General features: G+C 43.8%; 1 protein-coding gene across 2 annotated transcripts; it reads left to right on the top strand.

Annotated features, from left to right (window-relative positions):
- Window positions 1–21,450: 21,450 nt before the first annotated feature.
- On the top strand, window positions 21,451–78,142 carry HDX (highly divergent homeobox). 2 transcript variants are annotated; one of them, XM_015407456.1, is made up of 9 exons: window positions 21,451–21,462; window positions 37,804–38,919; window positions 48,473–48,526; window positions 60,485–60,631; window positions 63,878–64,085; window positions 69,295–69,374; window positions 69,646–69,729; window positions 77,226–77,348; window positions 77,949–78,142. In XM_015407456.1, the coding sequence occupies exons 2-9, from the start codon at window positions 37,831–37,833 to the stop codon at window positions 78,072–78,074; spliced, it is 1,911 nt and encodes a 636-aa protein (XP_015262942.1). In that variant the 5' UTR covers window positions 21,451–21,462; window positions 37,804–37,830; the 3' UTR covers window positions 78,075–78,142. The 2 variants fall into 2 exon arrangements, with proteins under 2 accessions (XP_015262942.1, XP_015262941.1); XM_015407455.1 differs by lacking the exon at window positions 21,451–21,462 and adding an exon at window positions 34,290–34,436.
- The last annotated feature ends 26,997 nt before the right edge of the window (window positions 78,143–105,139 follow it).

The following is a 105,139-nucleotide window of genomic DNA, read 5'->3' as shown; positions in this document are numbered from 1 at the left end:
CAGGAATGGGGTGGTGATGGTATGCAGTGAAAAGAACAGAGAGGGTCCCGATGGCTAGAAACTACCCCCCCCCCCAATGGAAGAGGGAAAACAAAATCACTCCTACTGAAGTGGTTCTATAAGAGAGGGCCGGCTACTCCTTGCCCCATCTCTCAGGTACCTTCTCCTGCTTCCAACAGACATCTGCTCAGTTCTAGTCCATGCAATTGTGCATCTCTGACATAAGAGAACCAGTATTAAAGAAACAGTGTAAAGAGGTAAAAATTCCCAAACATCTACAGGAATTAATAGCAACCCTATCTGCCGCAGCAAAGACATTATTGGCATCTAAATGGAAAAATTTAGAAATGCCCACCTTACAGGACTGGATTAACAAATCCTGGGAATATTTTGTTTTTGATAAACTTAACGGTAGAATTGAATCATTCAAATTCCGAAAGAAGTAAACTTTATTTTACCAAAAAATGGTCACCATTTGTTCAGGTAGTTCTAGGACATACAAATTTTTCAAAAATTAACATACTAAATAAATCTGATATAAATTTGATTATTTCCTGTTGAACTAATGAAAAGATGAACAGTGCTATATGTAATATTCACAACCAAGTGTGTTGCTTAAGTAAGACTGTTAATACCTCTTTTATTTTTGTGAACGAAATGTTACATATTGTTAATGGTTAGTTTGGTTTAATTTTGTATTACAAACTTTGTAATTATATGAATGTTATAAAATAAAATTTTATTTTGGGGGGGAGGAAAAAAAGAAACAGTGTAGAGTAGAAAGTTCTAGATTTGGAGTAACTACATCTGCAGAGGAATTTCAAAAACGTCCTGGACACAACCCAGTCCCTGAACACCCTCCAAATTCTTCTATCTTGGTGTGACATCTCTTCGGTAATAGCAAATATCTGTTCCATATCGTTCTAGTAAAATTAGAGTAAACCTAAACATATTCTCACCCTTTTAAATCAGAAAAATGCAATTGTTTAGGATTGCACTGTTGGAATGTTTCTACCCAGTTGTCGGCCAAACCTACAGTAATCCCATTTCTGACAGTGGATTTATCATTCAATAGTTCCTTTATATATTTGGCTGAAGATCTGCTTTAGAAGTAAAATAGGGGCCTGAATCAATTTGGTTTCAAATTGACTGAAAAGCCACCAAAGTTTAAGAATCCTTTCTGTTTAATATTAATAAAAATAATGTATGAACATTTTAAGATGGATCTTAATGTGGCACTGATAATGGGGGGGGGGGGAACAAATTCTGCCCAATGCACTGTTTAAATAACAAAACCTGCCTCACAGTTAAGCCATTGCTCAATATCATGTACCTAGTTCTGAACGAGAACATAGAGTTGGATTAAAAGATTTGCAAAATAGAACTAGGGTCAGATGTGGGGGTGGAATTTCTCTAGAAACCTGAAGGAAGTCCCAAGTTTGCAGAAAAACCTGAAATCTAAAAATAATACATTGAGTAATAAAAACTCCAAAACAATGTCTGTAGCTTTAAGAAACTAATGCTCATTGAGCTCCATCTCTTTTTACAGGCTCCTAGGCAACCACAACAATATTGTTGAGCACTCCAAGCTATGGTAACCAAGGAGTTACCATAAAACTGGGCCCAGCAGCTACCACGGAACTTGGCTAGACTTTCCCCATAGGGCTGCTAAGCCGCGGCGGGGGATCCGTGCGTCGTCACAGGATCCCTGCCGCGGGGGGACAGTGATACGCATTGCACCGGTGTCGCCAGGATGTGACGCTACACGTCGCTCTGGCAATGGGACTCCAAACAGCCCCGTTGCCAGAGCGACGCGTAGCGTCACATCCTGGCGACACCGGTGCAATGCGTATCACTGTCCCCCCGCGGCAGGGGTCTTGTGACGACGCACAGATCCCCCGCCGTGGCTTGGCAGCCCTATTTCCCCAGGGAGAAGCTGCCAGGGGAGAGGAGGAGGGAAAGCTGAAGACAGGGAAGAAGATGAAGATAGGTTGGTTGGTGGGTGGGAAGAAGGGAAGGTAACAGGAAAAGGGGATAGGCTAGGGGGACTGCCAGAGAAGGGAATGAGTGAAGGGAAACATGAGATGTCCCTCCACAAGTCCTTGAAGGCCCCCCACTTGTTTAATACTTTTATGAAAAAGAAACTGAAAAGAGTCCAGTAGCACCTTAAAGAGTAACAAAATGTGTGGCAGGGTATGAGCTTTCATGAGTCACTCTTTACTTCTTCAGATGCAGCTAGATTGTGAGTCCATCTATCCTATATATTGGAAAGTGGAGTTGCCATGATATGGGCTGTGCTACCAGAGGCCTACTAGGCCCAGGGAGCCTGGCTAGCAGTAGGTGAGGCTGGGCCTACAACTCCCAGAAGCCCCTGAGAGGTTTTGGAGCCAAAATTGACCAATAGGGAAGAAGAGGGCTGGGGAACAAAAGGGCTGGTGCCAGAGCAGCTGTTCTTTCTTCTAGAGGACAGAGCCAGAAGGAAGGCTGCTGCTGCAGGGAAGAAACCCTCATCCTGAGGGAGGGGTGAGTAGTCTAGTGTCACTTGGAATAGTGAGCTAGGGACTCTGCCAGGTCCTCACGGCTGTTATTTGGCCAAAAGGGAGATATGAAGGGCCTTCTCAAGGGAGCCTGGAACCAGAGTGCTGGCAGCGTCAGGTGACACCCCACCTGAGTCATGACAGAAGTGATTTCAGATGCCAAATGACATAAGCAGGCAAATGACAATAGTAGGTGTGACTGGATTAGGTGTGATATGCAGAGAGGTAGTAGGTGTGGAGAAATCAGTATTGGTAATGAGACAGGAAACCTAGGTCTCAATTCAATCCAGGTGGATGCATTGTCTTGAGCTTCCTTACCAGTTGCAATTCAGCAGTCTCTCTAATCTCCCGTTGAAATTCATTTGTAAGATAACTGCTAGTCCTCCTCCAATGAGGATGTATCCTCTCATGCTAGCCTGGGGCAGTCCATGACATTCACATGGAATTGACCATGATCGTAGAATTGATTTGCAAAGTTGGGTGTAACAAAGTAATTTGTTTACGTTGTTACAATTATGTTTAAACTATAACTCATGAGTTGCATGGGTTGTTTCACAGTATTCTTGAAATAAAAATAACTAGAATACTGCATAATAAATTTGCAATGGTTTTAATTTATGCTATTTTAAAAAATATGCTTTATTAAGTTTTTTATGAAATAACAAACAGTACAGTAGTGGTCCGTATAATATTAAAAAGCTTTTTAAGTATGGTTCAAGAAAAAAATATCTACAATCTGATGGTGACAATGAAATTCACTGTTGAACAGCAAGCCTTTGTGCTCTATACCAGTCCTTTAAGAGGACAGAAGACTAGACAAACCCAAACTAGGTAAAATTGTTGCCAAACACTAGGTTTACATGGTTATGATTATTCATTCCCATTGGCATCAGTGATTTTTTTTTCTTTTTCAAACTATTTTGAAGGGGTAAGCTGAGAGCCAAACTGCAGGTGATTGGGAAGTCTGTGGCAGTTCATTTTCTTGCATTTTTATCCTGCCTTTCCTTGAAGGAGCTCAAGGTGGGCTACATAGTTCTGCCTTATTTTACCCTTGCAATAATTCTATGAGGTTGGTTAGGGTGAGAGAGAGAGAGACTGTCCCAAGGGTCACCCCAGGCCTATACTGTAACAGATACACCACACTGATAGCAATCTTGTGCAGTTTTGAAGACTAAAATCAGCCAAGCATGGGTGGTTAGAATTGGAGCTGACACACTGAGGGAGAAGGATTAAACCTTTCCCTTCACCCCCATTTTCCTGATGTAAACCTCTCCTCTCAGAGCTGCTATTTGTGTTACAGCAGATAACACTCGGGTGTCCATATAATACCTGTAAGGATCTCTGTAAGACAAATAGCTGGGGGAAATTGAGATCAGAAAAGCTGAGTGTAATGTATCAAGTTCCGACCACGTGGTCAGCTTGGGCACCACGCAGTCAAGAGCAAGCATCGAGCTTCACTCCGATAAACAAAGGACGATGCGGATCCTAGTCCGCACCAACCAGAGGGCTAGGCTCCGGGCCGAGAGCCTATGGGACTCTTGGCCACTAGTTAGGACCGATTGGGAAGTGGGGGTGCGTTCTGGGTGGTGGATTTACAGGGATATAAGCCGGCCTGCGAGCCAGCTAGGGTTGTCTTATGTAATGTATCAAGTTCCGACCGCGTGGTCAGCTTGGGCACCACACGGTCAAGAGCAAGCATCGTCACTCCGATAAACAAAGGACGATGCGGATCCTAGCCCGCACCAACCAGAGGGCTAGGCTCCGGGCCGAGAGCCTATGGGACTCTTGGCCACTAGTTAGGACCTATTGGGAAGTGGGGGGGTGTTCTGGGTGATGGATTTACAGGGATATAAGCTGGCCTGTGAGCCGGCTAGGGTTGTCTTGTTCTTGATCTAATAAAGTACGATAGGCTGAAATCACTCGTCCTTCTGCGTACTTTTCACTGAGGATGACAATGAACCCTCCTGTTCCAGCATGGTGGCCAATATCCAAATTGCTCTCATAGTCTTTTTAAAAATACCCCTCCATTCCCAGCAGTCCTTCCCATCTATGGCAAAGTTTATTCCCAGGGTTGCAGGATCCATGTGCACTAACAGTCACATGTAAAGAGGCTGTAATGGGGAGGGAGAAGAGGATGAAATCATCCCTTGTGCTTGTTTCATTAGCAGAGCTACACTGATGAAAGAGGAAGCCGTTTCATCCCTTCCCCATTGCATTCTCCTAACTCACATGGCTATTTATCTATGAGGTTCCCACAACTTCAGGAATAAACTTGCCCAGGGTTGGAAAGAACTGCTGGGGTGGGCAATACAGGAAAGATACTTGTGTCCATAGGATCACTGGATTCAGCTCACTGATTCCCTTGACTGCATCTAGATGGCAAATTTTATTTAGGGTTCTGATTTACTTCAGGTTCTATAGAAGGTGGCTGAGGCTTTGTTTCAAGGCAGGAAAAATAAACGTTCTGTTAAATGTTTTGAATCCACACCCTAGTCTACACATGCAGCAAAAAGAGTTATATCACTTCAGACACAAGATGAAAGATAATACTTTTCAATGCTTCCTTATATAAAATTTATCAGGATTTTTTTTGGGGTGGGTGGGTAATTGTCCAAAACGCAAGTAGCCAGGAGAAGCTACAAACACAGCCTGCCCTAAATCAGGATTATAATTGATGACACTTATCATCATTTAATAAACTAGTTAAACCCAACTTGGTAGTCTTGTATCTAATTTGGGAGGCATACCGAGGACAATAACAAAAGCGAGCCTGAAAGGCATCTGTAGTGACTCCAAAAAAGACTAATAAGACAATGATGACAATGAAGACAAAGAAGAAAAGTTGGATTTATACCCCATCTTTTGCTCAGAGTCTCAGAGCAGTTTATAATCTCCTTCCCTTCCTCTCGCCAAAACAGACACCCTGTGAAGTAGGTGGGGCTGAGAGAGCTCTAAGAGAACTGCTTTGAGAGAACTGTGACTGCCTCAAGGTCACCCAGCTGGCTTCATGTGAAGGAATGGGGAATCAAACCTGGTTCTCCAGATTAGAGTTCAACAATCTTTTTTTTTTGTCTGCCCCTGAGGGCAGAATTTTATTAATTTTTTTACACATTACAATACAAAAAATAATAGACAAACTAACACAAAAAACATTAACACATAACATTGATGGGGTTATTGAATTTTCATAGATATTACATTAGTTATGCCTCATTGCCAATATTATCTAGATTTATATAGTGTGAGTGAGTCTTGTTACAATTTTCTCTTATTGGGTTAAATCCATATCCTTTATCTTGTAAGTCATTTTTCTTTTTTCTTTCTTTTTTTTTGTAAGTCATTTTTCAATTGTATCTGCCTAAACATAGTTATTGTACCAGTTATAAAAGCGTGTCCAAGTATTTTGGAATGTAGAGTCCGAGAGACCTTTAACCAATAAAGTCAATGTATCCATTTCTGCTGCTTCTAGGACTTTGTTTATATATTCTTGTCTCGTAGGAGTCTCAGGTGTCTTCCAGTATTAGATATAGGATTCTAGCTGCAGTGGTTAAATATACAATACGATAGCGATCCTCTTTGTTAAGATCTTTCAGTAAAATGTTCAACAGTAACACCTCTGGTGTAAATGGTATTACAGTGCCTAACGCTTTTTGAATCATTTCATGGATCCATATCCAATATTTTTTAGTTATTTCACAGTGCCACCACATATGATAGAATGTGCTCACCTTATTTTCACATTTCCAGCACTTATTTGAACATTTACTATTACATTTCACTAACCTCTCTGGTGTTACATACCATCTATAAAACATTTTATATACATTTTCTTTATAAGCTATGGCTTTTGTAATTTTTATGTGTTTCTTCCACATTTGGTCCCATTTCTCAAAGTCAATATTGTGACCTATATTTTGTGCCCATTGAATCATATTTACTTTAACTGTTTCCTCTACCATCATATCATTCAGTAAGAGGGTGTAAATTCTTTTTATGAGTTTTTGATCAGAGGTTGTCATAATTTTTTTTCAATCTCCATCAGGTTTTCATGAAAGCCTGTTTTCTTGTCTTTAGCAAATCTGGATTCTATTTGCACTTTCTGCCACCATGATAAGTCCTTTAGCGGTTTCAGCTCGTGCTTGGAGTCCAATATATCCTGATAGCTTTTTGGTCTGTCTTCATCATAGATGCTCGGTAACGTAAATGCTTCCAAAGGGGCAATCAGTTTTGAGTTTTTTGTGAAAAATTGTTTGTGTATAGTTTCCCAAACTTTCAATAAAGATGCACGAAGCCAATGTCATTTAAAGTATTTTTGTGTAGACGCCTTCCCATACCATAAGAAAGCATGCCATCCCAGTATAAGGTCATGACCTTCTAGTTTTAATGTTCTCATCCTCAAGCATAATCCAGTCCTTAATCCAGGCTAATGCCCCAGCTCTATAGTACAAAGTCCAATTAGAAAGCCCAAAAACCTCCTTTTTCTTTGGTGTCTTTAAGAGCCTTCAGTCTTATTCTAGGACGTTTCCCTTGCCAAATAAATTTCAAGACTAACTGGTCGGGAGTTTCCGGTGGCTGTGAGATTGCGCAGTCAGACCGAGAGAGCCTCCGCGTCCTAGCTCCAAAGAATGCAAAATAAAGACTAATTGAGGACCATAAAGATAAAAACAACTTGCTGATAAGAATGGGGAAGCAAAGAGGAGGAAAAGGAGGGAAAGCAGCCAAGAAAAATAACGAGGGAGCTCAACAAACTGAAGCGCAACAAACCGAGCAAACTATGCACCCATCGGATGATGACTCCCCCCCCCCATTTGAACTCGACTCCGAAGAAGAGGCACCTAGCCGGCAGAGTAAAAGGAAACGTGAGGATTCAATTACCAAAAAAGATATACAGACTATGCTGGTAGAAATGAAAAAAGAAATTAAAGACAGCATCACCCCTATCTATCAGAAACTGGACGCTATGAATCTCAGCCTAACAGATCTGCGGCAAAGAATTGATCAGGCACTGACGCAAACAGCTAAAAATAAGCAGGATATGCAAAGCCTGAAGACCTTTGAGACTTGGAGTAAGTCCAAAATTATTCTTTTGGATATAAAGGCTCGGGAACGGAAAATTAAATTTAGGGGAATCTCCCCAAACTTTTCTATAGACAAAGACCTCACGGACTCTTTGAATCTGTGGCTCCAGGAATTATTGCAACTGCCAGCTGCACCAATTAGCCAAGCTTATCGGCTGAAACTACCACAAACAGGCTCGCCTACACTAATTCCGGACATTCTTGCTGAGCTGAAAGACATTAAAGCAAAGGCTACTATCTTAGAAGCTGCAAGGAAGAACAACGGTCTCCAACTTGAGGACACTAAAATACAAGTGTTCAAGGACTTACCATCTGAGATATTAACTGCGCGCCGGAACCTGAAGCCAATTACAAAGCGGTTGACAGAAAAACAAATTAGATATCGTTGGCTTCCATTGGGACATTTACATATAAACTACAAAGGCAGAGACCACACCGTTCATGACCTCAAGTCTGGAGAGGAAATGCTAACTGCTTTACAACTTTAAGCTTCAGACAAAAAATGAGAGGACAACAGCTTCAACTTTAGATAAGCCGATTTAATACTAATATATTGTTTTAAACATTGTGACACTAACATACAATAGGAGCATAGCGGGTAAGGCACTCGGGAGGAACTCCCCTATCACCTCCTATAGGGTGGGGCCTTAGGGAAAGACCCCCTTTGGGATTTCCAAAGTCTCATAGAGAGGTGGCAACATCCAAGAACTCCGCCACGAAGACAAAAAAAATTTTGGTTGCTGGTCTATCTTTCTATTTAAGAGCAATTAAAAGGCTTAATATAATACGGATAAAATATAAGAATAACTGTCTGGGACAACAATAAATATCACTTTATTAAGTTTGTACTATTTGAGTTGGAGTTTAAGGAGAGAAAAAATAGTTTTCTAAGCAATCACTGGCAATGACGGGGGGGAAATTTTTTTTGTTTCTATAACCATTACAATGTAAACAGCCATTGCCAGCGATATGGTGTAAAAGAGGATGTAATAGATTGTGCAGTATCTTAAAAAAATATATGATTTGTATTGTTATCCTGTGATATGGAAAATAAAATATATATTAAAAAAAAGAAAGACTAACTGGTCCAGGTCTTTAAAAAAAATTTGATTCTGCAAAATGGGAATTGTCTGGAATAAAATTATCCATCTAGGAAGAACATTCATTTTAATTAATGCAATTCGACCCATTAATAAGATCTGTAGATTTTTCCATTTTTCTAAATCTTGTTTAGTTGTCTTCAAAAGTTCTTTGTAATTATTTTCTTGTAAGGCACTACATTTGTTTGTCATCATAATTCCTAAATATTTTATTTTTTCTTGTACCTGGAAGTTTGTGATTTCTTGTAATTGTTCCTTCTGTTTTGTGTCCATGTTCTTGGTCAAAATCTTTGTTTTATTAATGTTCACCCTCAACCCTGCAATTTGTTCATAATCTTGGAGTTTCTCCTTCAAATTAGATACAGAGGGTATTGGGTTCTCAAAGATGAATACCAGGTCATCTGCAAATGCAAGTAGTTTAAACTCTTCTCCTCTCATCTTAAATCCAGTAATCTGTTTGTTATTTCTGATTGAGTCGTTGAGTATTTCAAGTGCAAAAATAAATAGGAGCGGTGAAAGAGGGTAACTTTGCCTCGTCCCTTTTTGGATTTCAAAGTTTTGAGTCTGATCTCCATTTATCGTAACAGTAGCATTTTGTTTAATGTATATAGCTGGAATCATTTTAACAAAGTCAGCTCCCGCCTCAGCCATTTTTAGCGCTTCCAGCACAAAGGCCCAATTGACATTGTCAAAGGCCTTCTCTGCATCCAAAAAGATTAATGCCAGTTGCTTTTCTAGGTGTGCCTCATAATACTCTATGACATCTATAATACATCTTGTTGTTTCTTATTTGCCTTTTAGGTAGAAATCCTGTTTGAGCTTTATGTATTATTTTTCATAGTATTTTTTTAATCTTTCAGCTATTATCGATGCAAAAATCTTATAATCCACATTTAATAATGAGATCGGTCTATAATTTTTGATTTCTTTTTCATCTGAGTTTTGTTTATGTATCAGAGAAATTATTGCCTCTTTCCATGAGTCTGGAATTTCTTCCTTATCTACAAAATTATTGTAAATGTCTTTTAAAGGGGGCAATAATTGTTCTTCAAATGTAAGATAAAATTCTATTGGGAGTCCATCTGGACCTGGTGCTTTGCCTTTATTTTGCCATTTCAATGCTTCCACCAGTCCTATTATAGCAATTGGTTGGTTAAGTATCTTCCTTTGGTCTTCTGTAAATTTCTTCGGTTGATGTATTTCTAGGTATCGCTTTATTTGTTCTATATTTATATCTGATTTTCTATACAGATCTTTGTAGAAGTTTTCTACTATAGTTTTCATCCCTTGAAGTCTATTTGTTTCAGCTCCATCTTGCTTGTTTATGACATTTATGTGTGATTTCTTTTTGATGTTAAATTTTATAAGCAAGCCACCTTGTTGGTTTATTGGCATTCTCAAAAAAGTTTTGCTTGACAAATGATACCTTCTTAGCTAATTCATGTGTGAGTAAACAGTTCATCTTGTGTTGTAATAGCTTAAGTTTAGATTTCGTATCCAAAGATGTTAGGTTTGCCATCATTTTCTCTTCTTCGATCTGAATTTCTTTTTTGAGTCTAGTGTATTCTTGCTTCCTTTGTTTGTTTACTCTAGTAGATTCTTTTATCAGCTGTCCTCTGGCGAATGCCTTGAAGGCATAGACATATTAAGGTTGAATGTTTTCTTTAAAAAAGAATTTAAGGTCTTCTTTCATTTTACTAACAGAGTTCAACAATCTTAACCACTACACAAATGTCATACTGACTTCATCAACAACACAACCCACTGTTTAAGGGATTTGTAGTTTTGGTATGTCTGGTATTATAATTGTTCCAAAGTGTGCAGAATAGGGATGTGCATTTGGATATATCCAGACGAAAAATATATTTAAAAATACCTTATCAGTATTTTTTTATATATACATTTGGGTCTCTGGATGTTATTAGGGATTTTCTGGGATATCACAAAATGGGTCCCAAAAATCCCATAAATATTCAGGATTAACCTGGAGTATTGGGAGCCAGCATTTGAAAGCTCCCAGGGGCCCCCTTATGCATGTGTCTTCCTGGCTTGGTATTGGCTTGCCAGATTGATATGTCTAGCATTTTGTATTTTATATCTTATAATATTTATAATTGTATTGCTCTGTTTTTTTATCTAATTTCTGTTTTAACTGTTTTATATTTTATGTGAGCCACCTGAGCCTACCTTGACAGGGAGGGTGGGATATAAATTAGATGAATAAATAAATAAATAATAGATTACCCCCTTTTAAATTGACTTTTGTTGACTCTGCAAGTTGTCAGATTTACTTTTTGCAGTGGATTCTCAGGTTTGAAATTGCTGTAGATTCTCAGGTTGTGTGGATTCTTGGGTTTGACATTGCTGTAGTTCTTGGGTTGTACATTTGCCAGATTCTCTGGTTTTACATTTGCAAGGCTTGCAACAGCATTCCTATGACTTTGGTGATTCTCATGTTGTACATTTTTCTCCTATAGGAATCCATGGAGGATGGCTGAGACAGAAGCATCTTGTTCTGGGGCTCATATTTGGGGGTTATTTTAAAGGACAAGCACCAGCAGCCCCATTGCAATTTTGGTGCCAGTAGCTTTAAAAACAGCCCTTCGCCCCAAAATATTTCCCATAGGGAATAATGGATCTGAAAAAAATCAGAACCCCCCCCCACACACACACAATGGATCTGAATACCAAACTGGTATTTGGAAACCGGAAAAACCAATATTTTTCAGCTCCCTGGTATCTGGATCAGAAAAATACCTTTTAAAAAAATCTGCACATCTCTAGTGCAGAACATTTTTCTTGGGGGGGGGATCTCCCAATTATGTAGAAAACTCATAAAGTAGTAGACAAATTGGTCTAGAACTTCTCTTCCCAGTTTATTACTTCTGCATTGTATGGAGTTATTTACACAAGGAGCTTTCAGTAATGGCACCCCCCACCTGCAGTCCAGAGCAGTCCAGTCAATTCTACTACCTCAGCATTATACTACCTTTTTTCCTGCGTGTGTAGTCCAGGCATTGGACACTGAGTTGGACTTGGCAGTATCCAATTAATAAACCATTTATGGTCTCCTTTATGGGATCTTTGCTTCTTTTACCCCTCAGATATCCACACAGAATTAGAGGTTCTCATGCTAACCACCAAAGACTAGAAATGTCTGTGGTTCAGCACTTAAGAGAAATAGGAAGATTTATTTTTGTAACTGCTGAATGCATAGCAAGAAGAATATGGGCAATCAAATGCAAGTTTACAACTGAGATTCAAACTTCCTTTGATTTATTCTGGTATACAGTCTTGCTCTTGGAAAATTTCACAGGATGAGAGCAAGTTGCAGTGGAATGATGTTGGACTCTCAGGAGGTAAGCTTAGCAAAAGAAAGGGATTTGCACCTAATGAAAGAAAAGGGGGGAGGGGGAATTCTGTGATTATTTGTGGTTATCCTATAAGGGAAAAAGCTGTCTAGTAACGATGACCTAATTAGAGGATAGGCGTAAATGGAATCACAAGGTCTTTGACACTTGTTTTTTTACATGCTTCCCTGTGGCCATGAGCATCATATCCTTCTAATGCAGACTGAATAGTACCCACATGCAAATGGATAATATTGAACTGGGAATAACATGCCATGCGTTAAGATGTGCCACTATCCAAACAGTTCTATTGCCTGAATATGATGCCTTGAGCAGAACAGCAATAACAAGTTCCATTTTGCAGAAGATAAAATGTCGGCGCTTGAATGTATTCTGCTGGCATAAATAAAACAAGATGACAAGGTTATTGCATTAGAAAAATAATGTGATAACACATCACTGATGCCTCAACTTTATAGCTGTTCCAAAGATATTAATGGAACATCAGAATCTGACTTCATGAACACAAATTCTTCACTACGATAAGCTTCTAACTGTAGTGATAGCAGGTTTTGATCGTGTGATCTTTTGGCAAAAAGTGTGCATGTTCCGTAGTGTGTTATGTCATGGGCATAACGACAGGCAGCTAAAGATGACCATATTTTCTCAGGTAGAAGTAGTTATCACTAAGATCTGGGTAACTCCAGCAGTAACAGTCTCTGCAATACCATTTGAATACATGAAGCTGCCTTATATTGAATCAGCCCATCAAAATCCGACTAGCAGCAGCACCCCAGGGTCCAAGGTAAAAATCTTTCCCATAACTCTACTACCTGATCCTTTCAATTGGAAATGCTAGGGATTGAACCTGGGACCTGCCGTATGCAGAGAAGGTGCTCTGCCACTGAGCAATGGCCCCTCCCTATGCAACTATAACTCCATGAAGCATCATATGCATTTTTTCATTGGAAATCTGAACAAAGAAAGCTTAGGATTCTAAGTGCCTCTTTGCTCACCTTTGACACTGCCTAATTCTGACCCTACCTCAATGTATTTGTTCCAGGGGCTACAGTGGCATGATCTTGCAGTCATGTTACACTGGTGTCAGCCAATGCATTTTTAAGATACGTTGGCTTGATGGATTTAGTTGTTAGACTAAGCCTCTTCAGCCACCATAGCAAGACCTTCTTAACTTATCTGTCACCTGCTATGTACTTAGCATGAAAATGCACACGTACCTTGATAACAGTAATTTTACCAGCAGATGGCATATTATCTTACATAGAAGGCCCCTTTTTTAATGGTTCTACTGTAGAAAAAAATATAAGAATAAAATACTCAGAATTATTTGTTATATACTATATATCTTGTTAAGTATGTGTGTGTGTATATACACACACGCACACAGCATTTATGCTTAGTAATTTTAAAGTGGTCAGTGAAATGAAGTATTAAGGCAACACTGCAAACACAGCAAACCAACAATAACAAAACAAGCTTTTCAGCAACTTGCAATAAACAACAGGTAACATTTCTATTCCCAGATCACAGTTCTCTTTAATTGGGCAAGCGTCTCTCTTACGAAAAGCTCTTTATGTTTTAGAGATTCATGATCATGTGTTCAGCTCAGGCCATCTGAAATGCTGAGTACTGATTATGGGCTATTACGGCTCTTTGAAATTTTATTAAAATAATAAGCTCATTGCTAGCTAAAGGTAATTATGTACTTGAAAATAACTACCATTTAGACTCTACAGTAAAAGCACCATGTAGCCTCTATACTCTATAAATTCCCACATATCCTCCATTCAGAAACTATTGTCTCCTTTTCAATTATCCTGAAAAGCTCATGCAGACTAGAGTTCATAAACAGAGAGTTTAGGTACAATACAGAAGCCTTTGCTCATTGGAGGCATTATTGAAGTCAGTATCTGCTTAGATAATATACAGTTTTATGCTGACACTTTGAAATACCAGTTTTGTCTTTATGCAGTCTGTAATGACTAGTTAGTTTGTCCAATGTTCCCTCTAAGCTATGGAGCTCTGTGAGCAAAAATTCTATTCTGTGAGCTACTGGCATTAACATATTGAGCAGGAGATTTGGCTACTGCATAAATTAGTTTGCTCTGGAGCCATCCTTCCTGAGCTAAGACAAAAATGTGTGAGCCAGAGGCTAAAAACCTGTGAGCTAGCTCACACTAACTCAGCTTAGAGGGAACACTGTTTGTGACCAGTGTGTGTGACTAGTTATTTTTAAGTCAGTATTCAAAATCCAACTCTTTGACACTTCTGTGGCTTTTCTGGACCAAATTCTGCAGTCTCCAAAGCTCCCTTGACTGTGCTCTTTTCACAGCCAACATAACACAGCTGCTCTGTTCCCCAGGCCCATGTTACGCTCTTCACCTTTCTTCTTGGCTTCACTTTTCTTCAGCCCTGCCTTCTGCACTTCTTGTTCCCCCAGATTCTTGTTTCCCAGACAGCCTACTCTATCCCACTCTTTTCACTGTCTCTTCTTCACTCCAGCTGTCCCTATTTATGTGGAACAGGCCCTATTTTCTTCTCTGCTCCTATTTTCGCATTGTGGGGGGTACCTTGTTAAACTTTGGTTCATGGCTGTTACTAATGTTTTCATTGTTTACAGTTCAGCTTCTTCTCCAGGGTCTCCAAAAACGTAACCTTGGTGTCCACCCTATTTCTATGCCCATGGGTGTAAATGCCTCCTACCTCTAGTGTCCACATGTGAATCAATGGATAGCAGGCATCCTGCAACTTCTCATCACAAGCAGTGTTTATTCTGAACTGCTGATAACCTATTTTAACACAATTATTTTTTCTAGTATATCATTAGGTGATAATCCTTGGTGGGAGAACTGGGTGTTACAAACACACCCCTATTTCCATCTGTGAAATCTTAGAGCCTATGCTTCTTCCCATCAGTTTCCTTTGTGTATTCCTTGCACCCCTGCTGACCCACTCTTCCTGCCCCAAACACTTTCTCATTGGCCCCTCCTTTTCTCAGTTCCTTGTTTCTATCTTCTTTCAGTTTAGAAGCTCAGAAACAGTCAGTCATAAATTGTGAGTTTAAAACAAAAATACTAATTCCTCAATTCATGCGGCGCCCCATATGGATCGGGACCCATAGTATGTGTGGAGAAAGTGCTTTATCCTTCTCCCCTACATGGTTTTCCAGCCTGGAAATTATCATGGGGAAATACATATTTCCTGGGATACATGTAGGTTTTCTCAATGGGCCAAATACTGCCACCATGACCATTTTAGGTTGGAAAAATAACACAGGTGGGAAGGTTGGAGGTTGCATGCTGAGGTCCTGATCTGAACTGGGCACTATACCTGAAGGAATTGAGCAGAGCATGCAAGTCATGCCCAACTGTTACACAGGGTGGGGACCCCAGACCCCAACTGTGTACTCCACAGTGTATTGGCACTAATTTGGGTATTACCATTCCCTTTTTATTTAATTATATTTATTTATTTGTTGTATTTATAACCCGCCCTCCCCACAAGCGGGCTCAGGGCAGCTCACATTGCCTGGCACAGTGTGCAAAGGTTCATATACAGTCAAAACATTTAAAACGTAAAACATTTAAACTATCAACAATTTCTGATTAAAGTGCACTCAGTGATTATTAACCAAGATGGCGTAACATGTCATGCAGGCTCAAGCAATTACAGGCTCCTAGGCAGTTTGGCTTGATCTCATTGCAACCAGCCTCCACCACAGATATTAATAGTGGTCGTTGATGGTAATGTGGGCGGCTCCTAATCAAAGGCCTGGTGGAAGAGCTCCGTCTTGCAGGCCCTGCAGAACTGCACAAGAACTTCTGGGAACTTTTTGGGAACTTCTGTGGAAAGGAATAGATTGCCTTCCACCAATATTTAGTCTAAGTGGCTGGAAAGGCTCACAGGAACTTTGCTCATTTTGTTCCACTCCTGAAAAACAGGTACTATTGTTGCTGTACCCACTGGGCTTGTGATCATGCCAGGCAAAAGTAGAAACACCCAGCTTTTAAAAAGAAACAATGCAATACCTGAAAAGTAGCTGCTGATCTCTAGTAGATGCCTGAAGGAATTGAGCAGAGCATGCAAGTCATGCCCAACTGTTACACAGGGTGGGGACCCCAGACCCCAACTGTGTACTCCACAGTGTATTGGCACTAATTTGGGTATTACCATTCCCTTTTTATTTAATTGGAGAAAACAGTGGCCATACCTTGATGATATTGCCATTCCTGTGACTGTAATTAATCACAACAGCAAAACATCTATCCCAGAACCTTTTAGCATTTCAGCATCTCCAGTAATGAATAATAGGAAGTGTGCAGAGTTTCAAATACTGCATTGATTCAAGTGACTCAATAACGGAAGCCACAACTGTCAGTTTGCAAGCCTTGAACAAGGCTATTAACAATAGGACATTTTGGAGGTCATTAATTCATAAGGTTGCACAGGTTCGAAACCACTTGACTCCACTTCTCTCTCTCACACACACGCGTTGATTCAAGAAGGCAAGATCTGTAAACAGCTGGGCTAGCTCTAGGGTGGGGGGGCAACATGCTGGACCCCCCCCCCAAAGTGTTCCTTGTGAAAATGGTAGAAAGGTATAGCAATCCAGATGACATTAGGTTTTATAATTTAAATACAAAACAATTCACTTGCTGTACTTATGGCTAAACTGGCTTCTTTTCAGCTAGAAAGTCTGCTCAAATTAAAAGCTTTAATATTTCTCATTGACAGATGTTGCCCCTGTTATGTATTGAGCCTAAGTCAGCCCACAAGGTGTACCTGGAACTGGTTGAGCTTGCTACTGTAGAACAATAGCTTACTAGGATCATGGAGCAGACCATAGATAAGTAGTGTAATGTAAATAGCCTATCCTGGCCCCTGCCACACGGCAGGGGAAAAGCCCTTTAAAGCGCGGCTTTTAAAAGCCGCGCCAACGTTGATACGGCTCGGCGGGATCCCACGGATCCCCCGGCCGAGCCGCCTTTTCTCCCCGGCGCGATCAAACGCCGAAGAGAAAAGACGGCTCTAACCGGGAGCCGGCCGATCTGCGCATGTCGGAGCATGCGCAGTTCGGCTCCGGCCCGGGCTTGAGCCGGCGCAAGGGAGCGCCGGCGATCAGACGCCCGGGAAGAGGCGCCTCATCCGTTTGAACCACCGAGGTAGGTGGTTCAGTTTGAGGCGGTTCTTCCCGGGTTTGGGCCAGTTTGGAGGCGGAAGCAGAACGCTTCCCAGATGTTGTGGTGTGATCGCGCTGCTTTGATCCGCCTCCAAACTGTCCCGTTCCCGGGCCAAATCGCCTCGTGTGAACGGGGCCTTAGGGAGTATGTGTTTGTGGGGTGGGGTGTTTGCATGCTTTATAAGCAGGGCTCAAACCTTGCTGCTAGTCCTTGTTGTGTTCCTGAAATCACTAAATAAACTAGAGCTGATCATTGCAATGCATCCAGAACCCAGTATTTAACAGGCCCCATTAAAAAATAATCAAAATCATGTTAGAGCAGCTGTTCCCAAGCTTGCGTGTCTGGAAGTCATAGGAACTTCTAGCAATCCCTACTGGGAGCTTGGGTGTTTTTCAGAGAGGTGGCTTGATAGCCTGCCTCTGTGTCCCGAGCCCTGGTATTCCTTGGAGGTCTCCCTTCCAATTACTTGCCAGGGTCAGTCCTGCTTAGCTTCCAAGATCTGACAAGATTGGGCTGGCCTGAGCTATCCAGGTCAGGGCACTGTCCACTAAATTCTTAATGCAATGGATAGGATCGATGAAGTGATAAGAGTTTCCCAATGTCTACTTTCAAGTCACTTAGCAGGAGTTTTAAATCACCACATTTAGTAATCTGGAGTCTTCTTTGCTTGGAGAGAAGTTGGATGACTAGGCTGAAACCACATTCCACCAAATATGATGTTGGAAATGCAACAAGGAGGATAGCGATCAGAAATTTCCTTTTGTAACCAAAACTCTTAAGATGAAACATTGATAGTTTGATACCTTTGTAGGATTAAAAAAATGTATCTGAGACTTTTCTCAAAATCAAGGACAAAAAAAATGTTATAGTTGCAATAAGACCATTTTTTCCCTTTTAAAAAAGTTATTGAGAAATTTTAAATCCCTATATAACCTATAAATATTAATACTGGGCACGCTGCAACAACAACAAAAAACATATTGCTAAAATGTATACTTCATAATCAACAGATTCACATAAATGAAAACACAGGAAAATAAATACTATTATGTTAATGATCTCCAGCAAAAACTTCAAAAATGAAAGAGAGAGAAAATCACTTGTGATAAGTTTCTCAAAACACAGTATACTTTTCTAACTAGAACTCAGGTGGCATATTAACTAAAAATTCTGAGTTTCCACCAGATTTCCATGCTATGCAGAGGCAGAAACTTGGAGTGCCATTTGCCAGCATGGTGCCATTGTAAATAAGTGAACACCGTCCAAGGGGCCCACCTCCAGTGCCACCATATTACTCTCTTGCCTCTAAGTGCCCCCTAGAAAATCCCACTGCCCCCCAGGGAGTGTTACTGCCCACTGTGGGAACCACTGCGTTAGAGCCTAGTTTTTTCTTCCTTTCTCCCATCCCATTTATTCTTACAACAATTATAACAGTAAGTTAGATGGAGATGATAGTATCTGGTCCAAGGCTACCCACTATCGAGACTTCATGAAGATTTAGGCATCAACTAAGGCCTCTCAGGCCTAGTTGGACACTCAGACCATTACACCATGTTGGCTAGATATTTCAATAGCTTTTGTTTTATGGTTGTCATGTAGGCCCGTAGCTACGGTGGGGCTATTCAGGGCTCCAACACCATTCTTAAAGGGACAGCCCCAAAAGGTTTCCCCTTTTTAGACATTTTAAAACATTTTTTGAAGGCGTGCACTCCTGCAGAGAGCCGTACGCATGTAACAGAGCTGAGAAGCCCCGCCGAGAGAAGCCAGGATTGCCCTCCCTGACTTTTCATTTCATATGCCTGACCTTTTCCCCTCCTTCTTTAACTCACTTTGGCTTCCAAATCCTGTTCGATCCAAGGTTGTTGTTGCACTTTATTCCTTAGTTACGCCAAACTGCTTTGAGATCCAAGTTGGAATCTTTGCAGTGGGAGGGAGGCTTGCTGGTAGGGTTGCCATCTCCAGGTTGGGAAATACCTGGAGATTTTCCTGTTCATTGAGAACTTCGGCCCCACCAGAAAAAAAAATTGCCCCACAAGCCACAAAATCCTGGCTACAGCCCTGTTGTCATGGTATTCAGTTACATTGTAGTTAACTAGAGCTAAGAGTATAACATTTAAACACTGAAGTATAAATGTTTTAATAAATAATAAAGTTGGTTCTGGTGCCTTTTAGGACACCAATGGCATGATAGATTTTTTTAAATCAAGTACTGTGTATGCATCTCCATGATACAAATCTCTCTGGTTAATAAGAAAAGGGAAAGATTTTTTTGTTATAGTTATCATGAGGCATAAAAATGTTTGCCACAACAAATGTTCTTAAATATTGGGAAAGCATAGGACATAATTTAAATCAATACCACTGTGATCCCATGCAGACTTAAATGAAAGTAAGCTCCGCTGAATACAGTGAGCCACCGGTCTGACTACGCACACATAGAATTGATTTTTAAGTAAATTACAAGATATACATGCCAAAGGGACAAATCCTTCAAGTAAAAAGGGTGTGTAATTTTTAACCTGTGACAGTAGCCTTCCTATGACTGTAAGATATATTGAAATTCACCTCAGCTAATGTTGTCAACATTTTAAATTATTTATTTAGATATTTATACTCCAGTTCTCTCTCTCTCTCTTTCTTTTCTTTCTTCCGCCCTCCCCACAGGCCAGTTCAGGGCAGGTGCCATCATAAAATTCACAATACAACAAATCAACAGTTAAAATATATAATACAGTCAATATATGACAAAGACTGATGACTGATGAATACAGTATCATTGACGCCATCCTTAATGTATTAATTCACAACTAACTAGCTAGCACTTTATGTATTGAATTGTTTCAGATGGTTTTATCTTTGTTATAACTATTTTTATGTATCCTTGTAAGCCGCCTTGAGCCTGCTCCGGCGGGGAGGGCAGGGTAAAAATCAAATAAATAAATAAAATATATCCAAAAACCTATCTAAAAACAGTGATTAGTAAAAGACTGGTGCCTCAACACATCTCAGCAAGACATGGTTCCCAGGTGGCCATTCCGATCTGAGGTCACTGGAGGAGAGGCCAATAGCAGATGGGCACCTGCTACCTCAAATAAAAGCCTGGCGAAAGAGCTCTGTCTCGCAGGCCCTGTGGAACTCTAATAGGTCCTATCAGGGCCCTGATTTCTGATGGAAGCTCATTCCACCAGGCAGGGGGCAGAGCCCCAGTGGGGATCCAAAAGAGCATACATTGTCCTCTATTCATTTTTTTTAAATCCTCAGAGAGCCAGCATGACATAGTGGTTACAGTGGGCATTTGCACCTACACCTGTACTATATATTTAATACACATTCTGTGAACTGTAGCGAGAGATACTTATTTTTTTTTTCATCCAGAGAAAAGTCCACTGGATAAAATTCTCTTTCTATATACTGAATTTTGTTTCTAATCATTATGTTTACTATACCTTTTGGTGACATGTATTTGGGCCTCCCCCCCCCCCCCCCCCCCCCCCCCTCCTACAATTTCCCTTTGTTTCATTATTCCATGTTATCTGGTTTGCTTCATGATTATTGCCAACCACCTCATGAACCTTCTGTGACTGTGGGGAGCAACAGGAATTCCCCCCTTTCCGCTCCCTCAGGTAGGAATTCATGAACGGCGGGATTCGCACACGGGCAGCGCCGCCTGCTGCCTCGCAGCCCAATCCTAGGCACGTTTGCCTCAGAAGCCGGCCCCGCTGATTTCTGTGCGGCTTACTTTGAAGTCAGCGGCTGCCTCAGAGCCGCCTCGGGCACCTCCCCGCCCCCTCCTCCCGCCAGAATCCCAGCTCATAACTCTCTCGCGCTCGCCCGGCCGTTCCCTGAACCCACCGCCCCTCCCCGCCTCCCACCAACGGCCCGGCGGGTCCAAAATAGCCACTACGCTCCTCCCCCACTCCCCTTCTCCGCTCGCCGCCTGCCAAAGCGGGGGCTGTTCCTTGCATCAGGCTCTCCCCCCCGGGGTTGAGAGGCGGGGGCAGAGACTGTCCCGGCCGGCGCTGATCTCAAGCTCCGATTGGCCGCTGTCTACGCTGACGTCACGATCATGATGAGAATTAATGATCGGAGGCGCTGATTTCATTGTGTGACGCCGGGACCGACCCAGCCGAAACCGGCTGAATTCGGGAGGCCAGAGCCCCCCCGCCGGATCGGCCCCGCCCGCCCCACAGAGCACGGTGGGTTCGGCGGTGAGGGGGCATGGAAGGGTGGAGGGGCGGGGATGAGCGCGCGGCTCCTCAGAGGGGAGGGCACGAGCGGAGGAGAGAAGGCGGCTGGAGGGCTGGGCGGGCGGCCCTCTCCAGCCTCTGTGGGGGTTGGGATGGGAAAAGATGCCCCCTCAGCTGAGGGCTAGAGTGTGGGGGGAGGGGCAGGGAAAAACGAAGCTCAGCTTCAGTATGGTGCTCGCAGACCGTGACTGGAGGCGCGCATGCGCACCAACCCTTCGCTTGATCTGCGGCTGGAGACGGCGGTGTCACCCTCACGCATGCGCATAGCGTACCCGTTTCCGTCAGTTGCGCATGCGGGGCAGGGGAGGAATAAGTTCCAATTCTACGTGAGTGCGTGCCTTCGTCCTTTTTAGATGCTAAATCGTCATACGCAAAGTCCAACGTTTTTTGTAAGCCGGAGGGAAAGTAGCTTTTTAATGGCAAAATGATTTCACGCATGCGCATGTTGTTGGTGGTTTAGCGGGGTAATTGGCGCATGCTCGTCGCTGCTAGGCCGTCTTTCCTTTTGAATGGAACAAGAGTACGCATGCGTGATGGTGCATGAGCTGATTAAAGAAGGTTGTAAAAGTTACCAAGAAGATGGGGAATAGTGGTTTGGGTGGGAGTGGGCTTTTTCCCCCGGGCGCGATTGGTTGTATTTTTGTATATGAGCTCAGTTTGGAGAAGTGAGCTACGAGGGTTTAAGCATTCTAGAGGTAGTGATGATAATAGGGCAATGAGTATTAAGCTCTAGCATATAGTTAACTTACACGTATAATGGAAGGATTGGATGTATCTTTTTTCTGGTAAAATAATTCTTTATCAACGACCTTGATAGTATTTATCTGTATAAATTGGTCTTTATTTTAAAATGCAACTTACTAGGGAAAATCCTTATGTAGAGTTGCAGATCTACTAGTACGTAGGGGCAAAATAATTGGTAATGTCTGTAGACATGCTCCAGTGAGGTTTTATGTAATACGTGCCTCCCCATTCATAAACACATGGGCAGGATAATGCATGTCAAAATCAGTAATCATTAGTTAAATAGATGTTATTTCTACAAAGTGTCATAATTTATTCAGTGGAGTATGTTATTGATATACTGGTGAGTTCAAGTGGGATGCTGATCAGTTTTACAGTCAGTGAGCTATTATAAAATTTTTCATTGTTACATTTTTCACAAATCAGATTATTTATTTGTTTTTTACCCCGCCCTCCCAGCCAAGGCCGGCTCAGGGCGGCTTACATAATAAACTTTGGTTTAGTTGTTCCACAATAACAACTTATTTTTTAAATAACATGTATATGACAAGCATTTCTTTTGTTGTGTCAAAGTGAATGCTTTAAAAATACACGACCATTATTCAGCAGGTAAACTGACCAAATCTTTCTTTTACTGGTCATGGTCAACTCTATGAAATAAATGAAACAAAATGAAAGGTTTGTGTGGATCTGTGTTCTATGTGAGTCTAAAAACAAGTGTCTTCTAAATGATAGGGAACCTCATACTTGGAATATCAATCCTTTAGTATGGTGTCTTCAGTTCACAGATCCAGGGTTTGCTGTCTAGGGTACTGTGAGGAAACTTGTTGATTTAGTGTAAATCAACAAGGTTTCACATTGTTAAGGACTCACTATGTGCTTTTGATTGTGCTCCCTTTTCCCAGGCAGGCCTCATAAGGACTAATGTAAAAACCATGTTTTGCTGTCTTCCCTACAAACCAGAATTCATGCAGCTTTTAAAATCTCGGTTTGTAAGAAACAGAACAAATACTTGTTTGAATTAACTACTATACTTTGTGTCAAAAGTGGAAGTCTTTTATTAGATCACTGTATGTGATGGGATGGAGAGAGTGTGAATGGACCTGAGGTTTATTCATGTACTGAGAGCCATGTTAGAGGTACCTTGGCAATATCTCACAATATAATGCTACCATCCATTGTGGGCATCACCTCTGCTAGACCTGAAACATTGGCTTCCCGTTCTCATGTACATAGTTTTTCCCTTGTAAGGGGCAGTAGAGGTATGTATAGTTCATGTTGGCTGTGGGGGGGAAAAGACATGTTGTTGAGGCTTGGTGAAAAGTAGACTGTAATGGAGTCAAGATAGAGCAGAAGAGGTATAATGCAGGCTTAACTAGGTTAGACTGTGCAGTTGCAAAAGAAAAGGAAAAAAGCTCTGTTTGCACCACAGGCTACTTTGTAGAAAGATGTAGTAGCTGTTCTTCCTTTAAAAAATGATAAAAACAACCGCTTTCTCATGAATCTGGGTTACTATACTATAAATTGTACATGGCCTTCCTCCTCCTCGACCCAAGGCTGATGGAGCAGCCAGCAAGCATCTGTGCAGCTTCCCTCTCCCACTTGGAGGCCTGGAGCCTAGCTGGGATTTTCGCTGTGGGCCTACAATTCCCCAAATGTCCTCCAAGCTGGTCTATAGCTACGGTGGGGCTATTTGGGACTCTACCCCCTTAAAGGGACAGCCCTACAAGATTTCCCCCTGAAATCTTTTTTTTCCTGTCTTTTTAAAGGCACTATTTTCTCTAGGATCCTCCTGATGAATTGGTAGTCTTAAAACTCACTGCTGACTTATGGTGACCCTTTAGAGTTTTCAAGGCAAGAGACGTTTGGAGGTGGTTTGTTAAAGCTAGACATCCTCTTTTTTTAACCCAACAGGACCCAATTTGATCTGCAAAATGCATCCTTTTATTCAGTTATGATCTATAGATCTGTACTTTCCATCATGCCCAGCAACTTTCTCTCTCACCTCCCATCTCCCTTGTTTTGTGCCGTTCTTCACAACATCCAGCTGGAAAAAGAGTTCTGTTCAACTTGAAAGCTCCTTGTAAGTTTTAGTTGTTTGTAATAAACATATTACTCTGCTGTTGTCTTTGGATTTTTTTCTAATGGACCAATATAGCTAGCTGCAATTTTTTGGAAAGAAACATAGTAGTTTGAGGGTTTGTAACGTATGTATCTTGAGATATAGCAAAAATAATTTTGTACTGACAGAGTAGCAGTAATGACCTTTTTGGCTGACCTATTTGCTGACCTTTTTCTGCATAAGAATTATGATCAGTCCCCAAACAATTTGGACTAATGTCCATTATAATGAATTGTAACTTGAATTGCATGTTGGAGATACAAGCCAAGCAGCAATCTTGAAAGGCTTTTATCAGCAAGTTTTTTATATTGATTTTTCCTACTTTTGTGTTCACTAGCCATAGTTGGAAGTCTCTTTAATGAGTGTCCACTTCATATGCGGGTATTGATTTTTCCATCAAACTTTGAATGTTACCTTATGGAGAGAAATGCAGTCAGTGCATATCTCTTGAGATCCGAGCTGATAATACTGAAGGTTGGATAGATGCTTGTAGAAAAGAACTTGTGAGTAAGTGCTGACTTGGGGGTTAGTATTTATTTTAAAATAAAATATGGTGGCTTGCTCATCCGTTACCCTCCCCCCAGGAAACAATTGTGTATATGTTTGGTTTATTTATATAGAAGATTTATAACGCACCTTTCAGTTTAAAAGTAAACACACAAGGCAAGTTACAAACACTTCCAAAATTACATAAAACCCAAGTGAAACAAATAAAAATCAGCTGCGGCTAAAAAGTACCAGAGAAAAATGAACTGAAAAGGGCTTTCTGTGATTAAAGTTGCCAGAACATCTTCTCAGGAAGAAACCAGTGTGGGGTGGTGGTGGTGAATAAGTTCCACAGTGCATGGTGGAGCAAGTTTCACATGGCAGAAGTGGGTGCTAAAGGAGCCCTTATGTGGGTCACTCTGCCAATCCAGTTCTTTGGCTGATGTCAGAGAACGAGCCGGTATGTTTGGGTGGAGGCATTTCACCAGGTATCCTAAGCTAGGGCCATTCAGGTTTTTAAAGGTTATTACCAGCAATTTGTGTTTGTCCTGGAAGAACACTGGGTGCCAAAGTAATTAATACAGGATGGAAGCAGTGGTTGCTGTGTTGTGCTTCTTGCATCCAGCCCATGTAAACATCCTGTTTGCAACCTTGTCAACTAGCTGACGCTTCTGCATTGTCTTCAGAGGGACCCACACATAAACCCCATCGCAGTAGTCCGGGTGTTACCAAGACATGTGTGATTATGGCCAGGTCTGCCTTGTCCAGAAAACGAAAGAGGCTTGTCTGATGGATGCGTGACAGAGAGCCTTTTCAGTGGCAGCCCCACAGTTATGGAATAACCTCCACAGGTAGGAGGTCCCCTCATTGTTCATCTTCAGGAGGTGGTTGGAGAAAGTTTTCTTTAGGACTACATTTGACTGATTTATTGTCACAATAGAAGTCCCAAATAATAACAAGAAAAAGGAAGGGGCTGTTAGCACACACACAACCCGCTGAAAGTCAGGAAACCGCTGTCCAGATCTTGTGTAATCTGTGTGTGTGTGGGGGGGGACAATCAAAACACAGAAGGGGGCCTGTAAGGTAAGCAGCGCTTCCAGGCATCCACAGAGTTCCTTGGAGCTGGAAGTCAGAAGAGATGAGGGCAACAAATAGTCTTGCAATCCAAAGGAGGGGGGGCAGGAGAGGCAGAACCCAGGCGGGGGAGGGCACACAGGGAGGGCTGGGAAAGATGAACGCAAGGAGGGGCTGCCCTGGAAGGTTCCGTAGTGGGGAAGAGAGCCAGGAGATACTGAAAACAGGCTGTGGTGAGGACTGATTTATTTTTTGATTGGCAGTCATAATTGCAGTTTTTAAATTGTTGGCTTTAATGGGTTTTTACCATTGTTTTTGTTGTGTGTTTATGTCTGATTAGTTTTATTTATATTGTAAGCCGCCTTGAGTTCCACAAGGGAGAAAAACAGCTAATAAATGTTTTAAATAAAGAAAAAGCCACAGGTAGCATACCAATCAAGTGGGAAGAATGAGCTCCTAATTACTTTAGTTTCCTGGGCACCCAGGGCTACTGAGGCATTCAGAAGCACATCCGGACTGTGAGATTGCTCCTTTGGAAAAGAAAAAGCCACAGGTAGCATACCAATCTAAGTGGGAAGAATGCGCTCCTAATTACTTCAGTCTCCTGGGCACCCAGGGCCGCTGAGGCATTCAGAAGCACATCCGGACAGTGAGATTGCTCCTTTGGGGGAGTACAAGCCCAATTCTCACCGGCTTTTGCCTCCAACTTGCAGCACCTTTGTTTTGTCTGGAATCAACTTCAGCTTGCTTGTTTTCATCCAGTTTCTTCCAGCCTCCAAACAGTGGTTAAGCTCATTCACAGCTTCTCTAGGTCCTGATGGAATGGAGAGATGTCATCGACATACGGGTGACCCCTCACTCCAAATCCCTGTATCACGTAGATCAGTCATACTCATTGGTTCAGGAGCCACATGTGGCTCTTCTGAGCACTGTTTTCCCATGTGGGCAGCCATGTTTCAGGAAAGTGGGAAATACCCATGTTTCAGGAAAGTGGGAAATACCCACTTATGGTTGGCAGGCAGTTCCTACCTTGAAACAGGTGCTGCCAGAGGGAGGCGAGGAAGAGGAGGAGATTAGATTTTTACCCTGCCCTTCACTGCCCAAAGGAGTCTCAGAGCGGCTTACAAACTCCTTTCCCTTCCCCTCCCCACAACAGACACTCTGTGAGGTAGGTGAGGCTGAGAGAGCTCTGACAGAAACTGCTCTTTTTCAAGGACAGCACTTGTCAGAACTATGGCTTGCCCAAGTTCATCCAGCAGGTGCAAGTGGAGGAGCAGGGAATCAAACCCGGTCCGCACACTTAACCACTACACCAAACTGGCTCACAGGTAATGGATGGCAGGTAAGCTGTGAGCATCCCTCAGTTGTGGGCCCCATGCCAGGGATGGAAGTTAAAGGCCCAGCCTCTCTCGTGGCCCTCCACCTTTCTCTCCCGCCTCTGTGTGTTCTCATCCCACTACCCAGGTGGCTGCTAGGAGGAGAGCAATCTTGCCACAGAGAAGACAGAGTAAAGCCATCAGCACAGCAGCCACCCAGGAAAGGAGCAGAATGGCCACGGTGGTGAGGTGGTGATGGTTTTACTCCCCTTTCTTCACAGCCAGCTCATTCTTCTCCTTGGCAGACTCACTGTCCTGCCTGAGCTGCTGTGCCTCATGCTGGGGAGAGAGTGTCAAGGCAGAGAGGACAGTAAAGGGCTCACAGGGTTCTTGCGAAGTGAAGATTTGCAACATGGCTGGCTGGCTTACAGGAGGCTTTTGCAGTGGGAAGTTCGAGCAGCCTTTGTTTCCCTCGGCTTTCTTGCTGTTTCCTCTGCAAGAGGCAGAGTAGTTTTGGTCATCCTGCTGTCACCTGAGCTGCAAGCCTCCTTCCAGGGGGAGAGCAAGAAGGCAGCAAAAGAAGTAAAGGGTACCAGAGGTTCAACAGTGGTGTGGAGGGGGAACCTCTTCGTGCTTAGAATTACTCTTGCAATTTGGAAGGCTAAACTTATATACCTAATTTTAATAGCTGTATCTTATCTGTATCTTTGTGTGTGTGTTTGGTAGGGTGGCCCACGGGGTATACAGTAGTCATGTAGTCCTTTTGTGCTCTGCTAGTCCTGGATTAAGTACCTTTACTGTTGGAATTAAATAGTATGGGAGATTAGATGGAGCCATGCAGGATCCCATAGGTCAAGGGCCAAGTAGAAGTCATCCAACACCACTGTTGGGAGCTTTGCTTTAAACAGCGCGGTGCTAAGTATGCTTGCTTGGAAACAAGGCTCCGTTCACACATTGTCTTAAGCAGTATGGTTGCTGTTCACCCTGTAGTTGTGTGGAATAAATACATCATGATTCTCACTAAACATGTCAACAAAAAAGACATGTTGCCTGGAACAGCATGGGAATAAGTATTTCAGTAGTGGTCCCCATGCCGCTGAGAGTAACAGAAACCAGGCCTGAATCCCACCTACTTTACTCCAGGATAAGTAGGCCGCATTCAGATGTCAATCTTAATGAGCATTAAGGTGAAGATAGTACCCCTCGGCGGTGATTTAGAATCCCTGTTTGCGGGGAGGAAATGAACCACTTAACCCATGAGCTCGCATTTGTACATGAGTGGTAACCAGAGTTAGTATCTAACCATATGAGAAGAGAGAAAGGAGCACGGTAATGCATGAAATATCAGCAGCGAACCAGGTTTGTACGCATGCTGACCATTTAGAAGTGATGGCTGAATGCGGCTGTAGTTTCGAAGGAGTTTGCTATTCTGTTGCGTGATCTGCCCTTCCTAAATCAACCTTAGAATCATTCTCCTACCTCTTAAAACATGAAGATGCCTTCTCCTGAATCAGACCGTTGGCCTGTCAAGGTCAGTCCTGTTTACTTAGACTAGCATTGGCTGTCCCAGGTCTCAGGCAGAGGTGTTTCGCTTCACCGGCTGCCTGATCCGTTTAGCTGGAGATGATGGGGATTGAACCTTGAACCTTCTGCGTGCAAAGTAGATGCTCTGCCACTGAGCCACAGCCCTCCAATTCAGTTGTTTGCGATTCTCGTTTCTACAGATAAATCTTTTTTACATTGTTTTTAGCAATAGCAAAATTTCAGAGAACTGATACTACTTTAAGGGAGTGTATTGTTTAATATAGGGCACAACACTGTTGTCTCAAGCATGAGTTACTTTTAGATCTATATTTACTGTGGAACAGCTACTGGCATTATTAGTCTGGGTGACCAGATGACAGATCCAAACCAAATTTTCCATCATCAGAATGGTGCTTTCCAGCCTTCTGTCTCCCAGTGCAGCCCACTGATCTCCACAAAATGTTGCTCCTGGAGGATAAGGGACCCCGAGGAATGACGTGAAGGAGGTCTGTAGCAAGTAACAGATGGAAATTGTCCGTTTAGTCTGGAACCCAACCCTATTGTAGTGCTTCACGATCAAATGTGTGGTGTTTTCCTGTACTGCTGTGCTATTTATTCACATATGAGTGGATTGTTAGAAATAATCATTCAGATAACAAAACTTTAACAACTTCTTGTTTTGTGTGTGTGTGTGTAACAGCAGTAGTAGGGCTGATGTGGTTAGAGTGAGCTGTAGATTTCCTTGGTTTCTAGGAGCAGAGTTAACTTGCCCACTCTTAAGAAATGTATGTTTGTGGTTCTAATTTGATTTTGTAAAATAGTTGTCTAATTTTTTAATGGAAATTCTGTACCCGTTAAATTAAAAAACCCCTCTAAACGCCAACATTGTTCTTACAATAAATATGCACTATTTTATTTATTTTATTTATGTTATTTATAGCCTGCCTTTCTCACTTAGACTCAATGCGGATTGCAATGGAGTGAGTCAATACGGTTGGACAGAATGGGATATTCAGTGAACAATGCAATAGGAATTAGGGCTGTAAAACCAGCCGAAAGTAAAAAAACCAAAAACCAGAACTGAAGCAAAGAATGAGATAGTCAATGATGTCAAAATTGCATAGCCGGATCCTAGTTTCAGCAAGCCATGCATGGTAGCATAGACCACAGTCCCTGATAATTTATCTAAGTAACTTTGTGAAACATTTAGTACAATGCAACTCTATTGCTGGCATAGATAAGCCCTCTTGAATAATTGAGTTTTGCATCGTTTGCGGAAAGCCAGGAGAATGGGAGCCTTCCTGACCCCCTCAGGCAGGCCTCAGTGGAGAAGGCATGTGCCTGGGCAGTTGTTGATTTTGCCCATTTGCAGGTTGGCATCTGTAGAAGACCCTGCTCTGATGTTGTGGCAGAGTGTGGGGGAGAAGCAGTCTCGCATGTAAGGATCGAAGGCCACGAAGGGCTTTGTATGTAATAGCTAATCTTAAATGGAGCCTGGCAACTGATGGGCATCCAGTGAAGTGCCCGCAGGATGGGAGTAATGCGTATGCCAAAACAATAGTGATAACACAGTACAATGAGTACAGAAAACAACAAGCACTGTATAAATAACGCAGACCATGGAGTGCACAAAGGTCATGCAAAGGAAATTTATAACAAAAGCAAAAATAACAAGGGACCACATATATCAGTAAAGCAAGATTACATCATAAAATGTGCAAGTCCATAAATAGTATACATAAGTTCATAAGTAGTTGACGAAGACTCCGGATTTTGATCTTCGTTTCGAGGGTTCTTCTTCAAAGAGTTCGAACTACTTCATCAAGTACTGATAATGTACAGAAGACTTCAATCATGTATATGTAGGAAAAATCCTTCACAAAGCACTCATAAAGCACAGAAGCCTTCAGACTAGTAATACAGGAAAAATTCAGTCCTAATACTAATATAAAGCCGAGCATCCGATCAATAGTGGAACATGTTCTCAAATAGTAAGCCTCCATGGTCTGCATTATTTATACAGTAATACGTATGCGCCATCTAGCTCTTGATAGTAACTGAGCAAAGGCATTCTGCACCAGCTGGAATTTCAGAACTAATTTTGAGGGCAGACCAATGTACAGTGCATTACAGTAACTCCTCTTGATGTTACTGTGGCATGGATCCAGGTGGCCAGATCAGACATATCAAGGTAAAGGGCCATCTTTTGGGCTAGGCAGAGTTGGAAGAAAGGTTTTTTTGCAGATGCATTAACTTCTCCAGTAACAACACTTGGTCTAGTATAACCCCAAGGCTTGAGTCAGCAAGAGTCACCTGAACTCCATCAAACCCCCAAGGGTTGAGTCAGCAAGGGTCAGCTGAACTCCATCAAAAGCACAATGTCCTTCAAGACCTTCTCCTTCTCAACCTCTTTTTTCAGGGTTTAGTTTCAATTTGTTCACTGTTAGCTAAATTGCCACAGCACCCAGGCAGTGATTCAAGACCTCTACTGCCTTAGACATTAAAGAAATACTTATACAGAGCAAAAAAATGGAATATATGTATTACCCTCTTTATATTTCAGAAAAAAACTATCCCTTTCACTTGATTATCCACTGTAAACCTACTATACTGAGCCCAGAACTGGGCAAAGATACTGATTTCCCTCAGGAACCATACATGGGTCCCGGTCACACGGGCCTGAAAAAGTGGGGGGGGGGAGCGTGGCTGTTTGCCCCGGAGCACAATAACGTGCGGCCACCCGATCACACGTCCTGTCGAGGTCCCGTGGTTAGTGGGTGAGGTGCCGATCACACAGCTATCCAGCAGCGCGGCAAAGAAGCGGCGCAGCGCAATCACAGCAGCATTCGCTAGGCGCTGCTCCCATGGCAAATGGGTGTTCGTTTTACCAGTTTGTGCACATGTGCTGTTGGGCACTTTTGTGCATCCTGCGGAGACTGGAGGGGGAACCCTTGTTTGTGAAGGAACATCGGCGGGCACCAGATGCCACGGGAGTCCACTGGAAACGCAATCAGACGCCCGCCCTTGCCCCGCGGTGTCTGGAAACCAGTACCTCATAGGTATTGGGTTTTAGTCTGCATTTTTGGCAGGACGCCACGGGATAGCCACGGGAGCACTACGCTTCCCAGATGTTGCGGTATGATCACGCCCGGAAAATCCACTTATCATCCGTATCTTTAGCACGGCAAATGCTCCGTGTGACCGGGGCCATTGTTAGATATTTTTCTTCTGTGAATGGGATAATATCGATTGTAACTGGGGAAGTTAATTTGTTACTGATTGAATGGAAACAAACAAACTGGGGAAGTCCCATTCATTTCATTCATTATGGTAACGCAAACAAAGGGTGAAAACAGAAAATGAATGAATAGCATTTGTTACCTCCACTTCCTTTTCTACTTTCCCTTGCTCCTAGTGCACTTACAATTCTGTAGGCTAATGCTGTGGCCAGGCAGGTGGGAAAAATTGTTTATTCTCATAAGGACATAAGTAGAGCTGTCTGGTTCAGACCAGTGGTCTATGTTGTCTAGCATACTGTTTCACAAAGCAGCTGCCCTGGAGGGTCAAACGAACCAGGCATAGAGGTTGAGGCCTTCCTCCCAGTGCTGGTATTCAGCGGTTTGCTGCTTCTGTATATGGAAGTTCCCTTTAGTCATCGTGGCTAGTAGCCACCAATGGACCTCTTCTTCATGAATCTAACCCCCCTTTTAAAACCATCTATTTATTTTTGTGGCCATCACTCTGTGTTCTTACCCCACCCTTGGTGTCTAATGTACAGTTTCTGACTTGTCAAAGGCATCACGTCTCATTGCATTCTGGGAATTTTTAGTATCAGATGCTGGACATGACGATGGTTTTCTAGCTTGTACCACAGTGTGGCATCTAAAATGTTTTGGAAATAGTGTAGTGGAGGAAGGGGAGAGGAGGAGGATGCACTGAAATCAATGAGAGGGAAATGAATTCAATAACGGTAGTTAAAACAAAGAAATCTACATACATGTAATATTAACAGTAGCATGATCTGTGTTTTACATAGCCATTCCTCCATTTTTGTTCCACTGTAATTTTGGCAGAAATTGAGAAGTTATACATATAGTTGGTTTGTTTTCTTTTACCCAGGCTTTCTACCAAGTATTTGAGTAGAAAGTTTGTGTTTAATTTTCTTTGGATTGGGCATGTTTCTGTAGACTGGTACCCAAACGACAATTTTGGGTGGAAAACATGCCAGATATCATTGTAGAAACTTATGAGCTGTGCTTAAGAGCAGAAGCCATGGGGTCTTCCAGCATTCTCCCATCCAGGTCCTGGCCAGAACCAGGCTTACTTAGCTGAAGAACTTGGATGGTGTTGGGCATTTTCAATATTGGGAAGAGATATGCTGCTGCAAGTAAGAATGGATCCTTAAAGCTCATAGAATCAGAGTTGGAAGGGACCTCCAGGATCATCTAGTCCAACCTCCTGCACAATGCAGGAAATTTACAAATGCCTCCCCCTACACTCCCAGTGACCCCTGTTCCATGCCCAGAAGATGACAAAAAACCTCCAGGATTCTCAGCCAAACTGGCCTGGAGAAAAATTGCTTCCTGACCTCAAATTGGCAATCACCATTTTCCCTGGGTTTGTAACAAAGGGCCACAAGAACTCAGCACTGAGGCAACCCTTCCTGCCCTCCCTCTCATGATGTACCTAAGTTCACAGAATCAGCATTACTGTCAGATGGCCATCTAGCCTCAGTTTAAAAACCTCCAAAGAAGGAGAGCCCACCACTTCCTGAGTAAGTCTGTTCCACTGAGGAACCACTCTGACTGTCAGGAAATTCTTCCTAATGTTTAACTGAAAACTCTTCTGATTTAATTTCATCCCGTTAGTTCTGGTCTGACCATCTGCGGCAACAGAAAACAACTCTGCACCATCCTCTATATGACAGCCCTTCAATTTCTTAAAGGTGGTTATCATATCACCTCTCAGTGATAGCAGATCAACCGTTTGATCTTCTCATTCAGGGTTAAGAATGCATCTTTTTCTTGCAGTCCCTGACTGTGGTATCTGGAATGGAGGCAATTTCACTCTTGAGCATTAACTTTAACCATTAGTTCTTGGTGGAAGCTGCTATGAATGAGGGATACTTCATATGCAGAACCTTCCCCTCATAATGTTGGTCATGTATAAGGGTAAAAGAGAAGAGAGAAAGCTGGTTCTGTGGTTTTGTTCATTATGGTATTGATCGACATCTTTTAGGCATTTAAAAAGCATGGTGACTTATCCTGTGCTCAAATTGAAGTTATTCCTGACTGTGAAAACAGCTTTTTTTTTTAGTATGGACTTTTTTTAAAAAAGTAAAGCTAAGCAAAGTGGTAGTAGTTGAACTGCAATATTCAGAGTTGAGTTTGCTGTAGTCTTCTGCATATTTAAATAAATGAGAACCTGTTTGGTTTTTCCCCAAAAAGTTAAAATAAAATCTGCAAGTCTTAAATTATTCCAATTTTCAGAGTATCTTCTTTTATTTTTAGATGAATCTGCGTTCTGTATTTACTGCAGAACAACAAAGGATATTGCAGCGTTATTATGAAAATGGAATGACAAATCAGAGTAAAAATTGCTTTCAGCTCATATTACAGTGTGCACAAGAAACTAAGCTGGACTTCAGTGTAGTCAGGGTAAGTACTGAGGTCTTCCATGCTCAAATTTACATAACAGTATAACAAATACACTTGTTTGCTTATTTATCTGCAGGGCATGGAGCCATTAAGAAACTGAAAACTTCATTCCCTTGGAATAATGTGTGCTTTGTTTTTTTCTATTGACACCTTTTTTCCTACCCCATTGGCAGCTCTTTGTAATTTGCTCTGGTGTTTGAGAGAGTGCTTTGAAGTGCTTTCATCTTGTCCAGCCAACATGAGTCTCTTTAACATTTGAAGTCAGGGATTTTTGTTGAAAAATCTGGCTTTTGTGCCTCCTTGAGAATCTTACTAAAAATTCCGTTTGGATACTTGATTTAAAAAAACCCTAGGTTGTTTGAAGTGCTTTACGCATAAGTGTATACTTTAAACATCAGAGCTATATATCTTTTTAAAAAAAGAATAGCATGAGCATCATACCTCAGGGATATATATTTGGTTGCAACACCATGTACAGGCAACCCTGCGTTTGCCTCTGTGTAATCAATGAAATGACTGTTGGTTGCATTTGTATGTTGGTACAACATGCAAAACAGGGTAGGCATTTTGGTTCATGATTTGTTAGGCATAAAATGTGACGTGTCATCTGTTTAAAGATAGCACTTTCCTCCACTAAATGTGTGTCTTTTTTCATGTCTGGTAAGGAGGACATAGGGAAATAAAGGAAGATTAGGGAACTAAAGGAAGATTGACAGGTTCTCAAACTGGCTTGAAAATAAGGAAGAATCTCACCGGGTGAGAGCTTCCGCTTACAAATGCAAATCATGTTTTACTGCTATTCTTGTGGGTGATTAGGTACATGCCATTAAAGGATTGCTAACTCTTGTGGGTGGGGTGGGGAGGTGTGCAATCTCTGTGACTGGAATGGGTAATCTAGGAATCTGAAAAGTTTTGCTAGTCTCGTAGATTGCTTGTTTGAAGGAATTGCTTGATATTGCTGTCTGCAAGAAACAAAAGACCTCCTGCTTGATAGGAGAACCTGCAGATGGTGGTTCTTCTGCAGAATGGCCCCTCATTTTTCATCTGTTGTCTGTGTTACTAAGGTATGCGTATGTTGGGTGTGTGTGTGAGAATATTTGTGTGATTTAAAAATCCCACTTCAGGGGTTCATACGAAGTCTTCACAAGCCTTTCCTCGCTTGTATGCAGTAATCTTGACCAAAGAATGTTATTGAACAATATCCTCTCTCAATAGTGTGTTACCCAAATACAAAGTGCGTGCTTTGCATACTGGACTGTATCTTTCACTGTGTGTCCTTTTAGTCACACTTGTGATCAGAAAGGACTGTGTTCCATTTGTATGTGTGTTAATGGATCAGGTGACTAAAAATAAAAGCATACTGTATGGCAGATGTGCACTGTGTATATTTTATATTGGGGTACTGTACCTTTTTAAAGCAAGAAATTGCAAGTAGATAAATAGGTACCACTTCAGTGGGAAGGTAACAGCGTTCCGTGCGCCTTGCTGTTTAGTCATGCCGGCCACATGAACACGGAATCGTCTTCAGACAGTGCTGGCTCTTCAGCTTTGAAACGGAGACGAGCACCGGATTCGACTGGCTTTCGAGCAAGGGAACCTTTACCTTTACTTTACTGTACCTTTCTTAAAACTTACCAGCAGCCATTAGTAATTTTGAGTACAGATTCAGAAAGTATCGGCAGATCACAATTAACAAGGGCTACAAAAGTGTGCTAGGCATATTGGTAGGTATATTTTGCTTCTGGAAGAAGCAAGATATTTCTACAATGCTGTTAAATTTACCTTATAGCAAATAGTAGAGGTCTGTAGTATTTTGAAGAAACATCGTAGAGGTCCCTCGTGGTATGAAAACACAGAATTGCCATTTAGAAAGAACCTTGTTCATTTAAACTTTCTTTTTAAACACTTCTTATGTAATCAATCTGTACTGTGGAAGAACTGTTCTGTGAACCCAAGTAGGATTTATACCGATTCCAGTAAGAAATAAATCCAGTTGCAGGTGTAAAGTTCTTTATGGGACATTTGTGGAGTAGCGATCACCAAGCCTGATAACTGACCAGTTGTTTGCAGAGAAAGGATTGAGAGTAGGTGAAAGAAGGTGAGAACAACCCAGAGGAATGAATGAGAATTGGGATCTGGGTGGAATGCCACACCAGACTGTTTATATATTGGAACAGATGAAAGCACACACACACACACACACACACACACACACACACACGAGAAATTAATAGTGTATTGCCCTTCCATGTAAACTGCCTTGGGGATCCTGCTGGATAAAAAAGTGAAGGAGAGAAATCAAGTCAATTAAATACTTAAATATAATTTCTATAGCTCCCACATGGTGGCTATAGTTTGATACTGGCCCTTAGAAATGTATATTTCTAAGCAGAATGAAAGACTGTGGATTCTTTTGAAATGCTTTCTGTCTTCTACGGAGACCTGTCAGTAATGCTGCAGTTTTCATTTCAAGAGAAATAATTTTCACAAAATATTAAAAAATGAAATGCAGGAAATAAACACCCAATGCTTCAACTATTCTCCCCTGGAGAAATCTGAAATTAAAATCCAGTAGTTTATTGAACTACTGATATATTGTCGACCACTTTGATACATGTTAAAAGAATAAAAACTCCCAAGAGTTGAAAAATGATGACACTGGGAAACAAATGAAATTTAAGGGAGTTGATGCTTTTTTGAATAAACATAACTTTATTCCTGTTCCTACAGAAAGTAGATTCTTGAAAATACATCCTGTCTGTTAAAAATGTGTAATTAAGTTTGTAACACGCTTCTGTTAAGGCTTTGTAGTGTGTATGTGTACTGGTAGATCAGGGTATTTAAGTTCCTACTTGATACAGAAACTTCGTAAGCAAACCAGAGCGCAAACTGCTTTGCTTTCCCCCCTGCTCTATCTAGAGTTGCCAGTTGACCTGGGTGGGAGGCTGGACTGCTGTTGTTGTTGTGGATTTTTTTTTTTTTGCATTTTTGTTGTTGCTGCTTTACAAAAGTTGCTTTTAAGAATGTAACTGTAAAGACTGGTTAAAAAGCTGTCCCTGTCCCGTGGGAAAAGACTAGAGCTGGAAAGTAGATGGCCCATGCTACTTGGTGTCCAGAATTTCCATAGAAAAATTTAGAAGGATTCTAGGAAAGACCCATGGTGGAATCTTGCACTCTGGTTGCTCAGTTACTGGTAAAGTATATGGAGGATGAATGTAAGTGGGAATTAATGGTAGAGGTCATTTGTGCTTCGCATCCATGTTGTCTGTTTAGCCTTTGTAGCACAGAGCTCTCTGTGGTCCTTTAGTTTTGAGTTAAAGTAATTTGGATGAGACCTTTTTCCTCATGTATCCTTTTGTGTTTGCAGACCTGGGTTGGCAACAAAAGAAGAAAGATGAGCAGCAAGAGCATTGTGGATTCTGGAGGTACTCCATCGGGGACTGTTGCTAGCACTCTGACCATGCCTCCGGAAGTGGCGGTCCGAAATGTGGTCAGCATAGCTCGCTCTCAAAGCCAGCAGTCATCTTGGACATCCTCCAACAACGATGTGATAGTAACTGGCATATACAACCCAGCCAGTTCCTCTGGCAGACTGGTGTCCTCCAAACAGACTAATGCTTTGATGAACGATATGCATAAAAGCTCTCTTCAGAGGCCACCTGGAAAAAGTGAGCCAGAATTTCAGCGGCAGCACATTTCGGTGGCCCGGCAAGCACCCCATTGTAAAAACGCCTCGCTGTTTCTAGGAGAGAAAACGATCATCTTGTCAAGGCAAACCAGCGTGTTGAATTCAGCAAATTCCATTTATAATCACAGTAAGAAAAGTTACGGTGGTTCTTCAGTTCAGACTGCGGAGTTGGTTTTACCTCAGAAGCCTGTGTTGTGCCACAGGCCGTATAAAGTGGAGCAGATGGGGTGTCAAAGGCTACAGAAACAGGAACATCCGATCCTTGCCTCACACATTCCATCTGGACAAAGGGCTAATATGAGGGACCCTTCCTGCAGCACGCACAACTTGGAAATCCGTGAGGTTTTCTCCTTGGCTGTTACCGATCAACCTCAGCGAATCCTGGGTGGAAACACACAGAAGTCATCTTCGGGAGAAGGCAGTTGTCTATCCATTGCCATGGAAACGGGGGATGTCGATGATGAATATGCGAGAGAAGAAGAGTTGGCCTCAATGGGTGCTCAGATACACAGTTATTCAAGATTAAGTGGTTCATCCCTTAGGTCAGAGAATCCAAGCACAGGTTTGCCTGCGTCAGGAAGAAGCGTCCGTTGCAGTTCGCACGTGGTCAACACGCGGGACTTACATGACAACATCATGTATCATAACAGAGACTACCACTTGCCTCCACGGACCTCCTTACACACTACATCCAGTACACTGTACAGCAGTTCTTACCCATCAAGAAGCAACCTTTCTTCGCATTTTGCAGCATCCAATCAGCTAAGGCTGTCTCAAAACCAAAACAATTACCAGGTAATTAGTGTTCTTTTTATGTTAAAAGATGTAGTTTTTTTTTTTTTTATGGGCAGGGCCTTCCTTTTTTTGTCAGAAGCACAAGCTGCATAGTCTCAGCTCACTGCGCTGAAGTTGGCTTACGTGTTGATTGCACAGAAAATGTCTCTTGCCTATTGTTAAATGATGATGTACTCCACATCATCCACATTCCTGAGCATCCGACCTTACATACCAGCACATGCAGCTACAAGATTTTTCACAGCACGCTGGAGCCAGGGACATCATCTTTCTGTTTATCGTGGCTACATTTTCTTATCCTGCTCATCCTCTAAAGAACTCGGGGTGGTGTACATGCCAGTTCTCCTTTCCCCTTTTTATTCCCACAAACACCCTGTATATCAGGTTAAACTGAGAGAGTGACGCAGCGCTTTCATGATGCAGTGGGGATTTGAACTTGGGTCTCCCAGATCCTAGTTCCACACCCCTAAACTTCTACCCACATTGGATCTCAGGGATGATCTTTAGAACCATCTTGATTGTCAGTCTCCCAGTGGATCAACGTCTGTTTTTGTTTTTCTATTGCTAACTTAGGTTCCATACGAAACCAATCCGTCCTTCTTTGGAACAAGTATTATACTTAGGGCTTTTAGGTCTTAGAGGGGAGCAGTGAAGATGGTACCTAACATGGCCATTTGGACGTTTGTGCCAATATTCCTCTCTGGGATGTATGGTTTGTTGCTCTTACTATTGTTGTCCAAATTATCCACAGATCGAAATGACAGAGCTTGAATTCATGGGCCATCGTCCTAGTATACAAATAGGTGATGCATCACTAGTGTGCAAGCTTGTTTTACTGCAGACCTTGACTATGAATCAAAGTTGGCAGTATGCACCTTTATGAATTTATTACTGGTGAACTCAGTTGGCTGTTTGGTTAGTAGTTAGTCAAAATGCCAAAGGTTTTTAAAATTGTTCGTATAAATCTAATTTGGTCATGCATCCAGTAAAATCCATTTTTAATACTACAGAGGGTCAATAGAATTGTATTTCTAGGACAGTGACTCAAAATTAGTGGAGCCAGGAGTAGAAATTAATCTTAATCTTTCATCCCACCACAAATTAGTTGGGTCAAGATTGCTTGGTTTATAGAGAGAGTAAACTGTACATAATCATACTAATTTGGCTCTGGAAGCAATTTGGCTTTCTATGATGAGTAAATATCTTGAAAGAATAGGGTATGTAATAGATTTTGTTCTATATGAAATATTTCATCATCAGGTGTATTTTATTTAAAAGCAGTAACAGCATGAACCAGTCAAAACCTAGCTCACAGCCTCGGTTTATTATTTTAAAGAAGTTGTTTAATTTCTGTCTTTAGAAATTAAATATAAACTGGGTAAAACTCTCACTCAGAGGCCCACCTATCTTTTATTGAAACAACTGCATTTAAGATTTTTAAAGTAGGTTTTCATTGCAAATTATTAGGTATGTTTCTCTTGTTTGTGGTTGTCACCTCCTTTTTAGAATCCGTCTCGTTCCGTTGCTCTTGTTTAATAAAAGAGTAAAACCTGTGGGATATATTTTGTACCGTTGATAGGCCAATTATAGGTTAAATTTTCCTGTTTGAAAATCAGAACAGTTGTGATCTCTTTGCTTGATTATGAAAAGCCATTGACTGGGGACATGAGCTCATTTTTCCCCCTGACAGTTTTAATGTAACTAAATTTGATTATAGACTAGCAAATTGCTAATGGCTTTCATTGGTAGTAGAACTGTTTGCATGCAGAAATGATATTGTATTACGTTCACTGTTGTGGTACTGATACTTATTGAAATGTCTTTTTTTTTTTTGACTGTCAATTTTGTGTCTTAAGATGTATTTTTTATTTAAATCGTGTTATTGCACATACACCAGGCTTATAGGTTTGAAAAGTGGTGGTCTGTCTGTTCACTTTTAGAAGCAAACCCTGTGCCTATGGCATCATGTTGTGACATTCCATCAAGCAGGGTGCTGGGGGAGGTGCAGCCATGCCAACTAAGTGATGCTAGGGTTGCCAGCTCTGGGTTGGGAAATACCTGGAGATTTTGGGGTGGACTCTGGGGAGGACAGGGTTTGGGGAGGGGAAGGACCTCAGCACAGCATAATGCCATGGAATCCACCCTCCAAAGCAGCTGTTTTCTCCAAGGGAACTGATCTCTTGCATTAGGTGATCAATTGTAATTCCAGGAGATCTCCAGCTACCCCCTGGAGGTTGGCAACCCAAAGTGTGGTGCATTCGCTCCAAAATGTCTGAGATGCTTGCTGTTGGAAAGCCACAGCAGTTTCTCAGTAATGGCCTGTGCTGAACCTGGTATAAAATATCCCATATAAATTGTTTTGCCAACCCATCCATCCAGATATACTGGCTGCAATGGATGCAGGTTGCCCAGAAAGGATTGTTATACTATTAAGGTGAGTAGTTTAATCTCAAGGGTGGATAAAAAGAGCCCTGCTGGATCATATCAAGTATACGGACGCCTCTCATTCCAGCATTGGTTAGCCAGATGTCTCCAGGAAGCACATGAACAGGGCACGGATCCTCTTCCCCGTTGTTTCTAGTCCTTCTCGTCTGGTTCTTGGAGGTACACTGCCTTTAAACATGGGAGATATATTTGGCTATCCTGGCTAATAGCTGCTGGTAAACAAAAAATGTGTCTGATCCTTTTGAGGTCTTGTTATTATGACCACATCTTGTGGTGATGAGTGTCTTTTGTGAATTATGCAGTGTTTAATCCTGACATTTCATCATCCCCTTCCTTATGTGAAAGAACGTATGAGTTGTTCAGCTGTCTCAGAAAGAACTTGTTTAGGGCAAGACTCTGGAATGATGGCAGCATTTGCATGACAATTAGATGACTTAAGTGTGTAGAGGCTTTACAAATGACTCAGTGGTGGTATGGAGTGGTCATAATTTGGATTCAGTGTGTACACTGACTTAGTGACAGTCTAGTATTGCAGTAATTGGGACGCTGCTGTACAGGTCTGGGATCTTTCTGGCTTGGTCTCTGAAAAAGTAATCGTAGTAATGCTATTGCTACTACAAAAAAGGCAACCTTACAGTTGTCAGAATATACTGTGAAATGGAAATGAAGATATTTTGTTCAATCCATTAACATTGGATTAGATTAGATTTTCTCTTTGTGTATTGGAATTACTGAGTTACTGCATTTTTTTTTTTTACCAGACCCTAATACTATTGCTAGTGAAACTGCAGGTAATAGTGATGCAGAAGTTTGCTCCTGACACACAATGAAAAATATTCCTGTGACACAGGCCGTGGGATCTTGACAAGGGCAAGTTCATGGTAGTTATTCAGTGGGGTCATACAGGACAAATTCTTGGGGGACTCTGCCCTAATTAGGCCAAAGTCCAGTTAATCTATCAAAACATTTTTTTGAATGGAAAATGTTTAGAAATTGCACAAATTATGGATTTTGGGTGTCTTGACTACTGCCATTTGTCAAGAGAACACGCTGGTCATAGCGAACACCCTCTTCCAACATCCTAAGAGGCAGCTCTACACATGGACACCACCAGGTGGGCAACACTGAAATCAGATCGATTATATCATTTGCAGTCAAAAATTGAGAAGCCCTATACAGTCAGTAAAAACAAGACCTGGAGCTGACTGTAGCTCAGATCATGAACTACTCATTGCAAAATTCAGGCTTAAGCCGAATAAAGTTGGGCAAACCACTAGGCCATTCAGATTTGACCTAGATCACATCCCTTATGAATATACAGTGGAAGTGAAGAATAGGTTTAAGGGACTAGATTTGATAAAATGCCTGAAGAACTAAAGACGGAGGTTCATGACATTGTACAGGAGGCAGCAATCAGCAACATCCCAAAGAAAAAGAAATGCAAGAAAGTAGAGTGGCTGTCTGATGAGGCTTTACAAATAGCTGAGGAAAGAAGGAAAGTGAAAGGCAAAGGTGAAAAGGAGAGATTTACCCAACTGAATGCAGATTTCCAGAGAACAGGAAGGAGAGATAAGGAGGCTTTCCTGAATGAACCATGCAAAGTAATAGAGGAAAACAATAGAATGGGAAGGACTAGAGATCTCTTCAAGAAAATTGGAGAAATCAAGGGAGCGTTCCATGCAAAGCTGGCTATGATAAAGGATAAAAACAGTAGGGACCTAACAGAAGCAAAAGATATTAGGAAGAGATGGCAAGAATATACAGAATAACTATACAAGAAGGACCTCAATATCCTTGACAACCACAACAGTGTGATCACTAACCTTGAGCCAGACATCCTGGAATGCGAAGTCAAATGGGCATTAGAAAGCATTACTAACAAAAAAGTTAGCGGAGGCGATGGTATCCCAGCTGAGTTATTCAAAATCTTAAAATATCATGCTGTTAAAGTGGTGCACTAAATATGCCAGCAAATTTGGAAAATGCAACAGTGGCCACAGGATTGGAAAAGGTCAGTTTACATTCCAATCTCAAAGAAGGGCAATGCCAAGAAATGTTCAAACTATCGCACAATTGCACTCATTTCACATGCTAGCAAGGTCATGCTCAAGATCCTACAAGCTAGGGTTCAACAGTACGTGGATAGAGAACTGCCAGAAGTACAAGTTGGGTTTCAAAGAGGTAGAGGAACTAGAGATCAAATTGCCAACATTCGCTGGATTATGGAGAAAGCAAAGGAGTACCAGAACAATATCTACTACTGCTTCATTGACTACGCTAAAGCCTTTGTTTGTGTGGATCACAACAAACTGTGGCAAGTCCTTAAAGAGATGGGAGTACCAGACCACCTCACATGACTCCTGAGAAACCTGTATAAGGGTCAAGAAGCAACAGCTAGAACTGGATATGGAACAACTGATTGGTTTAGCATAGGAAAAGGAGTATGACAAGGATGTATATTGTCACCCTGCTTATTTAATTTATATGCACAGTACATCATGTGAAATGACGGTCTGGATGAATCACAAGCCAGAATTAAGATTGCTGGGGAAAATATCAACAATCTCAGATATGCAGATGATACCACTCTAAAGGCAGAAAGTGGACCTAAAGAGTCTCTGGCTAGAATGAAAGAGGAGAACACAAAAGTTGGCTTGAAACACAGCATTTTTAAAAAACCAAAACCCTAAGATTATGGTATCCGGCCCCATCAGTCCTTGGCAAATAGAAGGGGAACTCATGGAAGCAGTGACAGAATTCATGTTCCTGGGATCCAAGATCACTGCAGACAGTGACTGCAGCCATGAAATTAAAAGACACCTGCTCCTAGGGAGGAAACCTATGGCAAACCTAGACGGCATAATAAAATGTAGAGACATTACCCTGCCAACAAAAGTCCACATGGTCAAAGCAATAGTATTCCCAGTAGTAATGTATGGCTGCGAGTGTTGAACCATAAGGAAGGCCGAGTACCGAAGAATAGATGCTTTGGAATTATGGTACTGGAGAAGACTCTTGAGAGTTCCTTGGACTGCAAGGAGATCAAATCAGTCAATCTTAAAATAAATCAACCTTGACTTTTCCCTGGAAGGCCAGATACTGAAGCTGAAGCTCAAATACTTTGGCCACCAAATGAGAAGGGAGCACTCACTGGAGAAGACCCTGATGTTGGGAATGGTGGAAGGTCAAAGAAGAAGGGGATGGCAAAGGATGAGATGGTTAGACAGTGTCTAACTCCAGAGGACGGTGGAAGACAGGAGGGCCTGGCGTGACGTGGTCCATGGGGTCGCAAAGAGTTGGACTCGACTGTGCGACTGAACAACAACAACAACAGAGTAGTGCCAGCTAAATATACACTTTTCTCCAGCTTTCCCACATCTTTTTTTCTTGTTATGGTTTTATCAAGCATTGAGCTCTTGTCAACGTTGAAATAAAGAGGCAACTGATAGGTGATAGAGATCATGATGAAGGCAAACAGAAAGGAATGTGAAGGATTTTCTCCTCTACAACAATTATAGCCAGATTGGCCCAGTGGTTGCCCAATCAACAAATGGAAAGTGGAGCTTCTAGGTTAGCCAGAACTTGTGTGTGGTAATCCTTGTTTAATAAAATTGCATTGATTATGCTACGATTACCCTTTTTGAACCCTTGAAACATTTCTTTTTCTATGCAAGGAAGAGGATAATAAATTTTTTACTTTTAAACAAAGTGCTACATACTGGGGGCCCACATATAACTGCAGGAAGGGGAAACAGATTGGAAATCCCACTCCCCACCTAGAGATATGAAGGCCTGGGGAATGAAATGGGGAAACAAATCAGAATAAAAAGTTTATTTTTCCCCCAAAGGACTTTTTCACTTTTTTCCAATAGAAAAAATGGGAAATTTTGGACAGCACTGAAAAAAATCCTGTAAAATATTTTCTTTTTGGATATCTTAAAAATTGGCTTGCCAACCTCCACGTGGTTACAAAAGTAGAGCGATCACGGGATAGGTTGTCAAACTAAGTATACACACTGTGAAGAATGACGAAAATTGCAATTTATATAAACAATTAAATTTATGTAATGCAATTAATATCTCAATTTCTATGTACCAAACATCGCAGCACTGACAAGAAAAGTTTGGCAATTATTGCTGTTTATTGCTGCTTCTTCCCACAAAGAAGCTGGTAAAACAGGCAATATAGCTGGCCTATTGGAGTAGTGTTTGTGAGCCTTGTGGAAGCACAGAACGGATGATAAGTCCGCTGACAACCTCCATCTCTTCCAGTATTCAACAAGGGCGAATCACAGCAAGGACATTTGATGGCTGGAATACATGGAGTTCACCTGTTGAATGAATGAATGTGACTGCATGAGCAGTTTATAAGGGACACAAAAAGATTGTTAAATTTTTGGTACATAGAAATCGAGATTAATTGCATTACATAAATTTAATTGCTTATATAAACTGCAATTTTCATCATTCCTCATGGTGTATATACTTAGTTTTACATCCTCCAGGTGGTGGCTGGAGATCTCCTGGGATTACAACTGATCTCCAGGTGTCAGAGATCAGTAGTTCACCTGGAGAAACTTTGGAAGATGGACTTTCTCCGCATAGGTCCCAGAGAGCACTACGGTCGGGGTCGCAACATCGTCTTGCGACCCTGGGCCCTAAAGAGGCCAGGCTTGTTGCCACGAGGGCCAGGTCCTTTTCGGTGGCGGCTCCTATCTGGTGGAACGAGCTCCCGGAGGAGATCAGGGCCCTGCGGGACCTGTTACAGTTCCGTAAGGCCTGCAAGACGGAGCTCTTCCGCCAGGCTTTTGAATAGGAGCCGCCGCCGTCACCACTACCACCAATGAGGGCCAGAACAGCAGCACCGCTGGATGTGGCTGAGTGGCCAAGGAACATCGGGGGGCCACATCATCCTCCCGTTTGACCCAAGGGCAGGTGCAATAGGGAGAGAGGTTGTCTGTCACGCGGGATCCTTGGGTGTTGCCCACTGTATTAAATTGTTTTAAATGTTTTACTGTGTTTTTATTGCACTGAGTGCCATACTGTGTAATCACGGTGCTGCATTGCACCCTATATTGTAAGCCACCCTGAGCCCGCGTGCGGGGAGGGCGGGGTATAAATAAAATCATATAAGGATACAGAGCCCACCATTTTCTCCAGGGGAACTGATCTCTGCCATCTGGAGAGCAGTTGTAATTTTGAGTGATCTCCAGCCCTCATCTGGAGATTGGCAACGATGGTTCCCCAGAAGGGAATGGTTAGTTTGGAGGGTGGAGTCTATGGCTTTGTACCTGTCCGAGGTCCCACGCCTCCTGAAACCTCACCCTCTCCAGGCTCCATCCCTCACATCTCCAGGAATTTCCCACCTGGAGTTGGCAACCCTATCTCCTTCCCAGCCAATCATCACCCTACCTTTATTTCCCCCTCACTCTTTAGCTTTCCACCCCCCACACACCTGCAGCCTCTCCTGTGCTCTGAAGCCCTGACTGCTACGTCACATTGGCTGTCATATGGGAGCCACCTCAGCAGCATATAAGGATACAGAGCCCACCATTTTCTCCAGGGGAACTGATCTCTGCCATCTGGAAAGCAGTTGTAATTCTGAGTGATCTGCAGCTCTCACCTGGAGATTGGACACATTTTACCTCAGAACAGCAAAACTGTTTAGAATGTTAGAGGCAAAAGCCAATCAAGTTGCATATGCAAACGACTTCTGTGTTCCGAGGCAGAGGCCAATGAGGCTGCATATGCAAATAACCTCTGTGTTCTGACTGGCTATGGGGGGGAGAGGAACAGCAAAATGTTTAGAATGTTGGAGGCAGGACTCAGGCAAAGCAGCCAGTGGATAGGGAGACCCTCTGAATGACAGATCAGAGAGCGAACTGATTTTGGAGTGTGTGGAATGTTCTAGAGAAGTGCCACCACCATTCAGCTTTTATTTATAAGGGAGATACCCCATTGAAGTCCTTCCCCTCCCAACACCCTGCTCTCCTCAGGCCCCACCCCTGAAATCTCCAGGTATATCCCAACCTGGAGTGGGCAATCCTATTTAAAAAGTGTTTATCTCAATGTTTTAGTTGCTGAAAATGTGTACCATGACCAATTGTATGTAAGACAATCTACAGTATTAATTGATAACTCCCATACACACTGTAGATATATGCAATGCTACGTTTATTGTTTAAATATGAATATTTTTTTGCCACAGTTAGTATGCTATAATGTGCTTGATAATAGATTGTTAGAGTTCAGGTTTTTAAATGTCATAGAATTTGTTTGATGTCCTGATAAGCTGATAGTCCTATTGTGACTCTATGAGAGTGTTTCAATCCAGACAATGCACTTTTTTTGCACACAACAGAATTTATTTTTTAATTTCAACTTTTCTATTTTCCCCTACTTCTCAGACATCAAAAACTAAGATACATATGCTAAGATAGCATAAGGTGCAGCAGTTTGCTGCTTTCTCTCAAGTACTGGGTACATTTCCAATTTTTCTTGTAGAACACTTGAAGCATTTATACTTTTAAATTCCCTGAATATGCCAGATAGCACAATTTTGTACACTAAATTATACATGATGTATTTTATGTTGTTAAAATAGTGTTTTGGTTTTGTAGGAAAGTAAGTATTGCATATATTTCATCCCCCCCCCCCCAAATTTTGGTTTTTTCCCTATTTAAATAAATTCCCACATGGCCTCAGAATTTCTCTGTTTCCTTCTTTGCCTTGACCCCAAAATCTCCCTCTTCCAGGGCTGTGTAAATCCTCAGTTACTTGAACAAGCTAGTTTCCTGTTTGTGAAGCATATTATTCAGTCCTCATCAGGTGGGTTGTAGGGGTTGGTGGTGAGAGGGCTTCTTTGGTTAATCTTTCTGTGTAGCAGAGTCATATCTTTCTGTGTAGCAGAGTGATCTTCCAGGCAAGTGAAGACCCTTACCATCTGCGGGTGGCCTGGTTTTGTTGCTTTCATGGTTGGCACAGGGATTGCCACTTTACTGTTGGATGTGGTATCCATGTGGATTTGTTTTGCCCAAGCTGTGCTCAATAAACTGCAGGTTTTGCCACATGAGTCTGTCTGATCATAACATTCTTTTTCCTTTCACAGATTTCAGGAAACCTTACTGTGCCTTGGATTACGGGTTGTTCCCGAAAAAGAGCAGTAAGTACTATGCATGGGAGCAACAAGGGGCCCACCAGATTCAGCATTTGAGTGATTTTTAAGTACTGTTCTTAGGAGGTATTAAACTGTTTTAGTTGTGTACGTTTTTGGTTTAGAGGAAATCCTTTCTCCTCCTGGTTTCTTTGGTGTGGCTTTTAAAAATATAGTGGAAACATCGTTAGATGTGATTATTATCCACCGACAGGTGCATTTTTTCTCGAGCAGTTCTGTATACTGTCTTTATCATCAATAAAATTGTTAGCAAATCTTATTTAAACTACTTCTGTAATCTGCAGACCTTTAATGGTACTACATTAGTAATGAGTGTAAACCATCTTCTGTGTACAGGGATGTCCTAAAATCATACCCGTTAAAGTTGAATGGATAGCTAGTTATCTCTATGCACAGTCCTCATAGCCAGTTTAAGTAATGGCATATCAGCAATAAAAACCTTAAATAAAACTGCAATTAGGAATCTTCTCTTTGTAAAATGGACTGGAATATGTTTTCAGTTGTCAGATACTTCTGCTTATGGATTGACGTCAGTGAAAGCAACAAGGAAAATCCAGTGGAGTGAAAAATAGCATTGCACAGCCCTTTGGAACTGCAGAATAAGGCTTTTCTTTTAAAAAAATGATGAGCATTGCTAATGGATGCATAACAAGGACAGCTTTAATTGATAGTTCCCAAAATAAAACCTTCATATTCAAAATTTATAGTCCATTTCAGCTAACTGTAGAAAGTTCCTCTCTTATATTCTCCAGACTGTTAAATAGTTTTGCCTTCTCTCTTGCTTTCTCATTAAATTAATTTACAGAGAATGAAATCCAGACTGCCTGGCACATAATAGAAAGGAAAATGCAGTGACAGAGGACTGTAAATCTTTTAGCGCTGCAATAACTCTAAATCTACCCTGGAAAAACAACAGTGCACAGATTCTTCCCTTAGTGTTGTTGTTTAACCATCTAACTATTAATTTGTGATAGTGTTAAATAGCTTGAATCCCTGCAATTGAACATGCTTTAAAAGCAATTTTAAATCTGTTCGTAGACTCTGAAGTCTAACAAATGGCACAATTTCTTGGTATTCATATAATCTCTCCATTTGCATAGTGAAATAGTAATCAAATGAGATTTGCGAAAGGGGGTGAAGTAATTTGTAAGTCTCCCAGTTATGGTAGGGAAACAAAATTGTTCACTCGGTTTTGTGACACAGAATGATTTTGGACGCCTTGAGATGCAAAGAAAATTGGCCCAAAGCTGAAAGGACTTGGAGATGTTCCACTGCATGGTAAATTTGAAGAAAGTATATAAAACAGTCTTTTAAGAAACTAAGTGTTAGAATCCTGGCTTGCAAAGTGGACAGTGATATAGGATGGAGTTGTCAAACATGCAGCCCATGGGCTGGATCCAGCCCCTGCAGGGCTCAAATCCAGCCCACGAGCAACTGGCTCCCTCTTTCCCTGGAGCTGCTGCCACTGCTGCATTACAACTCATTTTACCTAGCTTCCTCGAGACTTGATCTCTCTCTCTCACACAACACTCACACACACAAACAGAGCTCTTTTCAGTCGCTGCTTCCTGCTTCTTGTTTTCATGGGAGAGATACAAAGCCAAGCCTCGCCTCCTTCCATTGGCTGAGTTTTCCTCCTCTGGGAGGAAGGGAGGGGGCCGGAAAGAGCTAAAGACAGCAATGTCCATGGTTCCATTAAGACCGGCAAAGTTTTATTTCAGGCATAACCTTTTGTGTGCACGCACACTTGTTTTAGAGGGAGGGAGGATTCTTCTGAGAAGCACAATTTAAATTAAGATTGTTGTGATCCGCTGTTTTCTTTGAGACTTTATCTCTCTCTTTTTCACTCACTCTCTCTCTCACACACACATGTACATATGTTAAAAGGAAGGGGCGCTTTGGGATAAAGGGAAAGGAGAATTAAAAGGAAATTATTTTGGCTTATTCTGGCCCCTGCCACACAGGGGGGAAAAACATGGGCAAAGTGCGGCTTTTTAAAGCCGCACCAAAAGAGACACGTGGTGGCGGGATCACATAGATCCCCTGAGCCACCGCGCACTTCCTCGGGGGGAGCCACTGACAGGGAAGTGAGGCAGCCAAACTGCACATGTGTGAGCATGCGCAGTTCGGCTGGGAGCCGGGATTGCTACGAACGAAGAGCGCACCGGCGATGCTACGGCTGCGCTTGATGCGGCGTCCCAGGTAAGTCCTCCTCTGGGGGTGGTTCTTTTTTACAGCGCATTATTGGCCTGAAGGGACGGATCGGACGGGTGTGAGCTGATTCCCAGATGTTGCGGTGTGCTCGCGCCCATTTGCTGCGCCCCCAATCCGTCCCTCTCCCGGGCCAAAATCTCCCGTGTGACCGGGGCCACTGAAAAGTTTTTTTAAAGACTAGATTTCTCTGTTTTTATTTTCTTTCAAAAAGACTGATTAGGAATTAGAACACTTGGATTGGATTCCATTGTTTAAGGACTGGAAATAGATGGCTAAGTATTTAAAAATACATCTATGGTTCCTATATTCCAGTTCAAAAGGTCTCCCTTTCATCCCTCCCACCCCGCTGGCTGTCTTTCTTCACTCCCCCTTTGCTTTTTAAAGTGTTTCATTATTATCACTTGCATTATCATTATCAGCTTGCATTCTTTATTAGTGGAAAGGAACAGGAGTCCAGTAGCACCTAACAAAATTTGTGGCAAGGCATGAGCTTTCATGAGTCACTGTTCACTTCTTCAGCTAAAGCTAGAATGTGAGTCCATTGGTCCCTATAACTCGGAGAGTGGAGTGATTTCAGGTGCCAAATGACAATAGTGGGAACTGGTAATGAGACAGGAAACGTAGGTCTCAATTCAGTCCAGGAGGATGCATAGTCTTGAGCTTCATTATCAATTGCAGTTCAGCAGTCTCTCTAATCTCCCTTTGAAATTCCTTTGTAAGAGAACTGCTACTCTTAGGTCAGCAGCTGAATGTCCTGGAAGGTTAAATGTTGTCCCACTTTTTTTTTTAATGTTGTGGTTTCTAATGTCGGACTTATGGCTATTTATTCTTTGCATCCTCCTGGACCGAACTGAGACCTAGATTTCCTGTCTCATTACCAATGCTGGTATCTCCACACCTACTACCCCTCTGGAAATCATACCTAATCCAATCAAGCCTGCTATTGTCACTCACCTGCAGTTACCATTTGGCATCTGAAATCACCTTTATAAAGTTTATATCTCCGGTATCTCGTGTTGCATTTTATAGCACACATGGCCCGCCCTGACAAAATGACATTTATGTCAGATCCAGCCCTCATAACAAATGAGTTCGACGCCTCTGATATAGGAAGTTTCTAGCAGAGAGGTGTCCTGTTCTAATGCCATCTAGATTGGTGTGTGTTGACTGAGTCAGAATATGGCATGCTTACAAACCCACCCTGTTCTCCTCAGTACAGCAAAAATGTTTGAGACGTGCTTCACACTCCTTTTGTTGAGTAACTGGTTTGGGGGGCAGTGTGGCAGTCCTCTTTGCTTATAAGAACATGAATCCTTCTGGATCATAGTAAGGGTCCACCTGGTTAGTAAGGGTCCACCTAGCAGTTAGTTGGCAACAGAGTCCAAGAAGTCCGCAAGCAAGGCCGAAAGCTTTCTCCGTTCTTTCTCCTCAGCATTTGATATTCAGAAATCTATTTTTATTATTTACTTCATGTATACCCTATCTCTCTCCTCAATGTTTAACATATTTATATCATTGTATGGTTCATCAAATTAGTATTAATTATGATGCATGTGTTTTCTGTATTATGAACTTTTATCTTGTTGGAAGCCGCCCTGAGCCAGCCTAGGCCGGAATGGGTGGGGTAGAAATCAATAAAATAATAATGATAATAATGGGGGGAAAGTGGCTCACATCATTCTCCTCTCCTCTGTTTTATCTTCATAAGAGCCCTCTGAGGTCGGATAGGCTGGGGGGGGGGGGTGACCGGCCCAAGGTTCTCCAGCAAGCTTCCATAGCAGAGGGGGGATCTGAATCTGGGTCTCTCAGATCCTAGTCTGACACTCTAGCCACAGTGCTACACTGGTTCTCCAAGGTTCCTTTTACAGTGGAATCCTAAGAACACTTTTCTGAGAGGATGCCCCACTGAACAGAGCTGCCTTGGCGTGTCCTCTTACTTAGTAGACCGTTGCTCTGTGAATTTCCCTGACTCCTTTTGTGTAGTGAATTCTGTAAATCTGGTGCTGTGTGGAGTACTTCCTTTTCGCCTGCCCTTGTTGTATTGCCAGTCAGTTTCACTGGGTGATCCTGATCTCTAGTGTTTGTGAGAGAGGGTGAGAAATGTCATGCTACCTGTTATCAAACCTCATTCATAATTTTATATGTCTCTGTCCCGTGCTGTGAAGGTCAGGGTTTTAAATGCCACTGAAACAGAGGTAGCATGCTGCGTAGTTCAATCACAATAGTCTCTACTCAAACCTCCTACTGTCAGTAAGGGTCACCAACCTCCAGGTGGGTTCTGGAGTTCTCCCAGAACGACAGCCGATGGAGATCAGTTCCCATGGAGAAAATGGCAGCTTAAAGGGCAGACTAAGAACATAAGAACATAAGAGATGCCAATGTTGGATCAGGCCAAAGGCCCATCCAGTCCAACACTCTGTATCACACAGTGGCCAGAAATACCAGTGCCATCAGGAGGTCCACCAGTGGGGCCAGGACATTAGAAGCCCTCCCACTGTTCACCCCCCCCCCCCCAAGCACCAAGATGACAGAGCATCACTTGCCCCAGAGTCCCTATCTATACCTTGTGGGTAATAGCCACTGATGGACCTCTGCTCCATATGCTTATCTAATTCCCTTTGGAAGCCGTCCATGCTTGTAGCCGCCACCAATTCCTGTGGCAGTGAATTCCAAGTGTTAATCACTCTTTGGGTGAAGAAGTACTTCCTCTTATCCGTTCTAACCCGACCGCTCAGCAATTTCATGGAGTGCCCACGAGTTCTTGTATAGTGAGAAAGGGAGAAAAGTACCTCTTTCTCTACCTGCTCTTTCCCATGCATAATCTTATAAACCTCAATCATGTCACCCCTCTGTGGTATACCCTAGATTCTAAGTTAAATTCCTCCCCAAACTTCCCACTCCAAATCGCCAGGAATTTCCCAGGCCAGAGTTGGCAGCTGTAACTGAGAGACTGAACCCAAGGGGCTTTCTGAATGCAGTTATTTCATATAAGACATCAGGGAAACAAGATTTAAAAAAACACTTTTATTCACTGTCAGGCATAGGAGAAATAAGGTTGTTCTGGCCTCAGGCTTCCTGGTCTGCCAGTCTCCTTGATAGTCAGGACTGTCACTTGGCACGGTTTGGAGCACAGGAGCAGGCACACAGGGGCCATAGAATTATGAACTGGTTGATCCAGCAGCAATCCCTTCCTTGCCCTCAGCTTAAAAAGAGTGAGGAAAAGCAGCCCCAGCTGTTCTGGAGGCAGTTCCTGGAATGCTGCCCTTGAGGTCTTAACTGGGCCAGAATCCTGCACAGAACTAGGTCTGGTCTGGTTCTACAGCTGCTGTGCATGCTGCTAACCTGGCACTGCGTTTCCTCTCCGCCATCTTGGCACAAGCTTGCTGTTCCTGCTTGGTGGAGGCCGATCCTGGTGGGCTCATGGGCCAGGTCCCGGGCTGGCACTTAGTTGCCCCAGGGTCTGGAGTGGCAGAGGAAAATTCTGGTGGAGGAGCCTGAATTGCAGGCTCCTCAGGGGCTGCTTCAGGAACTGATGGAGCAGCACCATCTCCTTGAGTTTCCTGCCCGCCCCCAGGTCATGTTTTTGGCTCCCTAGAGCCTGCTCAGGGTAAAAGAGGAGAGCGCAAAACTGGGCTTGAAGCTCAACATCAAAAAATTTAAGATCATGGCATCCGGCCCCATCACTCCTTGGCAAATAGAAGGGGAAGTCGTGGAAGTAGTGACAGACTTCATGTACCTGGGATCCCAGATCACCGCAGACTGTGACTGCAGCCATGAAATTAAAAGACGCCTGCTCCTTGGAAGGAAAGCGATGGCGAACCTAAACAGCATGATAAAAACTAGAGACATCACCCTGCCAACAAAAGTCCGCATGGTCAAAGCAATGGTATTCCCGGTAGTCATGTATGGCTGCGAGAGTTGGACTATAAGGAAGGCTGAGCGCCGAAGAATAGATTCTTTTGAACTATGGTGCTGGAGAAGACTCTTGAGAGTCCCTTGGATTGCAAAAAGATCAAATCAGTCAATCCTAGAAGAAATCAACCCTGACTGTTCCCTGGAAGGCCAGATAATGAAACTGAAGCTCAAATACTTTGGCCACCAAATGAGAAGGGAGCACTCACTGGAGAAGACCCTGATGCTGGGAAAGATTGAAGGTCAAAGAAGACGGGGATGGCAAGATGAGATGGTTAGACAGTGTCATCGATGCAACGAACATGAAATTGAGCCAACCTCAGAGGATGTCGGAAGACAGGAGGGCCTGGTGGGAGATGGTCCATGGGGTCGCAAAGAGTCAGACTCGACTGTGCGACTGAACAGCAACAACAACAAGAGCCTGCTCAGTGGGGTTCATGTCAGAGGTTCAGTAATTACGCTTAAAGCTATTTACAAGTAGCACACAGCTTTCACTGGGCCCATCAGGGTATAACATTTTAGTATCAACTCCTGGGTGTACAGTTAACAAGCAAGCTTCTCTTGAAATGAAAATTGGCTTTCTCACAGTGTAAATGTGAGCTACTCTCAGAAACTGCAGATCATTAGACAGTTTCCCTCTGAAACTGGGCCTTGAGGTACTCACAGTCTGCTCCCAAAGTATTCACTATGCTAGAAATGAAGACATGGCTACTTAGAGAAGAAGCCAGCTAGCCTGCTTTATCATAATGGACAGATCTTCAGCTTCCAAAGTCTCCTGAGAAAGGGCTGTCAGCACAGATCATTCACTGATTTAGCCTGCTTGCACCCAGAACAGACTCTGAGAGCTAGTCTCCTAGACCTGTTCTCAGTCCTAACTAACACTCTAGAGACCCAAACCCTGTTTGCTCTGAGCTCACAGTGTGATAGCTTTTTCTCTCTCATTCCCCCCTCCCATCTGGCTTCCTCAGCCATCCATGGGCCCTGATTGGTTCTTAGCTGCTCTGCACATACCCCCAAACAGGCAACCGGTGGTTGACAGAAAGGGGCAGGATCTCTTCTCATGCATCACACATGGTCTTTCTGTTATCTTTTGTGGAGGACCATGCTACACTGTGCCATGAACCTGGGTAGCCTGAGCTTGTTAGATCTCAGAAGCTAAGCAAGGTCAGCTCCGAGCAGTATTTGGATGAGAACCCACCAAGGACGTCCAGGGTCACTATGCAGAGGCAGGCAATGGCAAACCACCTCTGTAGTCTCTTGCCTTGAAAACCCCATGGAGTTGCTGTAAATTGGCTGCAACTTGATGGCAGAAAAAGAAAAAGAAAGCTACATTGTGCCCTCGCCTTAATTTTTCCGCACTCTGTGTGTGTTGTGGATGATAATGACAATAATGTTGATATCTGGCATATTGTTCTTCCTTGAGAGGTTTCTTCACCTCTTGGGAAGGTTTAGGATACTCTGAGAGCACGTGCTGCTCCTACAGAGCTAAACAAATCACACAAACTGCCTAGGAATCCCATGAAACCGACTTTGAGTTTTCCAAGAATGCAATAATAATGCAGAAGACAGGAGGGCCTGGCGGGAGATGATCCATGGGGTCGCGAAGAGTCGGACTCGACTGTGCGACTGAACAACAACAACAATATTTGGGCAGGGGGAGTTTTCCAAGAATGCAATAATATTTGGGGGGGAGTACCTAAAAATGCAACAACAACAAAACTGCCCGAGGCAGTCAGTGATGTGATCTGCATGCTCCAAAACCAGTCCTCTTAACAGTTCTGAAACACCTTAAGTTAGAAATTGGGCCTTCCTCTGGGTCAGCGAATCTAAAAAGTGAAGATTTTCTTACATACAGCAAGGTTCTGTCTTTGGCTGAATCCTTGCAGTTACACTTACATGGGAATATCACAAAGATCTCTGCTCTGCTGTTTAGAGGAGGGAAAGACTTTCTTTACATAACTGAGAGAGGCATCCATAGAAAGAGTGGAATAGCCTACGTTGGTGATAGTTGCCTGAACAAACTGCAGGAATCCATCTTCTTAATTTGCATTTCTCTGTGAGAACAGTAGAAGAGTTATGTGTAGAGGCTTTTAATGGTAGGTAGTGATTACTGGAAAGCACAAGCAACCTTAAGAAGGGATAGCATAAGAGTATGCTTGTGATGCAAGTGTCCTCTGCAGAATGTTCCCTGGCTAAAAAGAGCCTTATTTTTCTGTCCTTCAGCACAGCAACACCTATGCATTAAGACCCATTTAAAAGTCACTCACGTGAGGGGATATTTTTGCACAGCTCCTCCCTCCTAGGATGTCTCAAAGAGTCCACGCTCCATGCAGGAGGTACTTGTCCAAAGTTTGAAAAGCAGCAAATGTTGACCTTCACACATGAGAAACCACGTGCAGTCTTGAGTATAACAAAGATGCCGCCCCTACTATCCAAAAGGGCTGTCTTTTATAGTGAACTAATTGAAGGTTTTCCCTAGAAAACTGTCTGATAACCTGTCCTTCAGGATGTGTAGAACATGACTGATGTGTAGAACATGTTCATCTGGCTCATGGACAGCTCAGCTTTCCCATGTAACTGAATCTTCCCAAAGAGTGGCTACAGCGACTTTAAGATTCTTCTTTACAAAAGGGGTCTCTTGTATACCATATGCATTGGAAGTCTTTCAGGGCAAGGTGGTTCCCCAGCTTACGTATGGTTCACAGACATGTCTGTACAGTGACTACTGTAAACTAGAAGCAATCCAATCCAAATTCCTCAGATCCTTATTTGGAATACCTCGTTGTGTACCCAATGCCCTGCTTAGGCTAGAAGCAGGGTGTCCCGGTCCGGAGGTCGCAGGACGAACAGACTAGGAACCGGGGGCCCCGACTGACCCCTCGAGGCCCCCCACGCACAACTCACCAGGTGGGATGAACGCCAATGGTCCATGGAGGGAGACAGGAGCAGTTGCCCACCACCAATCATGCCGGGTTGGCCGGGCTCGGAGGCAAGACAGGGGCCCGCGGATGACGCCGGGGAAAAGGAGAAGGGTAGCGGCAGCCTCACCTGCAGGACAAGAACGGAAATGGAGCAGCAGGAACGACCGCCAATCGGCGGCGGCGCGGCCCAGAGGTTGCCAGGGTCGCTGCCGGCGCGACAGCACTCACCCCTGAGATGCCTTGTCGGCATCCAGGTGGATAAAGGAGGTCGGGGCCAGAGTCGGAGGGAGGATGGGCGGTCCTGGGAGGGGAGCAGGGAGATAAAAGGCAGGGTCGGAGAAGGGCCCAGGGGGGGAGGAGTGCACTGTGGAGCAGAGGAGGGCTGTGGCAGAGAGATACGAACAACGGCTAAGAGAGAGAGAATTCCGCAGCGCGCTGGCAGAGGGGTGACATTAACCCTGTCCCCTGCCTGTCTGAGGCCCTTCACTCCCTCTCCCTTTGTGAGAACTCGACGCTCCTAGGACCGTCTCCTCGGCCTGGGTCAGGTTGCGAGTGCTAACACCATGGCCACTGGGGGCACCGCTCCGGTGCAGCAGGGAGAGTTTTACACAGAGTTGGTTCCACTAGAAGTACGTGCCTGGTTCCAAGCTACACACTTCTGGCTCAAGTTAAGCCTCTCCCCTCCTGGATTGACTTTACTGACTCTTTCAGACGATTTTCACTCAAGGCGGGTGAGAGCGATAGAGGACAAATTGCAACTACTTGGTTTCTCCTGTACAGTCTTACTGCATCTTGGGTACTGCATCTTGAGCACTAATCAGACAGAGACTATGGGACACCACCCTTCAAGTCAACAGATCACGGGCCCACTCTGCTCTGGCAGTGGGGAACTGCAACAAAAATTCTGTTCCATCAGATTAACCAAACACCACGGATTAACCAAACACTCTGGCCCATTTCAGTGCCCTCCCATCTGCCCTTCTTGAAGGGAGACATGCATATCCAATATCCCATATCCAATATCCCATATGTCCAATGTCTCTGCCCATGTCAGTCTGGAATGGTAGAAATAAAAAATGGTGGGAATAAGAAATGTTTATTTCTTGCACTGTCAATATTATCAGGACATTCGGAATACGTACATTACCCCAATTCTGTCCAAATATCCAGGCAGATCAAATTATTTCTATACTTCTTGCTGACTGTTTCAACAAAACTACCCTTAAGGTAGTAAGATTCTGTGCTCTGGCATGTTTAACAAGGCAGGAAAACATGGTCTAGTGTTTTAATAATTTTATGATTACTATTAATTGTATATTTTCTATATGGAATATGTATGTTATTTGGTTGGTCTCTGACCATATTAAACTTGTTGTTGTTCTGTACGGAGTATCTATTTTATGCATCCAATGTGTGTTATGTATTGTTGATATCCCTGACTCATAATAATAATAAACTAAACTAGACTGATGAATTCAGCACCAGGAAGATGTGAATGATTTTGCAAGCAGCATTGTTTCAAATAGCAAAATGAAAGCTAGTGTACATGGTTAATGTGGTGTTCTTTTTTTCTTCTTAAATGACCTGCTTCCAAATGGTTGGTTGGTGACAGTTTCACCCCCAATTTACATTCCCCTTTGCTAGTTTCAGTGGGATCTTGTGGGAGTTCAGATAAGTTTACATGTGATGGGAGGGACCAAGATCAGCTGCAGCAGAAACAGGCAGAAGCCTGAGAACTAATAATGGCTTTGGGCATGGTGGGAACTCGGACCGCCTGGGACACCAAGGGGCCGTGGTGTGGGAGCTAATGTGGCTCTCCTCACTGGTTTCCATGGTTTCAGTCTTCTCTTTTTGGCATAGAGGGAAGCTCAATGTATTCACTCCATTGCCTTGTATGGCAAAAAATGCAAGGTCTGCATTTGAGAGAACCGCCAATGGGAGACACACATAAGATGATCGCTGCTATATCTGATCAAAGTTCTATCTAATCCAGCATTTTGTTTACTGCAGTGGCCAGCTAGATGCTCTCAGGAACCCACAAACGACCCAAGAAAGCAAATTTATCCTCTGGATGTAGAGGCTCCATTTCATAACATGTCTTGCAGCAGTAGCAGAAGGCCCATTTCAGAGCCATAGCCTGAGAGTGCCCTCTTGTTTATATCCATATGCACGGAGGCCTAAGCACAGAGAGGTGTTTTGCGGACTGCTGCCCTGTTTTGGAACCCTCTTGAAGCTGTGCAAATTCCAAGCCTGCACATTTTCTACAGGCAGTGTGAGGTTTCTCAGTTGTGGCTGCTATTTATGACTGGAGATAGAGTTTCTTTTAATACCTTATTTTCTTACAATGTGCATGTGAGGGGTGGGGACTGGGTTTGTACAGTGAAGGCAGAGTCTTGGATCAACAGTAAATTCTGCAGACAGAAGGGATTTCAGTTCACAGAATATGACTTCCTTATGTCTCCTTTTCTTATGCAGCCTAAACTATCACCCCATGAACATAATGAGGTGAGAGTTGGAGGTCTGCAGTGGGAGGGGGGAATTGGTAAAAAATTACCCCTCTTCCATCTGTGGGACTGCTCCATTGGTCCAAAGGCAGAGCGCATAGCTGCAACACACCGCTGTGCTTTTCCTGCTGGACGTGGCCGGGTTTTGTGCCCTACAGGTGGCCTGTCCTGTATTGTCTCATAAGCGTAGTGGATATTGAACTTCCACTTTTTCATCATGTTCTTATGAGGAATTTTTACAAGACTAAACTAAACAAAACCTAAAGTTTGAATGGTCTGTCTTTAATGTGCTTGTTTTGTTTTCCTTTTCCAAAAGCACAAAGGATGCCCTCATTTTCAATGTCTGCCCTTATTGTCACTTGTCTGGTTTTGAAACCTATATGTTTGTCTTGCAGCTACAGGACCGTACACAATTCAGTGACCGGGATTTAGCGACCCTCAAGAAATACTGGGACAAGGGAATGACCAGCCTTGGCTCAGTTTGCAGAGAAAAAATTGAAGCGGTTGCTGCAGAGTTGAATGTTGACTGTGAAATAGTGCGGGTAAGGAACTCTTGGTTTTTCTTGCCAAAGCAAAAATAGCCTAGATTAAAGCTTTCTTTAAAATTGCATGAGGTAGACTGAAATAGATTGCACGTGTTACATAATGAATGGCCACGTTAGGAAGTGCTCTCTTGCTCTGTTTCTTGCCTATTTATAGCTAAAATCCCTCAGGTGAGACATTTATCGATTGGCAGCCCAAGCTGGATGCTTGACACTCCAGTTGGGCTGAGATTTATATAGGTTTTTGTACAAGCAAGGGCTGAAAAGGGATAACTGTTACACTTGGTCAGCATGTAAAGCATCTTTAACCAGAAGGATATGGAGCTCTTTTTCCTAATGGAAAAGGGACAGAGGAAGGAGAAGGTCCAATGTTTACTGCCTGGCATTTCAAATTCAAGGATTTCAAGCCAGATGGAGAAAGCCTGGAATTCAGGAGATCTGGTGCCTGGCACTGTAGACAGTACTGCACTGGGTGGCCTGTTATAAGAAGGTGGATTATATAGATTTATGTGTGGAGAAAGAGCAGGTTTGTACTGTGTAGCATCTAGGGGGTTCTAATCTGGCTTCCATCAGTCATAAACTTGCAGGTGATCTCAAAACAAGTTGTAATCCTGGCACGCGCAGTCAACAATCTGCATTATGAAATACTGACCTACTTGGGAGTGTTTGTAAGGGCTGCTGATGTGTGTGAAAGGCTTTGAATATTTTTGGAACACTATACCAGTGATAGGTGTTGATTGTTGTGTTTTTTATGTACCAGGGGAAAATAATCAAAAGCACATAAAAGTAATTCTCTGCAGTGGAAGATTGCTCTGTATTTTCCGAAAAATATATAAAAGCAAATGAATATCCAAGGTTGTGTGTATTCTCTACTATTCCTACCTCCCCCCAGAAAACTGCACCAAAGAAGCCCAGATTCTGTTCACAGAAATGAATGTACAAATAAACTTTTTGGTGTTGTCTCTGTGCCTTTTATTCTGTATCAGAGGCTGAAGTTTTCAAAAGGTCTTGTGAACAACTGGAATACCATTTTTATTATTTTATTTACTTCATTTGTAGACTGCCTTTCTCACTGAGATTTGGCTGACTACAGAATTTAAGAAACAATTTAACCAGACAGCGCAAGACATCCAATAAACAAGAGAGATAGGATTAGGAGTACAGAATTAGAACAATACCAACAGCAAACTGTCTAAGGCATAATCTGTCATAACCCATGTAGAAATTAGATTACAAAGGTGGAAGACAGTGCACTAAAAGCAAAACGATACAATAGAAGAGACTGGAGGGAGAAGAAGATAGTAAGGAGATTAGAAGTGATTCACGACTGAGTAGAAATACTGAGATGCAAACCAATTTAGGCCCATTGAGTTAAGCGGGACTATAAATCCAAGTACTTTGGTGTAATTAGATTACAAATGAGAAGGGAAAAGAAAATGATGTATGCGAAGAAATGCAGCTTCAGATCAGGACCACTGGAAGTCTTAATCAGTTTATCTTTGGTATTTTATTCTGTCGCTCTGCCCATGTGTTTCCATATTGCCTTTTGCAACGGCCAGACTGGTGGCCTACACCTGTATGTTTGGTGCTCAGATGACTGTATTATCAAGTGATTACTTGCATGTGTGAAACAGCCATCAGAGATACCAGAGTGTTTTTGGATCACTTGGTCCACCTTTAAACACAGTGGTTGGATCCAGCCAGCTTTTCCACTCAGTCTCACTTAATTCTCCTTACTATATTCCCCCTGCACCCATCCGAGGCAGCTTTTGTCCATGCAGGTCCTGTGATCTCCAGCATAGCCCTTTTTTTGGTTGTCAAGGGGAACCTTTGCTTTTCACCAGCAGAAAAGCAGGATGGGGCCAACCCAGTGCTTTTCAGCAGAAGGCACAGTGGCAAGCTGTTGAGTGATATACGTGCATGTGTGAATTGGAAAAATAGCTGCACCTCTTGATGCCATATTGGGTTAGAAACAGAATGACATCAAACTGAATTACGATTTGAATATGGATGATAGAAATCAAGGACAGAAAATAGGCAACAAGATTCTTTTTCAGGGAAAATAACTTGAGCAGTACTACCTGCATGACTGTTTTTGCCAGAAGACAAAATTCTCAGAGCCCTTTAATTAGTATAGTTACCTTATGTTCGTGGTAATTCTAGAATGGTAGGTGTATTTTTTTTCCCTGCTTCCCTCTTTCCTTCCCCTCACCAACAAACCAATCTTTGATCTACCTCCCCATCTTCAGCTATATTTATTATTTATCACATTTATACCCTGTCTTTCTCCACAATGGGAACACAAAGCAGCTACATCATTCCCCTCTGTTTTATCTTCGCAACAACCCTGCAAGGTAGTTAGGCTGAGTATGTGTGACTGGCAGTTGGTGGTTGCTGGCTGGCTTGGCCTTGAGGAGTCCTCCTTCAAAGATCAAAGAGCACAAATATTCTTCTGGTTGCTTAGCAATGACCACAGAAGGCATTTGTTTCTTAAAGCTACACGCATGGCTTCTATTAATTTGGGTATTTTCACACACACAGAGTGGTTTTTGTTTTAGATTTTTCTGCAAACTAGGGGCTTTTCTCAGGTATGCAGAAAAATCTGGCTTGTTTGTTCATAGTTGTAATCCGCAAGTTTAAGTATCCACAGATTTGGCATTGATGAGAATTAGATATACTGATAGGTGCCACCGTAGAAAAAAGCCCTAGATCCAGCAGAGAAAGTTCTAACTATGCTACAGAAGGGCTCAACTGGTGTTGGTGTTGTTTCAAGGAGTGGAGCTGTCACCTGGGTAGATACTGGAAGAGGTGGTCCTGCAGGGATATGAGTCCTGGGGCATAAAGGACTTTAACAACCAGCATCATGAGACTGCATCTTTTCATAGGAAGAGGGTAATATCCAACTACTGGGTCAGTTAAATAGCTCATTAAACATATTCTCAGACTACTTTAAAATAAAGTTAGACTTTCTTACTTTCACTTGTGAAAACTTTTCTCAAGTTGAAGAAACTTGAGCAAGGCTTATACACCAATCCTAAACATTCTTACCTGCAAGTAAGAGCTCATCTGTGCATGTCAACCTCCTCCTGTTCTTCATTGTCAGGAGAACAGTAGGCAGACTTTTTCTGTCTGCTGTGTAAGGAGACAGTGATCTCCCAGACACCCGAAGAGGGAGGGTTTGGTTTCCCCTTAATTTTCCAATTTGTCTGAAGCGTCTGATATTTTCCTTGCCCTTCCTATTTCAAGACTTGGATTGGGAATCGAAGACGAAAATATCGCCTGATGGGAATTGAAGTTCCTCCTCCTCGAGGTGGCCCTGCTGATTTTTCCAATCAGTCTGATTCCAGCAGCAAATCAATACCCATTCCAGGAGATGATGCTTCAACTGACGTGGGAGATGATAATGACAGAAATGACGAAGTCTCAATCTGTTTATCCGAAGGAAGCTCACAAGGTATTTTTACTGCTTCTTTATATGGTAAGGTTTGCCCATATGGCTACCAGATAGGTAAGCCCAATTTCATTTGCTTCTCGCACATTCTACTTTCTTCAGTCCAGCTTTGCAATTGGTTTTCCATCATCTGAAGTTCCCAGTCTTAGGTTGCAATACTGTACTTATGTACTCACTTAAAAAATAACTGTGCTTAGGATCTAGATTCCGATTTCTTCCGGGGAGTTTATATTTGTGTAAGTGCAAGAATGAGCAAGAAAGCAAATGCCAGTGTTCTGAAGCAGCATACAAGATTGTGGTTAAGGATGCGAAATGGGAGGAGTGGGGAAGAGAATGCTTTCTTGTTCCCTGTGGAAGAGGCTTCAAAGCATCAACCTCACAGCCAGCTCTCCTGCTTCATCTTCAGTTGGAAGGTATTGAGGATAATTGTGCCCTGTCAAGTTCCACTTCCATTTGGGGCTGCTAGTCTAGTTTAGGATTAGTTGTAGATTTTCCAGGCTGTATGGCCGTGGTCTTGGCATTGCAGTACCTGACGTTTTGCCAGTAGCTGTGACTGGCATCCTCAGAGGTATAACACAGAAAGAGGGAGTACTCTCTGTGTCAGTGTGAGAAGAAAAATGGTAGGCAGGTAATTTCTATCTACTCAGGAAGGTGGGGTAGGGCTGAGTCATTATCTTGTAGGAGTTTCCCAGGCTGTGACATGCTAATGGACGAGCTTTCCTGAGGAGGTTCTTTTGCATATGGATTGGCTGTTGAAATTCTTATCTGTAGTGCTGTTGTAAGATGTAGAGCATTTTGTGTTTTTCAGGACTGGAAACCATGCCCTATCTATTTTTAAACTCTCTTCTTTCCTGTTGAAATTGTGTTTGTGTTTATAAATTTCAGTGGCTCGACTGTGCGACTGAACAACAATCCTGTGTAATCTGACATGGTAATTGGATGTGTTGTCCAGCATTTCAGTGTCTTGGAATAAGATACTGTGTCCTGTTTGAGTTAGGCTACGTTCAGCCACTGTTGATTTTTCAGGTTGGCCAATTCTGCAGTGTCTTTCATGTTCTTTTATTCTTGTCTGGATGCTACATTGTGTAGTCCTGATGTAAACCTGTCCACAGTGGCAGGGTATGCAGTATAATCCTGCAGAAGTGAGAGGGTCTCTTCTGTCTTTTGCTGATCGTAGCATCTGTTGTATTTTTCTGGTGGGTCTGAATACTGTTTGTAGGTTGTGTTTTTTCGTACGTTTTCCCATCTGAACAGTGATTCCTTTGATATATGGCAAAAACACTTTTCCTGTGGGAGACTGTTTTTCCTCAGTTGTTTGTTTTACCTTTGCTTTAATCGCTCTTCTGATTTCATCCTTGGAGTAGCCATTTGCTTGAAATGCATGGATTAGATGATTTAGTTCATCGTTGAGAAAGCGTGGTTCACATATCCCTCTTGCACAGTCTACTAATGTTTTGATTATGCCTCTTTTTTGCCGAGGGTGGTGATTGGAGTTTTTGTGTAAATAACGATCTGTGTGAGTTGGTTTTCTGTAGACCGTGTGATCTAATTGAAGGTTAGCTTTGCAGATGACCATGATATCTAGAAATGGGAGTTTACCCTCAATTTCTTTTTCCATGGTGAATTGTATGTTTGGGTGGATGTTGTTGAGTGGTCTTAAAAACTCCATCAATTCTACCTCTCCATGGCTCCAAATGATAAAGGTATCATCTGCGTACCAAAACTAGACTGTAGGCTTGTGGGGTGAGATTCTAAAGCTGTGTTTTCAAAATGTTCCGTGTAGAAGTTTGCTATAACCAGGCTGAGAGGGCTTCCCATGGCAACCCCACCCATCTGTTCATAGAATTCATTATCCCATTGGAAGTAACTGGTTGTCAAACAATGGTGGAATAAGGCTGTTATGTCCTCTGGAAAAATCTGATTAACAAGTGCGAGTGTGTATTTTAGTGGAACCTTGGTAAAAAGAGATGCCACATCAAAACTGACAAGTATGTCCTGTGGGTTTAGTTTCAGAGGACTGATTTTGTTGATGAACTGTGTTGAATCTTTGATGTATGTTGTGGTTTTTCCGATGTGGTTCTGTAGAAGATTGGCTTAGATAGATAGCTTAGGATTCTTTCTGTGGTTGTGTGTCTTCCGTTGCTCAACTGAGTGACTGCAGGGCAGCAGTCAGGCAGTCCCACTCCTTTGCCAGTCTGCTGAGGTTTATTTCCTGTCTAAAAATGGGGAAAGGGCTCAAAATCATCATGAGTTTTAGGGCCCAACAGGGCCTTCTAAGAAGGAGAATGCACAAAGCCTCCTAGCTCAAGAGAAGGCAAGACTGTCTTGACAGCAACAGATAGGGTGGCCAGCTCTGGGTTGGGAAATATCTGGAGGTTTTTGGGGTGGAGCCCGAAGAGGGTGGGGTTTGGGGAGTGGAAGGGCTTTGATGGGGTTTCATGCCATAGAGGCAACTTTCCAAAGTGGACATTTTCTTCAGGTCAACTGATCTGTTGCCTGGCAGTCAGTTGTAATCCCAGGAGATTTCCAGCCACCACCTGGAGGCTGTCAGCCGTAGCAATTAAGAGAAGAGAAGAGAATGGATTTATACCCCACCCTTCACTACCCAAAGGAGTCTCAGAGCGGCTTACAAACTCCTTTCCCTTCCCCTCCCCACAACAGACACCCTGTGAGGGAGGTGGGGCTGAGAGAGCCCTGACAGAAACTGCTCTTTTTCAAGAACAGCTGTGCCAGAACTATGGCTTGCCCAAGGTCATCCAGCAGGTGCAAGTGGAGGAGTGGGGAATCAAACCCGGTTCTCCCAGATTAGAGTCTGCGCATTTAACCACTACAGCAAACTGGCTCTGGTAGAGACAAGTTATAATGACATGCTGTAGGTTTCTAAAACAGAAGAGGCTATGGCGGCTTGAGACAGGGTTAAACTTGCATTCATGTATTGTGTGGTTTCCACAAGTCCTGCTAAGTGTTGATTTGTCCCAGTCAGAGGAAAGCCTATGGCTTCTGAACTTCAAAAATAGCACGTTTCTGGGGCACATCTGCAGATTCACATGTCAGGCTCAATCGTACCGTTTTGTTTGAATATCTGGGGAGAGAAAACGTCGGAGAGCTGTTGGGCACAAACTTGTGATGGCCTTGTCAAAACTTCAGCTATAAAGAGAATAAGATAACAAAAGAGCTGGGTTGAAGTGATTGAAAGCCAAGTAGGTTGCCAAAGTCTGTGAATCTTCACCGGCCCAGGGGAGAAAGAACTCCTCCAGCAGGAGACTCAAAAAGCAGAGCTGAAGCATTCTGCGTCTTCAAGTGCAATGGCATCTTCATGTTATCTGGGTCTGGCGAAAGGCAGTGAAAAATGATTATAATCAATACTTACACAGATCTGAGATAACTAGAGGGTTTTCTTAGGAACAGAGAATGAAAGCTCAGCCGCCCTGAGCCCGCTTGCGGGGTAGGGCGGGGTAGAAATACTCGAATAAATAAATAAATAAAGGCGATGTGGTGCTGGTTCATCTGTGTAATTCCCCTCTGCCCCATTATTGCCAATTCCAAAACTAGTTCAACTTGGGACACATGAAATGAAGATGCCATGTGACGTAATAGCTAGCCTGTGACTGACTCAAGTTCAAACCCCACTGGATGATCACTCGGCAGTCACTCGCTGTCCTCTTAGCCTTCTCCGCAAAGTGGCTGTTAGGAAACAAGGGGAAACCCTGTATGCCACTCTGCGCTTCTGGGAAGAGGAGTGGGGTGAAAATGTGACTGATGGTTAGGTAGCCATGGTTCAGTCCCCTGCTTTTATTGAGACTTGAGGGACTTTCCCTCTAAGCTGAGTTAGCGTGAGCTAGCTCACAGTTTTTTAGCCTCTGGCTCACACATTTTTGCTTTAGCTCAGGAAGGATGGCTCCAGAGCAAACTAATGGATGCAGTAGCCAAATTGCTCAGTCACAACTGTAATGCCAGTAGCTCACAGAGTAGAATTTTTGCTCATAAGACTCCACACTTAGAGGGAGCATTGGACTTGACTACACCTAAGACTTTTGTTGGAGTGTTGCAATGTGTTAGGACGCTTTTAAAATGAGAATAGATTCCTATGCTAAGGTGTAGGGTTGCCACCTCTAAGTTGGGAAATACCTGGAGAATTTGGGGGTGGAGCCTGAGGAGGGTGGTGTTTGGGGAGGACAAGGGCCTGAGTGGGAACAACGCCATAGGGCCCACCTTCCAAAGGTGGCATTTTCTCCAGGTGAACTGATTCCTGCCACCTGGAGATCAGTTGGTAACCCCAGGAGATCTCCGGGTACCACATGGAAGCTGGCAACCCTACTAAGGTGGTGTTTTGTGGTTTTATTAAGAACCTCAGAACAAAGTGTTAACCTAGAGCAGCGAAGGTTGTGGCCTGTGCGTGTGATGGGTTCTTTAGCATTTTCACAGAATGTACCAGGTCCTCAGAGTGATGAACAGTGTTTTTGTTCTTTCTTTAAGTAAAGGAAATATGGTTAGAAAATACGGTGCAATCCAAGTGGTATCCTTCTAAGGATCCTTTACACACTAAGTGGCTCATCTACTGGATTGCTTGTTCCATTGTTGGGGTGCAAGTCGCCAGAAATGCTTAGTGCTGCCTTGCCTGTATCATTTCTCCCAGGATTGTGGAGTGGTTATCTTCACTTCTGGGGTTGCTAGATCTTGCATATGGGACACCATTACAATGTGTTCTGGATTGCTACTCCAGCGCTGGTGGCATCAGGCCCCACAGGATTGCCTGTCAGGTCACCCTACTGCTGACACCCATTTATGTGCAAACTGGGGGCCTCTTGGTCCGTATAAAAGCACAAGTAGGTGGAACATAGCTCTGAATGATCTGAGAATGGCACTGACTCCTTTTTTTCAGACTGCTCCCATGAACTGTAGCTGTCTTATTGCAGACTATACTAAATCACTTGTCCTAAGAGTCCAGAAACTCTATTTCGCCTATAATTAACTTGTCAGTTGTGTAAACAAATCAGGGATTAACCAAACAGAAGAGGTTGTCTTGGGATAGCTGATCATGGTTATATGTACTATGATAAATTCATTGCTGGAAAAAGATGTATTTTGAGAGACTGAGTTTATATAAAACATAGAGTCGAAATTTCTGCCTTTGTCGGATGTTGTGGGGTTTGATAGGAGCCCTGCATTTCATCTGCTTATTCAGAACCACTTGCTTTCTTAATTTCTGCAGAAGAACACAGTGAAGTTCTTCAGAGTGAAGACATCGGTCACAAAGAGGAGGACCAGACTACTGTATCTGCTGATAACGTGGTAGGTGGCTTTCTACAAACTAGTACTTGTAATTGCATCCGTGCTTGTGTGGCAGATATGAAGGTGTACCTGTGGTCATTCTGGTAAGCTATACTCAGGGCAGTGCCATAAACATGCAGAAAGCTTAGCTGGCGCGCTGAGAATCTCTTAATTCTAATTTTAAAGAGCAATATTTGCAACCCTTATAAGTACCAGGACAGTTTAATATCTCTTGTAAAGGCCATACAACCTTTGATTTTGAAACAGGATGCCCTGTTTGTTTCTTTTTCAGAAAATAGAAATCATAGATGATGAAGAAAGTGATATGATAAGTAATTCTGAAGTGGATCAAATGAGCTCTCTTCTGGACTACAAAGCAAGTACCTTAGCTTTGGTTTTCGTGTAGAAAGGCGATTAGCTAACTGCAAACCAAAATGTAGGCTTTGTTGAAGGAATCACAAGAGGATGAGATTAGTTCGAGCCACCAGCAGGTGCTGCTGTGAAGCTTCAGTCCTATACAGAAGGTTTTCTAATCTTTCATTTGCATTCCCTGTGTTTAGATCTGCATCTTCCTTATTACTACTTTCCCCTTAATTGTAGAAATACGGAACGTTATTCAAATAGTCTGTCTGCTGTATGCACATCTCTTAGGCATATCATGATTTTACAGACATCTTTCATTCCGCCCCTCCCCATTGTCTTGTTTGCAAAGACAGCATTTTCATCAGATTCAAACATTTATTGAACGCAAGTCTGTTTTTCTTATTTTTGTTTTTACAAAATGTGATAACACTGGTAAGTTGGGGAAGACAGAGGAGAAGAGGAGAGGAAGTTATTTCTACCTGGAATCACATACTACAGCATCACGCCTCTCCCCTATTACCAATTAGAGTGATGGAGAAACCTTTTAAGAGAACCTGCTGCAGCTTAAGCTAGTTAACTGCACAGTTCTAAGATTTATTGCCCACAAGTGCTTAGGAGGATGGGGTACCCCGAGCTCTGAGTGTTCGATGGCTTGGGCATGTAATTTAAATGGAGATTTTGGGATTTATTAACACAAGATCACAGTAGGGCTACCAGCCTCCATGATAGGCCCTGGAGTTTTCAGAGAATTACAACTGATCTGCAGATGGTCTGTGGCATCCTTGCTTATTGGGGAGACTGTTTCTCCTTTAAAACTCACTCTATGGACATAAACTTAGTAGATTTCTGCTGCCACCAGGAATTAACACTTCCAAATCTCTCTATTTTGATAGAATGACCCAGTGTCTGGGCACTTCAGAGGACTATGTGGCCCTGAGGAAGGACTGTTCTGATTGCTGGGATAAGTTTAAACAAATATTGATTTATTTATAAGAGAACAAAATAGGTTTCTGGGTATTTTTGAACTGTTTTTGAAGAAAGAAAATATAACTGATAAAGCTTGGCGTCACACACAGTCTCTCATACACCAAAACTCAACTCTTGACAGGCTTATCTTTCTCTCATATATATATATAGCCACACAGGCTGAACCTTCTTGCTCATATATAGCCACACAGGCTACTCTCTTGCTTATATAGCAACAGAGGCTGAACTTTCTCTCTCATATATATAGTCACACAGGCTAAACTAAACTCCAACTGCTTCCTCTGTCATACAGACTCTCACACAAACTCTCCACACTCGTCTCTTCATGAACACTGAATCACCTCAGAGACATCTCTCCTCCCACACTCTCAGTGATCAGCCAATCACATCACACTTATCTCCCTCTATCACTCGCCTTACATTACTGCAGCCACACTAAACATTTAAAGAAACACACACCAAAACAAGAAATCATTACAGGATCAAACTAGACTTGATGGCATCTCCATGGCTGCCATGAGGATGCCATTGCCATTTTAAAGTCGCTTAAAAATGCTGCAAGGGCCCCATCCTGATCAGGCCTGCAGAGCAAGGGGTGGAGGTGCTCTTGTTCTCCTACTGCCCTGTGCCTTATCAAATGCCAAAATGGCCACAGCCGCACATCCCTGCGTGTCTGTTCGGTGCTTGAAGAGCCACATGGAGGGGGGGATAAGAGCACCACACTGTAGGCCCACTCAAGATCGGCCCCTAACGTCTAGTTCGGCGCAGTGATCCGTCGATCCGGAGAAAACGGCAGCTTTGGAGGACAGACTGTGTGGCGTTGTATTTCTGCTGAAATCCTTCCCCTCCCCAAGCTCCTCCTTCCCCAGGCACACACACCCAAATCTCCCGGAACTTCCCCAAGTCAGAAATTGGCAACCCTAGATCACAGGGGTGTGGCACTAGAGTAAACATTTGGGAGCGGGACTCGGGCTTCTCTGAAGACAGAAGGGATCTGCCGTTTTTCCAGCAGCTTGTGGGTTATACCCTGAAGCTTGCTTTTTATGCAGTAGAAGAAAAATCTGAGGACTGCTGCCTTTCGCCAAAGTGACAAGCGACACTTGTGTACTGGAGAGCGGCAATTCACTGTCAACAAAACACCCTCAAACAAATTTCAGTTGGTGTTAGAATAAAGGTTGTATATTGTACTGGGACTTTACCTAGATATAAAGTAAGTGGGAGTGCCTTTCAGAAATACTCACATTGCATACAAAATTTGAGGTCCTCACACTAATTTCATGAGCGCTGTAAGTAAGGGCAGTGCGAAATGAATTAGGGGGGGGGGGGGGGGGGGGAGGATGACCTTTCCTTAATGCTACTTGTCACCAAATTGGATGGTGTGCTGTGACAGCATGCCCTGCAGAACCTTATGTGTTTTTATTGCATTTTGACACAAACGTTGGTCTTTCGTGCCATATTGTCCCTGCATAAATATGCATTTATGCTTTGACTGGACCATAGCCTGAGCTCAACAAGATGACCCAGAAGCGTTTATTCCTCATTAAAAACCAGGCGGGCCTTCGTTTTTCCTTTATCACTCAAAGTCTTGAAAGAGAGGAGAGGGTGCTTTGACATGACCGGCAGCCTCCCTCAGGCTGGTGAAAGGTAGCTTGCGATTCTGCAAAACAAAACAGTTGTGAGCAGTGTTCCCTCTAAGCTGAGTTAGCGTGAGCTAGCTCACATTTTTTTTAGCCTCCGGCTCACAGATTTTTGTCTCCGCTCAGGAAGGAGGGCTCCAGAGCAAACTAATTTATGCAATAGCCAAATTGCTCGCTCACAACTTTAATGCCAGGAGCTCCAGATACCTTGAAATGCCACGCCACCCATTGTAGCCAAGGCAGTGTGATTTCCTTCCGATCGAGCTCTCCCATTAGAACAAGCTCATCCGATTCAGTAAAACCCAGTACCCGCCCTGAGCCTGCCTGCGCGGGATGGGCGGGATATAAATGCAAACAATAAATAAATAAATAGTATTGCTTTGTGCTTGTGCTTCTAATTGGCTGTCAAGTATGGTGATGCAGCAGTGAAAGTAAACTATGTAAGGGTGTCACGCTACTGTGCCTGGCCGGAGACCGTGTGCCAAGTGGGGGAAGCAGGGCAAAAGGCAGCCCTGCCCTTGTCATCGGGACCAGGAACTTCCCACCATTCCTGTTTTCAGCCATGCCATGTTGCTGCCTGCTTAGAACAGACAGACTTGGCTCAGAAATGCAGGTGCCAAGCCCTCTTCCAACCAAAGCAGACCATAAGGTGCCACCTAAGAAGCAGGTGCCAAATACCGTGCGTCCCTGCAGCTACTGATGAAGCAAGAGCCCTTCACATGCATCTTCAGGATTGGTTTCTAAAGAGTCATTTGTATGATCATTTTTTAAACTGGGGAAAAAAATGATCCTCGTTCAATTTACAAATGAGCAAGCGTCAGACCTGTAGCGTCCACAGTATTGATCAAGTGTCCTTCAGCGACGTGGCTATATACCAGTGAGAGAGTCAACTGACAGTTACGTGTGTTCTTAAGCTATTTTACATGCCCAAATTAGATTTCTCTTTTCCACAAACAAGAAAGCGCTTTTCATATCTTCCTCCTTGTGAATAAATGAGGAGGAATGTAGCAATCAGTCTCTTCCTAGCGTTATTATTGAACTTCTCCATGTCACGCATCTGCTGTGCCCTCAGAGTCTATTTGCTCAGAGCGAACGCGGTGGAATTCTAATTTGCAAGTCGTCTTTCGTAAATGAGGGTAAAGAAATCTTTCATGTTTGTTAAAATGTTTTTCCCCCCTACTTGCCAGCTTTCCTCACACCTTTCCTTTTCATTTTATTTTGGGGCTGGGGGGGAGATTAAAAACCCAGTTCAGGCAGTCTTAAAAGGAAAGAGCAAAGCACGCCTTTCGCTATAATTTCTAGTGTCATGAGCTCAGCAGCGTCTGAGTGAGTTCTAAGGAACATCACTCTTGTGTCATCTGCTTCCTGGTGATAATTACAATTTTATTATTCCTAGATGCTATCTATTCTCTGTAACTTGCACTTTTTACCTGGAATTGGCAGAGGTCTAGAAATCTGGGGGGTGAGGGTGTTGCTGAGAGGAGAGCCAATCAGTCATTCGGCACCAAAGATGGAATCTTAAGTTTGGAAAAGGAAGTAACAGGTCATCTAGTTCAGCCCCACAAGTAACACCCCAACCAACTCCATGCAGGTCACATTACATCAAGTAGCTTTTGGGAACAGGTCTGAACCAAAGGCAACAATATTAGGAAACGGAGCTGTTCTTTGGATCAGGGCAGGGCTGCCAATAGTCACCGGGGGCCATTGGACAAAGAGTCCACATTGTCCCTCTACTGTATAACCCTAATCCAAACCATGTGTCTAATTTTTTAATTTTATCTTTGTACACACTTACGTATGTGTGCCAGTATTAGGACACATCTGGTGAAATGGGCTGTAGTTCACAAAGACTTCTATCACAATAAATCTTTAGTGCGTAAGTCGGTAAGAAGTCTGTTTAAGTTTACTCTTGTATCTTTACCTAACACAAAAGCAGAGGCAAATTGATTATGTAGTGGTGCTGCAGGAGAAGTACAGGGATCGTTGGGATCGATTTAACTGACATTTTCTAAAAAGATTACATAATCTGTCATATAACATGAAGTTTAGTGTCTACAGTAGCGAAGTAGTGTTTACAGAGGGATATTAGATGTCCCACCAATACAACAACAACGCACTCCTGAACAGTGTTTAAAATGTAATTAAATCTAATGGGGGGAGGGAGTTCTGTTCCATTGGGTGACCAGTAATACAGACTAATATTTCATTGCCGTGCATGTCAAGGAGGGGGGAAGCATTCTTTTACAAGGGAGCTTTTTTGGGGGGTATTTTTTAATATGTGTGTGTGTGTGTTTGTGAATATGTGTGTGTGTGCTTGTGAATTTGTGTGCACCTGGAAGTCATGGTGACTGGCCCCTACTGGGTGCATGGAGGATATTCAGAGAGGTGGCTGAATAAAGCCTGCCCCTGCCTCTGGTATTTCAAAGAGGTCTCCCATCCAAGTACTTGCCAGAGTTGACCCTGCTTAGCTTCTAAGATCTGATGAGATTGGGCTTGCCTGAGCTATCCAGGTCAGGGCCATTCTTTTACTAGTTTGCTAGATCATGGGGAAATCTCTCTCTCTCTCACACACACACACACCGCTTCTGATCATAATATTAACAAGGGTTTGCTATTATACTAAAGGTAAAGGTTTCCCTTGCACGAAAGCCAGTCAGATCTGACTCTAGAGGTGCGGTGCTCATCTCTGTTTCCAAGCCGAAGAGCCAGCGCTGTCCGAAGATGTTTCCGTGGTCATGTGGCCGGCATGACTAGGCGCCAAGGTGCACAGAACGCTGTTACCTTCCCACCGAAGCGGTACCTATTTATCTACTTGCAATTTCTTGCTTTTGAACTGCTAGGTTGGCAGGAGCTGGGACCAGAGACGGGAGCTCACTCTGTCACACGGCACTTGGGTCTCGAACTGCTGAACTACTGACCTTCCGGTCTGCAGGTCAGCATCTTAACCACTGAGCCACCACAGCCCCTTGCTGTTATACTACCATTAAGTAAATTCTAAGTTGTCAAGCAGGTATGAAAAGTAGTTAAGACCAATACTGACAAATGGGGGTGGTGGTGGAACTGGAAGCAGGGATAGAGAAATGAGGGCAGATTATGAAAGGAAGAGAGCAAGAAGAAGGAAGGAGAAAAAATGGGGAAAGAGGGAGAGAAATTAAGAAAAACTGAGTTGCTTTATTTTCTACAGCACACTAATAGAGCTACCCCTTTGGAAGGTCTGGCTGAGCAGACAAAATGACGGAGCTGGGTGGAAGGAAAGGAAGAGGGGAACAGACTGCTGGAGAGAACAACCTTGTTAGGAGGCTGCATTGTGGCAAGGAGGCTGCATCCTTGCAGTGACTCAGTCAGTCATGAGCTGTGCTGGCTGGGCTTGTTCCATTGCTGGCTTGGTTGATAAGTTTAGCAGTATCCGATAAGCCTAGGGTTGCCAGCAATGTTCCCTCTAAGCTGAGTTAGTGTGAGCTAGCTCACAGTTTTGTAGCCTCCGGCTCACACATTTTTGCCTTCGCTCAGGAAAGAGGGCTCAAGAGCAAACTCATTTATACAGTAGCCAAATCCCTCGCTCACAACTTTAATGCCAGTCGCTCACAAAGTAGAATTTTTGCTCACAGCTTAGAGGGAGCATTGGTTTTCAGGTTCCCCCTGGCCACTGGTGGCGGTCGGAGGTAGGGCTACCAGCTCCAGGTTGGAAAACTCCTAAAGATTTGGTGACGGGATCTGGGAGGACAACCTGAGCGGGGAACAGTTCCACAGAGTCCACCCTCCAAAGCATCCATTTTCTCCCAGGGAGCTGATCTCTGTGTTCTGGAGATGAGCTGTAATTCTGGGGGGATCCCCAGGCCCCACCTGGAGGCTGGCATCCCTAGTTAAGCAAGGGTTTCCGGCAGCCTGGCAGTAAGCGTTGCAGAAAGGCCTGGCCAGCATAGTCAGAGCAGCTCCTGTTTACTGTGATATGCCTTCCCTGCTCCCCTAATGACTGCAGTGCAGAACTGCATTAGAAGACAAGTTGGATACACTCTGAATGCAGCATGAGGCTGGCTTTAGGGGCCCTCCAGCTGACTCGGACCCCCAGGAAACCCCCCTCCTCGGCAGCCCTGAGGCAGGCGAGGCCCCACAGTCAGTAGCTGAAACCGGAGTCTCAATTACTGTTCTACTCACCAGGGGAGAACAGAAAGCCAAGCACCTGGTACTGTCGCTGGCCTCACTCATTCAGAGGCTTCTTACTCCTTGCCAGTCATAAGTGACCATGTTGCACATCCTTATTCCTGTCCGTGCCCGAAGGGGGGTTCCAGAACCTCCATGCACACAATCCTGGGTAAGGCTCATTCCCAGTCTCTGACATTGGGGGTTCCCAGTTTAGACTCCAGATATCCTGATAGCCACAAGCACAGAGCATACGCACTGCCAGGTCTGACTGGACGGAAAGTCCTTTGTGGTTAGGGTTGCCAATAGAGGCTTCATGGGTGGAAGTGGGCAGGTGAACAAAGACATAAATAACATCCCATCGAGCACTCTATTAAGGGGACAGCCAGGCTGTTGTTGACAATCGTATTTGCAGTATGTGTATCTTGGAGTGTCCAAAATATGAAGTGTGATTACATTAGCCAGTCCAAGCACATAAAATGTATACGATTTTTTAAAAATGTAATAAAACCTGTTTGGTTCTTTCTAATAAGCTGTTCTCTCCCTTGGTCTCCCCCCCCCCCCCCCAATGATGATGCCTTTCCTGGTGTACTTGCCTGTATTATTAAGGTTTTTAAAACTCCACTTAGCTTTCTCCGTGTGATCCATCTATATGTATAACGTAGTTCATTATTGCTTCCCAAATGCTAAAGGTTTTTTTGTTTTTAGAGCCTGATGTATTTCTTTTCCACCTCCTCCTCCTCAGAATGAAGAAGTTAGATTCATGGAAAATGAACTGGAGCATCAGAAACAGAAGTATTTTGAACTGCAGACTTTCACTAGGAGTTTGATACTTGCTATCAAAACAGATGATAAAGAACAGCAGCAGGTAAAACTAAGAGCGTGCAGTTGAGAACGTGACTCAAGCGATGACGAGTGATGCTCCTCTCAGAGGATGATCTCTGGTTTTCCTGTTCTTTCCTCTTTTTTATTTTAATTTTTTTTTATTTTAGTGAGAGCAAGTGCGATGTCATGTCAGACTAAACGCTGGGAAAATCAAATCTGAATTCCCACTTCTGTCATGGAAACTTTCTAGATGACGGTGGGCCAGCCACACACTCTTAGCTGAACCTGCTTCACAGGGTTGTTGTGAGAATACCATGGAGGAGGAGAGAATTATGCAAGCCACTTTGGGTCTCTGTTGGGGAGAAGGGTGGGGGTATAAATGAAGTAAAATCAAATAAATGCATTTAATTTAATTTGATGCTTCCCACGTTAGTAAGTTGCTTTGAGACTTTTACACTGAAGGACAAATTGTTATTAACAATACTGCTTGGCAGGCTGCTAAAGGGTGTTTGCTTTTGTGGCTCCCCTGGAAGGTGGCAGAACCCAGGGAGCCATTTGCAGTCCCCAGGTGGTCTTTCTTTTGAACCAAGTCCACCAAAGTCTACAGCAAGTTCTTGTTCTTTGTGTTTTATACCCATCGCAGGCACTTCTGGCAGATTTACCTCCAGAGTTAGAAGAGATGGATTTCAATCACGCATCTCCAGAACCTGATGATACCTCATTCAGCTTATCGTCTTCTTCGGAGAAAAATGCCTCGGACAGTTTGTGATGCTCCGTCAAAGGAAATAAGACAGCCTAGTTTGCTTAAATGTGTATGTTTTGAACTAATGACATTTTAGCCAGTACCCTTAAATATGAAGGGCAGGGATGGGGGTGGGTGGGAGGCAGACTAGCAACCTTGTAGAGTGGCTCGGTTGACAGTAGCCGCCGATGTGGAACTTTGTTTTTTGACGGATGTGAAAGCTACTTGAGAAAAAAAAAAAAGACATTAAGCTTCTAGCAGCTATGCCTCGACTATGGTACCTTCATAATTGTCAGCATTAACTGCATTATTAACGGAAGTCCTGAAATTAGCAGGGCATCAAGAATGAAAGAAAAGTGTCCAGTTGCATTAATAGTTCAGTGTGGCCCATCAGTCCTGTTTAGTGTGATATTTGCCTTCTCTGTCTCTCTTTTGACCCTCCCCCTTCTCAGGTAGGTGGATTGATAATTGGAAACAATGGGTTCGAAGAGGTCGGTTGGCAAAAGCCAACCCGTCACAGAAATGATGGTGCAAACCAGGGATCAAGCTAAAGAAGTGCTTTGTTAGTATATGACTAACTTGTTGTATCTTCTCTTCTTTCCCCTTTCCCCAGTACATGGCAAACTATTGGAAAACGAAATCTATCCGTTTAAGTTGACTCCAATAAATTATTTTCTGTATAACAGCAGACAGGAACTCTGGGTGAAAAGAGGCGCCTCATATTGCATATTCCCTGTTTCTTGGGAGAAGTCGCATATTTACAGAAGTAAGGGGATTTGACAAAACATTTTACCCTTTAGCATGGCAATAACTCCGGGGTAATGTCCACACAAGTATAGTGCACAGATCCTGAAGGTATATTGACTTCTATGGCTTACCTTCAAGGGAAGCTGAAGCCTGCTCAGGAACCTGGTTTTGTAATTCAAACTAGAGCCTCTTCTCTAACCCAGCCCAGCCGTCAGTAACAAGAATTGGGAGACAGAGTAAGGGAGGGGGGGCTCAAGCTCGAATATCTTTTTCTTCCAGACACACAGTTACCTAAGAACAGGTGGGGTATGAAATTCCCAAGGGAAGCACTTCAGGTACTAGTTCTTACATAGACTAGGATTTGTTTTAACCCCCCCCCCGCCAACCCCCCCCCATGCCCTGACTCATGAATTAGCCTTAGAAGTCACTTCGTTCAGCTTGTTAGGCAGCTATAAACCAGAGTCAAACTGAGCTCTTGGATGAATGCGTTTGAGTCATTAGTGTGTCTGAATAGGTCGAAATCCTGATGTGTATCAGCTGCTCAGAATTGTGATACTTGCATATCCAATTTGTCTTTGTATTTTTCCCCCCTCTTATTTTCTACTAGTGCAGAGGATCGGTTAACTGTGGCCATTTTCAGGATTTTGATTTACAGCTCCTTTTTATTCTGTGTTTAATTGGATAATGAAAACGTTGGATAAAAATTTATGTTGCCAAGAGAAAGATATATGGTATGGGGGGGGGTAGTTTCTGGGTTGTTGTCGTTTTTGGTCTATGGAATTTCATTTCTCCCATGAAAGTAGGAGAGAAATGACAGCAGTCACAGTTGCTTTGGCACCATGGCAAAAAAATAAACAAAAAGCTGCCATTGTTTCCTCTTCTTTGAGGATCATGAATCCCAGTAACCGGAACTGCTGCAAAAGATCGGTCATCTTACTCCTACAACAACCTTGCAAACAGTTCCTCAGACTTTCAAGTATGCTCCATGTTCTGTTCCACCCATCAGCTCCTCTCCTTATGTTTCTGTTCTTCTCTCCCCCTCCCATTTTATCTTGTCTGTTCTCCTACCAACTACCTTCCCTGAAAGGTCCAGGAAAGTCAGTCATTTACCCCAGACTTTGGCGGGCTAGATAGCCAGTCCAGATTGTTTGCCACTGACCTTGCCTTTCTGCTTTGAGTGATGGAGTCACTCTTGATGGTGATATTCTGCTGAGCTCCATAGGGGAAACCTCCACTCCAGCTACTGAGGGTTAGTGTCTGTGGCACTGAGCACAGGGCTGGGGAGATCTCCCAAGTCTGAAGAATGGTGGGGTTTTCTCCAGGACTGCAAAGTGGGCACACTTGTAGATCTTGGCCAAGAGAGAAATGTGGATGTCTGCCAATCGAAAAAGATTGTTATCAGGCAAGAGGGAAGGGAGGGGTTTGCAACTGTGCACATCTTACCCCAGGCCAGGAAGCAAGTGTTGTGTGAAAATGGTATAATTTTCTAGCATAATTCTGCAGTTTTAAAAAACTATTTGGTGTCATTGTGGTTCACAAAATTCAGCAGAGGAGTGGCGGTTAAGAAGCTACAAAGACACTCAAATCACTAGAAATCCCTCTGGCTCTTGAGGCTTCTGCAGATGTTGCCCAGTTATTTTCCAGCATATCTGCGCGACCTCAAAAATTGGAAAGTTGTTGTGGGTTTAAAAAAAAAAAAAGCCATCTTGAGTTTTTTAGGAAGCCGAATTCTGTGCCCCACTGCCATGATGTGTATGTCTGCTACACTCCTATGGAATCATAGTGGCGTGCTGATAGCCCTCGAAGGGGAAGGGTGCAAACAGAGCTTGAAAACTGTGGCTAAAAGCAGGGGCAAATAAGCTTCTCAGTGGGAAAGACAGGGAGTTAGGGTGGGAGGAAGAGAGGCTGAGGCGCTGGATGGCACCAGTGGAATAAAAACAGGGGCAACTAAAAGCTCACTTGGGCAGTGTAAGGAACTAGGTGGGGAGAGAAGAAAGGTGCCCCCCGTGGATCAGTTCAGACATAACGGAAACCCACAGTTTAGTTTATCTGTGGTTAGCTTGAGAGATCAGGACTTGGCCCATAGACAATCAGTGAATTCTAGGTTGTCTCGATAAATCCTAATTTCAGTGTCACTCTTAGTTTAGTTCCGTTTATTAACAGCCCATACACAATGTAAACAAATTAAGAATTAAAAATCACAGTAAAACAAAAGTTTTGCCACATCTACAATACAGTTCTCACAGAGGCGGTTCAGGAGTAATCGTACTTTTTGAGTATCAGAAACGGTTGAATATTTGAGTATCCATTTTTGAAGAAATCTCTCTCAAGCTTTGGGCAGTAGAAAAAGGTGTGGTACAGCGAGTCAAGTTCTGCCAAAGGGCAGTCAGAAAAGCACTGGTCTGGAGGTGTCTTAAGGAAATGGCCCTTCAACTGTGCTGTTGGCAGCGCATTACAACGTGTGGTCATGTAGGACCACCTCAGTTTTGGAACTGCCAGCACATTGAGATAGTGAGGTGGATCAGATTGAATTGAATACTTGATTCCCAGATGAGTAGGAGAACGTTTCCTTTTTGCGTCATTTTGAAGAAAGTCCTGGTCCTGTTTAAGGAGTTTCTCTATGAGCAGTAACTCATCTTTTTTCCTGCTGTTTTTTAACTTCCAGAAGCCTAGTTGGTTTGTTTCTGCAGGGCTATTTTGGGCAGGAACGCACAGGAACGGCGTTCCGGCTGGCTCCTGAGTTGGCCACACCCAGCAGGAACTCATTAGCATAATAAGCCACACCCAACAGCAGAAACTCATTAGGATTGGCTACAGTAGGGGTGTGTGGCCTAACATGCAAAGGAGTCCCTGCTACAAAAAAGGCCCTGGTTTTTGATAACAAACAAGGTAAACAGAATAAGAAGCAAAAGGTGGGTGTGGCTGGATGACCACACTTCTGGCAATAGGGGGCTGTGGCCTAATATGCTAATGAGCTGTGGTGTCAGGGTGTGGCCTATTATGCTAATGAGTTCCTGCTGGGCTTTTTCTACAAAAACAGCCCTGTGTTTCTGTATCCACAGTTCTGATCCATTTTGACCAACGGCGCTCACGAGCTGCTAGTTATGGTAAAGGCTGGAAGATCCTCGGAGTTTGACAGTCTGTACTTAAAACTAACTACAGTTTTTCAGATCAGAGTTGAAATATTTGGAAGGCCCAGTTCAAATTGCACAGCTACAGAATCTGTGCAGGATAGTAGTTGTGAGTATTTTGCAGAAGAAAGTCCGCTGGAGTTTATCAAGTTGTTCTGTTGTGCCCAGGAGCCACACTGCAAGCGCAGTATCACAGGAGCCTTGTATGCTTTCAAGAGTGCTTGCACATACTGAGCTCCTTAAAGCCAACTAAAACAGAAGGGCTAAGCCAACTTTCTGCTTAAGATAGTAGACATGTTTGGACCAGGATAAGTTTGACTGGAACACAATTCCGAGGTGTCTTTTTAGATCCCTTGAAATGGCACTGGAGACTGTGCACAGTGAACAATAATAAGGATTTTATTTAATAGGCAGGGATGGTATGGAATAGTCAGGAAGCAGAAAGTCTGAGGTAAACATTGTTGGTAAAACAGTATATATTTCAGTTGACAGACAAGATGGTGTTGTAGCAGCTTATTTTTTTACAAATTCTTGGTTCTTATCAGTGAGAGATGGTTGACTGAGTAAGTTTCAGTTACAATGTTCCTGCATATATTTTCCTAATAACAGTTCAGGTTTTCTGGAAAGATCCCTCGTTTTGTGTATCAGATTCTTTCCCCTTTTCTGAAATCACAATTTTTCATCTTTCCCCTGAGTAGTCCTTTCACTACAGACCAGGGACTGCCTCAGTGCCAATTCCCTGTATAAGTGGACAGGACTTGTATTTCTTCCCTGAAAATATAATCCTATTCCTTTTGGCCTGATTGGGAGCTTCACCCTGCTACCCAGTGACTCTTTGCCAAAATCTCAAACCCCAGTTCTTGGCGTGTGTGTGTGTGAAAACATGCTTCTGTTTTAGCTGAAATTGACTCTGAATTCTTAGACGGAATTCTTACTCAGGTTACCTTGAATATAGTTAAGAGCAGGAGTTTCTCCCTTTATTCAAAAGGTGAACCTATCTGATAGATGTTTATTCAGACTCTTCAGACATCTACTCCCGTAGATGAACTTTTTCTTTACTGACCAGTCACTGCCAGTGTTCCCTCTAAGCTGAGTTAGTGTGAGCTAGCTCACAGTTTTTCAGCCTCCAGCTCACACATTTTTGTCTTAGCTCAGGAAGGATGGCTCCAGAGCCAACTAATTCATGCAGTAGCCAAATGGCTCGCTCGCAACTTTAATGCCAGTAGCTCACAAAGTAGAATTTTTGCTCACAAGACTCCACAGTTTAGAGGGAACATTGGTCACTGCCGTTGAACTCAAAATGAACTAACTCTCCCCTCAGCGCATAGCTGATCATATTTCCTTCGGCTGGTGCTGGCCAGTCAGAAAAAAGGAGTAGTCAAGAACAGAGTTAACTATTCATCTTCTCTAATTTTGCTGCATTAGGAAAGCAGCATTTTAAATGTAATCCGTCACAGACACATAATTTTCCAAGTAGAGGTTCATTATTAATTTCAACAGTCTTCTGAGTAGGAGTGCAGTGTTTAGTTTGTTCCACAGACATGCATGGGACAGGGAATCAAAGGTGATAGATGATAGATGAATGCTGCATACAAGGAACCAGATGTGTCTGACGCATATTTGCTTACCAGCAAGGCCAGCGTAAAGCAGTGGTCCGCACATGAGTGGCCCTTTCTAAAACCTGCTTGCTCATTGCCCAATATCTTCTTCTTATCTATCCAGTGCTGCAATTTTTTCGGCAGGAGAGGTGCATATTACTGCCAAGAGGCTAACTGGTCGATAGTTGTATGGATCGCTTTTATCCCCTTTTTTATATATAGGTATAAAGGTGATATTTCCCAAGTATCTGGAATTATCCCATCCAGATTGACCAATGTGAAGAACGGTGCGAGCACTTGAGCCCACCGGTCAGGGGCTATCTTCAGCAGTTCAGCGGGGAACGCATCAAAGCCAGGTGACACTCCCAGTTTCAAAGCTTTAATCAATCCAACCTTCTCGCGATGAGTAATAGGTTTCCATATTAGAATTTGCTTTACGTTAATTTCAAAATTTAGGTCCAGTTCAAGAGTATGTTTCTTATGAAGGTTATTAAAATACTTTCCCCCGGTAGTTGATAATATCAAAATGCTTTCCTCAGGTAGTCGATTAAGGCCCTCTAGCACTTAATCACTGCAGTATTAAAACCACGGAATCAGTGTTACTCTTTTTTTACCCCTTGCCCCTGCCAGAGACCCGGCTGGTGTCCCAGCCTGCTTTGTCGAGTCCTGCAGACGGAAAAGCCTTGCTGCGTCCCCGACTCACCCCTGGCCTAAGCAGCAAGGGCGTGAAGAATCTTCAGCCTCAGCTGAGCCATGCCTTTCACCCCACTAGCCAAGGAAACTGTAAGGCTTCCACATGAACCCTTCTCCTTGCCAAAAGCCCAGGAGAACAGCCTGTCACCGGTCTCAGCATGTGCTCCATGCACATTCATGCAACGAAATCCATCCATCCATGCCATGCATCACTGATACCCTCTGAGTGCTTCTGAGCACTGTCCCCCCCCCCAATGTGGCACCTGCCCCTTGTTTCAAGAAAGTAGGGAAGGCTCTTGCCTGGTGGGGCTTGTGCTTGGCAAGATGGTTCCCACCTTGAAACAGCCCTTGCCAGAGGAATGGGTAAACTGCGAGACTCCCGGAGGTGCAGGCCTCATGCCGGGATTGGGGGTGGGTGGGTGGAGTAAAGTGTGGCTCTTTTGATTGATGGTAATCGCAAGTGTTGCTTTCTACAAGCCTCAGACTGAGTGCTACCGCCTTGCATGATGCTTCAGCCGATTGTTTATCCTTCTTGCCCCACCCTCCAGCTTCTCATTCCTAGGCCTTGACAGGTGCTCGACTTCACACAAGACGTAACCTGCCAGCCACGTAGCCAGCATGTTCACAGTCTGCACACCCCACACTAGTTTCCACTCATGCAATAAATGCGCATTGCATTAAATAAACTTTACTAAAGAAGAAGAGAAGAGATTGCTGCGGCCAGGCTGTTGATGGGTCTTCCTAGAAGGGACCACATCCAGCCTGTGCTGAAAGCGCTGCACTGGCTGCCAATAGCGTACCGGATTAGTTTCAAAGTGCTGGTTCTTACCTTTAAAAGCCCTACATGGTCTGGGTCCAGCTTACCTAAGGGACTGCCTTTCCTCATATGTTCCCCCACGAGCACTTCGGTCCGGGACCCAACATCTCCTGGCAATCCCAAAGAGGCCAGGCTGGCCGCTACCAGGGCCAGGGCTTTCTCGGTGGCGGCTCCTATCTGGTGGAACGAGCTCCCGGAGGAGATCCGGGCCCTGCGGGACCTTGTGCAGTTCCGCAGGGCCTGTAAGACGGAGCTCTTCCACCAGGCGTATGAGTAGGAGCCGCCACTACCATCACCATTATTCCATCTTCACCTGGCCCTGGATGAGGGAACATCAATGCTTCCCTCAAGCAGACGATGCTGAACAGTTGAAAATGCCATCTGTGAAATTTCATGTTGAACACCTAGAGCACTTTAGTCAATAACTCGAATGTTTTGTACTGTTGGGATTTTAAATGGTTTTAATTATGTTTTATATTGGCGTTTGCCCCTATGTAAGCCGCCCTGAGCCCGCATTGTGGGGAGGGCGGGGTATAAATTGAATAAAATAAATAAATAAATAAATAAATTGGATTTATACCCCGCCCTTCACTACCCAAAGGTGTCTCAGAGTGGCTTACAAACTCCTTTCCCTCCCCCTCCCCACAACAGACACCCAGTGAGGTAGGTGGGGCTGAGAGAGCTCTGACAGAAACCTGTTTTCAAGAACAGCTGTGCCAGAACTATGGCTTACCCAAGGTCATCCAGCAGGTGCAAGTGGAGGAGTGGGGAATCAAACCCGGTTCTCCCAGATTAGAGTCCGTGCACTTAACCACTACACCAAACTGGCTCTCAAGGGGACAAACAGCTGTGCATGCTTACTGGGATGGGTTGGACAGAAAAAGGGGAAGGATTTGAATGGGAGTGCACGTGGAGAAACCATTCCTGTTTGCTTTCCCTCTCCCCACCCCCCCAAGTTGAGTGCTTCAGTAGAATAGCTGTGTATAGGGTGCTTGCCTGTACCACTTCGTTGAAGGAGCAGCGGCAATCCAGTTAATCAGAGCTCCTTTTGGCACTGGTTTTCCCCCTTATGGATATGTCGAAGGAGCTCTCCACATTGCAAGTCTTGAGCCATACAATAGCTTGGAAAGAATGGAGACAAATTTGATTGTATGGCAAAGTTATCTTCTATGGCAGAAATTTCTGTTTCACATACTGCTTTCAGTTGCTTGGCAATAACGGTTGCCGAGCCAGATACGCTGCTTGCTTATGGCCGTGGTGTCTGTTCCAATTAGTAAAGTAAAGGCCCCTTGACTTTTCCCGAGTAAACACTTAACAAATACTTTAGAGAGAGCACAAGCAAGTAGGTGTCAGTATAAACTCTGTTTCTACCCAGCTTCAGGTGGGTAGAAACAGAGCTTCAAAAACTAACATTTCAGCCAAAAGGTTAATTCTTTTTGCTTTTTTTTTTAATCCCCAAAGGGATATTTTTATTTTTGCAATAAACCACAAAACTGCGAAGAAAATATTAGGGAGGGAACTACATCTAGGGATAAAGAATAGATAACCACACTATACTAAAACCTCAAGAGGAGATCTTATCCCTGTTAGTGTAAGTGTTAATACTGTTAGTGTTAGTATCACAATATACTTGTAGAGTTCTTGTTTATCTCAGCTTCAATGTTTATATGTTAATATGTTAGTTGTTATGAGAGAACGTTCTGATCATCTTCTTGTTCTTCGCTTCAAAAGGCTATTATCCGAGTCCTTCTGCCTTTACTTCGGCTTTCTGTCTCTAAAGTCATATACAACTCTGGCAGCACCTGCTCCCGTTTCTGCAGCAGAGTCCTCTTCCGTTCCTGAGGTGGCAGAGTCACTAGATTTCGTTTCCTCCTCTTGGAATATTCCTCCGTTCCCAACTGGCGCCGCAAAAATTCTTTAGCTTTGAAAGTGGAGTCTATCTTCTCTCTTTTATCGTTGATCTTAAAGATGACACCGTCTGGAATCGCCCACCTATACGAAATTCCATTGGTTTGAAGGAAAGAAATTAAGTCCTTATAATTTTTCCTCTTTTGTCGGATTTCAAATGGAATATCTTTTAAGGTTTTGATGGTTATATTTCCCATTTTCAGTGGAGTTGCTGATGTCAGTTTTAAGATAGCATCTCTGGTCTGTCTTCTTGAGAATCTGACCACGATTTCTCCAGGCAGGCTATTTTTTTAATATAATTGGAGTATGCCCTATGGGCCATCTCCATTTCTTTTACCAGCTCATCCGCTGTTAAGCCTATTGCTGGAGCGATGATCTCACTGAGCAACCTCCTCAGGTCCTCCTTCTCCGGTTCAGGAACTCCCTGGAACCTGAGAATCATGTTAGCTTTTTCCATCTGTAGTTGTAGCAAATGGCTTTCTTGGAAGTTTTGCTTTATTTCAACTTCTCCCATTCTTTTCTTCAATGTCTTACTTGTGGTGTCTATCTCTTTAATTTTCTCAGCTGCCTGCTCCACTTTCTTCTCCGTTTCTTTCAGCTGGAGCTGCTGAGATGCAAAGTTCTTATTCATCATGGTCAGTTGCTGGTTAATACCATCGAGTGGCTCCATCACTGGCTTAAGCATGTCCGCTAGCATTTTAATGACGTGTGCTCCCTCTTCCGGTTTTTAGCTGCCCGGCAGTTTCTTTTTCAGCTTTCTTTGCTGGGCCACCATTTTTTCCGATTTGTTTACAGTTTCTACCGCTTCTCCCCAGCTCGAAAAATCGCCCCACGATGTCGATATTCAAGTTAGTCTCTCAAAGCACACTCATTGTGTTTCCTCCCCTCTCCCCCTTCATATCGTTTATCAGTTCATTCACATAAGAGGCGTCCCTCTTTGCGGTCCGCTTTTGCCGGGGGGGGGCGGCTTTTACAATAGTCCGGTTTATTCTGAACTCACGTTCATTGTCGGTCAGTTTCCCTGACCTCGCTCACTTTAAACGCCATTCTGCTCAATCTCCGGCGCTTGTCCCGTTCAAACCAGCTTGTCCCCGGAGGCCACACAGCAGCTAGACCGTCAGGGCGGAGGGGAGCCTCAATTCTCCGGCATTCTGCCATCGAAGAGGCTACCCCTCAAAAGCCCTCTAGCCTGGAGCCTATCGCAATGGCTCCGTGGGGGTGTCACTTGAGGTGGCACCCCTCCAAACCGCTGGTGTGCGGATTGCTTTCCCACGGTTCAGGGAGAACGTCCACCATCGCTGCTCCATAAACCGGAAGTCAATTCTTTTTGCTTAACTACCTCCTTTGCAGATCTTCCAGCCATAAAGGGAGTGGCCCCTTTTTTCTTGAAATTTAAGTGTAGTATGTGGGCTTGTATGTTGCTTAGACGCATACCATTTGAATAATTATTCTGGGAAAAATTGAAATCAGTTGACTGACTCACATAGTTTTACCATTGTTCAAAGAATATATGTTCTTTATTCTTGGCTACTGTATGCAGAAAATCATTTATTCCAGTTTTACAGGGCATGGCGGTGAAGCTAAGACTTTAGATTTGTGCAAGTGAGTCCATAGGTGAAATGGAATTTGGGCATAACACTACAAAAGTTTAAATCCAACAGCAGTCGCTGGTTCACCCATTCATGTATATCATTTAAATAGTCAACGCTTGATGATGCATAGGTACCACAGAAAAACTCTGTGTTTCTATCACAGATGGCCCATTAACATGTATGTCAGTTGAAACTGCAAGTCTTCAAGTGAAGGCAGATTCTAGCCGTGTTGTAGCCGTGTCGGTCTGAAGCAACAGAACAACCGACACAGTTTTAATTCTGGGTATAAGCTTTCGTGTGCATGTTCAAGTGAAAAAGTTATATGTGTGATCTAGTCCTTATCTGCTAGAGCAGTCATCTTCAGTATCTTCAGAACCAGAACCCAACTTAACTACAACCTGTTAGATAGGATGCACTTTGAATTAAAAACAAAAAAATGTTTGTGCTTCTTTAGTTTCATTATAGGAGCAAAATAAAGTACAAGGTTCTCATATTGTCATAAAATGGACTGTTGCAAAACATAGCAAATAGTGACCAATGATGATTGAAATGGTTTTTCAGTGTCCTGTCTTCCAGTGTTCTTTAGTAACAAGTCAAAGTTCATTGGAACAGGCAGGCCCCATATCCTACAAAATTAAGCTCCTAAAGGTGGAGCCATCTTCTTTTACCAGTTTTTAAATTCTCCAGGTTCCTGCTTTGCTCTCCAACCCAGCCAGGAAGACAGGTCCCCTGTGCATTCAACTATGGCACAGGGGAGAGAATTGTGGGAAAAAACTGGGCATGCAGGTCTGAAAAAAGTCGTGCCAGTGAAGTTCCCTTGGCACATGTGTTAATGGTACAAGGAGATTGGCATCTGGAATTCACCCCTTCTCTCTCTCTCTCTCTCTCTCTCTCTCTCTCTCTCTCTCTCTCTCTCTCTCTTTTCTCTCTCTCTCTCTCTCTCTCTCTCTCTCTCTCTCTCTCCCCCCCCCCGAAAGCTAGTAATGCTACTACTGAGACCCACCTTAAGTCAGGGTTCTATCCCAAACCAGTAACTGAAGGCCAAGATACTCAAGCACGCTGTCTATTCGAAGACCTTTTGTACAAAGATATTTTGCCCTTCCTGTGTGAGAACCTCACTACTCTATCACACCGTGCAAAATACTTATTGTGGCAGGGATTAGGATATTGAAAAGGTCCTCACTGGTCCATATTGATTCACAGAGTAGAGTCCACTGCTGTGGTCTCACTGGAGAACACTCCCCCACCCCAGCATGATGCTGTGTCTTCAGATGCAATGCCCATGTTAATAGTTTCAGTAGGAAGGCTGCAGGTTCCTTCGTAAGAATATTTGAAACGCAGGAGTGTTATTTTTCTTGCGTAGTGCCTCCTGGTCACATCTGGAATCGGAAATTCTTTCCTGTATTACTTAGTCCTGCAGTTTAAAAACTTGACATGACATCAGTACATACTACCTCTGCAAGGTGGTATCACCTCAGATGCCACAACAGACTTCAATGTGACTTCTGTCCCGTCCCCCGTCCCCCAGCAATAAATGGCTTACAGCACATGGAATTTTTTTTTGTATTGAGGTGTGTTTGTTTGGGGGGGGGGCGGTTACCTAAAGAAGTATGTGTACCAAATAATGGAGGTGTGTGTTTTTTTTACTTCTGTTTGGGGATTTTGTTATGCTAATTTGTTACATACTGATATGAACCTTAGAACTATGAAAGAGCTGAGGTGACAGGCAGCTCTGTGTGTGTGTGTGTGTGTGTGTGTGTGTGAGAGAGAGAGAGAGAGAGAGAGAGAGAGAGAGAGAGAGAGAGAGAGAGAATTAATTACAGTGAAATAACACTATATTGCTGGGAATGTTAGGAATGTTTCCAGCACGGGTCCCACAGAAATGAATGGGACTGGTACAAGTTCCCCACAGGACTGTACCTTACAACTAGAATGGATACGCTATAGCTCTCCCCCCCCCTTTTGATTTTTCAGCAGTGCTTGTAGCAGACGGCTAGAGTTATTCCAAGGTCAGAGAACCTGAGCTTGTGCAGGTTTGTGGCCAAAAGCCTATCCATGGGTCCCAACCCCACCATTGTAATTGGCCCACTCTTCCCATTCGGTTTCCCACTTTTTCTCCACAGGTCTCTCCACTGGGAGATGGCAGGTGCTCAGGGAGTAGGTGAAAAGTAACCCTTGCATTAAAAAAAGCCCAGAAGACCTTATGGAAATATGCTGGGTTTGCATGCACTTTTGCACCCTGGTTTTGAGCTGACATGCAGCCTTTGACAGCAAGTATAATACCCTCGAAGTGGGTTATAAAGTTCAGACTGAAAGCATAACATTTTGCCCCCCCCCTCGCATGAATGGAAAGCGAGCTAATTTGAAAATGCCCTTCTAATTCCTTTCCCCTGGATAAGATCTTTTGGCACAGAACAGAGTCCTGGAATAGGGACGAAGGGACGTTCCTTCGTTATCTAGAATCCTTGGAATGCAGGAATTAGACCTAATGTAAAAAAAAAAACAAGCCCAAATGTCCTAGTTAAAACAAATGAATAGTATTCTCTTAATACATAAAAGAACAAATTAATGCTTTAAAGAGGTATTTGCTTGAGTATCTCTGCACTAGGTATGCTAACTCTGATCCTTCCCCTGATCACGGGTAAAATTCAGAGAGAGGTGTGCTTCGGTCTAATTGGTATTGTTGGGGGGTTGGGTATGATTAGGCTGTATCGATTTTGTTGGGACTTGGCTCTGGTCAACACATGCAGCAGAATGAGGTAGTAGAATTCTGAGGTGGTAGAATGGCCTGTTCCACTTCAGACTGCAGGCTTTGGGGGGTGGGTGGGTGGAGACTGGTCCTATTTCAGTGCTCTCCATTTTGCCACCTCATTCTGCTGACTAAGCCCTTTACAGGCTGCCTGGATTGCATTTGTGCTACATTCCCAGTTACAGATATGTGGGGTGGGTTTTAAACAAATGCAACCCAGTCACGCTTCCACCCTATTTTTCAGCTGCAGGTTACACTTTGATCTCTGGCCCTTTCTAAAGGAGGGGGCTGCACAGGGGGCACGATAATACACATAGGAACACGTCTTCTCTTAGTATGAGCATAGTGCCGAGATCCTGCCATCCAGACAGATGCTGCGCTCCAGTGCAGGTAGGCAGATCTGTCCCCATCCCAGCCTCGAGTGGAAAACAGGCTGAAAGGTTTTGAGTGGCTGGAAGAGAAGTCATCAGTGATGTCATGTACCTTTCCCAGCTGCTGAAAATGCTTTCGATGGTGGGGGAGCAGGAGGTACAAGAGCCCTCTGCTGTATTGATTTCTTATCCTTTTCTGCTTCTTACATTACTGTAAGCCACATCCGGTGCTGAAGGATCGAAGCGGCTGCCGTTCTCTGTGCGCAATGCGTAGAGAGCAGGAGAATGATTCTAAAAGATAACGTCGTCATTCTTTTGAGTTGGTGAATATCCCAGTTGTGAAACCTTGTCAATCTGGTCTCTCCCTGCTTTCTATCATTTTGTTGCTAGTTACACGCAAAACCAGTTGATCAGAACTGAACAGGCCGTATAAAGGTTTGCTATGAGTTATCTTCCACTATTCAATGGCAGGCTGCTATGAACTCCCCCCCCCCTCCACACACAAAGCTTTTTGCAGTGGGTGACACTTGATATCTATTTTCGTCGAAAGCTGATTTCTTCTTCTGAAGGTTCTAAGTGTTTTTATAAACCAGTATGCTATTCAAATGTGCCAACAAAGTCTAAGTAGTTATCTTTAAATTAACATGATGTCCTTTGGGCCAGTTTGGCGAGTTTTGTAAATTTTAGTGTGACGAAACTGAATTTCTCTATGAAACTCAGTTATCTACAGTTCAGTTTTAATGACATGTAAATGGGTATGTGTAGCAAGAAGACTATGACAGATATTTAACTTTGAGTACCTCCACTGCAATCCAGGATATGTGATCTTGGCTTATTGGGGAAAAAAATGGATTCCATCCATTTGTTATCAATCTTGTGTCTGTATATATAAGGATATTTATAATCTTGTATTAACAAAATCCATCTCTCTCTCACACAAAAGGTTATTTCCTTCATTAGAAACCTGCTCAGCTATTTTTATATAAAATGTTGGTCTCTGCCTTAACTTTTTTTGTGAAAATTTGTGCCATAGAGTTTTTAACTTATCTGGAGATAACTTACCAACTTTGATTTGATTCACATTTTAAGTAAAAGATGGACATTATATGTGGTTACTGGATTGTTTCAAGACAACTTATGTTGCTTAAGAATTGTTCTTCAAATGTATTCATCCTGTGTATCCACTTCAAAATAATTTTCTTACACTGTTTGTCCTTGGAAATGTTTGCATCCATACTGAAATGCACGAATAATTCCAGGGATTGTCATTGTTTGTTTGGGGTTATTTTTCCCTTACTTTTCAGGACTTAGTTTGGCAAAACCTTAATTAATAAATTGAGTTGTTTGTTACAAAAACTGTATCTGTTAGGTTAACTGGGTCAGAGTAAAGGGCTAATTACCTTTGCTATCTTTTGTCTATTACACTCAAAGATATTTTTCTACGTCTACCAGATCTGAAAGGCTGGAGAATTTAATAAAGGCTAAGTGATTCGTTTTCCTACATGAAGTTTTCGGTTTCTATATTCCTAATCATTGGCCTCCACAATTTCACTGCTAAACGATCCAGCTTTCTTATTCTTGAGATCCCAAGTAATGTATTAAAAATATTGTTTTTATTAGAGTAATCTCCCCCACCATGGTGGGATTTTGTGTGGAGCAGTTGTGGTTATCTTTTGCCCAAGTATGCCTTCATTCATTCCTTACTGTGGCTTTCTTGGTAGTCTTTGCTCTGTTTCTTAGTGTGAAGTTTGTTAGCTAGGAATACAAATAGGTCTGAGATGAGCATGTGAATTGGTATAATGGCTACTGATGACAGAAGGGAACTAAGAGCTCTTTAAACCAGAGCAAAGCAGGGTTTCTCCCCCCCCCCCAATCTTGTTACTGTACTAGAAAATAGGGGCTTTTGGAAGACTGTGTCCCTGTTGAAGGGTTGCAAGTTCCCCAAATACCTTTCTCTCTCATAGTTTTTTTATGATGCTTTGTCTGCCCATGTTAACAAAGCAGTTAGTACAAAGTTGACTTGGGCCATCCAGCATTTAGGGTGAGTAGTTTTCTCCCGTGCAAACACAGAGTGCTTCCTGCTCTGTTCCCAGAGCTCCATTCAGAGTTCCATGGGCTTGCAATCCCCCTGATATTCTTAGAATGGGTAGACGAAGTGGTGGCCAAGCCAAGTAGACACGAATGAAGAGTGAGTAGTGGCATTCAGCAGGTCTGTCGCCTGTCATTAGATAGTAGAAGGTCAGCTGCCAGTTCTAGGATTCCCTCGTTCCTTCAAAGCAGGTTAAAAAAACCCCACCATCTCAGGTAACCCTGTTGATCTGTTCAAAAACAATCCAAAAACTAACAGCAAAGCAATACCTTTTACTAGAAACAGTCCTAGCATTCACAGCAAGGAGTAAACTTACAAATTCCTGGGGGCGTGTTGTTCTTCAGGCTAGAGGCAAAGCTGGGTTCTGATGAAACGTCAAAGCTTGCTCACTACTCTGTGATGCTTTAGGTAAAGGTAAAGGTTCCCTTGCTCGAAAGCCAGTCGAATCCGACTCTAGGGTTGCAGTGCTCATCTCCATTTCAAAGCCGAAGAGCCAGCACTGTCCGAAGACGTTTCCGTGGTCATGTGGCCGGCGTGACTAAACACCAAGGCGCACGGAACGCTGTTACCTTCCCACCGAAGTGGTACCTATGTCTTGCTTTCGAACTGCTAGGTTGGCAGGAGCTGGAGCTGGAGACTCGGGAGCTCACTCCGTCATGCGGCACACTCGCGTCTCGAACTGCTGAACTACCGACCTTCCACAGCCTGCAGCTCAGCGTCTTAACCACTTGAGCCACCGCAGCTCCTTTGTGATGCTTTAGTTGGTCCTAATAAAAGATATTGCCCTGCTGCTGTTGTTTTTTCCCCTCATGGACTGACATAGCTGCCTTTAGTTTATATCTGGTTAAAGCAGATCACTTACATTAATCCCAGGCTTTGGTGGTGGGGAAATCCAACTGTTTTATGTATTTGCAGCAATACTGAAATGCCTAATACGTTAAATACGGGCAAGATGACACTTTAACCATTGGCTGCTGGCATAGGTTTGGAGTAAATTTACCCTGGACTTTTTGACCAAAAGACACCTGGAGGTCTGGTAGTAATCAAGGTTGAGACCTTACCCTCCACCCCAGGTTAATGGTGACACTGCCACTGTTGGTGCACCAGCTCTCGGATTTGGATTTGCATTGAGCAATGGTCCCTCCTGAGGGGCAGCAGTAGCATGCTATTTATTTTATTTATTTATTTTATTACCACATTTATACCCTACCCTCCCCACAAAGCAACTTTGCAACTTTCAGGCTGAGTTCAAATGGTGGGCTAATGACGTCAATTCCCTGTGCCAAGCAAAATTGCCCTTCTGGGTGCCTGCTATGGATAGTTTCTTCCCCTTTATGCAAGACTGGAACAACAAGTCGTCTGGGTCTGGCTTCAGAAACCCACCACTAGGCTATAGTAATCCCAATGTCTTCTACATCCCTGATCGGTGAACCGTCTGTCTGCTTAACTCATCTCGGCCTATATTGATTATGGCCGGCCAGCCTGATGCCTCCGGGAGTTTCACAAGAAAGTCAGAAATGCCATTTTCATCCCCTCTCGTTTAATTCCTGGTCTCTGGTAGTTGAGAGAGACTGTCACTACAAATGGAGGCAATGCCTTTGGCTGCCCTGGATAATCACTATTGATATGATCTATTTTATGGCTGTCTCAGTGCTTCTGTCCTGACACTGGCTCTTCTTACTACTCTCCTGGTATACAACCTCGAAGAGCAAGCAGCTTTTAACAGGCCTTTGAGGTGTTCCTCATCTGTTTAGCAAAAGTTGTCCAAATGACCTCTTAACCATGCATTTTCTATTGATGTATTAAAAGAGGGGTTCTTTCTCTGTCTTGTTTGTATGCACGCTCTGTATCAGACTTGCAGTTTCACATACTAGTGGAATCTATTTGGATAAATAAGGGGACGTCGATACAAAAATATGGCTCATCATGGGACATAACCCAGTTCCAGATAATGAGACTTTGTGAGAAAACAGCTCCCTCTCCCACTGATTTTTATTTTTATATTTATCAAATTTATACCCCGCCCTCCCCGCAGAGCGGGCTCAGGGCGGCTTCCATACAAACATAAATACAACTTAAATCATACAATTATTTAAAATGCAACAGATAAAACAGATACAAAGTGCTGGTAGCAATTAAAATTAACTTTGATGGCACATTTTCAAGATGGCTTTCCGCTTCCCAGATGTTCTCAGATGTTCTTCTGCTAGTAATTTCTTGTGGCATCAGCTCAATGTTAAAACTGCGGGCCAGGGCTCTACAGCAGCGGCAGCCCCTAATTAAATGCCTGGCGGAAGAGCTCCGTCTTGCAGGCCCTGTCATAAAGAGTTTGCAAAATCAAGCCATCTTTTCATGAGTTGGGAGTGAAAGGGGTGGCTTGCAGGGGCTCAAGTCAGAAAACCAGGACTTTGGTTGTCTGGTTTCCAAAAGATTTCACCTGTGGTCATCAGAGGAAAAGAAATGGATGCATTGACAGTGCCTTGGAGCATACTTCTACTGCAGTACCCCTTTGCTTTCCAACCCCATCCCTGCCTCTTCTGTATCCCATAGTGTGAGCAAAGTGCTGGAATTACCACCTGGTCTTATGGACGTTTGTTCAGAACTAAGTTCAATGGAGCCCACTCATAAAGGGCTCCCAGCCCACTCATAAACCGCCTCCCAGCTGGGCTGCAGACAATTCAGCAGGCTGAGTCAGCATATCGTTCAGTGTTTTACAGAATGTTACACGCTAGCTGTGGCTCTCCAGAATACCTGGTAGAGAAAAGCCTTTCCCAACAGCCCCTAGCTGGGCTACTCACCACAAATGTGCTACCACCCTAGCAGGAAACAGTGCTGAGGCCATCGCCTGCTTTTTCTACTTGAGAGGCAATAGATACGTCCCAATGGTCTTAAAAGCCTTCAAAGCAAAATCTAGTTCACAATTTCACAAATTAGGTCCTTAGGAATACTTCTAGACCCGCTTTACTTATCATCTGCCTCCACAATATTTTATACAATTAAACGCAGGCTTCTAAATATTCAGTTTCAGTGCCTGACTGAGGCAGCCAGGAAAACCTGTTCCCCAGTTCATCTGGGATTATCCCAGACACTGCGCCAGACAGCTTCTTATTTTTGTTCTCTAACTGATCCCCATCAAAGAAGGGCATTTATGTTACTCAGATTTAACGTATTACCATCAGCCGTCTTCTCTGGAAGATGCCAAAAAATCCCCTATGAACTTAGACAATGCCCCTGTAGTCAGGGTGCCATTGAATCCGTTTCCCATGTTCTTTTAAATTGTCCATTTTATACTAAGTTCCGAGAAAAAATTCTCGACACCCTTCTTTTTACATGGCATGGTCTTCCTGAGAGCGTCAAGGTCCAGTTGCTACTCTCTGAGCAAAACGCTTCTATAACTTTTAATGTTGCTTGTTTTCTTCAATCTGTAATTCGAACCAGGGAAACTATTAATTGATCAGTTCTTTTTTTGTTGTTGTTGTTGGCTGTTCGACAGCCATACTTCTGAGGTGTTCCTAAATTCTAATGTAATCGTATCTCTTACATGCCAATAAAGGTTGTCTGTCTGTCAACAGCTCCTATCTTGAAACCTTTAAATAGAAATGCTGGGGATTGCTCTTGGAACTTTCTGAACGCAAGGTATGTGCCTTCCCATTCAGCCGTGGCCCCTTCCTTTGTTGCCTACGGCCGCTGCCTTTGTCTCTCTGTTGTCCTCAGTTCTTGTCCTTGGAATCAGAAGTCCTGCCAGCCTTCTAGCTGTAGCCTCTTTAAGTCTTTTGGTCACCCAGTCTCTAGGGCTGGGCATGTGTCCACAAAAGACACCCACACGAGACCAAATCTCTGCTCCATAAAATCAAGCTTTAGAGGGTAGCCCTGTTAGTCCGTGGTAGAACAGCTAGGTTTGAAGCCAGCAGTACGAGTCCACTAGTACTTTAAGAAACCAACAGCTGGATTCAAGTTCGGTAGAACCTTAGAAACCGACAGGATTTGGGGGGTATAAGCTTTTGAGACCTTCTGACCCTGCCAGATTTTGTTGTTCTCTAATGTGCTACTGGACTTGAACCTAGATGTTTGAATGTGTAATAATTCTTCTTTGAATTTTCATGCATGATTGTGAAGTCTATTTTTGCCCTCCTTACTACCTCCTGTTTTCATTTGGCTGATGATATGAAATGAGCATCAGTTATAAGCACAATGTTTCCGTTGGTTTTGCTAACATGGTTGTGACAACTACTTTTATCCCCAATGTGTGGGGGGAAAACCCAGAAACAGAACAAGAACGGTCCAATCAAACCAGAATTGATGCAAAATTTGGTAATGATACTTGCATGAATGCAACAGGTGCGTGATCTTGAGATTTCACTGCAAAATGTTGTGACCTGGATTCTTACTAGAGCCAAGGGGGTTGTGTGTTAAACCAGCCTGGAATAATCTTCTTGTGTAAGGAGTGCCGATTCAGGAAAACGCTCCTGAATTGGCTGCTGTGTCCATCCTCGTGTAAACATGCAGTTTGTTGTGGTTGTTTTAATTTCTTGCCACAAGGATCCTTCCAGATCACTCCTTGGTTGCCTTTACCCTCACAATATTCCCATGAGTGAGGCTCAGATGAAAGACCAGCTGCCCCAAGGTTACCCCAGGGAGCATTAAAGATGAGCGGGGGGGGGGGTTAAATTGAACTCTCCATCATCCACATTAAAACCACGATGGCTCTCAAGTAGTGCAGCTAGTACTGGGGAAGTGTCTTCAGGGCCCATGAAATGGGATCTTAGACTAAAGGGGGGGGGGGACTGGCTTTTTCACTCATTGCTCCCCATCCTATGAGCTAAATGAACAACATGTGCTTTCTTCAGAAGCTGTGATTTGTATCATGTTTAACAGTTTCCCCCCAAATCAGTTTGACATGAAGTAGCCTCACAGGAGACAACCAGTTCTGTCAGACATATTTGGAGGAGGAGGAGATTGGATTTATACCCCGCCCTTCACTACCCAAAGGTGTTTCAGAGCGGCTTACAAGCTCCTTTCCCTTCCCCTCCCCACAACAGACACCCTGTGAGGTAGGTGGGGCTGAGAGAGCTCTGACAGAAACTGCTCTTTTTCAAGAACAGCTGTGCCAGAATTATTTATTTTATTTATTATTATACTTATACCCCGCCCATCCTGCAAGCAGGCTCAGGGCGGCTAACAGTGCGGTACAATGTACCTAATTGGCATACCCATAAAAGTCTTAAAACTATAATTATGGCTTGCCCAAGGTCATCCAGCAGGTGCAAGTGGAGGAGTGGGGAATCAAACCCGGTTCTCCCAGATTAGAGTTCGTGCACTTAACCACTACACCAAACTGGCTTCCTCCAAAGGTGTACAAAAACATGTCCCTCATTATTGCTGTGTTACACCAATTTTTGTGCGCATGCGGAAACTTGCACTGTGACTTTTACCAGCCATCACTGGATATTATAGTTAACGCTACCTTCTTGCCCCTTTTAAATCTTCCTAGCTCCTTCTTAGCTGTTTTTGTTAGGACTTGGAATGAGATGATACTGTGTGAACATCTTATACTGGCTGGCTGCTAGGAGAAAGAGCATTTTGAGCTGAACTCCTAGGTCAGCCTGGACTACCTTGCAAGAGCTCAGCTCCTCTCCTCCTCCACATGCAGCTGCTGGTGTGACCTTGGGTCAGTCACAGTTCTCTCAGAGCTGTTCTCTCACAAGCGGTTCTCAAAAGAGCTCTCTCAGCCCCACCTACCTCACAGGGTGTCTGTTGCAGGGAGGGGAAGGGAAAGGAGATTGTAAGCCGCTCTGAGACTCCTTCGGGTAGTGAAGGGCGGGGTATAAATCCAATCTCCTCTTCTTCTGCTTCTTGCAACAAACCTCACTTAGCAAGCCTACAGTTGTATGATTATTATTAAATAATAATTTAATATGCACACCAAATTATAGATGAACAACAACAAATAAAGAAGCTGGAAATGGGGACTGAGTTAACTGATTTCCCGACCTTCCCTGAGGGCTCTGTTTTTAGAGTCATCTAGAAATATTGCTAGGAAAATTTTTCAACAGGTTCTATTTGGGATGGGAAGGGAGCGGGGCCAACATTTAAACACTACAGACCCTGCATCTGTAACACAAGGAGTCTGGTAGGGCAGAGGTCATTTCGGGGGGATCGTGGGGGGAACACAGTTCCCCCGGGTGAGGTGCAGGGGGCGGGGCACATGATGAAGCCCCGCCCCCTGCTTCCGTCAGTGGAGCTGCAAGGCCGGCGGCAGCCGGGACCGTTGGGGGCGGGGTGTGTGGCCTTATGACACACTTCCGGTGATGTCAGGGGTGTGTGGCCTTATGACACACTTCCGGTGATGTCAGGGGGTGTGGCATATGCTAATGAGTTATGCTAATGAGTTCCCCTAGCTCTTTCTACGAAACGACCCCTGTGGTAGGATTTCATTTTAGCTCCTTGCTGGTTAATCTTTACGTTAACAAAGTGAGAATTAAATTGTGTTCAGCTTTCCCATTATTCCCAAATAAAAAGATCTCATTACTGCCTCATGCAGATTGGCACGGTGTTGCCATTGTCTAGTCAGAGAGGTTTATTGTTGAAGGCCTTGAGTGCCTCCTGCAAATGACAACAGCTCAAAATTCACCTATTATAAACCCGACATGTGATGGACTGACTCAGTCGAGGGAGCCGCAGGGCCTCAGTGTGCAAGACCCGAGCAAGGCTGCTAACAGGAGGATGTCAGGGAGGTCATTCATTCTTGGGGCCACCATGAGGGAAGCGACTTGACAGCACTTAACCCGTACAAAAGCCAAAGTAGTTGCTTTGTTGGAAAAGCTGCCTTAGCGCAAAAAGCAAATAAACAGGGAGCCCTAGGGTTGCCAAGTCCGTCTTCCACCCCCAGCGGGGGACTTTGGGGGCGTTCCTGGAGAGGGCGGGGCATCCCCGATGTGATGACATCACGTTGGGGACGTCCGCCACCCCCCCACCCGCCTGACGGATCTCCAGAAACAGCAGTTCCTTGCACTTAAAGGAGCCGACGTTTCCCTTTTAAATGCAGGAGCCAGTGTTTCCCCTTTAAGAGCAGCCACGTTTCCCTTTTAAGAGCATGCAAGCCTGATTTCAAGTGGAGATCGGGCTTGGGAGGAAACACGGGTTCCACACACTTAAAGGGAGAGAGAGGGTTGGCTGTGGGTGTTGGGGGCGGGGCGTCCCCGACGTGATGACGTCATGTTGGGGACATCCGCCACCCCCCCACCCACCCGACAGATCTCCAGAAATGGCAGTTCCTTGCACTTAAAGGAGTGTTTTCTACCATTTCCCCTTCCTTCCAATAGGAAAAAGTTCTGGGCTGTGCGCTGCTATGGAGGAGGAATATGTGAAAAACCAGGAGGCCAAACGATCACATTTTTATCCCATTCGTCCTCCAATGAGCTTGGAGCAGGGTGGGTGGGGAGTGTACGTAGTTTCCTCCTCCGTTTTAATCATGCCACACCCTGGCCCATAGCTAACATGGGGTAAGTTCTGGGCTGTGCGCTGCTATGGAGGAGGAATATGTGAAAAACCAGGAGGCCAAACGATCACATTTTTATCCCATTCGTCCTCCAATGAGCTTGGAGCAGGGTGGGTGGGGAGTGTACGTAGTTTCCTCCTCTGTTTTAATCATGCCACACCTTTGTGAGGTAGAAGGAAGCTGTTTACAGCTATGTTGGCCCAAAAACAAAATCCAAAATCATGAATACCATCCACGTAACTTTTTTTATCAGGACCAACCACATGACACACAATGGCGCCCAAGCTTTTGAGGTCAGCTGAACTCTTAGTCAGGCCGGATGTTACATCCCACCTTTAAAAAAACAACAACAACAACAACCCTAAAAGTGAGTGTGGGAAGGGGGATGCCTCAGGCCATGATCCTAAGTCTTGCTCAAACCAGTATTGTGTATGAAATGTTGAGGAGGCAAGCAGCTTTAAAGTATCCCCATGAGATAGAGGAGACTGTGAGAGAGTGGCTGGCCCAAGGCTCCCCCAGTGAGCTTCATGGCAGAGGGGGGATTTGAACTCGGGCCCAGTCCAGCGCCCTAGTTCCCACTCTGCCACTCACCCAGCAGGCAGGCAGCTTGTGTGACTAGGGAGGTCTCGCCTATTAGAGGCAGGGTTGCCTGCTTTGGCTTGGGAAATTCCTGGTGAGTTGGGGAGGGGCTAGGGTTGCCAAGCATTACCTCGATCCGGAGCGGGGGATTCCTGGGTTGCTCCCGGAGCATGCGTGCGCCGCATCCACGTCACACGGAAGTGACACGACCACGCAGGGCACGCTGGGGGCGCGGCCATGACCATCTGAGGGAAAACCATAGAGTTTTCCCTCAGATGGTCATGGCCCCACCCCCAGCGTGCCCCGCGTGATCGTGTCACTTCCATGTGACGTGCACGTCGGGGTGGAGCTCCCCCCGGGGCGCGATCCAGCGGTGGTGGGGAACGGGCCTCTGGGGCGGGGGTTTCCCCGCCCCCCAGGGGGACTTGGCAAGCCTATGCTGGCTAGATATTTGGGCCTCTGGGGCGGGGGGTTTCCCTACCCCCGGGGGACTTGGCAAGCCTAGGAGGGGCTTCCCTTTCTCCTGGACTTTATAGAATGGCATAGAGCAGATGTCCCTAGCCCTTTTCAGCACGCAGGCATCTTTGGAATTCTGACAAAGGCAGCCACAAAACGGCCGCCACTAGAGGCAGAGTGAACCACAAAATGGCCGGCACAGAAGGTGGAGCTGCACTGCCAAACCTCACTGCGCTTTGCTTGCTTCAGTTGCCATGTTATTGGGGGGAGGGAATTCCTTAGGGGAAGGGGTGAGTGAGTGAATGGGACCTTTGCTTCTAGAAGACATAACTTTCCAAGTCATCCCCCTTCCCTCCCTTTTGCTTCCCCAAGGGACGATGTCCTTGAGAAGCTCTCTGTACCAACTTGGTCTACAGATAACCAAGCCATATATCTCTTCCTTGGTTGGAATGGCAACACTAGGCGTGGTATGAGTGTGATGTGTGCTTGGAGAAGGGGAAGTGGCTTTTCTTCCAGTTTACTATATTAAGCTTGTACCCACCAAAAGTCTCTAGTTCTGACACAGTGACTTTCTGGATCTTGCAAATACTCCAATGAATTTATCGCTGCCGAAGAAGAAGAGATTGGATTTATACCCCGCCCGTCACTACCCAAAGGTGTCTCAGAGTGGCTTACAAAGTCCTTTCCCTTCCCCTCCCCACAACAGACATCCTGTGTGGTAAAAGAAAAAGAGAAGAGATTGGTTTTGTACCCCGCCCTTCACTACCTAAAGGAGTCTCAGAGCAATTTACAAACTCCTTTCCCTTCCCCTCCCCACAACAGACACCCTGTGAGGTAGGGGGGCTGGGAGAGCTCTCAACAGAAACTGTTCTTTTTCAAGAACAGCTCTTGTCAGAACTAGGGCTTGCCCAAGGCCATTCAGCCAGGTGCAAGTGGAGGAGTGGGGAATCAAACCCGGTTCTCCCAGATTAGAGTCCGTGCACTTAACCACTACACCAAACTGTTGTTGAGTATAACTGGACCGGGGTCTGACATGCACACACAGAGGAAGCCCAAGTGGGAAGGAAAAGAAGCGTACTTAAAAGTACACCAGGTGAGCAAGAGAGGAAATAAAGCCAACGCTTGTGGTGGCAGCTGCCAACAAATTGTTATTTTGATCTGCACAGTCAACCAGATCTCCAGTGGCCAATCAGAAGCCCTGCTGGAAAGAGGCCCACTGGGCCTCACCCGTTTTCTAAAAACACTTGGTGGACACCATGGAGCCCGGGGGCACCGTGTTGGGGACCCCTGCCATAGAGCCTGCCCTCCAACGCTGCCATTTTCTCCAGGGGAACGGGAGAGTGGCAATCAGCTGTAGTTAAGGTTGCCGGCCTCCAGGTGGCTAGCAACGTAGGAGAGATCACAGGAGAAGCAGTTAAGAACCACCCATATTACAACCGTGATTTAATGACTCAGTGTCACATTGTGCCGTCAAATTATATTGTTTACCAAGCACATTCATACATTTACATGCAAAGAGTGGAACAGAGACAGATGTTTTAAATAAATAAAGTGTTTGTGCCAAAGTTCAGTTCTAATTATTATCAGAAGAAACCGATCAGGAACTAATTAGAGCTGAACTTCGGCACCAGCATTTGGTTCATTTAAAACATCTCTCTGCTCTGCTCTTTGCATGTCAATGTTTGTATGAATGTGCTTGGTAAACAACCTGACTACACAATGTGACACTGAGTCATGAAATCGCGGCTGTATATGGGTGGTTCTTAACCTCCCAAGTGGTGGCTGGAGATCTCACGGGGTTACAACTGTTCTCCATGCCACAGAGATCAGTTCCCCTGGAGGAAATGGCCGCTTTAGAAGGTGGGCTCTGTGGCATGAAACCCCGTTAGGGTTGCCAAGTCTACTTACCTTGGTGGCGGGGGAGCCTCGCCGGGGTCCGGGAGCTCTCTGGTGATGTGTGTGCACGCGCGCAAAGGAAGTGTGCACACATCACAGGAAGTGACGCGCCATGTCACTCACGTTGGGGGCGTGGCCCCGATCATCGGAGGGGTTTTCGAGGGCTTTCCCTTCGGCGGTGCGGGCCACCGCCCCCAACGTGAGCGACGTGGTTGTGTCACCAGACGCTGCGCTTCGGGGGGGCGGAGCTCGTCCCGGGGCCCGATTCTGCGGTGGCGGAAATTGGGCCTCCAAAGCGGGGGTTTACCAGCCCCCTGCCCCCACTTGGCAGCCCTAAACCCCGTTGAAATCCCTCCCCAAATCCCACCCTCCTCAGGCTCCACCCTCCAAATCTCCAGGTATTTCTCAACCTGGGCCTGGCAACCCGTAGCTCTGGGTGAACTGCATGCCTCACCTCTGAAGGTCAGTAACCCTAATCAGAGGCCTAAACTGGATTCGAGAGCATGGCCCAAGGCAGGTAGATTGCAGCTTCAAAGATGAAACTGCTCTGTGTGAAAAAGATGCTTTTCTCTCTCTCCCTCTTCTGAGGGCTCTCTATTCTCCTTGGAACAAGGAAGCATTTTAATTTCCTTTCCGCGCCGCCCGGGTCCTCGCCAGACGTCGCTGCTTGCATCAGGCAAAAATGGAAGTCCTGAGCGGAGCCGCTGGCTTTGTAGCCTCCTCCTCCGCCCCCTCTCCCCCCGACACGCTGCTCATTAGCAGTCTCAACACTGGGGTGAATCAGAAGAAGCTGGCCTGCGATCATGAAGGCTTGCAATATTGATAGCGCTATTAGCCGCCTGCAAAAGCGCATGAGGCACAAAGCAGAAACCAGCGGCTTTAGCTGGGGGGAGCAGGCCAGGCGGCTTCTAGGCAGGCGTGCCCATGCTAAGAATTTCCAGGGGCATCAAAGAAGGGAAGGGGGAAAG

This window comes from Gekko japonicus, unplaced genomic scaffold, assembly GCF_001447785.1.
Source record: "Gekko japonicus isolate JY-2015 unplaced genomic scaffold, Gekko_japonicus_V1.1 scaffold535, whole genome shotgun sequence".
Classification (NCBI taxonomy): Eukaryota; Metazoa; Chordata; class Lepidosauria; order Squamata; family Gekkonidae; genus Gekko; species Gekko japonicus.
The sequence above is the reverse complement of the archived record's forward strand: the minus strand, read 5'-3'. Positions and strand labels throughout refer to the sequence as shown.

Excerpts from the sequence above, each read along its gene's own strand:
- HDX (XM_015407455.1), top strand. The coding sequence starts at position 34,290 with ATGAATCTGCGTTCTGTATTTACTGCAGAACAACAAAGGATATTGCAG. Across the intron at positions 48,527-60,484 it reads GTTGTTCCCGAAAAAGAGCA|CTACAGGACCGTACACAATT; the intron begins GTAAGTACTATG and ends TTTGTCTTGCAG. Across the intron at positions 69,730-77,225 it reads GCTCTCTTCTGGACTACAAA|AATGAAGAAGTTAGATTCAT; the intron begins GCAAGTACCTTA and ends CCTCCTCCTCAG.